The 116,803-nt window shown below is 38.0% G+C and overlaps 2 protein-coding genes across 2 annotated transcripts; one reads left to right on the forward strand and one right to left on the reverse strand.

The window, feature by feature from the left end:
- Window positions 1-1,132: 1,132 nt before the first annotated feature.
- SEL1L (SEL1L adaptor subunit of SYVN1 ubiquitin ligase) lies at window positions 1,133-30,363 on the reverse strand. The gene is made up of 21 exons (XM_031593131.2): window positions 30,188-30,363; window positions 24,245-24,282; window positions 23,621-23,843; window positions 20,687-20,854; window positions 19,977-20,082; window positions 18,701-18,863; window positions 17,605-17,658; window positions 17,462-17,521; window positions 16,890-16,971; window positions 16,448-16,602; window positions 15,715-15,771; window positions 14,798-14,866; window positions 12,879-12,956; window positions 12,100-12,162; window positions 10,762-10,849; window positions 10,355-10,503; window positions 9,607-9,772; window positions 8,808-8,882; window positions 7,606-7,778; window positions 5,928-6,056; window positions 1,133-4,591 (listed from the first exon to the last, which is right to left on the reverse strand). The coding sequence occupies exons 1-21, from the start codon at window positions 30,258-30,260 to the stop codon at window positions 4,385-4,387; spliced, it is 2,376 nt and encodes a 791-aa protein (XP_031448991.1). The 5' UTR covers window positions 30,261-30,363; the 3' UTR covers window positions 1,133-4,384.
- A 404-nt stretch (window positions 30,364-30,767) lies between these two features.
- On the forward strand, window positions 30,768-90,641 carry LOC149917879 (uncharacterized). Its single transcript, XM_090142053.1, has 4 exons — window positions 30,768-30,899; window positions 30,944-31,290; window positions 89,975-90,039; window positions 90,314-90,641. The coding sequence occupies exons 1-4, from the start codon at window positions 30,768-30,770 to the stop codon at window positions 90,514-90,516; spliced, it is 747 nt and encodes a 248-aa protein (XP_089998179.1). The 3' UTR covers window positions 90,517-90,641.
- The last annotated feature ends 26,162 nt before the right edge of the window (window positions 90,642-116,803 follow it).

Genomic DNA, 116,803 nt, shown 5'->3' on the forward strand with positions numbered 1-116,803 from the left:
TCATAGTAAAGATCTTCCACCGGTATCCAACCTAAATCTTCCCTGTTTCAACTTAAAACCATGTCATCTTTACAAGGAGAAAAACTATTCACTAACTGGATAAGTAGAACTCCAGCTCAGCTTCTGAGGAAGCCCCCCCCAGTAAAAGGACTAGAATCTTTTATTTCTCCCATGACAGAAAACAGTGACCTCACCTACAGGCTTGTCAACTTGTAGCTCAAGCTTAGTGAGCTTTGTTTTGTACATCAGGTTCAAGTTGGTTTTAGTATCAGCAGTTACATTTTGTTAGCTACCTGCAGCAAGTGCTACTGGCAGCAGCTTTAGCTACTTAGAACTCCTTTTCTTTTTCACACTCCCCAGACACATTCATATACCCGCTTGCCACACACAGTCCAGATGCTGCATATACTAGAAACAAGTATCACACACACAGAAGACAAGTCTAGCACATCTAAAATACAATGCATAATTTCCATTTCTCTTTCCTACACCCCCCTAAACTACCTCTGTTTTGTTTTTGAAGAGGAATAAAAGTGAAACGAGCATCCTCATAAGGTATGCATTCAGTAGTGACAAATAACAATATAAATGATTTACAGTTGATATCCTCTGTTACCATAAGCAATGTAAACACTGAATGTAACCACACAAGTGGTATCTTTATTTCACAAGAGTAAAGATACAGTACAAAATGAATCTGTACATCTTTCTATTAACAGAATTTGTTTACACAATTATATTACATTTGACCAGCCTTTATACTGATTTTAAATACAAAATAAATTTACAAAAGTCCTACAAGACTCTTTAAAGAACTGCAGCTGATAAAAACAAAGGACTATTTGAGGGGGAAATCCTATGCCATATGCATTTCCAGTAGTTCTCAAACCAAACTAAGATTTTTTTTTTTTTAGTTTAATATTCTCTGAAACAAAAATAAAATTTCAGTTTATTGTTGCCTATCTAAAAATAAAGCAACTTGCAAAGGTGACTGTGACCCCCTGTAATATAATCCTTAAAGGCCAAAACTAGCATAAAGTAGGTGGAAACTAAATAATGCATAGTCTTAAAAGTCCTTTCACAACCCACAATTTAATGCTCTTCTCCAAGAAGAATATTTGATAGTTCTTCATTTTTTTTTTTTTACTATTAAGTTTAATAAGAGCAGCTGATGTTTCATGGAAGATGACTAAGTAGTAAATAAGGTCTGCACCAGGAGTCTCACTGGGATATTTATATCAAAGGCCTTACCTGCACTTAGATTCTCCTACAACCAAAATACAAAGCAAGGAAAATTATTTTGATAGGTTAAGCCCTGGGCCAAATCTCAAAGGGAAGAAGTAGAACCTTAGTTTCCTCATATTATTTTCAGACTGCAAGAACAGCTGAAACAGCTGATGTGTTTAATTAACAATGCAGGTGTAGAAAAGTTTTCCACCACATCTTTCTACTGTTTTCTTGCATACAGAACTCCCACTGACAATAGTTACTGCTCTTTATAGTTGTTATTCTCCCTTCAGGGAGAAAAGAGCAGGTGTCTGGGAAGGTCAAATAGGTATGCTCAGGCCTAAGTCACCACAAAGAATACAGTTTTTCCATTCAAAGAACACTTCAGATAAGTAAAAACGCTTCTCTTAAAATTAAGTATCCCTTCTAAAATAATTCTGCATATAAGCTACAGGACAACCTATTACCAAAAGGCAAGAGCACTTCACTGCAAACAACTGAGCAATCCAATTCCTTAGGGAAAAAAAGCAGTTTGACAAAATAAGCACACAAGAAACATATTGCTAGTAAGAGTTAAACATATTTCCCTCAAAACGCAAGTTTCAGAGTAGAGTAGCAAGGGATTGTCTCAGAAGCTGAAGTGATGTTGTATGACAAATGGTTTAGAAAATGTATTCATTTCTTTAATCCCTGAGTTAACTTGCTATTACTCACGGTAAGTACCTCTTTACTACTACCACTTCACTCAAATGAATGTCATCTGAAAAAAGTTAGTGGTAGCAATTTGGTAGAAACTGGGGAAAAAAGCAGAAAGACTTCCTTATTGCTTCTTCAAAAAGCAGTTCTTTAAAATGGAATAATTTGCTGATCTTCAGCCATTTTCTTCCGCTGATTTCTTAGTTGTAAAAATGCATCAGTTCAGTGAAAAGCTAGCTTTAAGACTGTCACATAGCAACAATGAAGAGAGAGTCTCATGCAAACAGAGCTTTTAGAATTTAGTTCTAGCAGATAAAAACAACAAAAACACTTTAATAAAGCAGTAACAAAATTATTAAACATCCTAAGAGATCAATGAATCAGTGATAGTTAACTGGAAAACATTTTCCATATAATCTTTAATTTATTCATGCTGAGCTAGAAAAGAACTATTAGATGAGATGACAGAGGCAAAAAATACTTCAGAGGAAGTGCTCAGAAGTCACAGGTACCTTAGAAACTCAACTGGGGAGTGCTGTACATTCCAGACTCTACATTTCAGTTCAATACTGTTCCAACTGATAATGATAAAGACTGAAACAAAAATATTCCTCTATCACATGCTGCAACCCTCCATCAAACTGCAATGATGGATTTGTCTCCACATAAACAGAAGCAGCATTTTGAAGTACTGAGAAGCTCTACCTATATTTTAACTAAGTCATCCATGACATTTCAGTTCACAGAACAGTATCTTTCCTTCTCTCTCTCCCAAACTACAGATATATTATGCAACAATTGCATTAAGTATAAAAACAGATCAAAGTCTATGCCAATGCACTGAAAAAAAGTGTATGAAAGAAAGCTCTTAACCCTTTCAATGAAGTAGATTTTGTTAGAGAGAAGCTAAAGCCTTATCATTTTTATTTCGTTGTACTTCAGGACAGCATATTCAAGGGTTTAAACACTAGCACAGAAACAGGTATTTAACTGACTTGCCAAGAGCACAAACATCTGTATTTGTTACATCTAGGATACTGTTTCCCAGCCTCATACCCTGAAATTGTAGTTCAATGATAAACTGTCACTAACTTCTTGCAGTCCAAAAACATATGCCCACAGGTCATACATACTCTCTATACTCCAAAAAAGGCCAGCACTAACTTGGTGGTAGGAAGATCAATATTAGCTGTCTTCAGATTTTGTTACAGGGGATTCTCAGGTTGTACAGCTACTCAGAAACACTGGCTGACTTTCTCATGTATGTCTGGTACAAAAAGGGTAGGCCACTGTTGTGATTTAACACAGGATTTTTTAATCAGTTAACTGAACAGGTAGCATCACTGGCTTAAGTCCACACCTTTCTCTAGGAAGTACATGCCTTTGGGGCCCTTCTGTTTTTCTGTTGCAGATGCATTAAACAGATGCACAGAAGACACTACACTTCATCTGCAAGAGGATCTTCTTACAGTGCAGATAACATGCAGTATCATCGAAAATAAAAAACAAGGCTTCCTCTACTTAAAGCAAAAAAGGTGTAGGCTAACTCAGAGTTTTATGGCTCTGTTCTTTCTTCAGTGCCCACACTAACACTGCTGCTTTCTGCAATGTAAATAGACTCAGTCTCTCTGTAACAGCAAGGTTACACTATTTAAAGACACTAGTGACTTCTCCTTACATTACAAAGGATTGCAAGTTAAGAGGCTCCAAAAAACCTTTTAGAAGGATGTGAGAACTGGGCATTGCCTGCATAGTTTTCAACTAATTAGTTTTACAAACTGTATCTGTTTCAACTCTTGTCCTGGGCTACACACTGTTTGCAACTGTCTACTTTGATGGTAATGAAGGAAAATACTCAAAAAAAAGAACAAATGCAATGACATGTTTGCTGGTTTAGTTTTACAGAACTTATAAACAATCCAGATTAAACCATTCAAGACAGCATAAAAGACTAAAGTGTTAGACAAATCAAATAAGGATCGTAGAAATACGTGGGGTGGAGATCAGAATATGAATTCATAGAGCTCCAGCTGTTTTGAACTTCAAATACAGTTCAGCTTCTTGAAATGAAACTGGCCTTAAACTCATTATTTTTATAGGGCAGCTGCTATCAGGCAGGCAGAAATCTTCTAATGCTAGCCTTCTTTCTCTCTAAGATGAAAAGGACTCCGAATAAAGAGGAACTAGATACAGCAGGCAACATTTTTTGTAGTAGCACACTTGTGTTTCCATGAAAAAAGCCATAGTGTTATTCCATTGGCACTGAAATAACATTCAAATCAGTTTCAGAAGAAATTTCTTATCCCTGAAAAAGGCATCATTCTAAGCAGCTTCCATATTATAATCCTTATAAACTTCTCTGTGCCTCTTTTATGGAAGGGACCATTAATCTGAAGTCCTAAATCACAATGAAAGTTGTTCTTCTTGGAAAAATCCAGTTCTTTTGCTGAGGCTCTTGTTGCTATTGCGGTGGTTGATGCTCTGGAGGTGGTGGTTCTTGTTGAGGCACAGCTGGTCGTAGTCCTGCTGGTCTGGGAATTGCCTGATGTTGCCTTTGTCTATAAGCTATAATTGTTCCCAGAAGCAAGGTGATGATGGTCATAAGGTAAAGGTCCCACTCAGGCCCAAGCAGCTGGTCCATATCAATATGTGAGAACACTTCCCTTAACTAAGAAAGAAGTCCATATTATCATGTCAGAGAACAAGAATAGGAAGATTTTAATTTTATATTTTACTTCTAATATCTTTAATGTACAAGCTACTGAAGTCTTAGAACTGCTACTCTTCCCCTCTATTATTCCTGAGAATAAAAAATAATAACTACAATGACATTCTCAATTTTCAGGAGTTAAATGCCAATAATAGCAATGTTCTGTAGAAGGAGCTATTCTAAAGATACTGTTCCTGATACACAGCTTTGTGGTTTTCACACATGCAGCAAGTACAAAGAATTTAAATTGTTATGTACCTCGTTCTTATATTAGTTGTCTTGAAGTGAGGGGTGCAAATACTACATACAAAGAGGAAATGAACTCAGCCCAGCCAAACAGGGAAGCATCTGCAGACTATTGTGAACAATGGAACACTAAGTTCAAGGATAATTAAGTTATATGACACTGAGATTCACGTAGATAACTTACAGGGAAATTATCAGCCAAAACATTTCACTGTTAGTTATGTGAACTGTCTTTTTATCAGACTACAACTTGCATAAGCTGTAGCCAACACAACCATGTTTTCCTACAGTGACATTGCTTGTACGACAGTCACTGTTAATAAACCTATTGACAGGAGATCTAAAACTTCAAACACCAGTGTTCTGCGTAGTAGCTTCTGTGAACACTGATTACTTGCTCAACTGATTTAAAAAGTTTCAATCATTCACTCTTGAAAATTTCAGACTGTTAATTTCCAGTCTTACCTGAACTGCCTGAAATCAAGTTTGCTCTAAGAGGAAATAGCTTTCCTATCATATGAATTTATCAAGTAATCCAAAAGATAGTAAGAAGTCAGAATACTAAAGAATATTTCAGATAGCATATGGAAAAAAAATCACCTAAATTCCAAGTATTTTTTTCAGTTCCAACATTAGGCAGAAACTCTGTATGATAACTGCCAAATATAAGCAAACATGACTCAAGTGGGATTATTACAACTGAATGTAAAACAGCAAAAGAATTGGGACTACAAAAAGAGCATCTCTTTTCTCCTAAGCAGTCATTGTAACAGTTGGTCAGTTTTAACATCAGATGCTTGGCTAGCAGCAGTCAAATAGGTTTGCATATTCTCTTCAAGTGAAGAACAGCACTGAACAGCACTGTCTAGGCTCATCTCAGTTTCCCACAATTGCACAGATAAGAACTGTAGCTTCTACAAGTTTAAAAGACAACATCAAAAACGAAAAATTTACTTTAAGGCTCACATAAGACTTCTGCTCCAATAAGATACCTATTCTTTTAAAAGAAGACTGAGTTGTAAACATTTATCTTTTTAATTCTACTTACATTGATTTCTCGTATATACTGCACAGAGTATATCACTCCAAGCTTACAAAGAGCTAGGAAGACTGGAACCTGGGCATCTGGGCTTGCTTCAGCAGCCATATCATAGAATCGTTTTGCAAGATGAATATCCTACGATTAAAAAGATATAAAAATCAGTTCTGAAGAGCTCAAGTAGTTATAAGATCTAGAGCTTTTTCTATATAAAAATATATGCTGTCATTTGAAAATATGTTTTTTTCTTGGTTGAGTTAAACAAAAGCCATTCAAGTACAACCCTCTTTTTTTTTTTTTCTGAGGGACAATCATCTTTGAATACACAAGTAGAAGCTTACATCCAAAGATAAAGCTAGTACAATTGATGCTGGAATTGAAGCTAATAAAGAGATTAGTATTAATTAATTCAAACCATGCACTGTAAAATAAAGCCTATATTTAGATAATAACTTGAGTATACTTTATGCATGCAACACCATACCAAATGAGAAAGAGTAAGAAAACAGAAGCCGTGTAGGAGTACATAGCAACAACTCCTCCCAGCTATAGTACAGCATGCCTCCTGCAGAATGACTGCAACTTCTAACCATTTCTGAACATATTCCCAGATTAGATTCTACTTTTTATTGTAAACCAACATGCATAAGTGAGAGCAGTGTGGCAAAAGCATGAACATCAACAGCCAGCCAATTTCACAGAAGCTTAAAAAGTAAGGTAGGTTGCTCAGAATTAGCATACAAATACAAATTTCATTATTCTGACATATATAAGAATATGTAAAGGATTCTGTACATTTTAGTTGATTTAGGGGCTGTTCAGTCTGGAGAAGAGAAGGCTTCAGGGTGACATGATAGTGGCCTTTCATTATCTCACAGAGGGCTAGAAGAAAGAAGGGGACAGACTCTCTAGCAGGGTCTCTTGAGATAGGGTATGGGGAAAATGGTTTCAAACTAAAAGAGAGGAGATTAAGACTGGGCATGAAGTGTGTTTTTTTTTTTGTAAATACACCGGATCAGGTTGCCCAGAGATGTAGCAGAAGCCCTGCCCCTAGACACAGACTGATCTTGCTGTAAATGTGTTCACCACAGAGGAGTTGATCTAGATGACCTTTAACGGTCCCTTCCAATTCAAAAGATTCTAAGATCCGATACATATTCCTATAAATGCGCTGCCTTCTTTCAGTATTATGTAAAGCAAACTGTAGTCTAGCCTAATTTGAAAAGCCACATCTAACAATCGCATTGTTCACATCCTCTGAAAAGTCAGTTCATTTGTTTTCAATATCATGACATTTTGAAAAGAAGAGCTCAATATACTTTCAAGCACCGAATCATAAGCAGAAACAATCTCGTGCAGAAGTAGTCTGAATCTGGAATTGATTTGATTTCTTTTACTATATTTTGAAGTCTTGAACACATTACAAAAGTGGATGCAAATGAGTTACCCTTTTGCCAAACTTCACAATTAAGGGCAATTTTTTCCCTGCCTATACCTTACTTCCTCACACACAAAAGCATGTGGAAAAAAGTGGATATACTTCTGTAATTGCTAAGGGAGACTGTATTGAGGTACGCAAATTCCCGCTAAGTGACTACGTAGTGGCTAAAGTCCACTATGATTAGGGATTTTAATATTAGTAAATGTACTGTTAATGAACCTGCCTATCAGCTTACATCTCACTCACCTGCTTGATGCCCAATCCCTTCTCATGCATGTAGCCCAGATTGAACATTGCTTGGGCACTGTGCTGTTGCTCTGATGCCAGTCGATAGTGAATAAATGCTGTTTCATAATCAACATCAGTACCAAATCCATAGAAATGGTAATCTCCAAGTTTAATTCTTGCAACTGTGTATCCTACAAAGAAACAATTAAAAAGCCACCATAAAAAACATCTAGTCAAAGTAAACCTTTCATTTCATATGAAGCTTCATTATGGGCTTTATGCAAACTGTATGAAGTAATAGTTCCTCTTTTTCACGTCTCTCACAACAGCTTTATTTTCAAAAGAAATACTTGGGTTTAGACAACCCACACTGACTTCTGTTTTCTAGAAAGTACTTCTCCCAGTAATCCTACCAACATTTCTACTACCAGTACAAATTGAAAAGCTATGTAATCTCCATAGTCACAAATGAAAAGCTTTTTTCCTTAAGTTATATGGTCATTAAGGACTACAGAATTGTTTTTAAAACAAAAACAATGAAAACAAATTGAAGTCTCTGACAGTCACTTGGTAACTGAATACTTCTAGTAAAAGTCTAAATATTTTCAGACAAAATCTTATGCTCCATTTAAATCATACCTTGCCTTTAAGTAGAAAGCTGATAGACTGACATTTACATAGATGAACCTGTGTGAAGGTTAGAGAACTCACACTGACATATAAGATTATTAAACTTAGATTTGTGTATTTTACTATAGGATCACAAGTACTAGAGTTTAAACTCTGCTTTGTTGAACAAGGCTGCATTCTTGATCACTTTCGATAAGAAATTACATTTCTTATAAATGATGACAAGTACCAAAATCCTGAAAGTATTTTGTATCTACATTAAAAAGTGGATTAAAATATTCAAGTAAATATACATTTCTCAATGTTTAATACTGCTCTATAATCTCAAGTAGAATGGCAAGAGAAATGCAATATATATATATACATATATATATATAGAGAGAGAGAGAGAGAGAGAGAGTGCAATATACCTACAGTCATGAAGCAATAACTTCATGGCTACCAGTGGAATAAAAGAACAGCCACTAGCTCTTGTGGAATATGACTAACGTTGAACAGAACAGATAAGCTTTTTTTCTTCATGAAGCAAGGAAGGAGAGATGAGTGAATCTGATATCTGATGTAACTGGAATTGTGAAGTACAAACGTACCTTGAGAAGCTGCTCTATTCCAGTGAAGTAATGCTCGTGGATATGTTTCATTTTCTCCTACTATGCTAGCTTCTTCTGGAAAGGGAATTAATTCAGTTAAGTGAGAACCTGGTACACACACACACACCCCTAGCTGCCCTAAAAAGCTTATATGCAGTATACAGAAACAGATTAAAAATTTAAGGGTGCTACTGCCTACACATGATTCAGTGGGTCTGAAATCAGTAAGAAATACTTTTTTTTTTTTTTTTTTCCCCTCCACATCTCCCCCCACACAGAAGTAGTGAACAAACCATATGGTTTTACCTCAAAAGGTCTCAATTTTTTTCACTTGGAGTGTGAATATGGTTTCAGGCATACTACCTTACAGTTAAAGATTCTCTGTATGAAGTGTATATAACAGTTTTACATTAATCTCAAATTGAGATGTAGATTTATAGATATAATAATTGGAATTTTAACCCAGAGCAAGATGCTAGGTCCCAGCCACAACTGATACCATTACTGTGTCAGCTTTAGCTTATGTAAAGATGAGTCACTAAAGCCCCTTCGAAAAACACTCACTATCCTATTCTTAAATTCCAGAAGCCAAATTTTAAGTGTTTCCTAACTTGAAAGTTAGAAAGCTATAGAGGTGAAAAGACTAACAATTTTCCAGTGTGAAAAGGAGGAAAGGTGACAAAAGTTCCATTGAAGTGCTAACTGAACAAGATAGATCTTCAAGAATTCTAAAGTTCTACTAACAGGACTATTACAGGTGAGCTCAATAAACCTTCTGAGTACAAGTTGGAGTCCTTACTTTGATCAAGTATGAAAGCAGCATTGCTTTGTGCAACTTCATAGCCTTGTTCTGCCAAAAGAAGATACTGAACAACAGCAGAATTTGAATCACCATCTTTATAGCTGTTGTATGCAGTCATAAGTCTTTCAGACCAGCGTCCTCGTTCACAAACATTCTTAAACAACTGCAGTAGAATAGAGAAGAGGGAGAAGTCTGTGAGGAACTTCAGAAATTTGTCTTTTACAGGAGGTAAACTTTGAACATTCAAACACCTGTTAAAAGCATTTGCAATTCACAAGAAAAGCTCAATCGATAAATTCTCTGCTTAAGACAGGCTTATTTTAAGATATAGATTATATAGATTCCTAAGTAAATACACACCAAGATTCAGCTGTTTACTTAGAAATATACTGAACAAGAGCTTTCAAAAAATTTCCTATTTCTCAGCTTAAATTGTACACTTGAAACTATGTCTAAATGAAAAAAATCAGTACTTTAATACTGGAGTGTGCTTTGTATTACGTTCATCTGATTTTCTTCAAAGCTAAGAAAACAAATGTCACATCACAGCAACAAAAAAATTTAAAGGTTTTTCTCACGAGATACAAAGCAATTCAATAATTTAACATTTTCCTTTATGATAGCCTTGGCTCTGCACTCACCAATGAATTTTAACTACAACATATCTTATGTAAACTGACATAGTTATATCCAATCATTTGCAAGTTAACGTTATTTGACTTGCATTATAAATGGATGACCTTACCTCAACAGCAGTATGACAAGAACGCATCACTCCAGTGCCAGTAGCATGCATCTGAGCCAGATTATAAAAAGCCAGAATATGGCCACCCTGGGAGGCCAAATTAAAATATTTCAAAGCTTGTTTGTAGTCTCTCTTGACTCCAATACCATCTAAAAGAAATATTAAGTCAATGCTACTCATTTCTCATTACATGCAAAGTCATATGAAATACAGTACATAATCTCTAAAAAACATTACAGAAAGGTTTTACATAGATCTGTGGGGAGAAAGACAAATAGGACAAAACAAATGCAGTGCAGTAACACTGCAGTATACATGCAGTATATCCACACCTTTAATGCCACCTAGTGAACAGATACTGAAATGGCAGTTGTTTATACCTGGCAAATTGTTTTGATGCCACTTACTGTAATACATGGAACCCAGCTGAAGTTGTCCATCAACCCATCCCTGTTCTGCAGCCTTCTGGAAATACTTCAAAGCTAGCTCATAGTTCTGCAGGAAGATTGGGTCCAGTCATTAAAGCCTTGCAATATAGCACAATTTAAATAAAGAGAGAACATGTGTAAAATGAAACAGCTACAGGCTTAAGATATAAAAATAAGACATACAAGACATACTCTAACTGACAAGTGAACAGGTTGCCAAGAGAGACTGTGGTGTCTCCCTCCTTGGAGATATTCAGAAGATGGCTGGTTGTAGATGGTCCCGAGCAACTAACTCTAGAAAGCCCTACTGCAGCATGTGGGTTGAACCACATAACTTACAGAATCACATAGAATGATTGAGTTTGGCAGGAACCTCTAGAGGCCAAATGAAAGCTGGCATCCACACGTAACATTGCTACAAATAGTTATAGCACAAGAGATGTTCTGTGCTGTTTCAAAAGCAAGCAACTTGTTTCCTCAACTTGGAAAATTCAACTTTATGAGTATCTGTTTATATAACTAAAAATAAAACACTTGACAGAAAAAAAGAGACCTCTGTGTTGGTAATGCAATGAGGCCAATGAACTAATTAAAAGCCTCAAGGTGTTTCTCCACTATCACAAGAGACAAAATTGGGGGCAGTTAAGGCTTGCTTTGCTTCACAAGAAAATTAAAGCTAAGTTCAAAACTCCAGCAAAAATTTCACGCTGCCCCACTTTTCTAACAGCTCTGGCAATATTTTTAAACTTGTTAGAAGGAACTTAATGTGTTTAAGAGTTAACCCTTCATTGAATTACTATTATTTTTATATTACAAGTTTCTCCATGAAGTTTTCAGAGCAATATAATTCTTCACAAGTAAGTGTTCTACAGTACTCCTCTCCAGGGAAAGAGCTTGTAGAAAACAAGTTACAGCTTATAGAAAACAAGTTACAAAAACAGCACAACCAGCTGTGACTAGTATAATGCTACACTGGGATGATAATAGGTGGCGAAGTCTTTGGCTACAGCAAATGAGAACAAACCCAAATGCAGCAGCCACAGATGCAGAAATGAAGAAAAAGAGCTGCTTACCTTTGGAAGGCCTCAAGTGGGCAGGGATCTCCAGCAAGAGACACCCTCATCCTCACTGCCAACACTTAAATGAGGTCTGGGAAGGGGCAGATCTTGGCTCCACCCTTTCCAGTCACTCAGGTGTATTGCTTGCACCTGAGATCCCCTGGGTTGGCCCTGCCTTCCCACCAGGTGCTCAATCACTGATTCTGGCCATGATTTAGCATTTCCACTACACCTAGAAAGATGACCATCAAAAACTTACCACTGGAACACCTCTTCCATAGAGGTAAGCCATTCCTAACCCACTCTGCCCAACTGGATTACCCTGAAACCAAAAAAAAAAATAAAAATCTGTAAAGCAAATCAAGCCTACAGTTAAATCTTTCAAATTTTGCATCTCTTTAGCAACACAAAAACAAGTAGTGCTGAAATAGATGAAAACATGCAAAACAAATTATTAAGCAATAGTTATTTAAGAAAATAGCGTATCTGGTAAATTTTACTCAATAGCTACAAAGGTGATTAAAACAGGAAAAAAATTTTTATGATAGTTATGAAAGTCTACAGTGCATTTTCAAGATGTTGAACACTCACCCATAGGAAGCTAGAGCACTAATAACTTATTCATCTTTAGTTTTTCCAAGTTTGAAGCATTCTGAATGCCATAGAAACCCCCAAAACAATTAGCAAAGCTCAAAGAATCTGTACTAAATTGAGGCAGATTGCTGGTGGTCCTGCGTTAATCACCAGCATCCCTACAGAAGTATGTAGAACTGTATTCCTTCAGTATTAGGGAAGGTAATGGGGCATATCAGAAACTTTTAGTGAATGTAGGAAATTATCAAGTCAAGATGATCAGGATCAGAACAGTCTCCAGTATTCTTGACATTCAGGATTTAGTTGAACTGTAGCCTAGGACAGAAGTGCACATACAGACAGCTGTACAAATACGTAAGTGTGCAAAAAGGCATTAATGGTATTTCTGAACTATTCAACTTCTATAGTGCAGATGCTGTATTTTTAGCAAGCAGATAATCATACCATATCAGCAGCTTTCTTGAAATACTGAAGAGCTGTTTCATTATTCTGAGGTACAACATCACTCCCTTCTGAGTACATCTGAAAAAAAAAATCGTTTCTCATGACTACTCAAATAATTCAGTTTTCTGTGGATATCATGAAGCGCTGTAGCATTAGACAACTCTATTTTATTATGAAATAAAGCAGAATACATGTATTTATGCTATAACTTCAGTTTCAGAGGGTTTAGATTCCAATGAAAAAATGTACTATCCATAAAGTTAAAAGGTTTGAGTAATAATATCCTTCACTTCTGAACCAGTGCGGAGAAATACAATTAGGCAAAAAAAGTCCTCTGAGATCAGTGGAAGTAAAGCTAAACTAGCATGTAAAATACTGCTTGAAAACAAAAATTGGTTGGTAGGCCCTGTTCCAAGCCTTATTCGGTTCAAACATTTATCAGATATGTATTCATACAGCCCAGAAAGCAGGATACTGAAATCTCTTACGTCAGGTGCCTTGATAAGCATGCTATGCTCTTTTATCATGAATTTTTTAATCTCCAGTGCTGTAAGAAAATCAAGGTAAACCAGAGCTACTGTACACTGCTGTCTAATCTTAGAGGGTACTCACACTGAGTAACAAGGATTTAACTCTTCACACAGGGTAAAGGTAGCTGACAATCTAGATCTCAGGCAATTGACCTGAATACCTTCCTAAGGAGAAGGGCATTCACACCACAAATAGCAGCTTCTCAGTCCAATTTAAATTTAAGAAGGAAATAAGTCTAAGAAAACTGATAAGAAGGTCCAGATTCTGCAGGCTTTGATGCAAACCTACTGGTAACTCATTCAGATATCTCAGTTTCCAATACAGAATAAGAATTCTTTTTTCCTTCCCGGAATAAACATCTGTTACACCACAGTTAACTATCCAGACACCCATTTCCTATTTTTAAAGGTCTAGTTCAAGCACTACTCACTAAAAACAAACCTTCCAAAAGTGAAAGAGGAAACAGAAAACAGACCTTCAAGCAAAGTTGAAGGTTCCAGCATTCCAGTTTGAGACTACACAAAATCAGGAGATAGGAATCACAGAATCACTAAGGTTGGAAAAGACCCACAGGATCATCCAGTCCAACCATTCACCCATCAGCAATGGTTTTCGCTAAACCACGTCCCTCAACACAACATCCAAACGTTCCTTGAACACCTCCAGGGTCAGTGACTCCACCCCCTCTCTGGGCAGCCCATTCCAGCACCCGACCACCCTTTCAGAGAAGTAGTATTTCCTAATGTCCAGCCTGAACCTTTCCTGGCGCAGCTTGAAGCCATTCCCTCTAGTCCTATCACTAATCACATGAGAGAAGAGGCTGACCCCCAGCTCACTTCAACCTCCTTTCAATTAGTTATAGAGAGCAACAAGGTCTCCCCTGAGCCTCCTCTTCTCCAGTCTGAACAATCCCAGCTCCCTCAGCGGCTCCTCATATGGCCTGTGCTCCAGACCCCTCACCAGCTTAGTTGCCCTTCTCTGAACATGCTCCAGGGCCTCAATGTCTTTCTTGCAGCGAGGGGCCCAAAACTGGACACAGTACTCAAGGTGCGGCCTCACCAGTGCTGAGTACAGGGGGACAATTACTTCCCTGTTCCTGCTGGTCACACTACTTCTGATACAAGCCAGGATGCCATTGGCCTTCTTGGCCACCTGGGCACACTGCTGGCTCATGTTTAGCCGAGCATCAATCAACACCCCCAGGTCCATTTCCTCTACACAGTCTTCCAGCCACTCTACCCCAAAAGCCTGTAGCATTGCCTAGGGTTACTGTGGCCAAAGTGCAGGACCTGGCATTCGGTCCTGTTGAATCTCATTCCATTGGCTTTATTATTGTATTATTCTATTGAAACAGACAATTGTCTTATTTTTGAACGTTCAATATTTACCTTTCCTAGAAAGGCCATGGCATGTGAGTTGCCAGCATTAGCTGCTTGACTGAAGTACTCAAATGCGCGCTGTAGAGAGGAAAACAACTATTTTAGTTACCTTGATATATGATCTGAGTATCTTTTCTTGCAAAATATAGCACAAGTGCAATTGTCAAGCCTGCAGGTTCTTCTGAGCATAAGGCTTATCAACCCCACCTTATTTAATGGAGCTCCCTATATAAAAACTCAATACTGAGCAGCAATCCCACTCAGTGTATTCCAAAAGGCAGAGAATAAAAATTGCTACTAAACACAAGCTATACAGGTATATAAGCTTGGGTATACTCATTCTGACATTGAACACATTCTTTAAACTCTTTCAGATGAGCCATTTTTAAGGTGGCTGCTGTTACATAATTTCTGGTCAGTAGCAAAGTCTGAAATAATCCTCAGGACAGCACACTCAGCTCTCTAGTTTTTCAGTATATATTTTCAGAGGATAGTTATTTTAATGTCTAGGAGAAATAGCTAGGCTAGCTTATGCCAACAGAAGTTTCACTTTCTAAACAGATTTATGAACTGTAGTATTTTAGTCACATCATTTTGGCTATTGAAGTGCACTACTCATTAAATTCATGTGAGTTAGAATATAATTGCTAATGTATACACAGTCCACCATGACGATCCTACTACATATGCAGAAATTCAGCCAATTTCAGATAACACTTAGTGGAAAAACTCATCTTTGTATTTTTACTTCCTCATTTCTATGACTAATATTAAGCTAACTTTATTAAACACAAAATTAAAATTTTACTGAAGACATTAAATACCTTATGGAACTTAAGAGTTCTGCTTTATTGTGTTCTCAGCTACACTATTTCCAACGCACCTCTATAACTGTAATACACATTGAAGATACACAGAAAGGCTACCTGATGATTTTGCTCTACTCCTCTTCCTCCATGCAAGTGCAATTGTCCAAGACCAACCTAAAAATAAAGGGTACAATACAAATAAATCACTTGTCCTTAGGAAATTTACTTTCTTAGAAACACAGATAACATAGGATTTTACTCTGTCCTTGTCTATTTCTTCCATATTATTGCTAAGATGAAGTGGAGAACTAACCCAGAATAATAAAAAGTGACTATACTAAATAAAATATAAACTGTTCATTTCAATTCTACACAATTCTTAAGTCATAGCTGAGAGTTAAATTATGACAGTCGGCCTGCAGTGTCCTCCCCTCAATCTGTGTTACATATAGAAGAGGTCAAGCTGGCACCATGCAGAAATCTCACAAAAGAAGAGCAGTAAGAAACTGAGGCTCTCTCACAAGGCCAGTTCTTTTGATTAAGACTTCCCTTACAACATCTAAAACTATTCTTAAACTAGTCTGATTGGTTTCCAGTGAACTCCAATATCATCTTTTCTAAGATACAGAAGTGATAATATTTTGGATTTATTTTTCCACAGATATTTGCTTTTCTTTAAGTCCTATCTTAAGCATGCTAAAATATAAGCCCCTTCTCATAAGAGATGCTAGGAAATGTCAATCAACCTGATTGCTGAGTAATACAGAGAGATATTAGAGCTTTAGCTTTCTAAAACTTTTCATATAATTCTCCCAAACTCCTGCAAAATATTAAATGAACTTAAGTTTACCTGTGCTTGTACGTCGCCTTTCTCTGCTACAAACTGGTAATACTGAATCAAGTCTTCTTCCAGCATTCCGCTTGCCATTCCTGGATTTTCTACTTCATCTGCTAAGCGAATCCGCTGAACCACTGTTCCACCGGTCAATGAAATATCACTAGCAACTAGAAAACAGATTTGTAAAACTTTCTCAATACAAATACTATACTGCAACTTTGAGTAACCATTAGAGATCCAGGCTTGTTTTTTTTTTTTTTTAAACAGAGAATAAATTACTAACACACTGTTTAAGAATTCATTTCTATAAAATAGACGTAAAAAACCTTATGATTCAGAACCAAACTGATAACTTAGAAATGTAAAAATATAATTCTCTAATGCTGACAAAAGGAGACGTTCTAGGTATTTCTATATCATTCAAAAATATTAGTTGAGTAAAAAGTGCTTTTACCATGATTGGCTACAAGTCGATAGTGAGTGAGAGCAGATTCACAGCTTTGTAGGACTCCTATCCCAGCCCAGTAACGGTAACCCTAAGAAGAAAACAAAGACAGCACTTGCTTGACAACTCAATACCTGCCAGGCTACAAGCATTTTTCACATTACTTGAACAAGTTTTGACAAGACAGACAAAAATAAAGTCATGAGACCATTCCAAAAACATTAAAAGCAATTGACAGATACCATTCAAAAGGCTAAGTGTATCCAATAAACAGGAGGTATTACTCAAGTACAAACTTACAGGTGAAAACCTAAACATCTTTCCACTTAAATACATTATGTTTTCTCTTAAATCTCAACATCATTTGAAACAGCACATTCTGCAAAGATCTTTGGCTTTCACTAGTTTTATCAGCTTAGAATAACTAAGGCAGATATCACTTTGCTTTAAGTGAAAATGGATATATACTTGGTTCATTTAAATCCACAGCAGCACACAGCTTATAGTGAGCAGATTTTTCCTTAAATGAAGGAGGAATAATAGGAAATGCACGCATATAAAAACTGGGAAATTGTGCTTACCAAGATCATATGGGCTATCAGATTTCCTCCTAAAGCTCCAAATGTGTAGTAGACCAGAGCCTTAATAAATAAAAACATCACTGATTATATAACTCCCTCCAAGATAAAAAGAAAACACACATGATTTTTTTTTCTTGTGTTACCTTAGCTTGACTAGAATTGACTCCTAGACCAGATGCATATAGAAATCCAAGGGCCTAGAAATAAAATGAAGATAATCAGCAAACTCCTTGGAAATTCCACGATTACATATTCCTGGAATACATAATTATAAAGGAATCATACAACAACTCGAAGTTGAAAAGAATATGCTATTCTCTACCTTCACTTCGTGCTTCCTCTATCCAGGCCCTTCCTTTCTTATTTTACAATATCAAGCTCCTAAGTCACTCAGTTGTTCAAGAAACTACCATAAATGCAATTCATCAGAGTTCAGCATAACATAACAAATAGCTCAGAATTGCTACATACATGTATGGCACATAGATACAATACCAGTTAGAGTAACAAAAATCGCTTGGCTACATTTTTTCAAGTTACTTTTATTCTTTAAATTAAGTACTACTGTATCTACTCTAACACCTGTTACAGCTGTGTGACTCAGAAACTAGTAGCATAGAAGATACAGCATACATAAACTATTCTAGGCAACTCTCAAAGCATAGAGAAACACTTAATGCAGATAGTATTGAATTCTAGACGATAAAAGTTCTGATCTTTATTGAGATCAAATCTCCAGAAAAAAATACTCTCACTTTCTAAGGCAAATCAGTGCTCTAACAATAAATGGGAAACATGGTTTTTAAAGACAAAGAAGCTGATGCTTCTGAAACAGAGAATGAAATAAGTATCTGCAAACACTGATGCACTCAAATTGACAATAGCCACAATTTTCAACATAATGAACAATTATCACAGAATCGTTTCCATTGGAAAAAGGGGCCCTTAAAGTCACCTAGACCAACTCTCTTGCAATGAGCAGGGATACCTACAGCTAGATCAGGTGGCTCCTGGTAACAATGAGATCAAGTTGTTTCACATCACATTTTCAAACAGCTTAAAAGCAGCCCTGTTTCTACTACCTTTTTTTAAATCTAGGTAACAGATGACATTCATTGTTTCCATCTCATTCTAGAGGAAAGAACAATCTGTAAAACCTATTTTAAATAAGTACAATCTATAAATCTAAACGATTTATAAATGTATAGAAATTTTCACAGAATTTAAGAATTCACATACCATTTGTCCTTTAGGAGAACCTTCTTCTGTTAGTTTTTCAAATAGCTCTTTAGATGACTGTATGTTCTGCTTCAAGTAATCCCCAAACAACAACGCATAAGACACTTTCTCCATTGCCTTGGTATGATTCATGTCAGCTGCCTTCAGAAGATATTGATATGCTCTTAAAAGAAAACAATTTTAGTCACTTCAAAGCAGAACAGATTCCATTCCTAAACCTATAAAATTCACATTTTTGTATGAACAATTTTAAGTAACGTGCTGAATATTTACAAGGACCATTTCTCTAATAACCTCACAGAATACAGCAGATTAAAAGAAGCCTGAAAACTACTTTGGAGACTTTGATTTGATGAGTACAAAATTATTCAGATGAAAATACCGAATATGTGGTCCAAGACAACTGCACACATGACAAGTCATGTGATAAAACAGTCACGCTAACTGTCACAAAGTTCTCTGTTTTAAAATTGGATACTCTTTAATCAGATGCTAACAGATATTAGCTGTCTTTATCTTTGTCAAGGGGAGATGGACAACCTCTAGCTGTAGCTCAGCTTTCTGAGGTCAGAATATGCTACCTTATCTCCATCAAGAAATTCAACATGGTAATCATGCTCACATAATAATCAGTACCCTGAAGTCACCACTTCCTGATGAAGTTGTCAAAACGAGTATCAGGCAGTTCTAAACTTAACTTCTTAACTTAGCTATTATTACAGTAAACTGAAAACTACTTCTACAATTGGTTGTATTACGGGGTAGAAAGTAAAAATACCAAAAACAACAGAACACATTTCTTTCTTTTTTGGGTTTCTTCCACAAACATTACCGTAGCTCACAAAAAGCTAATTATTAGAGCTTTAGTAATTTGTGAATAAGATTAACACTTCCCTGTAGACCGAACAGAGCACGACAAGAAAAGCTCTTCTTTACCAATCTAATATTTGAAAACAAATGAAAACCATAATAAGAAACATTTGAAAAAGGATCTAGTAACAGTAACATATCAACTACTTGTATCACACAATCTCTTCTCAGGCAGGTCTCACATTCAGACCGTAGCAGAAAACCGCAGCACCACCTTGCATTAAGTCAACACTTAGAAGACACTGATACCTCAGAAATTATTTTCAGTACCATCACTGTCTAACTTATTGTTAAGTCCCATTAAGCAGGAAAGTGCCAAGGCATCTAATTTATGTTAATTCATTGTTAAGCCAGACTGACCAGCTACACAGTCATTATCTTGTAGGGATGGAAGGTATAGACTTACTCTTTCTTCTGAGCTTTTTTAGTGCTTTCATTCAGGATTTTCATTCCAGTCTGATAAATATCTTCAGCTTCTTGCATCTGCCTCCTCTTATTGGACTGCTCTTCAGCTTTTAAAAGCAAAATAAATAACCCAAAACATTAAGATCTCCAATTACACATCTTAAGACTGGTCTCTCAAAATTCCTACTTGTTTTGAGGGTAAATACAGCTTGAATAGTGTTTTTGAAGACCAATAAACAACTCTGAGTGACTACTGGGTAAAAGAAACATTGAGCATCTTCAAAGATACCATCTCATGTGATCTCTGTGATGAGTTTGCTGTTAAAGTATTCCTTTCATTGCTCCAAAGCAAGCTGTGCATGGAAGAAAGGTTCCTCCTTCAGGAGGATGCTTTCCAGGAAAAGCTTGCTTGCATACAAGAGTGGGGAACACTGTCAAATCTCTATACTTCTACAGCCTCAGAAAGTGAGTTTTATAGATTCCCCCACTGCAAGATTTCCCAAAAGCTTTAAAAATTGCATTTGCACTATAATTCTTCCCCAGTATTTCCCATCATGAGAACTCTGCCTTTCTCATTTCTTACACGAGATGGCCAGAAATACACAATAAGGACTTCTAGATCTTGTAATAAAGAACATAAGGACGTATGTCCTTACACTGAATTAAGAAAGTATTATTTGAACAAAAATAAAAAAACACCAGCTTGCTTACTTTCACAGAAGCCCCACTTTTGATCTTTCTTGTAATCATAGGTTGTTGCGCACCAAAGCCTGCCATCTTCCCTCCCATCTGCAGTACACTCTGCATATTCCTTCTCCATAAACAAAAAGGGGAAGTGGCAAGGTTCACCATCTGCAGTGCCTCCAATAGCTGTCAAAACTGAAAATACATACCCAGAAATAACTTTAATTTATAGAATAAAGAAAAGCAGCTGTCTATCATACCAACGTAGGAGAGCATTCCCATATATTAACTTTTGTGAAGTTAAAATTGTATTTAACAATTTTTTGAATCAAAGATTCTAACTTACAAAACCATGTAAAAACAGCTACTTCCCCAAATAACACTTTAAAATATTAATCTTATTTTCAATTATGAAATGGAATGGCAGGTATCTTATTTTTAATTTCTCAGCAAATGCATTTAGAATACACAATTTTAGTGAGAGACTTCCATGAAAACAGTGCACTTCTTTTTAGTTAATACTTACACTGAAAGCATTTTTTCACTTCACCAGTTTAAGCTGCATTCAAAATTACTTTTAGCGGTGTTATTTTTCATGCATTCACTACACTATCAAAGGTTAGCAATTTCACTACCGCACTATTTTTAGGTAATGTCTGTCCTCTCATTTTTTGAACATGAAATTATTTCAGTCAGCCTTTTATGAAGTTCTGTTTCAGTATGCTGAGTTCAGCAGTTGGCTTGAGCTTCATTTGAACACATTTGCAAAGACCTGCAATTGATAATGCCAACTATACTCTGTTTTTTAAAGGTAAAGTTTCTAGCTCTTGTGGCTGTAGGGAAAATTTGTGTTCCCCCCCCCAAGAGACTACACTTGCAAGGCCAAGAGATCACACTAGTTTATTATTATTAATAGGAAAAATCCCCAGAAATAGATCACTTGCTTGAGTTGCTCTTCCTAGTTTGATTCCTTGGCAGATGCCCCTAGGCATGTTAAATAACACACAAGGAAAAGTGTTATCAAACACATTAAATGTGCCTTGATGTAATTAGGTTTGAAACATTTTAGATGTCAGTTAGCTATTGCATAATGCACAACCTCATGCTAAGAGCTTGAGACAGAACTTCACTATGAAGAAACTTTATACCACATGAAATCCAAATACAGATTTATAAGTATTCAGGAATTTTAAATACATTGTGTTACTCTAAGATTCCTACAAATTGGAAAGGAAATGTGACAGGAATTGACAGCTCCATGTAAACTGATTGTTACAGTTGGTGGAATACTGCCCATGAAGGTCTGTACTAACAAAACCACACAAAAAAGGATGATAAATAACCAGAAGACACTACATTCTTTTTTTTTTTTCTCTTCACAGATTGGAAGATAATTCCAAATTCTTTCTCAAAAGAAATGTCTTAACAGCACTAATTCTAAGATTCCAAAATTAAATTTTTCTCTGCTCAATGATCTGCAAAATACATGTAGAAAGTTGAAAAGTATTTTTCATGCAATCTCATCACCCTGCATATGAGTGAATATATATTTAGAAAGCTTTTAATCTCTCATAATGCAGTCCTGTCTCTGATAATTCGTTCAAGAGATGTAATGTGTCTGAGGCAGATTCCCGCCCCACTCAGTTAAAAGTCTCCCCAGTGAAGCTTTCCTTTAACAGTCTTTTTCCTCCTAGCATACAGGCACTTATCTGTCAGAACTGCATTTTGTATACAAAAAGTAATCCTTCTATCCACATCACTAACTTATTTCATAATGAGTTCAAAAAAACTGAACAGGATGTGTAAGCTTACAGTTTTTAAATCATGTTCAGTACTTCAACACGAACAGTTAAAAATCTTAGATGCAAGCAATACCCAGGGACAAGCCATCCAGACACATAATTCTGAGGTAGGAAGTATCTCATTTTGAAACGGACTGAGTAAATGAAGTATTTAGCTTGTTAGTGACACAGAACTATTAAGTAGATTTTAATACCTTCTCCTTACAACACTACATCTCTCAAAAGTAGTATTCAATTAGTAACTTTTTTCTTTTTTTACACAGACTATACAGCAGTTCTGCATTAAGGTATATTAGAAAATACTTGAAGTTAATATATTGATAGAGACCCTATTCATTATTCCTGTTTTCTTTTGATAGTCAAACCAGGAGCTGAGAAGATAGACACCATTAGTATTACCATGTAGCTACTCTTGTTAGCAAAACTGAAGATTTGATTTTTTATGAACAAAGTGAAAAGGAAAATTCTTTGCTATACAAATCTAGAGTACTCAACTGTACCACGTAGGTACAATTCACTACTAACTGAAAATCAAAAATAATAATTTTATATAATAATATTTATATTATTTATATTTATAAATTTATATAATATCAAACTCATATTATTGTTAGCAAAAAACAAACAAACAAAAAACCCAGAACACTAGAATTTAGACATGTTTAGACACAAGGTTTTACTTGTATTTGAAAATTTACTGAAGTTTACAAGCAATTTAGGTGTTGCCCTAAAGCACTTATAGGAAGTTTGTTTTTACATCAAGGTTTGTTCCTTCTTAGCCAACCTACTCTCCAGACACACAGTCAGCAGACTGCAACACTGATGCAATTTCTCTTTCTATGGTTACTATATACACACAATAATGTACATGTACTTGAGTCCTATATGAAGAATTCAGTGCTTTATTGATTTGACATTACAAGCTTTTCAAAAAGATGGTAGTAATAACACTAAAGAAAACTGAAATGAATCTAAAAATACACACTAAAAGCTTCTTGTAAATAAAAGGACACCAATTAACATTAAATTCTGGTAAATTCTGGAAAAGTAAGGATGCTTGTTAGCTGATAAGTTAAAACTGACTATTTGTGTTTATTTACATCTCACAGTTACGCAGTGTTTTCTCTTGCCACTTGTTTATAACTTTGCAAGCATTTACCTGGACTCTGTATTTCTGCATCTTCCAAATCCTTATTTAATAGGTCAGACACGTCTAGAGAGTTCAACTCTTCCAGAGAATTTTCTTTTTCTTCCTCTTGACTGTGGAAGTTCTCTTTGTCTTCAGGCTGAGAGTCTGACTTCCCTGATTCAAGAAAGATTTGACCTGCTACTACTCGAGTTCCTGTAGAATGGTCCTTTACCTGGTCCTCTGCAGGTAAAGCCTGAAAGAAAGCAGACACATAATTCAGAAGATGAGAAACCAAAGAAAGAAGTTGCAAAAAAAAAAAAAAAAAAAAAAATATATATATATATATATATATACACACTGATTTAAAAAGATATGCTCTCATGGTTTTCATCTGGGTTCCAATTAGTATAGTACATTTAAAGAGGAGTAGCAGAAATAAATTGAGCTATTAGCTCTCACTGACTCCCTCCTAGTTTCATGAAAAGAATACTCTTCAAGATAGAGAACATTAATTCTTTCATCACACAGAAGTAGTCAATGAAACAGTGAGAGCTACAGAATTCTTGCAAACAATAATTGAATCATAGTTCTGCATTTCAGACCCTTGTTCTTACTCCGCAAGAAAAAAACAGAACGATTAGAAACTTTTCTCACCTCTGACTCCAGTGATTCATCTTGATTTCCTTCTTCATCTATAAGAGAGGTTACAAGTCATTACAAATGTTTTCCATAATGTTTTATTTTTGAAGAACAGCTAAAGTTTTGGTTTGATTGTCGTATTTTACCATTGTTTTGAAATACTCTGGTGTATAAAGTTGAGTAATGCAAGTAATACACTTCAAAATAGACCCTGTCATCAAGTGTTGTCAGGAGGAATCAGAAGTCTCACATCAGAACTTGAAATTATGCCAATACAACTGTATCCAATATTAGAAAAGCTACAAGATTTATTATTACTGTAACTCAAATTAATCCTCTACATTAACATACAGTCTGAATTCTTCCAGTTCAACTAAACTACTTGAAAAGGTACACAGAAAGTGAAAAATAACTCAAGTAATCAGAGGATTTTAGTCACCATATCAGCTTTAGTATAAACAGCTTCAAGATTAACCAGAAAGTGATATTAGCACCACCTCACTGATAATTAAACAGTACTTTGCATAGAAGAATGATAAATCCTTGTGCCTGACCAGCATATTCAAACTTCAGGCAGAAGTTTCTCTTCAGAACTGTGAGAAATGACTTGAGATATTGCTTAAGAGCTGTAATCTTTGATTAACTGTCATCTTTCTCACTTGAATGGGTTATTATAGGCTAACTGGTTAAAAGATGGGGAAGAGAAGCTGAAGATAAGAAATGTCATTAGGCAGAGATCCACTAAAATGCAAAGTGAATGGAGGTGAAAACAAGGGAGCAGATCATCTCAAAAGTTTATTTGTTATGACAGTTTCATCACTGTTTTGCAGAGTTGTGCACGTGATTCAAAGGGCTACTCGTACTTCAAACAACTTTACTTGCACTACCATTTATCTCTATCAAAAGCCTCAAATTACCACAGCTGAAATGTGATTCTTATCAGATCTGACAATGTTATCAGCATCTGACACCACCTCATCTAGGTGAAATGAAAGAAAATGCTATAGGCTTCCATCCCTCCAGTACAGAATTCAAATCAAAATAAAAAGCTTAAAATCTAAACAAACATGCTACTAACACCTATTACATATAAGAATTCCACTCCCCACGATTTTGGGGTTTATAATACTATCTGAGAACAACCAACACAATCTAGAGCTCATTAAATGTTTGCTCTTCATCCCTGAAAGTATATCACCCTGTTTCATTTCTATTGCATCACTAAAATTCTCTCTGAAGGAGCCAGCTTCGTTATTGAAAACCTGTACCTGAATAATTGGTTCTAAGACCAGTCTAAAACAACAAGTCTAGTTTAACTGTTTGTGGCTCATGGCAAAGCAGATGAGGTTGCAGAGATTACTGGTTATATGACTAGAGATAACTTTGATTAATATTAATTCCAGAGGACTGATGACTAATATGCACCCTCTATTCACAGTAGTGTCTTTTCTCAACTGCTTCTTGGAAATACTTCTGACAGAATTAGTGGCAGGTCACAGTTTGACCTAAGAACAGCTTATTAGTCAAGGTTCAACTCCTGAATAAAGTCACAGACAATACATTTGTGCACCTGTTTCAGAGGTTAAAGCTGATAGGTTCATTTGTTTTTCCATGCACAAATGCTAAAGAAAAGGTAATAGACTTTTTTTTTTTTTATTAAGTTGAGTCTGTTATCAAGGGTGCCTATCTCTGTAAAGAGCTTCTGGGAAAAAAAAAAAAAGAAAATGAATCCCACTATTTTTTTAAACAAATAAGAAAGTTACTAAGAAGTACTGAAAGGAAAGAGTAGGCAAAAGGATTTGTGCCTGAAACATGCAGCTGGTGAAATTCACAACGAGCTTCTTAGAAACCTTGCAGTACTACAGACGCAGCTGGGTGTTCGCATGCCCAGCCAGGATTCTAGGACAGCTAAACACCTGAACACCTGCTTCAATTATCTACCACTTCATATACAGTTAAGATCAGCTTCAAATAACCACATTTATTTTAGCCCAAGTAAAAAAACCTCTGTTCAGTTAACTTATTTAAATACAGCAGAAGTATTCCAGCTGTAGTGCTAGGTGAGTTTTGTGAGAACTACCCTTTGCAGGAGAGTATGATGGAGAGGGGATAGAAATAGTGGGAATCAGATGGTGCAGTTCAGATAAGAATATCATTAGGTTGAAAGAGCCCAGCAGTTCCAATGTTTTGTTGTATTCAAGAACAAATCAACTAAAAAGCTAAAGAGCTGCTGCTACCAAACAACTAATACTATTTCCTTTAACACTAGAATGCTTACTCACCTCTGGGAAATAAATCAAAATTCAGTAACTGGAAGCTGTAGGCAATCTCCCAGAGTTTTGACAAACATATCACTGACAGATGGTCCCCTTACAGTTTTTGCAATACTTTTCAAGTTTCAAACACTATCGCAACAAAGCAACAAGTGAGATTTAGCATGCTCTACACTTTGTACACAGCAGGGGTGCAAGACATATCTCTGTGGTGCAGGAAGAAAGTATTTCTTGGACCATTAATAAAGCATAAAATAAGATAGCATTTACTTGATCTTTGTCATTTTTTTCATTTCTATTTTGTGTACATAATGAATTAACGGAGTAGAACATACATGTACATTTATCTTTAAGTTAAACATTGAGCATGGATATCCTTTTTAATATGCACAATCAACAGAAGTTTGATGACTGCGGTTCTAGAGATTCAATGGTATTTTTACTTCTTTCAACATTCTTTTCGTGCCAGTGACTAGTCAGATGATGAAACAAAATGTAAGCCCTCTTTATCCCAATTTGGTAAGAACAAAGGAAACCTAAAAATAAGATTACCCATGACTGCTCCTTATCAAATTTGGACCTTATGAAGCACATCCAGAGAAGGACCACAAAAATGGTCCAAAGGATGGAACATCTCCCCTAGGAGGACAAGCTGAATGAGCTGTGGCTGTTCAACCTGGAGAAGAGAAGGTTCCAGGGAATCTGACAGTGGCCTTTCAGTATTTAAAAGAGGGCTATAAGAACAAAGAGGACAAACTCTTCAGCAAGGTCTGTTATGATAGGGCAAGGGGAAATGGTTTCAAACTAAAAGAGGGGAGATTTAGACTGGGTACAAGAAAAAAGTTTTTTACAAAAAGAGTAGTAAAGCACAGGAACCCGGAGGGCCCACAGCACAGAAGCCCAGAGAGGTGGTAGATGCTCAGTCCTTGGAAAAATTCAAGGTCAGATTGGATGGGGGACTCTGAGCCACCCAATATAGCTGTAGATGTCCCCAGGAGATATCCCTGGGGGAGCTGGACTAAATGACCTTTAAAGTTCCCTTCCAACTCAAAAAAATCCGTAACTCCATAATTCTATAAGAAACTTTCAACTGTTGAATTCAGAAAAGAAATGGCCAGCAGAGCCACTTTAGCACAGATTCTATTCCTATTACATGAACCTCAAAAACTTGCAATGAGTTAAGCAAAATCCTTAAGCAGCATCTATTCAGCAAGACTAGTTTCAAATTATCCCTTCAAATTATCTAAGTAAATTATTCCCAGTTACAATCTTTGTAGCGTCCTTGTTTTAGGGCAGCTACAAGATAAAGCTCTCACACTGAATGCAGATCTTTTTTTCCAGTCTCCCTGCAATTGCTGCTAGCTGTTTACAACCTTCTGTAGAAACTGAGACTCTCAATAAGGCAAAAGTTTAGGAATGCATTCCAGTTAGGAAAAAACAACAAAAAAACCTCAAAAGGGTCAGGAAAAGCCATTAAACTCTGACTTTTATGAGAACAAATATAAATACATACCTGTGCTCATCTGTCCTACCAGTTAATAAAACAATACCAGTACAGAAAAAGTTCTGCCTATCACTAATGCTAGCCAAAGAAGGTACAGGATAGCCAGATCAAGAATTGCTTCCTCTCTTCAAGCAAAGCAAAAGAACTTCTCTTTATTCCTGTGAGCAAGGGAAAATATCTAGAATCAAATAATATCCACAATCAGAAACAAGTAAGATTATGTTCCCCCCGACACTGTTAATGAAGCAGAAGCAGCAGAAGGCCACTGCAGCTACAAGCAGTAGCAGATGATCATCTTTCACCAGAACAGAAGCAGCTACTATTTTCATCTGCTTTTGCTCATGCCCCCATAGGTGCCTTAGTATTCTTCCCCTAGACTCAACCTCAAATTTCTTCATAATCTGTACTAACATTATGACTTAAATTAAGAATCACCCCTTTCTCTTGATGAGTTTTCTTGCAAGAAATCTTTAGGAAACTGCTTGAAGCAGATTATAAGCACAGTTAGGTTTTAAATATATAGCTAATTGCTTGACTAAGAAAAGTCCTTATTAAAATTGTCTTCCAAAGTTTGGAAATAACAGTTGAACCATTTTTATTTAACCTTCTTAAAATGCCTCCCTCTAATATACTCTGGTTCCAGGTAACAGTTTCCTGACAACAGGGAACAATCAAGTATTTAAAGAAGCATTTAACACAGTAGGTAGGCATGTAACAGACTCTACAAGACGCAGGCTTACTGTTACTGAAGGAAAGCAAAGCACCTATGAAGTGATTATTAATTCTTTTTCCTTCAGAAAAAAGAGGAAGTAGGAGCAAGACAAATTATTATTATTTTTTTTTCCCGTTGTTATCTAATATCCTTTCCTAACTAATTCAGGATATTAATGAAAAATTTTATGTCACGGGAATAATTTAAGTTTGGCAACAGCACCCTATCAGGCAATGTACCATGGTTTGACTGTAAATATACTTTTTTTTTTTTTTTGAGGTTGATTTAAGCTATGAGAATCTCATATTCACAAACAGAGCTATAGGAGGGTGGAAAAGCAGTCCAGAAGACCTGCATTCTGCATGCTGCCAGAGCCACAGAGGTGCTGTTAAACAGCCCCTAATTATGACAGAACTTCCATATACACAACAGACACCTCGTTTGATGTGAATTATCTCAGCTTTATCTTTTATATCAGTGTGAACACAGCATTCACTCTGTCATGGTACATCTCTGCTCTAGCTTCATAGTCCTTGTGCATGCCTTTTCCATGCCATGGGAAGTGTTGAGCTGGCTTATAACATTACACACTAAGCTCTATAATTACAGTTGATATTCAGTCTGAGCTCCAACAACGGAACTTAATTTTAGGTTTCTATCATACATATGAAAATAAACCGCAGACTAATGAACTTACCTCTAATGAAAAGGCTAAGTTAACTTTCTTGAGATATCAGTCTATAAGCACACCATCAATAACAAAAACTGTACAGTCAAGTTCTCAAAAACTTTAAAGACTCCCTATATAAATAAAGGCATTGCATGTTTCTTCTCCTTTGCTCCTTTGGTGCCAAGAAGGGAGTGAGAGACAGGAGCCCAGGAAGGGAAGTAGGATGGCAACAAACACAAAGCACACAAACGCAAGCAGCGTCCCAAGAGAAACAGCAAAAGGTACTACAGTGACACAGTGCAGGCTCCTGGAGTGCTGCATATTATCTGTGGGAGAAAGTTCATCTGGTAATGCCAACATCAGCACTATCGGCGCATTAGCTATGAGATCCACATTAGGGAGAAAAAAGCGTTTTGTGTTAAACAAAAATACACCAAGTTGCACTGAACAGACTCCTGCCGTGCAACTAGAACGAACGAGGCCGTGCAAGGTATAAACCCTTCAGTCCCTGAGGGATCCTAGAAGAAAAAAGGCCTGCCTCGCTAAAGGCCTGCCCCGGCCCAGCCCGGCCCAGCTCCGCTCCCCACCCCGCGGTCACACAGCTGCCAGGCGCCCAGCACCCACACCGCCCCGCTGAGGCCGAAGCAGCCCCCACCCTAACCCGCCACCCAAGGGCTCCCGGCTCCCCCACACCTCAGAACCCAGCCGGCAGCCCCAGCAACAGGCCCATGGAAACGAGATCGCACGTTCTCGTTTCACGAGCCTGGCGCGTGTAGAGAGGCAGCAGCCCCACACTCACCAGCCGCCGCCAAACCAGCGGCCCGTAGAACCGCGACACACAGCAACAGCGCTAGACGCGCCCGCCGCCCCATCCCGCCGGCCTCCGCTGCGCCGCCGCCGTCGCCAGACCCCGAGCCCGGTTCCTTCGCCCCGCCCACCGCGCCGGCACCACCAATCAAGTCTCAGCACTGACGAGTAAAAAGCTGACCGCAGAACGCACCGTACGCAAGCCGCCAGGAAACGACTTTCTTCTCTACATGGCCCACGCCGATTGGCCGGGGCAGGCGCTGACAGGCTGTCACGCCCTCTCGTTGGCCAATAGGATCGCAGTAGGAAATAATGGTGGAACCATGCCCGGCCGCGCGAGAGCGCCCTGCCCAAGCGACATCTCTGATTGGTCACGCGCCCGTTCCTACAAGGCCCACAATGCCTCGCAGAGGTCACTCCTGACGCGCTGCCGTCACTACGGGTCGCGAGGCGTCACGGCGCGGTAGGACTACATTACCCACAGTCCCCCGCGCCGAACTGCGCAAGGAGCCGCGGGGCAGCCCTACCTGAGGAAGGGGCGGGAGGGCCAAGCCATTTGTGTCGGGGGAGTGATGCGCGCAGGCCGGGCGCATGCTGCCCCTCAGCTAGTCTGGCGCTCGGCATCCATCGCTGTGTGCAAAAGCAAGCCGTACCAACCTCGGATCACTGCTATTTTATTACACGAGGTTTCAGCAGGACGTTCCGTGTGCTTAAGTGACGCCCGATCTCAGTTCCGTTACGTTCACAGGTCACCCCACAAAAGCCGCTGCGCTTAACAACCCTCTCAGAAGCAAATTCTTCCCGCTACAGTGGGCGCCCCGCCCAGCAGCGCTCCTCCCGGCCAGGCAGAGGCACGCGGCGCCACGTGCGGCAGCGAAGGTGCGCATGCGCACAAGGCGGGGCTGACGAGAGGGGGGGCGGGAATAAAGGCACGTGCTGCGGGGCGGTTTTCATTAGTTTTTGTAAAGGGGGAAGCGTGCGCGCGTGGTTTGTTTGGTGCTGTTGCAGAGGGGCGGTTGTGGTCACGAGCGAGTGGTGGTGCGTGCCTGTAGGAGGTCTTGGTGCAGGCGAAGCGCTGTGTCTGTGCCTTCTGAGGTAATTTCTGAGTTATTTCATGCTTCACAACGTGCGTGCAGGGTTAATTGTAGCGAAGGAATAAGAGAAAAAATACATGGAGGTAAGAAAGTTTTTTTTTTTTTCTTGAGCTCGTTAATTATGTTGCAAATAAAGCACTCCTCAAATGCCGGTACCAGCCTAAAGCCTGTGTATGGACCCTGTGTACTTTACCTGGTAACCTACTGGGATCCAGGAGCCTTTTCAGATATAGGTCTTCTAGTTCCTAGTTAGCCATGCATATGGGCACATACATGTATAAAGAATCCCATGCTTGAACTACTCACTTCATGTGGCTCTGTTTTGCCCCTTGCAGCGTGTCCCCATGTCACTCTTGGTGCTGGCTGCCAGTCCAATGAGCCCTGTGGTTTATGATCCTTGCTGGCATTTAAATCTGTTGCACTCAGGGCTCTCTAGTGCATTCCCCTGGGTGTATATAGACCTGGTAATCTTTGGTCTCTCCTTATTGGCAACTGGCCTTTGTGGCATGCACGTAAGATTAAGAATCATTTAGGTTGAAAAAGCCCTTTGCTATTGTTAAGTTCAGCCATAGACCTGACCCATCAAGTCCCATTACCGGGGTTGTGAGGGGCCCATGATACCAGATTCAAGGTGTGGTTGACCAGGGTGTGAATACAGGGACATGGGTTCTTCCCTGGTCCTGCTGGCCACAGTATTTCTGAAGCAAGCCAGGATGTTGTTGGTCTTCTTGACCTGGGCATGCTGCTACATCATATTCAGTCAGCTGTTGAGTAGCATCTGCAGGTCCTTTTTTGCTGGGCAATTTTCCAGACACTGCATGGGGCTGTTTTGACTCAAATGCAGTACTTGGCTCTTTATTTCTTTGAATGCCATTCAATTGGGTGTTGACCATCTATCTAGGCTGTCTGGATCCCCCCAGGGTCATCCTAACCTCAAGTAGTGCTGAGGTTACAAAAAAGGTTTAATAAGAATTATTGTTAATAGACTGGTCATGTACAGGGCTTAGTTGGACAGGTGTCCTGTGTTTATTTCACAGCTGTCCACCCTTACCCTGCCTTTGTCCCCTCCCCGAAGCTTTCTATAATGTTTGTATAACTTCTCAAGTTCTTTCTAGTATTCTGTATTTTTTATATACTATCACAGTCCTGCTTCTGTAATACAACAATTTTGATTTTTGTGGTGCCTCCCTCAAGGCTATCTTGAGTAGTTTCTTTTAACAACCTATCAGTTAATGACTGCTTGCTTCTCATCTTTGTTATTGTCTCATTTCGTACCTACTCACTAATGTTTGTGCATTTATTTGCTTTATTGTTTTTCTTGTTTCTTGTTATTCTATTACACTAAACAATACTTAACCAGGTAATTTTATTAACCAGATGCTCTTACACTCCTTATACTCTTACTATGAGAAAGATACTGCTGTATGTTTAAGATTCTGGAATTATACTTTTTTTTTGCTGTTGAATTACTGCTATCAGTTACTTTTTTCCCTGCTCATTTCCTCAGGGGAGGAGCTTTGGTTATCTTCAGTGGAATTTCCTAGAAGTTTTAATGAAACCTGAGTATTACATTCTTACTAGAGCTGTAATGTTTCAGGCCCAGGGGCATGAGTTATTTGTATAGATTTCTTGTGTCTGAATTGTGTAGGAGCCTCAGCTCTACACCTAGCCATGGCAACCTTCCATGTTATCCATGTTGTCTTTGTGCTCATGGTCCTGTCTTTAGATGACAGTGCATAACAAACACAGCATAATGAACACCTGCTTATTCTAGAGAGACTAAAAGTGTTGTGACATCAGGCTCATTTTTGTCCTTGGTTTGGTGAAAGCATAGTGTTTGTGCTTTTTAAAATGCTTTAATTATTGAAGAAATAGCAATAGATTTCTATTCTACTAGATAAAGTAAGGAGAACAACTTAATTTAGTAGAAAAGCAGTCTAATAGTTTAGAATTTGTAGCTGAAAATAACAGGAGTTGTTTCTCTACTTCTGCATAGATGTGTGGACTTAAATATATTGAAGTATCTTTGAAATGATTTTGTGAGGTTACTTGTGAGTTGTGGTGCAGATGCTGGGGAAAGGAATAATTTCAAATTAAGTAATTTATTGCAGTGACATATCCAATATCCTATTAAAATGGCTTGCAACCTAAAAATATTGTATATGTTCCACTTTATTACACATTAACACAACAGAATCTGTTGTATTAATGGCAAACTCTAGAGTAACCTGAATTACTTTAAGAAGAGCTCAAAAGAACTAAAATCTGTCAAGATAAAATAGGAGAAAATCATAAGTTTAGCATGGGGGTAGGTCCTAGGGACAAGAGGAACCTGGAATTGATGCTTTCCTTTCTAGCTTGAAAGTCCAGTTCTTGAAACTTTCTGTGCTGACTGCAGTCTCAGGACCAAAGGAAGGACTCTGGTCAGGCAGTGAGCAAGCAAAGGCATATTCAGGATATTCATTATGGGAATAGTGTTGGCTATTATCTGTGGAAATGTCCCCAGATGTAGGAAAAATGTAAAACCAGATGAAGAAAAATGGATATTTGAGAATGTTGTTTGGTTATATTGGCCATCCCTTAGGATTCTGTGAATTCTTGAGTGTCTAGTTTGTGTTTACAGAAGTATTCCAGCAATGCTCTCATTTCTAGAGCATTTTCATTGTTAGCTTGTAAACATAGTTATTTATTGTTCACAATTCTTTACTTAGAAAAATTGAGTCATTCAGCTGAAAGTACATAAAAGAATCACAGGGTTTAAACTATCAATTATAAATAAACAATCTCAGCACTTATGCAGAGTGTAATTTATTCAGAAAAATGCTGAAAGTAAGGAACATGGAGGACACATTGGTTTTTTTTCTGAGGTAGTTTGGGGATGAGAAATGATCAACCCTGATCAGCTGTGTATATTTAGAAATGCATGTAGAAGAAACTTGCCTGCATCTGAAACAGTCTAAGACTTGAGAGTAAGAAATCAATATTCAGAATAAATGTCAGCCCACCCATAATTATATAAAGTGCATCAGCAGAGAACTAAGTTAAGTATGAACGTCAAACTTGTAGGAGGTTAGGACTGAGGTACGTGAGTTGAACTACATTTCTTGGAATGGAGTGGCAGCGTGTATTTTGCTGATGAGATGTTGGGAAGAGTTTTGAAGAGAAACATCCCCATTCCAGAATTGCACACAGGAGTGAAATGCTTTAACTAGATTTCTCCTTATTGGGAGGAATGGGCCACTGACCTTTGAAGAAGGCAAAATTTGATTTGTGTGGTTTCTTTTTGCTGGCTAGGTGTGCAGCCCTATTTCACTGTTTACAGCAAAGTGTACTGCTCTTACCTAGTCACCAACTGATATTGACATGCTGACTCACACAGATTATCCTGTTATGAGATTAGTTGTCTTGTGTCAGATCCCAATGCACTAACAAGCTGGCCTGCTTACAGTATTTAGACATGATTCTTGTGGAAAAAAAGCACATGGTAGAGAGCACAGGAATAAAAACAGCACTGACAGAATGTTATGCTTTTTTTTAATCTCCACTTGGACTGTGAAAATCAATGTTCCGTTTGCTAAAAGCCATTTAACAGGCATTTCTGTGATCAAACATCTGAGACTTGAAGGAAAGTGGGACTGCTGTCTAGGAGGAATGATTTAGTGATCAGAAATCTAACATAATGATAGTGTAAGAGTATAAAACCCATTTTATTTTAAATATGTTTTTGTTAAGGGTGTTTTCTCTAATTGTTTAGCTGTTCTTGTTTATAGTTTATCTGTAATTGGAAGTGTAACCTATAAAGTGAGAGGTTTGTGCAAACAGTTTAAAGCATTTCACCCTACAGTGTGTGTGTGTGTACTTTGGTTAAATTTATACTGATTTACATTCATGAATTTATATAATCTGATACAAACATAAGTGACTTCATTCTCATTGCATACTGCTCAGGCTAGAGAGGCAGTTTTGCATACTTCTATTTTTTTTAACAAAAAAAAATCTAATGGGAGAGAAAGAGAAGGCTAAATGACTCTTTGCAGAGCTCTATTCACCATATCTTGAGAAGGGTGTAATGGCATTTATGTAAGGTATGCGGGTTTTGAGGATTGGAAAGATTTTGAGGTTTGGAAAGATGCAACAACTTCAATGTGAGGACTGGAACTTTTTGTCTCAGGAAAGAGGTTATTGAAAAATCTTGTAAAGATTTATAAATTTGCAAGCAGTGAAGAGAAGTATAGAGAATGATTACTCACTATTTCTAACACAGCAACTCAGCAGGCACAAAAAGAAATGATGATTTAAAAGGAGATGGGGGGGATATTTTTTTCACACAGTGGAATGAAGTTTAGTAGAAGATTCTTCTGTATGTTCTTATGACAAATCATGAAAAAGCATATAAAGAACAAGTCTGTGGTTGATTGTTTAACTTGACAGTATATATCTGGTCTATGCCATCAATTGTCCCTATTTAACTGTTTCTAGAAAGCTGAGAAGGACCAAAACAAACTTTCCTTCTAGTATTCTATTCCTTAAACTTTTTTTGCAAGCTGTTGCTAAGGACAGGATGTTGACCTCCTTGAACTTGCGCAGTTCTTAGCATGTTCTTGTATTCTCAGTGTGTTGGTCGCTCTAACTTATGTTTTCCTTGTTAAGTAAAGATTGCAATGCTATAAAGCTGGACAAATAAATCCAAATAAATAGGGATATATGGAATTCAAGGTATCTATGTCAAATCAGGAAGTTAAGCCTGCTCAGTTCTATCCTTTAAGTTCTTTACTTGCCTTTAGCTTCTCACAGGATCTAAGGGTGAGTGGTAAATCAGAGACTGAAAACAGGTTAGCTAGTTCAACTGAAGACATACAGTAAGGATGTGCAATCTTTAACTCCACTTTAAAGAGACGAGAGAAGTGAGGCTTTCCGTGATTATTTCAGCCAGTTATAAGGTGAACTATCTGTAGCTGAGTAGAACATCTTCAACTCACAAGCAGTAGAAGCAGAAAAATAAGTGTGTTAAATTTATTCCTCTCATGTTTTCCTTGAATCCTGTGTGCTTAGTGTTATTTAACTAAAAAGAAAGTTGGCTATATGACTTCAGCATTCAGATGCATCAACATTTTGAGATTGCTGTTTTACATACCACTAATATTATGTTGTTCTTAGAAGCAACAGATTAAACCTGTAAAATATCTTAAAACATCAGGTGAGATTAGAGGCAAGGGGCTGAAAGTGCTCACAGGTGAGGTATAAACTATCCAGAACAACATGATTACTGAGAACCTGATGACGAAGGACTTCAGCAGTGTTTGTTTATATTGTGTGCTCAAAGAGCTGTGTTTCTCAGTATTTGCCTTCATAGTGATGACTATGAATTGGTAACTTTCTTGAGGGTTGACATTGCATGGGCAGAACTTCAGTATCTGTGCGGATGAAAGCTGAGATCAGTGCTGTAACTGCCTCCTGGACAGAAAAGCTGAAGGAATAAATGAGCTTTACTTTTAATTTTTTGAAAAAATCAGACTGGTAATCTAAGCTGTGGGCAGTGACACAGGTGCAAAACCTCAACTTCAGATTGCAGTAGATACTTTTTTTTTTTAACAAACCAGATGCAACCAAGCTAAGTATGTATGCTTTAGTTTTTCCATTCATTGAAATATAGATACGCACAATTTTTTACAGATCCTGTATGAAATGCTCAAACCAGCTTTTGGTGAGACAGCTGCAATAAATGCACAACCACAGCTTAAAATAATGATACTGTAAAAACATAATTGTGGTGTCCTTACTACGTGTTTTTGTTGGTTCTGTGGAATGATGTTTTCAACAGCTACTGTGGTTGGGAACTTCAGGACAAAAAAATGAGGTTTCTATTGCCATCAAAGGCCTCCAGCAGCTGCATATGATATCCCGTTAATATCTTAAGATTCTCATATTTAAGAATGAACTGGAATCAGGAATCTGAACTTCTGGTGAGAAAGGGACAATTTTGAGCCAAATTATCTGGATCATATTTTTTGTAAATAATAGGTGTCAAGTTACTAGTACTTGGTAATAACGTGTCCTTTCTGTACATATAAAAGATATATTGTGATCCTAACTGGAAAGAATAATTGGAGGAAGTGGAATTAATCTTCCTCTGTCATCAGTAATGGTTCTTGCAATGTTAATTGCCTGATTAAGCCTTGAGGGAACTGTCCTCATGATTTCCACAGCACTCTGCAGGTTTTTTCTTATTCTAAGATATCTACTATTCCTCCTACATCTTCATATTAATGCAGTCTTGTTAGCTAAAGAGATCATTCTAGAAAGTGTTAACTAAAGCTAAGTGTCCTGTCTGCCACCCCACAAATTGCTTTCATACCTCAGGAAAAGCAATACACTATCTCTGGGATAAAGTACAGAAAGATTTTGTTCACTGAATGGACTTTCATCTGTGTCGAAATAAGATAAACAAATTCTGTTGCTTACTGGAGATTGACAATTGTGTCCCCCTACCAAGAGAATGATTGGAAAATATTAATGTGTCATGTTGCCTGTCCTTCTTAACAGGACGTAATTTCTGTAATGGTCATATTACATCTGATTAGGACAGACTTATACTAGGGAATCCATTTTATCTTGTATATTCTATCTTGTGTGTTCTAAGGAGCTCAGTTATTACCTAATAATGTAGTCCCTCCTAAAGGAAATTCCAGCTAGCTGAGGTCTGGAAGATACCTAACTGTACTGTTATAACACTGTTCTGCCATGTAAATGTGACCTGTAGTGAGGTCATTCTAATGTGGTTACACAGGTTTTAGCTCAAAAGTAGTTGGTATTTCATTTTCTTGATAAAGGTGTTTGTTGCTGTGCTTGTAAGAGGTAGTGGAAGAAATAAATTGGATTAAATTTTGCACTGTGGTTTTTTCCCCTCTGTGTGACTGTGTTTTATATGTTCAGCATATGAGGCTTTTTTTTCCTAGATAGTATTCTCTCAGGATAGTTGCAGTGGGGATCAGTTTACTTTGGTCATGATTTTGGTTTTTATCTGTGAAGCTCAATCCACAATGCATAAAACCGTTCTGATGGAACTCAGTATTTGTATTATAAACATTAATATGCTCAGCTATAAACTGAATACATTTGTTCTACAGGAGGAGGTTCAAGGTTTAAGAGGAATTTTCACTTGAGCAGAAAGCTGCCTTTGCTGTTGCTTCTGCCATATGTCACCACAAGATAAGTAATTGATCTTTTCTCAGCAGTGCATGTTCTAAACATTGAAGTAGAATCTTGGCAATTTAAATAAACTTTATTGGGCTGTAAATTAGATTTGTACTGAAGAGTGTTAGCTTTAAGTTCTTGACTTTTTCTTAACATAAAATACCCAATTACAGATAACATGAAACTTCTAAAAGCTAGGGGAATGGGCCACCACAAATCCAACTTGAAGGCACTTTCCATTATTTTTTATCTCTAGCATATATTCTTTGCCATTCACTGGAGCTACGACATGGCATGCCTTCTCGCTAAAGATGAGCTGTCGTTTTTCCCCTAAGATAGTTAAAAGCAGTTGTCGCTCACTAGATGGTGCTGCGGCATTAGCTTTGAGTCGCCTAGCTGTGTCCGGAGAGCAGATAATGCTTCAGGTGAGATTGTTTTGGTAATGGTTTTACGAGCATTCAAATAGAGTCAGTGGAATCAGAAATCTACTGGGGAGAGGGAATGTTCTGCAGTACACCACAATTTCTGAATTCTGAAGATCTGGTGTTTTGCAGGGGTTGAGGGGACAGTGTGAGTTTTCATTGTCTGTTTTAATGATCTTGTGGATTTTTTTTGTGCCAGCCTGTCTCTAGTAGTGTTCGAGATGTCTTTAAAGACTGTTTAAATTTCAGCAAGGAGTACTTCCACTTACATAAAATAATTAATTTAATGAAAGACAAAGCTTTTCTGATGCAGTGTCCACTTTTTGAGAAATCTGTGTTAATCTGTAAACTTCAGCTGTTTAACTGTGACCAAAAATTTGCTAGTGGAGCAATACTCAGGTACCTTAATAATAAGGCTCTTTAGGTAAACACCACAATGGAAATAGATACAAGGCAAAATTAACTGCTTCAGTACAGTAAAAAACATATAACATTGTGCATAGTCTGCCACAAAATTGTAAAGTAATAACTGTTTTCTTGTAATGAAGGCAAGCATGATGCAGTCTTAGACATCCCAATCTCTAAGCATGATGTAAGTTCCTGTGTTTTACTTCTGGAACATGGTAGTATTTGTGGCACAGACAACAGAATTTGTTCTTCTGTGGTTCTGTGCTTTTTCTTTGACTCTTTAAAAATTTAGTCAGACTGACCTTCCATAGGAACTTACTGAAAAATGCACCACATTCCAGACTAGCTGTTGCTAAGGCTTACTGTCTAATTTAAAACTGTTCTTTCAGGATTGCTGGAGATGCAGCTCTGGCTTGATATTACTAGTTACTCTTACCAATTTTGTAATAATTAGAGTTCTTTATGTAAAGTTTTCTTATGTTCTTAGTTGCTTATTGACAGCTGAAGTGAGCATATTGTGAGGGCTCAAATGGATCAGTACCTAACCTACATTATACTTGCCAGGGGAGGCTTATGAATTTTTTCCTGAAAAGCTGTGTACACTGAAAGGTTTGTATGTTTTGCTTTCTTTGCAAAACAGTATGGAGCTACATACTAAATGATGTGTTAGTATGTGAAATTATGGGTTTATTTACTATTACCTCATTCAAAAATGTGCTCTTAATTGAACAAACAGAAATAACCTAGAACTATTTTATAGAGATTTCCTATATGTAATATATCATTCAGGTACATGTGGATAGTTGCACACATGGATATACTCATGTTGATGCATTTTGGCCAAGAAAAAAGAAACAACATAAATGTGTTTGTCAAATAGGATGTTTGTGAATGATGAATAGCCTTGTTCCTTCCTGTTAGAGCTGCTAAAAATCATAGAAGTGAAAATAGTGAGAGATTTTGCAGAATGGAAAGCACCAAGCACAGTGATAATGAGAGTAGTGAGAATGAAAGCAGTTGCTTTTTGTTCATGGGATATAGCACTTCTTAATTAGAGGTCACTAATACAAATCTAACTCAGGACAATTTAATCATTTAATGTCATTTGGTTTAAGAGGCCTACATGAAACAAGTCTCACATCAGCATTACTGTATTTTTAATATCTGCAATCATATTTTTGCTGTTTTCCTTAACTGCATGTATATTAACAGCAGTATTTTTCTTAATTTCTTTAAACAGAAGAAGTTCAGGAAGAATAGTATTTTTTAATCTACTACTTGATGAAACATTATCACCTCTTTTCTCTGCGGCCAAATTACAGCAAATAATTTTATTTCAGCATCTAGGAGTTGAACAGTGTTTACATCTTGTTTACTTTTTGTATCTTTAATTTTATTTTCTTATGGAAAGAGAATTATGGCATCATGAAGCAGTCTGATCTGTACGCTATACTGAATGTTCTCTTGTAGTTTCTGTGGAAAGAAATAGGAGGCATTACTTTTGGGGATGCTTATGTATTTCCATTGAGACTCATTTTAGAGGTACGTTTTGGGAGGAAACTTCAAATCCTATTGCACTTAGTTATTTGTGTGAGGTTTTTAACCTAATCATAGAATGATTTTGGTTGAAAGGGACCTTTAAGATCATCTAGTTCTATCTCCCATGCTACAGGCAGGGACACCTCCCTCTAGATCAGGTTGCTCAAAGTCCCATCCAGCCTTACCTTGAATGTTTCTAGGGAGGGGGCATTCATAACCTTTCTGGGCAAAACGGTTCCAGTATTTCACTGTGCTCTCAGTAAAGAATTTCTTTTTAATGTCTAGTCTGAATCTACCCTCTCCCAGTTTAAAACCATTTTCCCTTGTCCTGTTGCTGCCTGTCCTTATAAAAAGTCACTTCCCAGCTTTTCTGGAGGTTCCCTTCAAGTACTGGAAGGCAGGTATAAAGTCTCCTTGATGCCTTCTCTTCTTCAGTCTGAAGATGTGTAAAAGTCTGTGGGGCTGGATGGCGTGCATCCCAGGGTTCTGAAGGAGCTGGCTGAGGTGGTTGCCGAGCAGCTCTCCATCATATTTGAAAAGTCGTGGCTGTCAGGTGAGGTCCTGGATGACTGGAGGAAGGGTCATGTCACTCCCATTTACAAGAAAGGGAGCAAGGAGGACCCTGGGAACTACAGGCTGGTGAGTCCCACCTCTGTGCCTGGGAAGATCATGGAACAGATCATCCTGAATGACATGCTTGATCACATGAGCAATGAGAGTGTGATCAGAGACAGCCAGCATGGCTTCACCAGGAGAAGGTCATGCTTGACCAATATGATGATCTTCTATGATGGAGTGACTGCATCGGTGGACAAGGGAAAGGCGACCGATGTCATTTACGTGGATTTGAGCATGGCCTTTGGCATGATCCTCCACCGCATCCTTATCTCCAAATTGGAGGATTGTGGATTTGATGGGTGGACCACTTGGTGGATAAGAAACTGGTTGAAAGGCCGCAGACAGAGGGTGATCATCAATGGCTCTATGTGCAGGTGGAGGCCAGTAACAAGTGGCGTCCCCCATGGGTCTGTCTTGGGATTGGTGCTCTTTAACATCTTCATTGGTGACATCAATGACGGAATCAAGTGCACCCTCTGCAAGTTTGCTGATGACACCAAGCTGAGTGGTGCGGTTGACACTGAAGAAAGAGATGCCATTCAGAGGGACCTTGACAGGCTGGAAAGGTGGGCCCGGGTGAAGCTGATGAGGTTCAACATGGCAAAGTGCAGAGTTTTGCACTTGGGCTGGAGGAATCCCAGGCATCCATACAGACTGGAAGGAGTGGTCCTTGAGAGCAGCTCTGTGGAGAAGGACCTGGGGATCTTGATAGATGAAAAACTTAACATGAGCTGGCGATGTGCCCTTGCGACTCAGAAGGCAAATGGTATCCTGGGCTCCATCAGAAGAGGGGTGGCCAGCAGGGACAGGGAGGTGATTGTTCCCTTCTACTCTGCTCTTGTGAGGCCCCGTCTGGAGTATTGTGTCCAGGTCTGGAGCCCCCAGTACAAGAAGGACAGGGAGCAGTTGGAGAGGGTCCAGAGGAGGGCCACAAAGATGATCGGGGGACTGGAGCACCTCCCCTATGAGGATAGGCTGAGGTAGCCTGGAGAAAAGAAGGCTGCAGAGTGAGCAGCCTTTTAATACCTAAAGGGAGCCTACAAGCTGGAGGGGAATCAACTCTTTGAAAGGGTAGATAACTGCAGGACAAGGGGAAATGGTTTTAAGGGAGGGAGGGAAGGGAAGGAGGGAGGGAAGACTTAGGTTGGATGTCAGGGGGAAATTCTTTACAGAGAGAGTGGTGAGCTACTGGAACAGGCTGCCCAGAGAGGTTGTGGATGCCCTGACCCTGGAAGTGTTTAAGGCTAGATTGGATAGGGCCGTGGGCAACCTGGTCTAGTGTTAAATGTGGAGGTTGGTGGCCCTGCATGTGGCAGGGGGGTTGGAGATTCATGATCCTTGAGGTCCCTTCCAACCCTGGCCATTCTGTGATTCTGTGAAGAGCCCCAGCTCTCGGTCTGTCCTCATGGGAGAGGTGCTCTAGCCCTTTGATCATTTTTGTGGTCCTCCTCTGGACCTGCTCCAACAACTCTGTTCCTCCTTGTGTTGGGGGCTCCAGAACTGATTGCAGTATTCCAGGTGGGGTCTCACAAGAGTGGAGTGGAGGAGCAGAATAGCCTCCCTTGACTACTGGTCACACTCTCGATGCAACACAGGATATGGTTGGCCTTCTGGGCTGCAAGCGCAAATTGCTGGCTCATGTTGAATATTTCATCAACTGGTACCCCCAAATCCTTCTCCTCATGGCTGCTTTCAAGAGACATTCTCTGCCCAACCTGTATCCGTGTTTGAGGTTTCCCTGACCCAGATGTAGGACCTTGTGTTTGGTCTTGTTGAACTTCGTGAGGTTCGCATGGGCCAACCTCTCAAGCCTGTCCAGGTTGCTCTGGATAACATCCCTTCACTCTAGCATGTCAACTGCACACTCAGCTTGGTGTTGTCTGCAAACTTCTGAGGGTACTCTCAATCCCACTGTCCACGTTGCCTACAAAGATGATAAATAATTCTGGTCCCAACACTGATCCCTGAGGAATGCCACTCATCATTGGTCTCCATTGAGCCATTGACTGCAACTCTGAGTGTGACAATCCAGCCAACTCCTTATCCAGCGAGTGATCCATCTATCAAATCCATTTTTTTCTGATTTAACAACCAGGATGTCATGAGGGACAGTGTTAAACGCTCTGTACAAGTCCAGGTTGATGATGTCAGTTGCTCTTCCTTTATCCACTGATGCTGTAACTCCATCATAAAAGGCCACCAGTTTTGCCAGACATGACTCACCCTTGGTGAAACCATGTTGGTTTCCGCCTATCACCTCATCTTTATTTTCCATGTAATCAGAAATGTGGCATACATGAATAGATAAATCTAGTGCTAATGGCTTGTGTGTGTGTTGTTCCCTGTTCTGAGTCTGAATTTAAGGTTGCTTATTGATGTTACTTATAGATTAAGACAGCAGTATTTTTGGATCACAGCTATGCTGGATGTTTAGAACATTTAGAGAACTTCCATCACTATTTTCAGGTTACTTTTGTAACCTGAAACCATTAGTTTTATTCATTCCCTATGGATAATTATTTTCCATTAGATGATACGGAATGATGCGTATCTGTATATTCATATGTATTGCATATTACTTATATCTTATACTAGATCCTTTTAGTTAACATGAACTGAAAGTTGGGGAGGGCACATTAACTGTCAATGTGTTGATGAGAATGAGTGCTTTGTGACAGGATTAGAAAATGTAATTGCACAAATGTTGTAGGTGTGGGAAAAATGTAGAAAGAATAAATCTGAGTTAATGGTCCCCTCCTTCCTGCTAAATTAAGCAATTGTTCCCACTTTCCGATGGAATAATATGCAAAAAGGTATCTTTTTCCAGTTGTTAGCTGAGGAAATCACAAGCATGGAAATGTCAGAGCAAATTGTCTTTTTTTAATTTGCAGAATTTCAACATTCATCTTATTAAGAAGAATGTTCAAAGCACTTTGTATTGCCTATGAACTGCTTTTTTGTTTACCTGTTAGTCTAACAGAGAAGCTCCTTGAACTTTAGCAGTAAAGGTATGACTTCTTTTGAATACATGAAGACCAAAGTATGTCTAGCAGAGCTCCCAGCTAGCTGACTCTGGTAGAGTCGTTATGTTAGTGCAGCAGCATGAAGCATAAAGTAGCTATGTTTGCTATTTCCTGACACACTAAGCTAGTCTTTATTCACCTCCAAGTGCATCTGGTAGTTTACCACAACATCAGTATTGAAGCCAAGTGTAGTTATTTTATTCAGAACTTTGAAAACAAGTAACTGCCTGGTCTTTTGAGTAACTACCATGGCAAAAAAAAAAAAGTGCCACATTTGAAACATGAGTCTTAGGAAACTTATTTTCAGTTTCTCTGTTTTAAATAGCTTTGCATGATTCTTCTTTCCCTACTTAGTAAGTGTGTCACTGACAACAAACAAGTTGTCTTTAGCAACGATTTGCTTTCATAAATGTTGTGATCTGCTTCTGGAAAAGGCAATTGTGTTGGTTTGGCATGACTTTTTGAGGTTCAAGAAAAAAGTGCCGACCTTTCATTGCTCATTGTTTCCAGTGAGGATTGGTGAATCTGACCATAGAGAAATGAAAAAAAAAAAAAAAACAACCACACCAGTTTCAGTATTTCTCAATTTAAGTCATTTTTGTAAAATTCTGAAACATGACCTCAGTAACATTTCTTTTTTGAAGCATAACATAAATTCCTTCTAAGCTGCAGCTTTATATGAGTAGTGTATTCATGTGAGCTATACTGAACATACATCTAATTACCTGCATCATAGATGCTATTTCAGCATAAGAGTAATTGAATTTCAAAGCATAGAGGAAAGAAACAAAGCAGATAGGACAAAAAGGACTATTCTGTACGTTTCATCTATCCCCTAAAATCTTCTACCACTGCCTACTTTTCTCACATGTTTTAAAGGAGAGCTGGATAAGTAAGTAGCAAATGTGCAAAGAAACAAGAAAACCCCATGCAACTCCCTTCTCTCCACACCCTTCTCCCTTCCCCTTCCCCCTCCCCACCCCAAAAAAAAAGGTGACTAAAACCTTACAGTAAAATCTTGAGGTGACAAGTTCATATCACTTGTGAAGTATACAGAAAGAACAGTTCTTTTTGTGCAAAGGTTTGGATGGAAATAATCTCAGACCCATATGTCCTAAGACAGGACTTAGAGAAGTTTGTAGTTCTGTAGGAAGGTTAGCTTCTGGAGCCAAGCAGTAGCAGCACCAACAGCTGACTTATCTTGCCTTTAGTTAGGGTTATCAAAGTGAATTTTGAGTGCCTAAGCCAGCACTTGAGTTGGTGTGGATTAGAAATGCTTGCCTGGATAATTGCAAATAACAAACATCTGTAAAACTGGCATGATCTTGATTATTGAAAGAGCCACATCTGGGGACTGAATTATTTATTGTGAATTGTTCTCCTATCTCCTCCAGTAAGTGATCTCATATGTCAGTGTTCAGTGCCCTGTCAAATGAAGTGGTCTGATCCTATATTGTTGCCTCACCTCCATTCTTATGTTATCAAGTTTAATGCTAGCATGCATCTTTCCCTTCTTGGAAAATGTAAGGATGGGCATTACGTTATTATTATTTTCTTTTTCCTTCTCTGGTTGAGTAAAGCTACCTATGCACCAACAATCATGCTTTTTTTCCCCTCTTTTTTTTTAGCATAAATAAAAATGTATCAGTTGCAGACCTCTTTTTAAGTGTTATATCCAGGAAAAAAAAAAAAAGAAAAAACAAAGACAACCCACTTTATCCTCTTCTTTAGTAATCCCTGTTATTGTAGAAGCTTATTTTCTTCATGTTTTTTTTTTTCCTGATAGGAAAACTTCACAGGCTACTCGTAAAACCATGACAGGAATGTTTAAAATCATACTAAATTTCTGAAAGTAAGTGTCATACTGCTGTATTCTCCTGAAGCAATCACTGCACTGTCACACCATGGTTATATGGTTGTGTGAACATGAAGAGCTGAATGATCAGAAGACAAGGGCTGTTCAAAGATTGTTCTCGTAGACCATAAAGTGCTCAAGGGCTGGAGGAGAATAAGGATTTATGTATCTCTAGGCATTGCCGTCTATGCTTCTGAGTTTGAACAGAGGATTGCAAGTATCTAAAATCTGCAGTGTGTAAGTAATCTGTTCTCTGTGTAGTTGTCAGCAAATATTTGAGATACTTGGATAGGTGTGGCTCATATTTGGTTGAAGTAGATCAGTGTGCCCATTATTTGTAGTAATATTATCTATTGACTTGAATGGAAAACATGCGGTCTGATTATTTTAGTGGTTCGTTGGTATGAATCTAAGGAAGAATATGCTCTTGTATGCCTTTCTGAATCAGGCCCAGTAGAATTCTTGCTAAAGACTAAGCAGCAACTGAAGTAAAAATAGTTCTGTTAATTTGGATCTTTTCATATGTGCTTATTACACTCATATAAGTTATATTTAAATGGTAACACAGTAGAGAAAGTATGAGAAATCAAGTGATTAATTTCTCAGAAGGGGATAAAAAAAAAATAAGGTTACTGTGAAGTGTCTGGAGAATTATACACTTGCTCTTAGTCTGATCAAAGTTTGATCTGCAGAGTGCTGAATCCAAAATAGATGGTGGAATGTGTTAGACTATTGAATAACTTCCCAAGGAGATGGGAACAAGATTTGTCCACTGGGATAATTAAAACTGTATTGTGGAATTGCTGAAAAATCAAAACTTTTAAATGTAGATTTTTCTATAATGCAGACACAAGGAAGTGATTCTGAACCTGGCACCAGTTGTTCCAGAGGAGTGGGAGGGAAAATCCTAGTTTACTTTGGTTGAAAAGATATTGTTCTTGCTGGTGTAATCCAAGAACCCTCCCTGGATAACGATGGAAGCTTATTTTGCAGTGGATTTTTGGATAGCTCACGAGATGCACCATTAGGATGTGTATGCTGACAAGCAATGCTTGCATGAATGCATTCATCCTGATGTGTTCATCTGAAGGTCCTTGCAGTAACGTCGTATAGGGTAGAGTTTCTGTCTTTCAAGTCTGACTGTATTTCCTTTCTAATTCCTTAGTTCAGAAAACCAAAGCAGCATAGCTGCTTTTGCAAGAGTTGTCACATCATGTGATAGCTAGTAATCTGCCTTCATGCATTCTATCTGCTAGATGCAGACTTAATTCCACAGAGTAGTAAAGTCTCTTATTTTTCTCTTCCTGGATGTTAAAAACTGCACAAGGTCCCTTGAGTTGCTTGGTGGTATTTCAGTTAAAGTAAATAATTTTATCAGGCAGTCTTTATCAACCAGATACGAGAATTGTCTAATAAAACACAGCTAACTAGCCTCCAGAAGACTTTTTATGACAGAATGTATTGAAGACATCTGCTAAGCGGGACACTGTCAGCCCCCGGGCCATATGCTTCATGTCCCTGGCATATGCACAGCTAAGCGCGAACAGTACTGAGCATACTGGGAGAGGTGTGGATGCCTCTCCACCATCTCCTCCCACTCCTCAAGGGAATGTGGAGAAAGCTACTCTTGCTTTAGGCAGTAGAAAGTCACCAACCCTTAGGCAAGAATCTAATCAAGTGAGAATCAGAACAGCTCTGTCTGTCCATCTCTGACTAACATTAATGTCCTTTTCAATGAGCTACAGCTCAGAGTATGCCTTTCATTTCATTTAGTGTTGGAAAGGGTATTTTAACTCCCTGTATGTTTTAAAACTAGAAAATGGGGAGTGCATCAGGGAGGTTGCTATCTAAGATGAACCATTTTTTGCTTCTCTTAAATGTCTTTGGCTTTTTCTCATAGACATCAGTTCTATTTTTACATTTTAAAACAAATGATCGACTTATAGGTCTTACATGTATTTGCCTGCATCTTATATATATAAAAATAAACTGCAACATTTGAAGGGTGAGTCAAGTGAAAAATATTGAAGAAACTTTTCCCTAAATTTGTTTGTGGTTTCATTTGATTCTTTTTCAAGGAAGCTCAATTTCTTCCATGCACATAGTTGTTTAGACAATTTACTGTACCTTTTTTGTGTTTTCAGGATAAAGTTCATGAGCAAATTTCTGTGTCTGACTTAATTTAGACTTTGTCCCTGCATTAGAGAAAGATACAAGAAAGAAGATGAATGGCAGAAGCTAGTAGAACTGATAGTAAGGTGGCATGTTGGGGTTAGGAACAATACCTCCTGACCCTGAGATGATTTTATCTATTGCTGAACTCATACTGAAACTATAAATAGTGATACAGAAGAGAGAGATGCGTTTAGCAGCTGTTTCTGCTCTGGTTTTTAACCCTCCTGTGGTATTATGGATAGAATAAATTTATTAAATAACATGCAAGCTCTTTGTACCTCTAACTCAGTATTAAAGGGCTTTGCAGAATGGGAAAGCTCTATAACAGCGTGGGATAGCTGTCATAATCCCACTGTTTAAAAGTATGGTAAGAGACTATCCCAAACACAAGAGAACAGCTACTGTCACATGAGTCTTGGCAGTAGGACAGAACAGTTTGGATGTCATCAAGGAAAGGTTAGAGACAAAGAGCATATTATTGTCAGTCAAGATGGTTTTATGGAAATGTGTCCTGTCAAACAAAACTGTCATCTCTTGACAAGATAACATCTCTGGCTAATAAAGACAGCAGAATAATTATAGTGTACTTGAATTTTTCAAAGCCATTTGTCTTAGCACACTAACATCTTGACTGGGGGAAAAAAAAAAACAAAACTTGGAACTAAGAGGTTATGTACTAGATGGCTTCAAATCTGTTGTCTTGGCAGCTCCAAAAAGGTTCTTGGGAAAGAAAAGATCTGAGGAATCTTTTTGCTTCTGTATTCAGCATTTTAACAACATTTTGAGATTAAAATTATTTAATAGCAAGCAATATAATTAGTCTACTTAATAATGAAGAAGCTAGAATTCTACTGCATTATTACAGGATAATTTGAATCAACTGAATATCACAATTAAAAACTTTATAAAGGCAAATACAGCACAGTATGTGGGGGGGTGGAACATACTGTCTATACCTAAGCAAACTTTCCAAAAAAACTCATGGAAAGGTATAAAGTAACAAAGAATTTAAAGTCAATAACCATCTCAATGTTGGTCTTTATTCAAGGGATGTGCAAAAAGTGTCTGGTAGGAAGAAACATTGGATCTTTGAAAATAACAGGTAGATATACAGAAATAGTCTTCTATAAACAGGCTGGTCTTCAGCTGGAAATAGACTCAAGTGCTTTGATGTATTTCACCTTTTCTAAAAGGAAGTCTGGAAGTTGACTTGAGATATAGAGAACTCAATTTGGAAAAAAAAAAAATCCTAGTATGGGATTTTTTCCATCTTCTAAGAAAAGAATGAAATAAGCAAGTTTAATTAAAAAAAAGTGCAGTGTTTGAGTGGGAAGATGCTTTCAAATAGTTGATTAGCAAATGTGGTGGATTTGTCATCACTTAAAAATTTCTAATGTTGTACTTAAGTGTGCTCTTCAGCAAGATAAAGTCACAATTCCTAGGAAGCTGTGTTGCCCAAGGAGGTTGTGGATACCCAATCACTTGAGGCATTCAAGGCTGGGCTGGATGTGGCTCTGGGCAGCCTGGTCTAGTGGCTGGTGACCCTGCACGTAGCTGGAGGGTTGAAACTAGTTGGTCATTGTGATCCTTTTCATGGTCCCAGGCTATTTTATGATACCTGAGAGAAATCAAGCTGAATGAACCCTGCAAGCTGGAAAACCCATGAAGTCCTGTGGAAGCTTACAGTCTTAGTATTTTTTTCTTCTATTGAAATAAGAATTATGTAATATGTAGGAAGCTGAATGGAGGTTTTGGAGTCCAGAGCAATCCCTGAATAGTACACACAGCTCCTTTTTTAAGATTCTTCTTACCATGGCTCTGGTTGGCCATGGTTTGAAAACAAAAATCAAATAAGCAAACTGGAAGAGAACCACCCACTCCCTTCATTTCTTAGAACTCTCACTAACTAATTAAAACTATGCTTAGTCAGCAGAGCAAATTGCACAGTGACAACAAGAGAATTTGATAAGTGTGTTACATAGCATACCTGGCATATGCACAAAAATTCTTTAAGAATGTGGAATGTTCTGTGTCAGTGGTGGGGTGGGTGGAAAGATTGCAGCTGCATAATCCTTCAAGAAAGTTTTGTCAGTTTGTATGTGTCACTTATCCTTGAACAGATATTTCTTCCACCTACAAAAGCTTGTTAGAAAATTGAAGTTAAAAGACTGGGGAAAAAAAAATTGCATTCATAAGCATGAAAGGCTTTTGAAGCAGATTTTTTTTTCCCCGAAGTTAAACGATGGAGGTTCTAATGGAGAAACAGGAAAGCAGTTTTCTTCTACTGACCCCTCCTTGTCTATTGAGATTCATTGTGTATTTGTAACCAACTACTAGCTGGTGCTAGCAGTTCTGGGAGAAATCGAAATGTGCTAGACCTTCCCTCTAATCTGAATGTTTGAAATACCTTCACATATTAGTAAAGACGTGTGATAGGTGAAGAATTGAGATTCTACCTAAAATATTTTCTGATCGGTGAAGGACAAAATTATAATCATCTTCTGGAAAAAGAACAGCTGTTGATAAATGTATCTGCCTAGAGTCTTGTTGGATCTTTATATGGCATGCCTAAGACTTTATTGTGATATAAGAATAGTTGTAACAATTTCCAATTGCACTTAGATCTTGGCTTGGGTTGTGTTCACTAGCAAGTAAAAAATCATAGGAAAGTTGACTGTAAGTTGACATTTGATCATATCCAGCCTCCCACTGGGATTAGGATTGCTTTCTGTGTTAGCCTGGCTCATCTGTGGTTTGGTCTAGATGCAGCTCGGAGTTGACTGTTTTTATGGATTGCCTCTTATTCTACACTTTTCTGGTGAAGGAGCTGTTCCTAACATCCACTGAACTTCCCAAGCTACAAGTTATGGCTGTTTTTCTTAAGTTTACAAACTTATGTTACTTTCTATCTTTTCTGCAGCAGGGGAGCAAAAATCTCCCTGCTTCTCCAGGCAGTGCCTTCTCCAACTGACTATTTATGAGCTTTGACAGGTTGTTAGTTCTCCATGGTCCATTCATTTTGCAGTCAAGTCTTCTGGGAATGACAACAATGTGGCCAATTTTCAGTGTTAAGCAATTATATAATATCTATAGGCATCACTTTGACAGGAGATTACTATTAAGAGAAATGACTGTAATATTCTTTCCATAATAGAGCCATTGTGCCTCCACTGTTAATTTAGCTCATTTTGTGTTAGACATTCACTAAACTGGCTATAAGATAACTCCAGACACTTGATCACTGTAGTGTTATTAAATAGTTGCATGCTAATGTGTTCAGATGACTTGCAAACCTCATGTGATCAGAGGCTGTCTGAGCCTTCAGAGCAGGTTAAAAGGAAAATACAGTTCTGTCTTGCTTGCTTTAGCTATTTTTTTTATTAAAATAAATGAAGCATTTTTTAATCATGTTTGGAGGGGGGGGTGGTTCTAGCTTGTCAGCTCTGGCATTGATGTCATTTGCTTCTGGCTACAGTGTAAATAGAATTCAAACACATGTTCTTCCCAAAGGGTAGGTGTGGGTGTGTGGGAGTTTTCTTGTGGGGGATGGGGCTGAGGTGGAATGGGAGAGGGTGATGGGAGTTGCAAAGAGACAACAGGCAGTATTTCTAAACTTAGATGTTATGCTCAAATTTCTGATCTGGGGAGAACATAAGGCTGATTAAAATGCAACATGGAATTTTAATTTTTTTCTTGTTTGCTTCTAGTTTCAATTTTTACTTGGTATTTTCTGAGTGTATGTATAAGCTCTCTACTTCTTTTAGTCAGTTGATGCTTCGCGTAAGTGTGATACTGAACAACATTAAAGGGCTGAGCCATCCACCTCCTGATAAATCTGCTTCCTGTGCAAGTTGTGCCCGTACCTTTTGCATACCTTCTATGTGGCTGCTATTCCCATAACTACATGAGCATTTTCCTGATTAACTGCCTCCCTGGTTTGTTTTAATGATAAGTGGAGGTGGCTGTAAGTGCCGCCTTTTTCTATTTTACAAGCAAGAAATCCTGACCATTCCAGATTGTTAAATATTCTGTGGCATTTCTAAATGGAGAGTTTTTTAAACCCACACATTCTCTCAAAATGTTTTGCCAAACTTCCCTTGTGATTTTAAATTAATATTTTTTGTCATATTATAATGTAATTCACTTTAGCACAACTGCAAAAGACTGTCTCAGAGATGGCTGAATTTCAGTATTAAGTGAACCTTAAATTAGTGTTTATATAATTTACAAAGCATACTGAGATCTCTAAGGAGGGAGAATCATTAAAAATAGGTACTATTGCTATTATAGCTGTTACTAAAAGTAATGATTACCTCTTTCTTCCTGGGAGTTGTGCATGGCATTTTTTCCTGTCTTGAGATTTTTCCAGTGGCCTTTAAATTTTAATCTGGGGCCTTAGAAAACCTTTTCGGTATACACTGAGGCAGGTTATGTTACTAAAGCAAGCTCTCCTGCTGATAGAACTGTGTTTAATTCTTGGCAGAGCTGGAGGACTTGGCTTGGTTTTACTTCTGTTCATCATTTTCATGTAGTCTTATGGGAGATGTTGATAGTTCTCAACTCAGCTTAAAGGAAAGAGGAACACAGTATTTTAAAAATACTGCCCCCCAGAATTTCTATTTGATTGAAGAAAAAAAAAACCACAAATTTGTTTGTACTTTTAAAAAATGTAAACCTAGTGTAGCTCTTTTTAGGAGGAGGAAAGAAAGATAATGAAGTCAGTCTTTCACTAAGGTTGGTGAGATGTCTGCCTGCAGTTAAAAATGCGTTTTATGAAAATTCCATCTCTGTTAACATCTGGTTGTGAAGAGAGGGTGTCAAAATGAAGTGCTGTATCAGCAACTGTAGCACCAACTTATCTTTAGTTGTTTTGTTACATTTGAATGTTATTGTTGGTTACTGTTTGAATAGACCCTTACTGGGAGTCTGCTTGTTGCAGGAAGGGAAGGAGGCATCAAACTAGCTTTGCTGTAGTTCTTTGACAGGTTGAAACCAGCAAAGCTTCCCTGATGTCAGTGGTTTTGTGTCAACTTACACCTGCCAAAGACTTGCATGCTTTCAGTGTGTCCTCATGTGCCCCATGTGTTACTGTCTTGCAAGTGTTTATTTAAATCATTGCAACTTGTGTTAAATTCTGGACTCTACATGTGAATGTTTCTTTTGTACTAGATTCCCCAGATTTCATAAAACCTGGGCTCTTTCCAGGGGCAGCAAGAGCAATGTCATTTAATTTACAGCTGAAAATTGACTCACCAATGCTTGTGTTCATATCTGTGCGCAGTGAAGTGACTAACCTTTTAATTTAGGTATTTAACATCAGATGATATGAAACCTATATTGTAACATATGTCTGTCACTTCTGCGGCTTATTTCTGAAGTGGAACACTGCAGGAAACCTGGTTTTGGTGTCTCTCTCTCTACCCTCTGGTATCTGAACATGTTGTGGATATTTGTGCTCCCATGTGCTGCAGCCTGGTGATGAGACACTGTTATGGCACAAATGTGCTACTACTAAGCTGCAATAATTGATGTCATGGGATGTTACAGTGGTGTATCATGTCGTCATTGATTGCAGTCATCTGATGCAATTGCTAGTTGGGATCTTGTTGTGACATGATGAGCATTGCGATCAGATGCTCTCTTTAATGTCTTAAGAACTAAACTGTTCAGGAATTAGTAATGAGAAAATGTGATGACGCCTGCTGAGGCTTTTTGTATTGTAAGGCTTGCTCATCCTGGTCCACCATATTGTTGAAGCTGTATTTAATCATCTTGTGTGCTTTGTGCAACTATGCACAATGATTGCAAATAAAGTTTATATGCAACAAGAAGTAAGAATGGAAAACTGTACCCACGATTTATGTCGTCTTTTCATTTGAAGTCCTGTAATTTCTGTAGACAAATGTTTAACACTCAAAATAGCTCTGGATTTGTGAGGCAGCACAAGAATGAAACTCCAGCTACAGCAGCCTCCCTGGAAATTAATTTGGTCCATTTTAGAAGTATTGTTATTGCTCAGGTGAATGGAGGAGGAACTTGGTGTGTAGAAATGTGCTAGATTCATGACTGGGGACAGGTTATAATGGGAAGTCTAAAAGTCTGCATGCTCTATTAAGTAATAGGAAGAAAAGTGCTTTCTGCCTGTGAATGTTTTATTAAGAATAATAACCATCTAGTGGGTGGAGAACTGGAAGAAACTTTACTTAGTGACTCTGTGCCTTTAGTACTTCATAAGAAATCTTTCTGTTGAAATATTTTGAGTTAAATGAATAGCATAAAATAGCTGGAAATCACTTCAGTCTGATTATATGCACTTTAATTTCACAGTGGAATTGTGGATGGTTTGTGCTTTTTATTACTAGTATACATTCTTGTATTAAAAGTGAGCATTAGGGAACTTTCATCTTGCATCATCTTTGATTTCTAGCTGAAGGATTTTTGGGTTGAGATTGGTCTAAAGGGCTGGAGTGGGATGCCCTGCTCAGTGTGACAGATGTCAGAGACTTCAGGTAGCTTAGGGATGGAGAGCACTTAATGTCAGAGAAACTTAAGGTTAATCCATCCTTCTGTTGATTGGGCTGCACAGACAGGGAGGAGCTTTCACTGCAGAAATCCATTGATAAGTGGATTCTCCTCAGCTGGAATTGATTAGAAGAAAAGCTGAAGTTTCCAGGAGTATTTGTCCATGCATTAAATACAGATCTGCTTTATCGTTGTCTACTTCATAACTACAAGGTATAAGGTTACTTGGATTTAAACGAATTCAGAAGCAGGCTGATCTGCTGTCTGATCTCAGGCCAGTTTGTTTCCTAGGTTGTGAAGGTCCCAGGCAATAGACAGCTACTGCTGCTTTTACAGGACAAATGGTGCTTGCAGCATTGTCACTGATCCTACTATTGAGTGTTGACACCTTCCCTTCTCAAACTTCCCAAGCGTGTGCTGTTAGATGCAGATTCACTATGGCATGAATTTTTGCTCATCAGCCACCTCTCCTATTAAGTGACAAGGTACTACTCTGGGCAAGTTTTTGGCTATTGCAAAACCACTTATAATGAAATAAAGTCTCTGAAAGTACCTAGGACCAAACTCTTAAGTGGATTATAAACATATATAATATATGGGACGAAAATGATTGTGACAAGTCCCAACCATGCATATCTCTGGCCAGTTTAATAGCATATTAGGTAAGTTGAGTGAACTGCTTAAATTTCTTGTTAGTCCATCAAAGGAAGGATGCCATGCAGAATCTGTGGGATGGATCTTTGGTTTCCTGAGAAGTTTTTTGTATCAATGTAAATCATTAGACACAGATCAATATATCAAGACATCTGTCATGAAAGCATCGACCTCTGAAATGCTATTCTGCCTTTCTAGGATGTGTTTAGAAGGGATGAACTTCGGTCTTCTAAAACAGACTGTAAGAGAAAGTGTGCTGGTTAGCAACTGTTGAAAAGAATGGAACACAGAACAACATTTTTCCTATTGTGCGACTTCACACAATCTGCAACCAGCTGCCAAAATATGACCATCTTCCTTTGAACCTTAGTTGACAGGAAGCATGCTCAGTAACATATGATGCACATTTGGACTCATAAAACATGGATAATTCCATTTGATGGTGAAGTACTTCTTAAAAGGATAAATCAGTCTCATTTCTGTGCCGTTTATCCAAGTCCATGCCTGAAATTCATTGACTAAAGACAGTTGGGGGAATAAATATTAGATGATTAATCTCTCAAAACCTCTTAACTTTCCTATCATCCCCGAAGGCTTGACAGTGTGAATTCTGAGGACTCAAGTGTATTCAGGAATTTCCCTTCTGCTGCCTGTTCAGTGCCGGCTGTGCGGCATTTGCACTGTCTTAAGGTAGAACATTGTCCAGGGCTGCAGCTGGCCAAGAATTCAGCAACATTCCTGTTGCTGTACTTGCAGATCCCTTAGAAAAACTTTGGACTTCACAGTGGGAAGATGGAGTAAATAAAACCCTTTTTACAGGTTGTAACTTACACTGGTCACTGTGTTCTCAGGTTAATTAAAACTACTGACATAAATGAGTCACTAATTTTAATTTACTTGATGGCCAAATTCTTGCCCTTCAGCTAAGTTCACATAGCTAGAACTAGACTAACCCAAAAGAAGGCAGGGAGGATACATCTGCAGTTGTGTGCCTTTTGAGCACTGTGTACTTTGGAGCACTTTTTCTTTCACAGCTGGTAATTTACTTGTTGAAGTTAACCTAATTCTTCCTCTGGAAAAAATTTTAAGTATATAGGCCTTCAGACAACTCAGATTAATATGTCTGTATCTATTTGCATGGCTAAATTTGCAATCTGGTCACAGACCTTTCATGCCTGTCACATTGCTCACTGGTACTCAGTCTGGTGTTTGTTTATGGGTAGAAATGATATTCCAATTACACAGATTTCTGCATATTACTTTGGAATTGGCTCCTGAAATATGACTATTGTAATTGGAAATTCAGAGGTCTTGCTTATTTTAGCCTCTTTTCCTTTTAGTCTGTTTAAACATCTTCATACCATCTTTATCCTTCTTCGTGTGTTCCCCACTTGATGGCAGTGCAACAACACATATGGAAATAGAGAGTACCAAAAAGCTTAAGCCTTACACTTCAGCAGTAATGTAAAAATATCCTTCATGGCAACTGCTTACTTAAACTATGTACACTGTTTGAGCTGGCTACATCCATGTAAGTTCTACCTACAAGGCCCCTGCTGTGAGATTTCAGTAATGTACTTGTGCTAATTAACTTGATCTTCCAGAAATTAACGTTTTAGCTACTTGTTTATGTTTGTAGAAATACTACTTCTGTACAGCAAGCTAGACTCTTCAATAAATGTTCTAGTGTCAACTAATTTGTGGAAGCAATGCTTCCACAACAACACTTAAAGACAGCACTTAAATTTCAGAAAGAGCTAGAAAATGAATCTCAAGATCTAAGAGTGTGACTGCAGACTGAAGTTGTATCAGTGACCACAGTGGATCAGTTTGGGTTTTGTTTGGCAAAGCTCGATGGCACATACTCAGTTGTCAACTCAGTGTAGGGATATTTGATCCACTTTAAAAACAGACTTGCTCTGTTTCTTCAGTTGCTTTGATCTAGTGTGCTTAATTGATACTGACAAATGCTGGAGTGTGTATTTGTGAGGGCAATGACTTCATCTTCCCATTTAATTGTTTCAGTTAAAAACTAGCCCTAAATAAGGTGTAAATAATAAAGTGATTTACATACTGCTCTCTGTTCCAGTGGAATCACTAGGCAATTTTCAACTTCACACACATGGTGTTCATTAAAAAAAGGTATTCTGGCATTATTCTGGTATTAGGACTACATTGACTGAAATTATAAAAACAAATCTGGGCTCTATGAAAAATGCTAGGAGATACCTTTCTTCTGAAGCTTTTGCCAGAAATGATTCTGGCTATAGAGCATATTCATAAGTACTTGTCCTACGGCTGCCTTAGAAGAATGAAAGGTGGTTTCAGGCCTTGACAAAGAGTTAAGAAGTTTAATTATGTTAAGATTCATGATGAAACTCTTAAATCATTTCTTTTGCTCTTTTAAAGCAATTGGGCTTAAATTTGGCCTTGAACCATTGATGGAGGGCATTTGCAGCTGAGGCTGAAAAAGTAAGAGAAAAAGAAGTGCGGGGCATAGGAGAAGCAACTTTAACTTTATTGGGCTTTTGTTTTGGTAAGAAGGTAGGTTGAGTGAGAAGTAACATTAGGATGAGGATTCCCAAGAAATGGAAACATTAGTCTAAGACAAACCTTCAAGAATGAAAGGTTTTCCCACCTTCACTTTCATTTTATGAAATCATCCTATCCATGCTCTGCTATACTTACTCTGCAGATAAGTGTTTGAAAATAAAGGTATGTCTCTAAGTGTTTCTCCTTAGAAGAAGAATATAGATACTGGAAGAGTACAGTTGGATTTTAAAAACAAAGTAAAGTATCTCCTTCTAGGAGCTAGTACTCTAGAACAGGTTTAAAACTTCCCTTATGTATATTTGTCCTTCATTTACCTAGGATGAAGTTACAAAGTTAATTTTATTTGCAGCAGAAATATAGTATGGTGCTCTCTTTCATGTTTGGAGCTAAGACTGTTGGTAATAGCATTTTAACTGCTGCTGAGAAATGCTTGCATAGTATCAAGGCTTCCTTCTTCCAGTCTTGCTATGTGAGTAGGCTGGGACTGGGGAGGAGTTTAGGAGGGGGCAAAAATAACAGCAGACCCAAAATGATCAAAAGGGTGTTCCATACTGTGTGAAATTGTACTCAGCAATAATATCTCAGGAAAAAGAGGATGAAGGGTTGACTTTATTTAAAAAACAAAACAAAACAAAAAACAAACAAAAAAAACCCAAGTATTATGTATGCTGAGGTCTTGCTTCCTTGCTTTGCTTGTTATGCACAGCTTGTGGATAGGGTGGTACAAAGGAGAAGATTCAACTGTTTGGAGGAAGTGTGGTGACCCTCACTAGTGGAATGCTTCCTGAGCATGTATTTGTAAACAAATGGATTTTGTAAGCCAGATGGGTTAAAAAATCTCAAGATTGAGAGCTGTTTATTAGGTAGCTCTTATTTCTGTAGCAGACTGCACTGGAAAACCTGGGTTTAACATTAAAAAAAATACATGTTTGAGTGGAAAAAAGGGGATTCTAAATCCAAATGTCACAGCTAAAACCTTTTCGACTTTCACAGAGCTGAATTTGGATTAAAACATGTAAGTTGAAGTTAAAGTAAGATACAGAGGTTTGTTTATAATTTCCATTATCATGTTAAACTTGATGGAATTTACTTTGTTTTTGGACTGAGTCAAACACAAAGCTGTTACTAGCAGCTTCAGAAATTTTAAATCAGTTAATCAATAACAGGTCAAAAAAATGACAAATTGCAGTTTTTGATTTGTCTTGTTTCCAGACTTGTAAGGTGATCTCTATGAAGTTTTCTTCCTTACTACTAGTACTAGAAATTTACCTTTAGAAATACGAAATTTGACATGTCTTTCCACATGGATTGCAGTTTCAAAAAATAAAATAGAAGGGAAATTAATAAAAGATAGTAGGTATTTAAAATTAGGCATGGTATCTTGTAAATTTTCAGTCAAAAATTGTAAAGGGTGAAGTTGATAGGAAGATACTAACGTCTTCATAGACTTGTATACACTGGAATGGCTGACCTCTGCCCAGTTCCAGACTGAATGTTTCAAGGTTAGTAGGAACATAAACACTGGGAGATTTATTCTGGGGGACCTGTGCTGGTTTCTGTTGTGCAGACTGACGTGGAGTAGGTATATCAGTCATTGAATTTCTAGTGCTGTTTTATGTGATGGTTAATCTCAGCAGAATGAAGAAGCTGTCAAAGTAGAAATAATGAATAAATTTACTATTTATGATTATTTTTCTTCTCGCTGTGTTGAGATTAATAATATACTTACTTATGGCTCATGCATCATTTTTTGCTACAAAGAAATGCAACGTCATGCACTGCAACTCTCCTTTCCTTTTACTCGTCTATTCTTCTCTAACAGGGACTGCTTTAAATGTGTTGATTTCTTGATGCATTTTAAGATACTCTAGGTATCTTAAGATCACATAGGGGATAGAATTCTTTGTGGCATCTTGTTCTTTTTACCTTTTTAAAAATCCTTAATTTTGAGTCTTCCCTCCCTCTCTAGGACCTTTTTAACAAAATAGGTACATTTATTCTGCTCTTAAGTCATGTGTTCATTTAGCTGTAGTTATCTCCATTACTAATAAGGAGCAGATCTTTGGATTAATTAAGCTTAACTGTTAAGGTTATTGCTGGAAGCAAACTTTAAAATTTCTGAACTTTGAAGCAGTTTACTAACTTTAATGAGTTCAGCGAGCTTGTTAATGAATGAGTATTTTATTAGTTCTATTTGGAGAGTACTCCAGTACCTTTCAAAGGTCACTAATGAATTATTGACAGCCCTGAGAATAAGACCTAGATCTTGTGGCTTTAGCCTTGGGCTTCATATGCGTTCTTTTCAATGCATATATATATATATATATATATATACATGCATATATATGCAATCTTCTGCCTGCTCAAAGTATTACTGATCTCTAGCAGAATAGAATAGAGGTTGTATAGGAACACTATTTCTCATTTCCTTATAGCTGCCTTTGTTTTAAGGAATTTGCTTTGATAGAATTTGAGAAGCTCAGTTCCTTGTCAAATCTTAAGTATCTATTAGTTCCTCTGAATGCTGTTAGTTTCAGGCCTGTGGTCCTCTTGATGAGTGTGATCAGAGTCATTAGTTTGAATAACAATTAAGGAATTGGTAAATTCTGTAAGATTTAGGGTTTGGGAACATACTATATACTCCATTCAGCAAGTGTAACAGATAATTGCTTCCAAGGAGCTCTCTGATGTAGATCTGCCAGTGGCTATAAATTATAAGTAGTGTTTCCCAGTTAGTTGTGAATGGAGCTTTAGGTAAAATACATCTTGGCTGTTATGTCTTGAAACTGGTTGTTCCACAAAGCTAATCAGTAATGTTAAAACTTGGGATTAAGGAAAGAGGCAAGTGATTTGGTGAAAGTCCATTGGTTGTAGAACATCACAAAAATCATCTACCTCAGACAATATGTTGAATTCTTAACATGTGAAATGAGTAGTATAAGATGTCAGGGTAATGAGAGGTTTACACAGGTGTTTTCCCACTGGCTAGGTTAGTTTTAATTGCCATATGTAGAAGCCAATTTGTGTTAAAGGGGAAAAAAACCAGTATGAGTGAAATTCAGAGGTGACTTATAGCATATCATTTACATGTAGCTATATCAGTGTATGTGCATCAGTCTTGCTTGAACCATATGCTTGCAGGTAGTCTGTAGACTGTGGTTTGTACTGATACCTACTGCAGCCCCACCCTATCTTGGTGGGAGTTTGGTATCATCCAGTCCATAGTGATGCCAACCGAGTGATGCATTTCTGCTGGCAATTTGATGAACTCTGCATTCTCTTTAAATATCATTTCAGTTAATCTTTTTGTCACTGAGATAGTGTAGCTTAAGGGTTGAAGAAGCAAAATTTGAGAAAAATTGTTCATCACAATTAGCTAATAACCACCTAAAAACAACCTGCATGGAAACACACACAATGTCAAATACAGGTTGCCAAAAAAAAATCAAAGCTCTGATAGATGACTTCTTAAATCAGCCTTAGGGAACCCCTGAGGTATCTTCACTGCATGTTGGCCTTGAATATTCTAGGTGCTGGCAGCTGAGAGTTGAGGAAATTAATGAAGGGAGGTTTCACTGAAAATAGATTTCCTAAATGAATTAATAATGGCTCATTACTTACTCCATAGAGGGGAGAGGGAAGTGTGTGTCTGTGTTCTAGAACTCAAGAATGGGAATCATCCAGTTAACAATAGTGTTCATTGATGATCTCTTTGCTTTCGTCTTCCTCACACAAAGTTGTCTAGGCAGAAAATTGCCTGTAATACAGCAGCTTGTTCCTTGCTCCAGATGATACTAGGTGAAAATTGGTAACTGGCAAACCACTTCAAAAGTGCTCTTATGGCACTTGATTTAAGTTGTAGGCTATGGAGCTATGTGTAACTTAACATCTGGTTGTAAGCAGTGCCAAAGAAGATTGTTATGTTTTGGAGAAAAAATGAAATGAAGAATTCACGGTGCATCTGGAAGAGCTATTATTACTGCAGCCAGATTTTGTGAAAGGTACTGGGATTGGACTGAGGGTGGACTGGTGGAGGAGAATGAATCTTAAGAATGAGGAGGACACTTCCAACAAGCTCTAAGCTCTTTTGCTGGAAAGAAGATGAGAACGCTTAAATATGTGCTGTCTGCTTGTGCCAAAAGTTAGAAAACATATCAGAAGGAAATGATCCCACTTGCTGAAGAGCAAAAAAATTCTAATCTCCTTCCCTTACTACTTATTGAACAGGTTGAAAGGGAGATGAAAGCTATTTCAAAATTTAAAATAAAATAAAAGCATCTGAATTACGCATCCTTTGAAAACCTGAATTTACCTTCAATAGGAAAATCCTTATTTTTGGTTCTAAAGAAAGAGCCTCTTACAAGAAGATAGAAAAAAGTGTGCTCATTTCCTGTTTTTGACGTTCATCATGCATTCAGAAAAGAAAACTATGTTTAATCCATGTTTTTGTTTAATTGAAAAGGCAATAATACTTGTTAAATACACTCTTCAGTAAGGTAGCTAAGGGATGTATTGCTGCCTGCCAAGGAGGAAATCTGACCAAAATGTCTGTGCTTCTCTGAGATCTTACTTGGCTCATCCATCATTTTCTGGCAAGCAAAGTGACCTTGCAGAATGGTTGAGACTGTCAGGGACCACTTGGTCCGTCTGGTCCAACTTCTGCTCCAGCAAGGACATCCAGTACCATGTCCAGGCAACTTTTGAAGATCTCCAAGGAGGAGACTCCACAACCTTTCTGGGCAGTCTGGGTCAGTGCTCTGTCACCTGCACAGCACTGAAGTGGACTGGACACAGAGCTTCAGATGTGGCCACACCAGTGCTGAATGAAAGGGAAAGATCCCTTTTACTCTCCTCCTATTGCAGCCCAGGATACATTTGACCTTCCTTGCTGCAAGGGCATGTTTCTGGCTTGTGTTCAGCTTGGAGTCTGCTGGGACTCCAAGGTCCTTTTCTTTAGAGCTGCTTCTGAGCTGGGTGTCCCTTCAGTCTGGAGTTCTTGCCAGTTGCAGGACTTTGTGCTTCCCCTTGTTGAAGTTTTGAGATTCCTATAATAAACTCATCCTTAATCAACCCATCAGCCTGTCAATCTCTAGGCTATCTCAGCTAGTGGAAAGCCTAATCATGCATTCTCTGCATTGTAACTAGGAAACAGTGTTCAAATCTCATTTTTTAATATTTTATTTCTAAACTTACCTATTTTTCTCCAGCATGTACTAAAACAACTCCTAGATACAATGGAAGAAATTTGTGATTTGGGCAGTGGTTGAACAGAAGATTGTTGTTTTTTTTTTGTTTGGTTGTTTTATTTGGAGATAGATCTAGGTTATTTCTGGAGGTCAGTTTCAACCCTTTCTGGGAAATGGTTATTACCAAAAGTATTTCTTAACTGCTGGATCAATAAATAAGTCCAGTAATATATTTATTAAGCAGAGAAACTCAAGTCAATTTCTTGACGTGTAATTTCAGCAGCCTGCTGTCTGGATGCAGTCAGCACCTGAGCAGGCATTGCTGGTATACCTGATGTCTGGGAGTCCCTGTTGTGGAAATGATGCCAGAGCTGTTGTCAGTGGGGCCAGTGATGGCAATATATTGTTGCACCTTTTATTGCTATTAAAGCTGCATTAGTCTTTTACTTTGTATTTCAGCAATAATTTTAATTATAATTTGTCTTTCCTTCTTTGATCATGACTTCAACTCTGGTCATATGAAGGAGTTAATTTTTCTCATATCAGCAGTAGAGGAAGGAATGAAAGTAAAACTGATGTGTTTTAACCTGAGTGTGTTCACATGGTATACGCAATACTGCACACGCCTAATAGAAAGCAAGTGAAAAATGGTTAAAGGAATCTTGTCATAAAAGAGATAGATGGCAGGAAGAACATGCACTTTGCAACTTTTTGTCATAACAGCAATTCTGGAATTCTTTCTGTAATTTGAGTAGGAATAAAGCTTTTTGTATGGAATTGTCTGAGCTTTCAGTGTAATGCCCCTTCAGTCCTGAATGATTATTGTGAATCTAGGGATTCATTCTTGTTTGCAATGCTGGTGTGCATCATAGGCTTATGAATGTCTTGGGAAATGAAAAAGCTTTTAGGAAAAGCTACAGTTGAGTTCTGCATTAAATAAACATATTGGAGAATTTTCACTGTTAGGATGTAACTTACTGTACTGCTTGTTGAAAGTGGTCTGATGTGAATTGATTAACATATTTGTACTCCTAAATATCTACAGAATGAAAATACATATTTGAATAGTCCATTTTTTTAAGAGCTTGATAAAGAAATATAAAATATTTTAATTTAACAGCTGCTGCTCAAAGGGAAGAGACATACTTTTCTGAGGTGGAACACTTTTTTTTCATTTGATTTCTAAATCTTTCTAAGGAACGGATCAGTATAATACTGGATGGCTGTGCCTGAATTTTATGTTTTTCTGTCACCAATTAAGTCCATTTGTAGATGTTAAGTGAGATTTATTACAAGTTTTTTGAAAGCCTACTAACCTGGAATTAGAGTCTTTCTATGCCAAACATGTACATTTGTCTTATCTAAAAAAAAAAAGGCTACAAAATAAAAATAATAAAAACCTTAAAACAAACAAAGAAAAAAACCCAATCCTCAACAACCTAGACAGAGCTACAGCCCATTTCTCTACTCTGTGTCTCCTCTCTCCTGGGTCTCCAAGGACTGCAGATAATTTTGCTTATGATTCTGGGATGTTTATCATAAGGTGTGTGGGGGAATCTCTCAACAAACTCTATGAAAAGTATTAATTACTGCCTGATGCTTGTACTTTTTGGACATGATGTCCACCCACAGCAGGCTTTTTTTTTCCTTCTCTAATAAATTTCTTGGTGTGTTTGCATCTTGTTCTGTATTAGTCAGTACAATTTGAAAGGGATGAGTAAAATTAATAGTTGCTGGGAATTTTATTTTCTTCATTGTCAGTATTAGTGTCCCATGCAGACCAGAAACTCATATTTTATCCTTAGATTAGTGTTTCTCACTTGCTGGAGGCACAACTAGATATTCTGGAGTTGTGTTGGGGGGCCTTGACTTCCCTGCTTTGTCTTGAGGAGATTCTTGCTTTACATGTGCCATTACAGAATTATAAGGATGGATTGAAGCAAATGAAGTTAATCCTGTGGGAACAATAGGATTGAAATATCTCTGGACTGTGCTTGAGCTGCCACTATCAAATACTTTATGGAATCTCTGTGATGTGATACAGCCCTGGCTGCTCCTTCTAACTTGGAGATGTGCTAACTGCTTTGTTTCTGTTTACTACTAATGTTATTAGCTCAGAAAACTAGCAGTACATTAGGGATCATGCAAAAACACATCTCTTCATAGGAGAGACATTGTAATGAATCATGAATGACTTGGGTTGGAAGGGACCTAAAAGATCATCTAGTTCCAACCCTCCCTGCAGGCTTACCAACTGCTAGATCAAGCTGAAGATCAGGTTGCTTAAGGCCCCATCTAACCTAACTTTGAACACCTGCAGGGATGGGGCATCCACAGTCCCCCTGGGCAGTCTGTTCCAGCACCTCTTCACCTTCTCTGTGAAAAATTTCCCCCGATATCTCATCTAAATCTCCTCTCCTTTAGTTGGAAACCATTTCCCTTTGTCCTATTATTACCTTTGTAAAAAGTTGATTTCCCTAATGTTTATTATCTTCCTTTATTTATTGGATAGCTGCTGTCAGGTCTCCCTGGAGCTACCTTTCTTCCAGACTGAACAAGACAAGCTCCTTCGGCCTGTCTTCATAAGAGAGGTGCTCCAGTTCTTTGATCATCTTTGTGGCCCTCCTCTGGACCTTATTAAAAAGCTCCACTTCTTTCCTGTGTTGGGGGCCCCAGATCTGGTTTGCAGTATTCCAGGTGGGGCCTTATGAGGGCAGCGTGGAGAGGATCTGCTGGCTATGCCTCTTTTAATGCAGCCCAAAATACTATTGGCCTTCCATGCTGCAAATGCACACTGTTGGCTCATGTTAAGTCTTTCCTCTACCAGGACCCCTGAGTCCTTCTCAGAAAGGCTACTCTTGAGGAGTTCTTCTCCCAGTCTGTATACTTATCTGGAGTTGCCCCAACCCAAGTGCATCACTTTGAACTTGGCTTTGTTGAACCTTAGGTTTACATGAGCCTATCTTCTGAGTTTGTCAAGGTCACTTTGGATGACATCCCTTCCTTCTGTTATCTCAACTGTACCACTCAGCTTGGTGTTGTCTGCAAACCTGCTGAGGGTGCACTCAGTCCCATCCTTGGTCCTAAGAGGGTCTCCTGTGGGACACCACCCATGACTGGCCTCTACCTGGACATAGAGCTATTTACCACAACCCTCTGGCTGCAACCATCCAATTCCTTATCTGCTGAATAGTCCACCCTTTGAACTCTATCTCTCCAATTTACAGATGGCATGGTCTCACACCACATATTTAACAGCCTTACAAAAGTCTAAATAGCCTTCCTTTTGTCCACAGATGCTGTCACTCCTTCGTAGAAGGCCACCAGCCATGATCTGCCTTTGGTGAAAATGTGGTGGCTGTCTCAGATTACCTGTTCATCCCTCATGCACTTTAACATTTCTCCCAGGAGGATTTGATCTGTGCTATGATCTTCCCAGACACAGAGATGAGGCTCACTGGCCTGTAGTTCCCTGGGTCTTTCTTTCTCCCTTTCTTGAAAATGGGAGTGATGTTTTCCTTTTTCCAGTCACCAGTTACTTTGTCTGATAGCCATGACTTTTCAAGTATGATGGAAGTGGCTTGGCAACCACATCAGCCAGCTCCCTCAGGACCATGGGATGCGTGTCATCTGGCCCAATAAACTTATTCAGTGTTATGAGATGGTCTTGGACTTGCTCTGTTCTTACAGTGAGGGGGATTTTGCTTCCCCAGTTCCCATGTAGAGTTTCAGTAATGAGAGAAGCAAGAGTGCTGGCTGCCAGTGAAGACTAAGGCAAAGAACTCATTGAGTACCTCAGCCTTTTTCCTGTCTCCTCTAATCAGTTCTCCTTTCACATTTATCAGGGGGGGGATATGGCTGACTCTTGTTTCTTTGACTTGGAGTGAATAGATAGAGAAAGCAATTAAATTTACAGTCAAGCATGTAGTAAGGTGTTCCTCAGGTTGTTGGACTCTTCAGTTCTTGTATTGAGTCTTTTGTTTCTTAAAAGAAGAAAACATTTTACTCAAGGCTCAGTCTCCTTCATCTCCTGCTTCAATGACCTACATGTGTTGCTGTATGCTGCTTAGCAGCTGATGTGTTCTTTAAGTAGACTGACAGCTAAGTATGTAGTGAGGGGAATTCTTGTTGTGGAAGAATATAATAACATCCATTTGGTCATCAATGGCTCTATGTCCAGGTGGAGGCTGGTAACGAGCGGCGTCCCCCAGGGATCTGTCTTGGGACCGGTGCTCTTTAACATCTTTATCAATGACATCGATGACGGAATCGAGTGCACCCTCAGCAAGTTTGCTGATGACACCAAGCTGAGTGGTGTGGTTGACACGGTTGAAGGATGGGATGCCATTCAGAGGGACCTCGAGAGGCTAGAAAGGTGGGCCCGGGTGAACCTGATGAGGTTCAACACGGCAAAGTGCAGAGTTTTGCACTTGGGTCGGAGGAGTCCCAGGCATCCCTACAGACTGGAAGGAGCGGTCCTTGAGAGCAGCCCTGTGGAGAAGGACCTGGGGATCTTGATAGACGAAAAACTTAACATGAGCCAGCAGTGTGCCATTGTGGCTTGGAAGGCAAATGGTATCCTGGGCTCCATCAGAAGAGGGGTGGCCAGCAGGGACAGAGAGGTGATTGTTCCCCTCTACTCTGCTCTTGTGAGGCCCCATCTGGAATACTGCGTCCAGGTCTGGAGCCCCCAGTACAAGAAAGACAGGGAGCTGTTGGAGAGGGTCCAGAGGAGGGCCACAAAGATGATCAGGGGACTGGAGCACCTCCCCTATGAAGACAGGCTGAAAGAGCTGGGCTTGTTCAACCTGGAGAAAAGAAGGCTGTGGGGTGACCTCATTGCAGCCTTCCAGTACCTAAAGGGAGCCTACAAACAGGAGGGAAATCAACTCTTTGAATGGGTGAGTGACAGCAGGACAAGGGGAAATGGTTTTAAGCTGAGGGAAGGGAGATTTAGGTTGGATGTCAGGGGGAAATTCTTTACAGAGAGAGTGGTGAGGTACTGGAACAGGCTGCCCAGGGCGGTTGTGGATGCCCCGTCCCTGGAGGTGTTCAAGGCCAGATTGGATGGGGCCCTGGGCAGTCTGGTCTAGCATTAGGTGGGAAGGTTGGTGGCCCTGCCTGTGGCAGGGGTTGGAGATTCATGATCCTTGAGGTCCCTTCCAACCCTGCCAATTCTGTGATTCTGTGATCCATGAAAATGTATTTGAGAAGCTAAAAAGTGAGTGCTGCAACTACAGTTATTTCAGCTTAGATTCAGGACAAAAATGGCTTTTCCTGGTCTTTTCTTCAGTGCTGTTCTATTTAACATATGGCTGCAAGTAGACTTAATGGGAGGAAACCATAGCACAGCCCTTGAACTCATATGCCAAGATGTTTCATCTCCATGCTCTGTTAAAGTCACATAAAAACAAACAAACAAAAAAAAAAACCAAAAAAAAAAAAAAAACCCCAAAAAAACCCCTAGAGTTATATTTAGTTGGATCACATTTCTGATGAGATATTTTTAGCAAGTCTTTTTTGTTGCCTGCATCACAAAACAGCTGGGAGTCTGAGATGCTGTTCAGTGTCTTTTCATTAAAGCTTCTTTCATCTGCCAGATCATGGTGCTAATAACTGTGACCAAAGCAAATCTGCCCTCAGGCAAGGAATGTTGGACAGGCAGCCATTCATTCTCACTTGACTTTCTGTGGAAAAGTTGAGATTTAACTAACTCGCAGCTAGAAAAGGATAAATTTAGTGAGGCTGTGAAACAGTAATCAGTGACTTTTGGCTGTAACTTGTGGTTGGTGTTTGGGCTGGATTCTTGGTTCAGCTCAGCACCATGCCGCCTACATCTAAATGAGTGGTAACAATGTAGAGAGACAATAGTCTGCTGTGATCATCACAGTGCAACTTGGAGTGGGGAAGCCACAAGAACAGAACCACAGCACTCCAGTGACATAAATTCTGAAATGTATTTACTATGTGGTTGGGTAGCGGGTGCTTAGAATTTCTGTTCATGTACATGAGCTCGCTCATTTCCTTGGTACAGAGTACGCAGCAGAAGTTCTCCTGCTGACTTAGTGCAATCCTAAGCAATTCAATTCTTTGTTCTACACCTCAGTTTTCCTCATTTGTGCTTTTCACATCTGCTCTATTGCCATTGCAAGGGCCTGAAGATTTTTACTGGGACAATATTTTATGGTTCACAAGATACTGGGACTTTCAGAGTACTATTGAGATTATGTATTTTTTCACTCATTTTTTGTAGAGTGTTAACAACCGAGAGAATTATTTTGCTTTGTCATTGGAGACTCAGTCTGCCTTCTTTTAATTCCCTGACATAATGTCTTTGTGCGCTTCAGTTCAAAAATATGGTCATGAAGAAAGCAGTAAGGTGCATGGCAGAGCTTGGAGTATAGAGTTGCCTCCTGTGGAAGCATCTTTAACTAATGCTTTCTGAATTGTATGATGAGCTAATGGGCAGGAGCAAATTTTGGATTCAAATGCTGCTTAATTTGGGTAAAGTTTGGATTTGAGTATGAATCTTGATCTGACAGTATTACCGAATAAATTACTTTTCAAAGCAACCAAAGCATCTTTTGTGAAGCCTGATGCACCTGCTTGTGGTAATCTCAGACCTTGTGCAAGGTCTGCTCTGGAAGTAATCCTCCTATTGTATTATGTTGGTCTGCAACATCAGAGGTGGATGTTGGTGGTATGGCAATAGAGGCTGAACCTTCCTACTGGTACTCCATTACATTTTGTTGCCATGTGACAGATGGCAGGAGAGGAGCAGTCTGATAGATAGATTGGTGTCTGACATGGAAGTGCATATGAAGCAAAGGGATGTCACTGAATTCCTCCGTGCAGGAAAATGTGATACCCATTGGCATTTGTTGACACTTGCTGAATGTTTATGGAGAAAAAACAGCATATGTGGGCACACCATTAGGTGGTATGGTACATTTCAACAGTGACGATGGCGACAGTTGAAATCTGCTGGTACAGACTTTTATGAGCATGGCATGCAGGCTATGTTCATAACTGGTGAAAATGCATAGCTAATTGTGGTGACTGTCTTGAAAAATAGTGTTTTGTGGCTGAGAATTTGCTGTATTGAGTAGTGTTCTTGTGCTCTTTGAAATGTTAGTTTCCATGGAAATAAATGAGGCATTACTTTTGGTGTGATCTAGGTGTAATAATTTGTAGTAGAGCCAGAATCGATCGAGTATGCTCTTTAAAATGTTGCTGCTGGCTGTAATTTTTTTTCAGCAAGCACTAAAGCAATTCTTCTCAAGACATAATTTGTAGTATAGTTGAGGATTTGGAGGGGAAAGAAGAATGCAAATCTTATCAGTCATGAAGTATTTTCTGGATTTCTTACGTTACTGAGGGAAGGTTGATTTTTACATAGCTATTCCTACAGGATTTCCTATCACTTCAATACACAGATCACAAACAGTTCTTCTCATCTCTCTATATTGTGAGCATATATGTTAAAATATTCGATTAAGCAAGTTTTATGATGGATTTAATGAGCTTTGAAACTGGACTTACCTTGTCTGTACTGTAACTCAATAGCAGTGTAACTCACTTATGTCTGTGATGGAGTTAGTCCATTAATCAACTGACTGCTGTAACATTAGTCTTCCAAGGTGCCTTGTATAATTCACATTTTAGGGATAAGACCCTGATGACACAGATATGATGTCACTTTTGTTGTACTTGTAGATATTTTTAATGCTTTTCGTTACTCAGTGTTGGATGGCCAGGATATCTGAGAACATGGAAGTCCAGGTAGAATGCCTCATAGTATTTAGTGTAGAGTTTTATCCTTTTTATAATGAACAGGGCTTGGGACCTACTGCTTTGATCATTGCTGATTATGCTGAAGTGTACTAGATTCAGAGACAGGGGCTTCATCATTGCTTTCCCCAGTGCTCTGGGTTCCAGGATGGCTTATTTGCTTTGGCACAATCCTGTTTCTATGCGGGCTCAGTCCTCTGCCTGAAAAAATACATAGTTCCTAGAGCTTGAGAGTGGAAGAAATGTCTTTATGAGGTCTCTATGAGGCGAAGGCAAGGAAATGCAGTTGCCCTTTGGTTGACAAGCTAGGAAAGCACTGAGGCATCTGTGTATTGCTCTTTCTAGAGCTAATATGGTGCCAGATCAAGCTAGAAGGTTTTGTTAGTCCTGACTCACTTGTGCCATTACTGGAGACAAGATGATACAAAACAGTTTAGCTGGAGCTGAATTGTCTCTTGAATGTCTCTGGCATAACCATTCAGTAACCCAGATAATCCAAAGAATAGGTTATATAGAATGTCACTTGGCAGGTGAGGTAGAAAGCCCTGCTTTCACTTTTTTTCTATTTTATCTACTTTAACTACAAGTCATCTCTGTCAACCAGTGGGAAGTTGAAGGGTTCTGAAGTGTTTCAACATTGCCTCATAAACATTTAGAATGGCTCAGTTTGAGACTCTTCTAGTGAGTGTTCCGCATTTTTGAAAGGCAAGGTTTTGGCATATGTTTCTTGACTTAGAAAAGTGTATCACTTAGCTTATTTCTACTGTTGGGATCTCCTGAGGGCATGGGAATCACCAGATTAGATCAGGGAGTAGATCAGTTTAATCTCTGCCATATCTCTAGGTCAGTTTAATCTCTACCATGTCTCGGATCCCCCAGATGGCTAAGGGGACTCCACCTATTTCAAACAAACAAGAAGTAATGCATTCTTTCCATCCCTTCCCTTCAGACCGACTCTGATTGTTAGCTGATGGCTTTGTAGTCATCCTCATCAAATGAATATTTCAGACATCCTTGCTCTGCGTAAATCAGAATCCTGTTGAAATAATATCGAAGTCCTTTGGGTGCCAGGCCTCTGATATGCTTAGCACAGTGTCATCTGCCTGCCACAGAAGAGGTAAAATCACTTGAGTGATGTGCAGAGTAACCTGTGAGGAAAAAAAAAAAAACAAAAAAAGAAAATGGAGAAAAAGTGCAATCTGCAGCTTAGAGAAATCTAATTCTCTGCCGGTGTTTTGAAGTCTGCAGACCAGTTATCTGTCTGAATGGCTCATAGCAACAAGCAGTGTATACTTTAATAGCCTCGTTGAGATTGAGTTTTGGTGATTATGGTCACATTGTTGGCCCTTGTTCTCCTAGGGCCTTTCAGCAGTGCCCCACACCAGGGCTTTTCTTTAGCTAGATGGGGGAATGAGTGGCCTGACAGTTCTGAAGGAAATGCTTAACAAAAATTGATGAATACAGCCAAAGAAAGCCCCCTTCCATTATTCTTTCAGGGAGTGAAGTTATTAAGCTTTGATGGAGTCATGCTCTTTGCTGATGTATTTTGTGCCTCTGATACTGTAGTTTACTGGGTTTGAAGGATGATGGAGGGAAGGGAAATAGAAGAAGGTGGTTTCTGAAGGGAATTTGGTAGCAAAATTTGAACTGTAATTGATGGGAGGTCAAGAAACTCTAGGGAAGAGAACCCTAGACTTTCATGTAGGGGTCTCTCCCGATGACTGTCTGCCTTATCTGTTAACTATCTACTTTTGAGGAAGATGTTGCCTGCATTGTCTACGTAGCGAAAGCTGACAATGGTTTGCTGAGTGAGAGGAAGATTGTTCAGCCAAGAGATTATTTTGCCCTGCTGAATACCAGTGTCTGCTCTCATACTGTAGGTTACACCATTTGGGTGGTGGCAAGGCTGCAAGGTGCAGCACAAACACCAGGGAACCTTTCTGTGCAGGCTTGTGTAGCTTTGAGGAACATAACTGGGGTCAATCTGAGATGGACGCTACACACAGCTGGGGCAGTTTGGCTCTCCAAGAAGTCGTCTTCACCTTGTCCACCGCTCTGAGGCAGTACATGCATCTCAGTGGTTTCAGAATATAGGATTATATATTTTCTAAGTTTTAAGTTCTTGGCATCTTCTGCCTCCCCTTAAAGTGAATGCACATTGTATGAGAAAAGATTTCAGTTTGCTAGTTTTCAATTTTCACCTTTCACAGTTTCACTGCACATCTCCCTGTTATGTTGATTATGCAACAGAGAAAAGAAGCTCCCTGTTTCCTTTGCTTATACTATTCCTCATTTAATGTACTTTTATCATATTCCATTCTTCGGTAGCTCCTTTTTAAGGCCATCAATTGAAGCCATTTCCATGTCACTGTACATGAGCGTTTCAAAGCTCTTAACCACACTTATTACCCTTCCATGAACCTCTATTTCTGTTGTATCATTGTCTGAGGTGTGAATATCAGAGGGCATATGCAGTAAGTGCATTATCTTGCAGATCATAGTCACATTTGTACTCACCTGTTTGTTGTCAGTATTTACCTGAAATCTCCCAGAATCATGTTTGGATCTTTGGTTGTCATGTATCTCATAATAATGCTGAGATTAAATGGATACAGGTATTTCTTCCTTCTTTTTAGTCCAGAATTAGAGGTGGTATTAAATAAATTAAATCTTGAAGCTGATCTTTGCTTAGATTTGCTTTTAACATTCATGGGACTTCCACTGCCCTTTCAGAAAGATACATTTCCCATTAGACATTAGCTTGCAGTTCTGATGCTGATTTTTGCTTTTTTCAGCTTGTCTTATGTTTTCCCAAATCTCCATGTGGTCCAGAAATTGGAAAGCGTACTGCATCTGGGGAATTGGAGCAGCTAGAAGATTCTCCAAAAGTCTTTAAAAGCTTTCTTCCTGCTTTTTTTTTTTTAATGCAATGGAATTTTTGAAGCAATATGGAAATCTCATGTTGAAGTGTCAGAAGTTGACAGGTTGGTAACAGACTGAATTTAAGAAAGCTCTGATGAGAGCAGCATGTTTAAGAAAACATATAAGGCATAATAACCATGTGCCAAATATTTCAGATTAATACAGCCGCATACTTTGGTTCTAGGCAGGAGTAAATATTGTCAATAAAACAAGAATAGGTTACTAAATGTCATGAGTGATGATAGCATGAGGAAATTTCTCTTAGGTATTGTTAACCAGCACTTTTTGAAGCATGTGGAATTGGACTTCTGCCTCTTCTGTCACCAGGCATAAAGGAAGGTACCAATAAGCTTATGTTGTCAGTATTTTTATTCCTTCTTCCCTCCCTTTTTAATTAAATGGGAACAAACTCTTTCAAAAAAGTTTCCATTACTCTTCATTTACAGAAGAAGATATGTCTCATATATTAAAAGGAGAAAAGTATATGTCTCTTGTATTAAATGCCCTGCAGTGAGAGTTCTGCTTGTAACAAATAAAAATAAATATTTTTTGTTTTCTTTTTTCTTTGCAATTTTCATGAACTAGTAAAGAAGACTTTGTCTGTAAAATGTTTGCTATCCCTTAAAGAAATGAATCTTGAATATCTGGAACTGTTTTTAAATGTTGTTCCGACAGAAGCATAAAACTGCATGTCTTTAGATCTGTGGTATGAATTTACTTGTCTTATTACATTTGTGTCTTGTGAAAAATTGCTTAGGCATGTGTATGCTCCCGTGGTCTGATTTGGGAATACTTTAAACAGAGTTTTGAAGTGTACAGGAGAATCAGGCATATGAGGAAGTTTTTGGCTGTTAAGGTGAGAGAAGAACAAGAGGTTATTATCTTCAGCTCTCAGTGAAACCTTTTAGCTGTTGACAGCAGTACATTTGTTTAAATAAATGAGAATGAAGTGGTACTGTCTGGTATTGCTTTGCATGTAAATTACTGATGTGAGTCATCTCAAAGGAACTGCCTCTCAAATGAAGATTTGGTTTGGGCATTTGTCTGTTATCTTAAATGCCCTAGTGCTGATTCTGGTACTTTTGGCAAGAGTTGCCTGGTGGTTTGGAGTGTAGTTGATTCAAGAGGCAAGATTCTATTTTGCAGAGTTACTAATCCAATAAAAAAACAGCTGATCTTGAGCCACTACTTCAGTCCTGTAAAACGTTCAAACTTAAAATAGCCAAATAGTGGATGCTAGGAGCCAGTTGTGTACATTGGCTTGAAATGCTGAAAATCTTTTTAGAATATTTCAGGACGTCCTCACTTAGGCAGTATTTTCAGTGTCTTCTATTATACTTTTGCTGTATAAGGATAATAGGATTGGGTTTCAAGTATGCTTTGAAGTAGTTTACTGGGGAGGTTGATGTGGCTCTGCTTTCATGGATCTTTTTTCTGTGGAAACCACTGTGTGGATCCCAGTGTGCGTCAGTGGCAAAGAACGTGGCATGATTTATGCTGTATTGAACAAATATTCCGTACTGCAGCAACATCAAGGCCTTGGTGCAAACATGAGATCCTACTGAAGAAGGACTGGAATATAGTCTGAGTGTGGCAGGTCAGAGGCAGGCATGTTAGAAAAACTATGTGAGAAAAACTTGGATAATGCTTGCTTGGATTAATCTTGGATCTACAGGCAGTCACTTAATTTCTAAAGAGCTGCATTATTTTTAACAGGAAAGAGGTCAGTGCTTGTGGTACATTAGCTACTTAATGGAAGTGCATTCCTTCAGTATTTTAGCATGTTTAAGCTCCCTTTGCCTTTTAAACTGAATAATGACTTTTCAACAGTATAGGAGAGCAGGTGGTAGGCGTACTCTGGAATTTATTCTCCTGGGATTGGTGGTGGACATCTCCTCTGTGAGTTAGTGCTAGTGGATGTTTCCTTCCTTGTGGTCCTTTGCCTGTCACTCTTCTGCTTTTGGCATTTTCTTCTGATGGTGTGAGAGTATGTGACCAACACCAGTGGTGGTACTTCTCTGTGCAGCTTTGTGTGTGCACATCAAGGAAACAGATCTAGGAGCTTTATCTGTAATAGGGTGAGAGTATACTTAACATCAACAAAGGAGAAAGGGAAATCAACTGTTTTATGAATTTACTGAGAAATTTTCAGGTTAAAACACTTTTTAAAATAAATAGAGCTGCATTTACAATTGCTGGGAGATTGCTTAGACCTATAAATGTGACAGAAATATAAATCTTTTCGTATAATCCCCTTGGCTCATTACTATGGCTTATCTGGGAAAAAGCAATTGCTTTGCAGTTTTTGAATCCTAGAATAAGTGTAGTTAGTCATATCTTTTGAGAGTTGCTTTTATTACTGTTTATGTTCAGCGCTTTGCATTCAGTGCAGGTGTTAGCATAGGGTTAATAGAAACACACGAAACATTAAAAGACCTGTCTGCACCTGACTGATGGGTTGGTAATGGATTATGTATTTTCTTTCTCCTGAAGAAGGAATACTTTTCCTTTCAAGAGGACTTGGAGAATTTCAGATGTCTCGTGTGGATTTTAGAACTGTACCTATAACTTCTCCTTTATCTCCTATCTTAGTTTTTAGGAAAGGGAACAAGACCCAGTGCTTGTTTATCAGTTTATAAGTAAAGGGGAAATCAGTGATGTTTAGGAGAGGATTAAAATTTTGAAACAGGCACTAGCTGCTTCATCTGGAGTATCTTCTGAATGCTATGGAGGACCCAAGGGGAAACTTCAGGCAGTGCTATACTAAAAATAAATCTGAAATTAAAGATACAACCTAATGGTGGAGATTTATACAAGCATTGTTTGCAGGCTTTTGTTGATTGCTGGTGAAAATGCATAACTGATGGGCTGAACAAATTCTCAGTTTTGCAGCTGAGAATTTGTTCCATCAAACAGTGTTCTTGTGCTCTTTGTACCCGTTGTAGTTCCCATGGAAATAAATAGAAGGCATTACTTTCAGAGTGACCTACAGAAATATGTTTTTGACAAATGAAATACTGTACAGTTTTGTACAGTTTCTTTTCCAAGCTATTAAACTTCTTATACAGAGTGATTGGTCTTGGGTTAAGGAGCTATCAGGAGCTATCTTCACAACTCTTCTTCCCCTTCCCCCTTCCCTCCCCCCCGTAAATCTTACATTTATTTAGCTACTTTCTGCCAAGGAGTTAGTGCCTCATTATAGTTTGTGTTAGATTAACACATGTTATAGCAGATTATCAACTGTTAGTATCTTTGGCATTGCTGCCAAATTGGCTAACCAAAATCCATGATCTGTAGCTGAAATCTGGTGATGCTTGGTAGCTTCATTTAGCAGTATTTCTGACTTCAGTGTTCTCACTTTTCTGTGTTACCCTGCCACGAAGTACAGATGAGGATGCAATTATCAGTTTATGTTTAGATGATTGAGAAATGAGGGTCTGAGTTATAAGTTGTGAAAAAATACAAGTGGATGCAGTCAATAAAACAGTAAGGAAGTTTACCAAGTAGAAATCCAAGAACTGACTAGGTCTTACCTGTATCCATGCAATACTGCAAATCTGAAATCTCATTTTTTAGAGAGAGTTCTGGAATATAATCAGTCATCATTCAAAACAGACCAGCCTTTTCCTGAAAGCTATTTAGGTCATGAGATGTCACCACACCTGACCATAAAATCCATCATGCTGGGGAAACCAACAGACAGCACCTGGCATTATGAAACACTGTGAGTTGGAAGCTATATTTATCTTCGTTAGAATTGACAGTTCTCCCTCGTGGCTTCAGGTGAGCCCGCACTGACATACCAGTTCAACATATTACAATCCATCAGGGTGATCTCCTTTGGAAAAAAAACAAAACAAAACAAAACCAACAAACAGCTGCTACTGTAGCTTGAGGATTTCTGGTTTTGTTGATAGATTTGAAAGGCAGTGAACAGAGGCCCTGTTTGAAATGCTAAATAGCTCTATTCTTTATTCCTAGCAATTAACTTCACTTTTGGATTGCTCCCTCCCCCGTCCCTCTTACTTTTTTTTTTTTTCCTCTCGAGTCTGCAAGGGAATTTTGTGTTGGTGAAAGTCTTCAGCCTGACAGCCTTTCTTCCCTATGTGCAGCAAAGCAATACAGCATACAGTACTGCGATCTACATCACACCTTCAGGGTCCTCTGAAGACTGAATAGTAACTAGTAACTTCACTCTCTGTAACTCATTTGTTCCTTGTAGTCTTTTGAGCTCACCAAATCTGAAACAAATACACTGCCTCTACTGAGGCTAGTCCATCAGCATTGCAGAAATTTTACATCTGCTACAGTATGTCAGATGAGAAATCTTTGCTGTGCAAATTAAATATTTCTTTCCTACATTGAGATTTCTCTCTTACCGATAGTAATTTCTGAGGCAAATAAAATGGAGGTTTCTTTCCTTTTGATCTGTTTTTGTTGTTGTTGTTGTTGTTGTTGTTTCCCTCCCTCCCTTCCCATTCTACTACATAATTACGAAATTCTTGCCAGTAGTATCAATAGTGAATGCCAAAGGACTCTATGAGCAGGTAAAACCTAATGTATATTCCCAAGTATGGGTGAAACTTCAGCCTGCCTGAGTCAGATATCTGTTTATAAAATGGATACCTGTTATGAAAAACTTCATTCCAAACAGTTTTCAGTTTGACAGAGTTTTTGTACTGAAATATGAATTTTACAGGAATGATTAGACAGCCGTGCTGCTGCTAGCAATTATCAGCTCCACTTTAAATTGCAGCCTGATCCAAAAATATAACTTGAGGATTTTTTCAGTTTCTCACACCTTATTCTTTTAGATTGTATTCTTGTGCTGTTACTGTGATAAGTAAGCAGCACCTTAAGAGACTTAAAAGATGATCAGTAAATAATTACAAGCTTGACACTGGCAGTGTTGTCAGGGGAAAGTACTCCATTGAAATGAAATGACCCATTGTGCTTTAAACTTTGTATCATGTTATCTTATAACCAGCTGCTTGCTACCACTTAAGTACTGACACTTATGTTGCTACTGTTTGAAGTATGTGATATCACCGATGGAGAGGATAAGCAGAGGAGGGCTCCGGAGAAGACTCTGAAACCTTCTGTTTAGGGGATTTGGTACACGTGCTTGTTGAAAAGCCCTCTAAGAAGTGAATGAGTTTTACTTTTCATCACGGTGCTTTTTATTGTGTTTAAGATACAAGAGGCACTAAATAAGCATGACTGAATTAGTACAACTCCTGTGCCTTCTCCAGTGTGCCCAGGTGTGACCTAATGGTTCAGCAGCAGACCAGGCTTCCACATTCTAAGGTTTGCTACCAGTGTGCAGTTTAAATGTTATTTTGGCTTCAGTTTAGTGAAATATTGCATATTGATATTTATGATCTTTGATAATTAAATTTTGCCTTGCAAAATGAATTCATCTTTTTTTTGGTAGATGGCTTCAAATATGATTGAGCAGAAGTTTCAAGTACAGCATGTAAAAGTTTTCATCAGAGTTTAGGCTCTTTAAATTTTGATTAATTTGACCTCCTGGTAAATAAGTACAAAGAAATACTATTCTGTCTGATACAGTGAACTGAACGCACAGTGGAAGTTTAATGGGGATGGAATCATCAAAAGGATGGTGGAGAGAGTTCTCTTTCCAGCAGTATTTATTCTAATTCTCTTCCTTTCCTTATTTGTTAGTTGATAGTTTCTCAAAATCTGTAAGGTAATTCCTGGTATGCTTACTGAATTTTCTTTCTTAAACGTGGAGGTGCAGTGTTATTGGTAGATGTATGTAATTTTTCTTGCAAATAAAGAAAGGCAGAAATGCTCATACGAAACTTTGAAATCTTTTTTAATCAATGATTGGAAGTGATGGTTTCTTAATACCTGGCAACAGATCTGAATTTGGATCAGTTAGATAACATCTGCAAGTGAATGTGCTTTTAATGGTATATGTGAAAGGAGCCATTGGATTAGTATTTTTTTTATAGCATATGAATACATGAGAAGCACTACCTGTAACGGTAAATGAACAGTGTTGCTTTCCTTTCATGTTTCACAAAGATCAAAAGCACTAATATAACTGGTGTTGGAAAAGGCTCACTTGAGCAAATGTTAGTGATAATAGCAAATATTTAACTGTCCCAATAGGCCTTGATAATTTCCTCAAGTTGGGGAAGTTGCAGATGTAGCTGCAGTGGGACCTGCAACCTTTTAGTAGGTAAGATTGTTCTAATGTGCTGACCAGCTAATGTTCTTAGCTGGGGAACTGTTACAAAATGACCCATGGAAATTAAACCTTTCCCACAGAACTGGATTTTCACCTGGGAAGAACAGGAAGGGTTCTGCCTCTTGATTTTTGCAAAATGCCTCTCATTTTCCCCCGGTTTGCAGGACAAAACTTATACCCGTGCTTAACATTAGCTTGTTTTGGTTTTTATGTCGCTCATATTTGCAGCACAAAGCCTTTTACTTATGGTACTTTGACTTGAATTCCTTTATTGTGGAGTCTGTGCATCTCAGTCAGGCCTAAGGCAGACTGTAGAAAGGCTCCCAGTGAATTTAACAGGATCAGAATTGAAAAGGATATATAATAATTTATGAAGAATATTAGAAGTACCAGTAAATCCCTGAAACTAAACACTGCTTTATGTTAATAATGAATGTTGCTAGGATATTTCATTAATGCTGTGACCTGTGCATTGTTCTGGGAACCTTTTCCTCAAGTAGAACAATGGAAAGAATTTTAAAGGGTATTCTTGTACCTGCTTGGGATTGACGTAAGCATTTTCCAAGTGATTAATTACACTGTTCCTTCTTTTACAGTTTGGTCAGTATATTACCTCAAAAGTGTTTCTGCAGAAGGCATGGTATTTTAAGACACCTGCAATATGTGATACCCAATAGTTAATGACAGTACATCTCTATGATGTGAAATTCTGTCTCCCTGTGGCCTTTTAATACTGCCTGGTCACTTTGTCTCAATTAATTACCAGGATAAATCTAGTTCTTCCAGCTACCGCTCCTCATTATGACACATTTAAGCTTATTTATCTCAGCTCTGCTTTGCTTACTTTGCATGTTACAGTGAGCAATTTAATAATTGCATCACTGTTGTAGAAACCTGATACCATGAATCTTTATTATTGGTGACAATGTTTGATTTATATCATTAAAACATCACAAAGGAACAGTGGCTTAGTCATCTCTGGAATATTTACTGCTTGCTGGAAGATAGTAATTTTTATTGCAAGATATGGAAAGGTTTGTCTTCCAGAGCAACCAGTGATACCCTCACATACAGTAAGTAATGCCAGCTGAACATAATGCATTTGAATCAGTTTTTGCATATGAGACTCATCAGCTGTTATTTAACAATTTGAAAATGGAGGAATACAGTGCAAGCAGAAGGATATAATTCAGAAAAAAAGTTTAAGAATGAGGCATATGGTAGATATCCAATGTGCCTAAATATTAATAAGCTAGATTCATTCTTTTTCCTAGAAAAGAACTAGAAATCAGTTAAATTTGAAAGAAAATAAAATAAGTGAAATGCAACAATTTTTTTAGTAATCTGTAATGGGCATTCTTGCACCTTCTTATCCATGGACATTTTTAGCATTAGCAGATGTTAATGTATATTAGCAAGCATGTGAGTAAGCTGAAGTATTGAAAATGCACCAAAGTCTTCAAGACTCTCTAACTATTTTAGAGAAGGGCTACTTTGGAAGTGAGGATGCCTTTCTGGAGGTCTGACTGAAGATTTAAACTGTAGTCTGTAACAGAAAACTTTATCTATGAAAAAATATTACTTGAGACTTAATCATGTTATTTATTATTCTATATGCTTTGTCAATGCCATCATAATTCTTTTCTGTCTGCAGTAGTATTCTGAAGGAGTTGAGAAACTCTTTTTCTAAATGTTGTTATTGTCATCTCAAAGAAATAGCTTTAGAATATTACCTTTAGTATTAATGTAATCTATTATACTTGTAACTAATATCAGTGTGAATCAAAGAAGTGGTGTTCCAGGCTCATGAGATATTGCTTAGTTTAATGAGTATGTGAGATATCAACAAAATTGCTCTTCGAAAAAGCTTAGCTTTCACTTACATGAGGAAACATTAAAAAGCTAACAGAGAATGGATGTATTATACAGACAGTGTGTAAGAACAGCCATCTTACATCAGATCAAAGAATCATCTATCTCAAGCCTGTGTAGACAGGATCTGTGAGGACGTGGACAGGAAAAAGTATAAGGGAAGCGTGTCCAACCCACAATTCATGGACCTCATGCAGCCCAGCACAGCTCACAGTGCAGCCCACTCCCTGCCCCTCACAATTATGGCAGCAGCTCTGCCCCACCAAGCAGCACAGCCTGGCACCTCAGCACAAACAGAACCTCAGTGCACTATTGCCCTTAACCAGGGCAAGGGCTGCAGTGAAGTCCTATCTCAAATTATGGCAAATAAGTTAATGGATTATGACACATTGGCTAAATGCAGTCCTGTAAACAGCAAAAAATACACAGCTGTGCTTTCTGTTTTCCAGAAATAAAGATCCTCTTTTCGTACAAATATCCTTGATTTAGAAAGGGAAAGAAATGTAGGAAGTTTCTATGAGACCTTGTGGCACTACTAGCTCTTCAAATTAGTAGGCCTTCTTATTTTCATATGCAGAAGGAAAGAACTGTGCAGGTCATTTTTTTCTTCTATTACTCATTTTGTTTCTAAACAAAACAATTTAAAGAGATGAAGATCTGCTGCCTTCCTGGAGAGCCCAGTGGATGTTTTCTATTCAGGTCACAATTGAAATTGAGGGTAAAGAGAAAAAAAAGAGAAGGAATTTTTAATAGTGCTGAATGGACTATTTTTGTTCATTTTACAGTATCTTGCTTCTCTGACATGTTTTCTTTATAAATGCTTCAGCTCATGACCATGACTTATTTTGAATGGTAAAGTATATAATTAATGTCAAGGTGAAAGGCGATTATGCTTGTGAACACTTCTCAGTGCCCTCCAGAAACCACTTAGAAAGCCAATTTAGGTCACACATGGTTCAGTCTCTCAGAAATCTTTCTTAATAAAGCCCCGAGGCACTCTCTTTTACTGAGCAATTAACAGAAAGCCAGCTCCTCATGTTATTGTAGGGAAATGAAAATTTGTAGAGAAGGGGAAAGGACCGTATAAGACACAACAATGTTTCTTCATGCAGCTCTGAAAGCTGAAAATGCATTTTTTAGAGAGAAGTTAAGATAAAGAATAATGAAGGTCCAGAATTCCAAAATGAAAGTATTTATATGTTAAACACAGTGATTTGAAGCTTTCCATCACCTTCAGTTAATTTTTTCCTGATTATTTGAACAGATGTTTCCCAAGAAATCTCCTGGGCAAGTCATGCTGAAGAGGAGTATTTCCTGGATTTTGATGTGTCTGGATATACTGTTGCACGTTGAAACTCCCTGCAGATCCTTGCCTGTAGAGGGATGTGTTGACAGTTTGAGAATAGCAGAATGACAGTAAGCATTACTCTGTTTTGCAGTTGTCATTTTCAAAAACCTGGTCTTAGAGAACCAGTTTGATTCACTCTAGTAATATGGTAGTTTTTTATTAAAGTTTACTTCTTTTCCATATAGACAGAAAGAAGCAATATATATATGAGACTGTACAATAGCTGTATGTAATAACCATGTGCTATTTTGTGGTATGGGAGATTTGTTATCAGCTCTATACATTTGGATTTCAACTTTTGTTTCTCAAGCTGTCTAGAATAGACTTAATATAAACTTCTGTATGATGTTTCTGCAAAAATGTGGATTGTGGATGTTAATAGTTGCTGATTTCTCTGGACCAAGAACAGTGCTACTAGTATGCCTATTAAGTACAATTATATTGGTCCCATAGTCAGACACAATTGAATAAGTACCCCACTTTTTACACTCTTTATGATGCATAGAGTGCTAGTACTGAACTAAGACCTGGTACAGTGACAGTCCAGATTTAGTAAAGTTACTATTGTAGTCAACGCTTATGAGGAGAGAAGCAAAGATTTACTGTAGTTGTATCATTAATTTTATTTCTGCCATTTATTTTGACATCTATTTTTATGACAGTTTCATTTGTGTATATATTTATAAACCTGATAAACATTCACATAATATGACCAAAGCTTGCAGTTGGAGTCTGAAGGTCTGCAATTACTCTTGTGTTATATGCAGAATTTAATTCATTGAAGTTGTTGGGTACAAGTCAGAACTGTTGCAACAGTGCCTAATGTCAGAAGGAATCACAATTCACTGTATAATAGAGATCAGATGGGCTGCAAAATAATCTTTAATTTATTTTTCTTGTTGAAAAATCTGAATTTGTTGTAGAACAAAGGAAAGAGTTAAATGCCCTTTGCTAGAAGGCAAAATCATAAAATCATAGGATGGTTTGGGTTGGAAGGGACCTTCAAGATCTCCTAGTTCCAACCACCTTGCTATAGGCTGGGACACTACCCACTAGATCAGGTTGCACAAAGCCCCATCCCTCCTGGTCTTAAGCACCTGAAGGGGGAGGGGGCATCCACAGCCTCTCTTGGCAATCTACTCCAGTGACTTACCACCCTCAAAGTAAAGAATTTCTTTCTAATATCTAGTCTAAGTCTACCTTCCTCTGGTTTAAAGCCATTTCTCCTCATCCTGTTGCTACATACCCTTATAAAAAGTCTCTCCCCAGCATTCCTGTAGGCCCCCTTCAGGTACTGGGAGCACCAGCTCTCTCATCCTATCCTTGTAGGGGAGGTGCTTCAGCCCTCTGATCATCTTCATGACCCTTCTCTGGACTCGCACCAACAGCTCAGTGACTTTCTTGTGGTAGCTGGCCTCAGAATTGGATGCAATGCTCCCGATGGGGTTTCAAGAAAGCAGGGTAGAGGGGCTGAATCACTTCCCTTGACCTACTGGTCATGCTTTTCTTGGTGCAACCTGGGATACAAGTGGCAAAACACAGGTTAGTTACTCTGGGAGGTTCCCTTTTTGTTTATCAATCACCTGTTCTTACTCCTGAGCTTTTCTCTAGGCACATGGCAATAGTGGACATCAGCCTGGGGTTTGGCAGGATCCTTCCACCTGTCATCAGGTGGAGAAGCAGATGATCTTGCCCTGACACCCATAGGTAACTTTGGTGCCATTCTGTTTGCTTTTTCAAAAATTAGAAGGTACAGCACTGGTGTCCTATCCAGTGGGATCATAGGACTGCCATTACTAGCTGCAGATGAGTAGGAGATGGGGCTTTAGACCATTGTAACTGCTTTCTTCTTGAACTAGTTGCTTTGATATTTGGATGGTCAGTCTCACAGCCTGTAGAAAAAGAATGGCAGGAAAATAAGAGCTGATTCATTAGATGCCAAACAGATAGTTTGCAGTCTATTTCCTATTAGAAATAAGCCTGTAAGGCTTTTTTCTGTTGATTAGGCAGGAGAGATACCTAGATGTAGTAATATTGGGTTGGAGGATATTCATTAGCATAGCCTATCAGATGAGAATTGGCTTGTTTGGAGTCTTTTCACAATCAGGAAGATGTGGGATCTTTCTGTAGAAAGATGAATTTCCTCTTTCCTCTTTAATTTTAATTTACTTTAACAGCTGCCTACACTCTAACACCTTCCATACCACATTGCCACAGGTACAGTTTACTTCTCTAATGTCTGATCTCATACCTTGGCACTGACTGGCTCTCTGATCCATTCCCTCTGCAGCTATCTGCAAGCTGTCTACTGTGCTCTCCCTTTGACACGTAACACCCTCCCCCTTTCCCTTCAGAGCTCTTTCCTTATGCAAAACTATTTTTGTGATGCTGGCAGGAAACGAATGAGCAGTAATGAAGCAGTTAGAGCTGACAGTTCAATTATTTATTTTTAAAGAATGCATGTATTAAAGTATTAAAACTGGATGGGCCATATCCTCATCTGCTACTGCTTTTTTGTGTTAAGAGACTATATCTGAATTGTGCCAAAGGAGTTTCTCTTTCAATATGTTCTTTTTAAAATAATAATTGATTTTTCTAGGACTTCTTATTTCTGATGTTAAAATATTTTCTAGGTGTTGCTTCAACATGAGTGAAAGAAATCCAGTTGTCATTGACTCTAACTATTGCTTATGTAGGTGAAAAGTCTAGTACCTGGAATGCTTGCTGCACGATGGAGTTGTCTTCATCAGTGACTGCTGTGTGCAGCAGTAGTGTTGCCTGGTGCACTGGGACACTGTGCAAGTGCATCTAACCTTGCTGTTCCTGCAAACAGTTGCAAGTGCAGCTAAAACCAAGGGTTTGTGCAGATTTTGGCTAGCAATGAAGTCTTCAGACTCTTGGGTGTCCAAATGGAGTGTCCTGGACATGCTGTTTTGGCACTCAGAGTACTTACTAAATCCACTATTCTCCTCTGAAGTATATCTGTTAAACAGTCTTCTCTGCATTGAAGTTCATGCTAGTAATTTATCCTTCAAAAGTTTTAATAGCAACAGAGCACTATTATTGAAGAAACATATTTGTCTCTGTTCGAAGTAGCACATGCTTATTATTTAACCAGGCTCAGAACAAATTGTCCATAAAAGCACATTTAATAAAATGTTCTATCTCATTTCAGCAGTATCCTAAGCAATCATAAGATAAAACTGCATGTATCTTTGTCATCTTCTGGTACTGAAATACTGTGTTTTCTGTACTCTGGATAGATCTTATGTTAAGCTTGTCCTGATCTTGGACCAGGATGCTTGTCATTGTACCACTGACTTTCAAAATCAAAACTATTTCTTAGTTATCTATTTGACTTTGTCATTCTGCTTTCAGTCATTGGCTGTGAACTACAGGATGGTGAATGTAGAAATTAAAAAAAACTCATTGAGAACACTGACACTGGTCAGCACTGAAATCCCCTCTCATCTAATCTGAAGGCACCTGGGGAGCCAAAGTAATTTCTTTCATAAAGCTGCCTGACAAGAGGAGTTCTAAGTGATTAAATCTGTCTGTAATATGCCTGTTCTTGTTTGTCTTTCTTTTTCTCTGTAAGGAGCAGGTATTTGTTAGTAGGAGGTAACTGCTGCAGATTCTTAATGTTGTAATACTGCACTTTCACCCATCCAGTATAGAAAGGTTCTGTATAGAAAAGATTGTGTTGTTAGTGTGTGCAACTGAGACTATGGAGCACAGGACTCTTGTTCAAATACTGTCTGGGTTACTAGTACTAGTTGTTTGGTTCTTTTTGAGTTGTTGGAAAGCAGGGGTACATAGCAGTGCTGGTCCTCTGGCTGACTCCTGATGGACCACCTGAGGGACAAGATGAAAGAAACCAAATAGTATGAACTTCTCTGTCACTTTCAGAGTTGGTTTTGTCTGTTGGAACAGACAGAATTTCACATTTGCATTACACCTGGCTATACTTTACTTAGCCTGTGGATAGAAGTGTTTAGTCCCCAGCTAGAACTATCAACCAAGCATGAAAATGACTTTTAAAAAATATAAGACAATTTATAGCTGGCTGAGCATTAATTTTATTTGAAGACAATAATCACTAGAGAGGTCAACTACATGCTTGGCTGACAGCAAAGTCCAAGCTACATATACAGTATAGCTAAGTCTCTAGTATCAGCACTTCTGTGAACTTGAATATAGTCCATGTCAAGTATTTATTCTGGGAATATAAAACTCTTCTCAGAGCCCGCTGAATGCACAAGGCAAAGCAGATGCTAACCAAAGGACACAAGTCTGTAGGGCATAACTGGGGATCTCTTTTGTCTCAGTTACATGTGTAATCAGCTGTACTAGGATGAGCATTTATTACTTTTTTAGTTACTGAACCCACTTCCACTACTGTGGTTGCTCCTCATGGTTATACCATGAAGTGAGAAGTTATGAGATGAAATAATAGCCAAAGCTATCAGTTTTTGCTGTCTAGAAGGCTTATGCTCTGTCTGCTCTTGGAAGGTGGCTGCCAAGGTTCACTTTCAGGGAGTCTCACAGTGAGTACTTCCATTTTGTTTGAGAGGTTAAAGGACCAGAACCCTGGCAGTGCTGGTGAGATCTGATGATAACACCTTCGTCTGACTTGTAGCCCTGTGAATAGGCCCAAGGCAAGGCCATGTGAGAAGCTGCAGAATGCTTTGACATTAGGCTGCCTGATACTGCCGTATGTCAGTGAAGTGCTATTATTTGAAAAGGCTGTAATTCACTTCTCTCAAGGTATTGCACTCAGTTGCTATGTGCTAATATATACCACTGCAGCAGCTGGCTAAAGACAACCATTTGTTTTGTTCATTGATCCGTTTGTATAACGCTCTTAAGAACATTATGTGTAAGTGAAGTAAATAATGTAAGAGTAGTTAAACCTGATATCCACATGAACATTTACAGGCTTTGAACTCTACTAGCTTTTTGATCTACCACACTTTAAGTGCAGCCACTGATAATCAGACAACCATTAATAATCAGCATCAAAGGAGATTAAAAACATGGAAAAGGAAGACAGAGTAGTAGTTTATTTGTTAAATGTAGTTCATTTTGTTAAATTACCTAGTATAACCTATTGTTAAATTATCTTTTATAATTGTTCTAAATATACCTTCATCTCTCACACTCCTTAGTGTGTAGGGGAGGTGTTACGTTGCACAGCTCTTTCATGGGATATTTTGACAGGAACTAGTTCCTACATCATTGTGCTAAATCAAGCGTGATGAGCTGCTCAGAAAGTATTGGCTTGTGAATCTCTTATGTGAGGTAGGGAATATGACTAAGTGAAAGCTTTACAGTGTACTTGTTGACCTGGCTATGTTAGAGTAAGTAAAGAAATCTGAGAAGCATCATATTCAGGCCAATAGGGGATACTGGGATTGCTTGCATTTCCTACACTCAACCATCCTTTATTTTCTTGCCATGCCTCTTTACAACTCACATTTGTAAGAATACTTGAGATTCACAAACATTTTCTGTATGTTCTACACAGAAGCCACCTGTAAAAGAATACTTAAAAGAAGATAACCTTTACTGTTCTCTAGAACTGAAGGCAAACTGAGATTATCAGAAAAATTCTATTCCAAAGCAGTACCTTGAGTGAGAAGATACCAAAACATCCTAGGAGAGTTCCTATTAGGATAAACGTACAAAGTTCAACTCATTTGCTTTCTTGGTTCAATTATGTTTCCTCTAAATTTTTGCGTTATAAGAAATTGCTCTTCTTCAAATTTCAGTTGAAAATTGTGAGATGGCATGTAGGGAAAAAGCAACACAATGCAGTAGACAGAACAGGCCCAACAATATAGTATATGTTCTTCCTCTTTATGTGTTGTGTCTTTCTACTTAAAGTAAGATTGATTAGAACTGTGAGGATTGTCCTGTTCTTTATGCAGACTGTATTAGATACTACTTATTATTACATCAGTATGCTTGTAGTGCTGTGTAGACAAGTACTCAATATCTCAGTGAGTATTCACTTCAGACAGAGAAGTGGAACAATAAGATCTTACGAAAGATACAGGCATCTGGAAGATGTGTTGGAGTGGGTTGTATATCAGAAATACATAGGCAGTGGCTTCTGTATATTTATATTTTTCTTTGTTTTTTTGCCAATGGAAAGCTGATAGTTCTTTTTTTTCTCCTATTTTTCAAAATCTCTTGTATTTTATTTTCCACATTAACCTAAGTAGAACTTCCAAAGAAAAGATGCTAATACTGTATTGAGTCAAATAAGTATACATATGTATTTTGATAAACAAAATTAGTATACAAAAGCAAAGAAATTAAGTGGGGAGAGATACAGAAGTTCAGTTGCCATTGACTTTACTGTTGCCTACCCTTCCATACAGGTCCTGCCAGCGTCTGCCTTTGTGCCTTTCCTACATGGGGCTGCACGGGCCTTCCCTTCCAAGAGGTAAAGTCAAAACATGGCAACTGCTTCCCAGGGATCTTCTGTTCCCCTCAAACTGAAGTCAATGCCTTGTGCATTTCTTTTGGTTGCTTCTCTTCCCAACAGACTATATCTGCATAGTGTGATTTGCTTATGATATGAAATCATAGCAAGAAAAAACAATTAGCAATTATTTTGAGAAGATGAATACTTCATATTTAGTTGCACCATTGTGAAAGCTGCTTGGTGTTCTGCTGTCTAAAATAACCCTGTGTGGGTCTTTTTGCCTTGTGCTCAGAGTCCTTCTGTCAAACCTACACTGTCAGAAGCTGCCAGAGGCTGGGCAGAGTCAATCATGAGAGGCTCGCTTTGGAAGTGACTTCTGTCAACTCAACAGTTCTGCAGCCACATGAACATTTGTTACACCTCTTTGATTTTCTCACGTTTTGTGAGATTGTGGTCCCAGTGGCATTTATGGATATATCAGGAATACAGAACTAAAGCAGGGGAAAAAAAAAAAAAACAAACAGCCAAGGTTACTTTTAGGTCACCAGTTTTACTATGTCAGAACTGAAAATAGAACTGGAAACACTGTTTTCCATTTTAACATGAAAAATTAAAATTCTCTTGGCTGAATCTATGCTTTTCTGCATGTGTTGTTTGTACGTCATGAAATATTTACTTCTCAGACCTAAATTCATCTTTTTCTCAACCTGAAAAAAGGCTCCAAATATGTTACAGAATGTGCTGCTTCCCTGTTGGGCATGAAAAATTAACACCGTATCACCTGAAGAGTTAAAAGGAGGTCAGATAAGGTAACTTTTAACCAATATGTTGCCATTTTTTCTTACCTATTTGACCTATTCATAGAAAATTTAGGAAAGAAATGGAGACAGAGGCTTCATGAGGAACAAGCAGGCCTGCAAAGTTTCAGTTACATTGCTCAGTTCTCTGTCCTGATCAGTGACTAAAACTCCATTGAAATTTACTGTATCAAGTGATTGGCTTCAAGCTTTCAGCTTTAAGTACCAACATCACTACATAGGACATTTCCTGGAGTTTTTACAGTTTTGGGATAGACAGTAATAAACAAATGAATGAGGAACAATGTGTGTATGTGTGAGAAGATTAGGATGAGGTTGTGCTTGCTTTTTGCCAGAAATTTCAAAAAAAGTTTTTACCCTCCTTGCACATCTTACTCATAAATAAGCTAACTTAAAGCTTAATGTGCTTGCTCTAGACTCTTTATCAACCCCAAGAAAAATGATTTCTGTCCTACTCAGTGTTTATAAAGAAATAAAATTGAAAAATAGCAAGTCATCTTGCACTTAGAAGCCCTTCTATAACCACAGATTATTATTATTATTAGGGTTTTTTTTTAGTTGAGGACTCTTGCATAACTAGATGTGAGCAAGACAGTGTGTAGCATCCAGTAAGTGAGAGTAAGCAGTGCAAAGCTGACATTCTCAGGGTATGGGAGGGTCAGCGTCATTCCCGCTAACAGTGTAAGTCTTGAAACAACTAATGATAACAGCATCTCCATTTCAGATAGCATAATAATAAAAGTAGTAAGAAGAGAAAAAATGAAAATTAATTCAGCAACTATATGCAGTGAAGATAAAACCAATTTTTTCACTGTTTTTTTAAAGAAAATGCATGTAGACTACTAGAAATGCCTTTCTTACTAAGTGACTAGGTTAGTTTGGTAACTGTTAAGTTCAATTGGTCTGTCCCATTTTGAGACACAATGGTATTCCCAGGTACAATAGGCTGCAACTTGACAACCAGGGAAAGGCAACTGGATGCAGGTTATTATACATCTTATTTTTCATTATTTATGCTTTTTTGTGTGTGTTTCTGTGTAACTATTTGCCTCTAAGGAAGTAAAATCAGAGTTGTCAACTTAATGACTAGTATTTGATTTGCTTAAGATTAAAAATGATACCATATTTTTAATGTCGTGGAGAAATGTTTCCATGCACATAAGTTGATTCCCTTCAGGGAATGCTTTAGTGATTTTTAACAGTGAGCCATTCCTACTACTTGCTAATCACAGGTGCACTTTAAGATTTACAGAACTCCATTTTGATTCTGTGTAGCTTAAGCTTTTTAGAAGCGTCCCTTTCTATTTTTCTTTGAAGACATTGAGTGCTTGCTGCTACACTACCTACTCCGTAGAGAGTGTTGGAGTGCAAATGTTGTCTTCCCTCTGTCTCTTAATCTGGCTGGATGGATTTGCTGTGCCTCTGGTGCATCAGAAACTTTACCCATAGGCTCTGAGAGAAGAGGGACTTGTTTGTCTTTGTTATGTAAATGATGGGGAAATAATTGTTTTATATAGCCAAAAGTCAGCACACTAGAGGGAGTTGCACTGTTTTCATTCAGGTATCTTTTGATGACTCCAGTCCTCAAATCCCTCTCAAAAAAGAAAAAAAAAAAAAAAAGTGAAGTCAACATAAATATTACTGAGATAAGGAAAAGCTCTTAGTGATGGAGACTCAGAAGGCCGGACTTCCCCACTGGTGTGATCACTGTTATCAGTCTGTAGCTGTAGATACTTCCTTGAACTATGAATCTGTTGGTTCATGTCAACATGATCTTTGCAAAGCCCTTCTGTTATAGTCCTGAGAATGTTGTAGCTGTGTGCCCTGGGAAAACTCTACCTGCAGTCTGACAGGATTCTTTTGACTGATCTACAGGCTCTTGGCACTGCACCCTTCATAGACATTGCTTTTGGAATTCACCTATGTTTATGGAAGTTACTGACCTCAGCTATGCTCCTTGACTTTAGAAATACTGCTGGTATTTCTAAGGTCAAGAAACACTGTAAAGAAAACACTCTAGGATTCCCTTAGTGAAAGAAGAGCACAACAAAAGATGGAAACAGCACACAGCACAGAGACACAGAACATCACATGGAAACTCCTCTCCAAAGGCCATCAGACTGAAGAGACTGTGTTCATTTTGGCGCACTATCTTGCTCTATCAGCCTCCTGGCATAGTTTCTGAAAGTACTCTCTGATTTGCTAATCCGGGTAAAATCATCTGGATTAACTCAAACCATGGATTGTAGTAACACAAAGGATTTTGTCTGAGCAAATTAGGAAGCATTGAAGGGCTCGACTGGCAGATCTGTAGATGTTTTTGCCTTCAGCAAATAATAGAGCGGAACACAGTAACCATCCTCTTCTACTGTGGCATAGCTGGATTCAGCAGAAAGCTGTTGTAATCTTCATTTTCTCATTTTTCAGAGAATAAATCTGTCTTTTTCACAACTGGGTCATTTGGAGCCAAACAGCGTTGTTCAAGAATTCAATTAAATTATTAATTTAGAGTAATCAGGTAATTATAAATATAAGTTATTAAACAGTGCTGGGGAAACTTACTTTGCCATGTTCCTTTCATTTGAAGTGGGGTACTCTGCAGTATTTGTGAAGACATTTTGATTCTGGCCTTTTTTCACTATTCCTGAGGCTTAGCAGAGAGATTCTAGTTGTTAATTCTGCTTTGAAGCACAGACAGGTAGGCTGCAATGTCAGATTTCATTTTACCCTCTGAGTATGTCACTGAACAACTCAGCATCCCTGAATTATTCACAACCCGGAGTACCAGCATGTGTCAAAATCAGTAATCATCAGGAAAGCAAGAAAGAAATCTGGGCTGCTGTTGGCAGTTTTATACTGACAAGAGAGTCTGAGTTTGAAAAATAAGACATTCTTGCTGCTTAATGATCAGAACAATTCAACCAAGACTTGAGACAGTGACTTGGCCATCTAGGCATTTCCAGATTCCTCCATTTATCGCATTAAAAAAACAGAGAACGGAAACACAGAAACAACAGAAGAACAGCCATAGCTTTGGTCTCAATTGTATAACTGTAAATGCAAAATGATTTCACTGATTCTATTAGAGTACTTCCAGCTTTTATTAATTTCAACAGAAGTTCTGATTTTAGCACTTTCCAGTACTGTGGACCATTATTTGAAATACTAAAGCCTAAAGGCCATAGCTTGGGTGATTGTCTAGATGCATTGCATGGTTTCTATAGTAAGCCCCAGAAAGATGGTCTAAATGAATTCCACTGTAGATTTTAGTTCTCTGGTAGAGTCTATTGTGTCTCATTGGGAAGCGATGTAATGACAAATAATTTAGGTGAGTGATGTTCTTGAAAAAGCATTTGCCCTGTGCCTTAAAATTGACGTGGTGGTAAAAAAGTTTGAAATCAGGAAACATCAGATAAACTGAGAAGACAGAAAATAGAAAGCCTTCTAAGACAATTTCTGATCATGGACAGCAACCAGTCTTTGAGTTTGTAGTCTGTGAATTGTTTGCACTAAGCAGACAGGTAAGTTAATATTTGTAAGTTGTATGTCCTTTACATAAGCTATGAGAAGGCTGGGAACTGTAGTGGAAGCGGTAGTTAAGTAATGAAGTTGGTTGTACCTGGTGATCTCATTTGTTATGTTGTGCAGGAGATGTTTGGATTTATTTCATTTCCAAATGATCCTTGTTCCCTTAAGCTGGATAATGTGGTTCCTACTTTCCAAATAAGATTTCTCTGAGACAGCCATGTGTTTCTGCAAAGGGCATACAAACTGTGTGTGTGCTTTCTCTCCACTAGGTTAAGGAAACCACAGTGGATGTTCTTTACTGCAGTGGTTGACCTTTTAATGTCTAGGAATGTCAGTAATTCTTTTTCTGGCTTCAGTGCAGGTCTCTCTGGAATAATGAGGAATGAATGGAAAAAAAATTGGAAAAGTTTGTGAAATAACAAAACCCAGACTAACCAAAGAAACACTTCCTAAGTCATATTTCTCCAAGAAGGACAGGAAAAAGAGAGAAATCAATAGCTGTAACTTTTTAAAAATTGAGTGATTCTTGGGCTTAGACAGAGTCATAAAAGTAGATAGCAGTGGAGAAAAATAGACCAGGAAACTTTCATATCCCTTCAACAGGCTGGTGAGAGGAGCTATTACATAAGAGAATTCCCTTCTACTGTTTGTTGGCCACGTTATTTGCCCCTGCAAGCTTACTAATTCTCTTTTCTTGAACACTTTTCCAACTATCTAAATAGATATAATAAGGAAGAATTTCCTTTCTCAACTAACCAAGTTTTGCTGTTTGTAAACTGTGATGTTAAATTCCTTCTGATATTTTTCAGGCTTGACGTGCTCTTCTTTCAGTCCCAAGTCAGTGCTCCTCTTCATCTTTCTCTTCCCCTACATTTATGTATAGTACTTCAGAACTTCTTTATCTAATGTGAACTGGGATGGGGGCTGAAATATTAGATGCCCATTTTTTCTCATTTCAGATCATGCTTAGGTGGGAAAAGAAGATGTCAACATATGCAAGGCATAGTTGATGCTTCCAGTGCACGTTGCATTTTTATTCCCCGTCATCCAAGCATACCAAAGCGGTGAATATGATGTGCTCTGTAGGAAAAGATGGTTTAGAAAAAGGAATGCTGATGGGAAAGGAATAAAGCATGTAAAAACTGAGGCTAAAACATATCAGAAGCAAGTAATAAGGAAGCTGCTTTGAGTGAGGAGAGTAGAATTCAACTGTGTAATATGACAGCATTGAGGAACTCTACGGTTTATTGCTTACTCTGTCTGAACTCAAATGACTTGATATAATTTAAGAGCTAATGATTAAGGAAGTCTGGATCTTACTGGGCAGCTGAAATTATAGTGATTACTGCTAATGAAATAAACTTTTACTTGGACCTCAGAATTCAGTTCTGTGTTTTACTGAAGCTTCGTTATGCTCTTCAGCATTGTTCATATGGTGTGTGTGAAAATGGCCTTTTGGCAAACCTCAGGTATTAAGGCAGCATGGATAGTTTACAAGGGTGGAGGAGGAATGTTTGAGATAAGGGATGCGCAGTTAGACACTGCACAGTATGGTCACTCCTTCCTAACAGGTCTGTCACAACTATGAAAGTCCAAGTAAGACAATGTGAATAGGGTGGCCTAAACCGTTAAACCATCCTGTAGCCACATCGTGAGGGGCAGAGGGAACACTCATTGGAGCCTCTGGGTTAGTCATAGTGAGTGATAGATAGTTGCAGTCAAGACGCAGTACTGTAATGTAGATTGCTCTAAATTGCACATTAGATATGTTTTTTTTCCCTATTTGTTTCTGTACTTCTCAGGTGTGTTGTTGTTTTTTAAAGAAAGAGAAAGATAATTTGCCCAGATCATTTTTTATTTGTAATGACCTTGGTAAGTTAGAGGCTGGGCTTTGTCACCTGTAATCAAGCTAATTATCACTTTGCAAATAATTTCTCTGACATTGATTAGAAGTAATCATGAAGTAAAATGCTTCACAATGCAAGTAAAGGGGACAGGGAGACAGGAATCAACCCTTCAGGACATTGTCAGAAAATAGAGCAAGACTAGAAAATAAATGTCGTACACACATTCTAAAGCATCATTTTCTGCAGAGTTAGAGGAGGTAAATTTCATGCTTCTCTTTATCATCCAATTTTTCTTTTTATTGCCAAGGAATGCAGTAAAATGTATTAAAGTCCAAGTTTGTTCAGTTTTTGTTTTCATTTTGCTTTCACTGTTTTCCTCCTCTCAAAATCTTCAGTTTTGGAACAGATGTCCAGTGGCAATAGGAATTGTAAATTTCCTAAAGTTTGATTTTTTTTTTTCATTTCCTTAAGTGCAAAAAAAAATTCTTGAAAAATGTCAGTTTGGGATAGAAAGATATCTTTTATTTAGAAAACGAAAGCTTCATTTGAAGGCTTTATGGTTCCTGCTAATCCACTTAAGGTATACAAATATGATAAAGGACTGGGGAGTTGAGGGAAGGCAAAACACTCCCCAGTCAATCAATGACTCTTCTGCAGTGACAGTTTATAATGGTGCAAGTGTCTAATGTGTCCTCCTTGCCATAAGCAGAATTACTACAACAAAAAGGTACTGAATGCTTTCTAAGTGATTCTTAAGTTTAGTGATACAACTATTCAAAGTAATGGGAAGGTAAAGGGCTTTCTGTCTTCGGGCTGTTAATGAAGGATGCCATTCTTCATCTGTAGTAGATATAATACTTAGTGTAAAGGATTAAAGTAGAGAGCTATAGTGCTAAGTATGTTTCTGCTGTTAGAAATGATTGCTGCTAGAATCCAGTGGCTCCTGCAGTCTGTGCTTGTACTAATGCCAGTACTCCTGAGCTGTATGCATTATGAGCTCAATAGGTTTTGTTGTCTGTTGGTTTCCAGCATTCTACCTACAGGAACATTTTTTGAGAAAACACGAGGCATTCAAAGAAATCTTAAAAAGAAAAAAAAGAAAAAAGTGAGGATTATGCACTCAGCTAAGACTAAGGATAAATGAAATAGAAAATAAGCTTGAAGTCATAGGACTGAAGATTATGAGCCTTACTGCATTAATTCCTAGTTTTTCAGTGTCTGTTCCTGGCACCTCTGCACATTCCTGATCTTTATACGATTGTTCAAGAAGTATGTAAATGATGCTAGGTATCTTAAACAGGTTTGGGAGATGAAAAACATTCAAGGCAGCAGTATGTCTAATAGGAGTAAACTAATATGTTATTCTGCTCAAAAACTCTTTGTTCTAGAATCAAAATAACAGATCAAAAAAGTTAGTTGTTTACTAATGGGCTTAGAAGGGCTTTATTCTTTAACAGAATGGGAACTATTGGCTATGGGTGAGCTGGGGAATGTATTCACATGTATTCCTGAGGTGGTACATTTTTTATAATGAGTGATCTTAAAGCATCTTCTTTCAAATGTCATGTTTAAAAGTCTGCTCTTACCACAAATAAACTAGTATGTGGCTTGGTGATTTCAGTTATATTCTGTTGATTTTAAAGACATGATCTCTGCTCTGTTCTTATGGACAAATGTGGTGGTGGTGATAGTGATGCCTGTCAGAAGTAGCAGTCTGCACTAAAGCAGCTTCCTTATGGACTGTAACACTGTCCACAGTCGCTTTGATTATATATTCTGTGGTTCTCCTGGATATATATGGCTCCAATTTGACTGTCTTAGAGGAGTGAGCAGATGTAGGCATACTGTGTGATAGTGCAGGGCTTTACTGCACTAGCTTTCTGTCTCTTCCAGTAAATTTGTTGATATCTCAGTATCATTCAATTCCTCTGTCTGTTCCATGCATCAGAGCCCCTGAAGGTTTTCAGTGGGGTAGCATTATTTAAACACATCTGAAATGCATTGGGTGAATTACAGGTCATATTATCTCCACTGATTATAGTGGGAGTTGATACAATTAGCTTAAATGTAGGTGCTTTCAGGGTAAAGTCTATAAAGACTGGATAAATTAATACTACTACCCAGAGTGTAAAGGGACAATCTATTTACTCATGCTTCACTTTGGCATTTATACCATGCTCAGCACTGAAGTCAATAGACTACCTCCTAAGGTTTATGTGAGGAAATAACACTTGCTTGACTACAAACTATTACACATACAAGTTATTTCATCAGTCTCATGTAAAAATGAATTTTAGTTAAGTCATGGAAATCACAACACAGTAGAATTAAGAGAGAGCTCAAGGTGATACATGGGCAACACTCCTGTCCCATTACAGAGCTGATATTATGGGTATTTGATGGCTATATGGGACAGGTTTATGTTATTGTTATTAGTGCATAGAGCAGGCTACTTGTCAGCTCTGCAAGAAGTTCCCTGGATTCACTAGCACTTGGTAAGTCAGACTTCACAGCCTCTAAATCACAAACCATTTTCACAGAAATGAAGTAATAAATACTAAATTGATGTGAAATATGGGCACCTACCTGGTAGTAAAGTAAAAGCTTTTAGCTCTTTGCTGTTCATGTTGATGAGAAAGCAGGAGGGTAGAGGAATAATGTTAGGAGCAAGAAGACTTAGTTTTTTGGGTTTTTTTTCCCATATGCATGGAAGGTTGGCTTTTGAAGCTATAAATCTCTCTCATTAATCTCATGTTTTGTCTCAACAGGATGGAAAAATGACTGACAGAAACTTTGTTTTCCTCCAGTTTTGAATATTAGTGTAGAATTTTTGGAGTTGGCTGCACAATTAGAAGGTTAATTAATTATATATACTTTATAACAATAAATCAGTGGGTTTTAATAGAAGAATTCGGTATCTGAGTGTGTTTTGATTTGCAGTGCCTAGTACCTGACATTCATTTCATCAGACACAGTTTTCCACTCTTCCTCATGTAATGCTTTTCCATTTGTACAGTTCTTAAGACACGGCTGAAGCAAGATTACGTTCTTCCTGTTCTGGAGGTAGTTTTCTTCTGCCTTGTTATGCTGGAGGATGGAGTGACAAAATAAACTAGATTTCAGTCATTCCAGTAAGATCCTGCATTGTGACAAGTTGAATTTCTTTTCAGTGCTTTGGTTTCTTCAGCTACAAAATGGCTGTAATTGTATTTAGCAACCTGTCATAATAGTATGTGCTTACTTCATAATAGTAGTACATGAGTTAAATATAGTTAATTAATAGAACTTTTGCTGATCAGTAGCGGGGAAATTGTGAAGAACACGCTAGATAGGATGAGATAGTAACATTAATGGGTCATCTTTTTAAGATTAATTTTTGGTTGTTTATATTGCTGGATTATACCTGAGAGAAGTCTATCCATTTGAATATTAAATTATTTAATTATTATGTTTTTCTCTTTAAAATAAATAGTTACTGAGTTTTCCACGTGGCACAGTTCTGTGTCTGTCTGGTAGAAGCACCTGTATCCAGTGCTGAGATAACAAAGGTGAACTGGAGAGAAATGTGGTTCAGGGCTGCCCTGGCAGTTGCCAGAGAGGAGACTAAGCCTCTAATGTTTTGCTCTTGTGGTTTACTGGAAGCTCTTTTCAGGGTCTTTGGACTTGGGTAATTTTCCAACTGCAGTGGCTGAGCCATTTCAAAAGCTGCAAGAAGAATCACTGAAGAGAAGGAAATACTAACCTAACGGATTGGTCCTTCATGGAAATACGTCTTTTTTATAATAGCTTAACAAATTGGCACAATGTGTTAAGAGTATTAAGAATAGAATATTGCAGAAGTGCAATACAGAGAGAATGCAAAAGAACATTTTAAAGTGTATCTGTCCAAGCAAAAAATGCTTATGATGCAAAAACTGAACTCATAACTATTTGTGGCATTAGTTTTAATTGGTTTTGTAAGAACCATTTTTAACCTGCTGGCAAATATTTGAAAAGCTCAGTCTAGGGGAAAAGAGATTTCTGTGTGGCTATTTTTATTTGTATTGCATGATGTACAAAACCATTTTTTTTTTTTCCCTGAATAGAGAGAATTTTGTAATTAAAATAAATTAGAAAGTACCGGAGAGATTTTTATGGAGAGAAAGCGTGTGTACAGATTGGTTGGTTTTCTGAACATGAGTTGTTGTGGTTTTTTTTATAGTTTTTTTAATAACAGCTGAATTTTCCTTTAGGGATGTACACTACAGTGTATACAATTATTTTGTGAGATTTTGGGATATGATAAATAGAGCATTCTGACATTTAAAAAAAAAAACAAACAACAAAAGCATCCAAAGGAATCTCTTATATTATACCTGTCTGCCTTGCATTAACCCTGACCTTGATTATGGAACTCAGAATAGTTAGAAATACGAAAGAAGCTGTACTGGTGATATATAGATAAATTAGCATAAGTATGTTAAGTCAAATGTCCATCTTTTACATACCTTTTTTTCAAAGCTCCTGTCTATGCAGTCATTGTAAAAGTTTGATTTGTACTTCAGCAACTCTGCTTGGAGATAGTGTAGGAATGTGCCACTAGCGTCAGTGAATTCAGTTCATCACAGCTCTAATAGACTTTTAGTCCATAAAGATCTAGGGAGCAAACCTGCCTGAAGCCAATACAATTCACAGCAACCTGCATAAACATCCAGGGGGGACCATAAGTTCTTAACCCTGGTGGGCTCTGAGTATCTGAGTATTTTGCATTTTTAGAGAAATATAAGCAGTGCCACACATGATTGGTTTCTTCCTCATAATTTAAAAGAAAGCTGACCACAGTAGGTTTTTTTTAATAAGACCTATTGAAAATGTACGCATTTCTTTCTAAACATTCATTAACATCCTTTAGAAATATTTTTAATGAGGTCTCTGCTGCCATGTCAGTTGTCTTGGGGTGAGTTGTTTGCAGCACTCTCCCTACACCCTTTTTGCATCTTTGTGTGCTGACCTTTTTCATACTTCTTAGATCTAGATCAACCAGTGGGATGCACTGCGAGCTTTATGTTTTGTTTGTTCTGAGTGTTCCAGATCTTAAATATTTGCTGCACAGATCTTATGGCCTTTCTTGTTCCTTGTCTTTGATGCTATGTAACAGATAATTAGCTCTGTGCCATTCTGGTCAGATACATTAAAACCTGTGAAAGAAGAAAGCTTTGATATTTCATTCCATCAGCTGTGGGTGAGAATTCTATCCTTGCGATTGCTAGAGTGCACTCTGTGCTGCTGCTTAAGGCTCTGTCCTCTCCACCCTTGACTGACTCCACACACAGATCACAGATGTATTCCAGATGTTTGGGGGAAGTTTTACATGCCAGGAGCAGATCAAATCTGCAGAGCCCACGTAGCAGCTTATTTGAGATGACTATGATGTTGGATCAATACCCTCCTGCCATTGAGGGAGGTTTATATACCTGTAAAGGTTTGTCTTTGCTACCCAGGCATAAACTGTGTCACAGGACTGCTTTTTGCAAAGTTTTTTACTCTAATAACTGCTTTTTCTGTTACTGTAATCTTGGGTTGATTTTTCTTTCTTGATGAGAGTTCCTGGTGTTTGGAGACAAAGCTAATTTTTTAAGGTTGACTTTTTCTGTGAGCTTGCGAGCATGTGAATGTGGTACATTCATGTATTCTTGCACTGGAAGGGGGCAGAGGGGCAGAAAACTTTATTTGTTTTGGAAGACAAATATGATAGAAAGGTCAGCGATGGGAAAATACATTCCCTTCATTGAACTTTCTCCGTATTATTTGCATGATCACTTCTGGAGCTGCTATTAATTGGTAGATATTGTTCTTTGCATGTTAGTATCAAAGTGAATGTTTTGCTCTGTGGAACTTTTAGAAGTCATAAAACCTAATGATGCTAAAAAAAACACCCAAAAACCTCAACTCCAACAGCCTCATTATACACCAAGCCAACTGAATGAACAAACGTGCACAGAATGAAGTGGCAGGTTTAATGCTTAGAAATGCATTGGCATTCAGAACAAAGCAAAATACAATTCAAGCACAGAATATTGCTGAAGCTCTTGGAATTTACTTTAAAAATGGAAGACCGAGGAAATCTATAGTTAAAAGTTAGAAAGCAAACTAAAACCACCAGATGTTTCTGAAAAGCAGGACTCTGTTCCTATGCGAAAGTTAAACACTAAGTTTTGTTAATATGAGAATCTGAATTTTCTTGAAATGCTTAGAGCTTGCAATGTATGGGAGGCAATGTTTCCTGCTAAAATCTTTCACCTATTTTAAGTGGGCAATTGCATTAATTTCTTTAAATATATACTTTTTCACTGAAATCCATTTCATAATATGCAGAGGCCTGTGCACTTCCACTGACTGATTAGAAGAGATCTATCTAGCACCAGAGTTTTAACCTGAATAATAACATGAGAAGAACTTAAAGCCTTGAATTAAATGACAGAAATACATGAGATGGTTGGAATTTGCAATGAGCCAGTACAGGACTCTAGGCTGTTTGATCTTCAGGATCATCTCACTACTCTTCTTGGATATCTGGTTAGCTATAGAGGCTGAACAGGCATAATGCATCATGCTGCTTTGGAGCATAGAAGCAAGGGTCTTCTTGTGATTGCCTTCTATGTCCACATCACAAGAATTCCTGCGATACTGCAGCCTGTAGGTGACTGTTGATCCCAAGTCTTAACCTTTTTCGTGTTAAGAAATAACACTCCTTTTTTGAGACTAGTTATTTGCGGTCACTTCTATACATATAAATAGAACGTATTCTTTTGGCCTGTTTTTTTTCTGTCATTTGCTCTGTCTCACTGAGAGATATTTCTCTACTCATTCTGATACAAGGCTGGTCTTTTGCAGTGTTGTTGATGTCCTTGGCCTACATTTGCTCTGCTGTATTGAGTTACGATAAGAAATTAAGGTAGAGATATACACAGACTTTCTAAGGTGGTACTGTAACAAAGAAAAAGAAAGGCAATGTATTTTTTAAAAAATTCTTTCTGAAGTCTTTGTTTCAAGCATAATAAGCATTTTTTCTTTGCTTTTGGCCATCCTTGTATTATTAAACTATGAGATCTAGAATTCTCTTACTATAAATACTTAATACAGTGGATGCAGGAAGACATTAATATATTGCAGGGAAAGCAGAGGAAGATTCTAAGGACTTTTCCTCCTCACATTTGTTTATAATGTTATTAGTCTATTGAGAAGGCAACTCAGCTGCCAGCCCCTAACCCTCCTCACCAACCAGAGATTTGTTGGTGTGAAATGCATGCAAAATGCAGCAGGCATTGTAAAACATTGAACAAATCTCCATGAGAGACAGTTGTAGAGAATTTCTTATATTTCTCAATTCCTCGGTTCTCTCTCCTTGCTTCTGGCTCATCTTGTTTCATGATAACACAAAGTTACTTATTTTATTGCATTGTTTACGTTTTTAGATCTTTTACTATTACTATTTACAATTACTATTGATGCCCAAATTTAATTAGCACAGAACTTGGTAACAGCTTAATAAAAACGAAATTACAAACTATTTGTTCTTTCTTGAGAAATATTAAGATTTATTAGCAATGTCTCCAAAATTAATTAGTTTAAAACTGATACTTTTTAGAACTCAAATTGAAATCTTTGTTTGTTTTTAGAGTTTAATTATGTTGAGTAGGTTTTGTACATGAATTTGACTATCTCACTCTAACATATTTCCATTGCCATACTATTATACATGTATTGATAAGTATACTCTAAAAGCAATATCATATTCTTTCCTGGAATCAAATGAATGTCTATGAAAGACTAATTATGTTTCCAGACTGTTTGCAAACAATAAGGTAAAAAAAAACCCAAACAAATTGATTTTTATAATCAAATTTCATTAAAAATGAACAATAATTCCATGAACAATAATTCATACTGTACAATAGAGAGATTAATTCCTACAGTAACAATGGGAATCGTACTACACTTGTTTTCTTAATATCGAAAAGTATGGTTACGTTCTTAGGTAAATATGGTAACATTTTTAAATTATGAAGGCCCTTGCCTTCATTTGCTACTGTCAGTGCTACCTGATTTTCCCCTTTTTTGAATCCTACCTTGTTTTCAATAGTAGCCAGCATCCCTACTGTCTCTGTAATATCAACAGTTGAGATTAGTCTTTCACGTATATTTGCAAAATTTTCCTCAAACATTTATTATCTTTCTCCCATCCTTGCCTTTCATTTAGTTTTTAAAGCAAGAGATGTTGTATTAGTGACATTCAACTATTTCATCTTCCTCTTTACTGTCACTTTCTTCTACTTCTTGCTAGTGGAAGCAAACAACAGAATCGTTTATTTTTGGTTTATACCTTCTTTTTTCCTTCTGAGTGGCATTTCAAGACTTCAACCTCTGAAAAGCTGCATTGTCATAAAGGGGTATAGAGAAGTGATAAGAAAGCAACAAGAGAAAATTTAAGCATTATTTCATCAGTCAAATTCAATTTCAAATAGGAGTACAACAAAAATATGGGAAATGGATAGAAGCTCAAATTCTGTTGGAGCACATTTTGTTACTTTTTGGTGGCAAGCTGAGAAGGGAATTTTATCTTTTAAGCATATAAGAATGATTGGGGAATTATTCACACAAATACTTGTATGTTATCCCCCCCCTTTATAATTTAGGAGTTCATATTGTGTTTCAACATTTGTGGACATTCAGCAAAACAAAACTGAACCACAGAGACCTTGTTTCTGTTCTACATTAGTATGTAGGAATTGCTCATCTGTGTGAAAATGCTAGCTCTTCTATCAAGGTAGCAAATTTCCTAAGCAGTGGAGATCAATATATTAAACTTTTAAACCCTGGGGAATAAGGGGGTAGGTTGTTATAGAAAGAACATCTGTTTTACTTTGAGATTCTGTTTTTATTTAGTGTCCTTCTCTGTTATTACCTGGGGTAAAAGACTTCAACAGTAATTCACCATTAGAAGCAACCATGTACCACTTATCTACTACTACAGGTTGCAGAAATATGAATAGCAATACTATTGGATTTCTGGGCATATCACCTTCCTGACATTATTCATTGCATACAGCAATTTTTCTCACAATTGCTCAATTATTTCTGTCAACAAATTGCACATTAGATCATTAATCTGCATTAATAGAGAGTCTTGTCTGTTAACTACTGGACATAACTCATTTCTTAATCTTTATAGAGATTTCAGTAATTAATTTCTACAATGACATGTACAGTTTTTCAGATTTTCAGTCCTGATTGTAAGAAGTATCTTGCATTACTTGCTCTGTAGGAGCCCATATGCAAAAAACACTTCTATCCTCTTGTAGAAGGTGACGAGTGAAAAGTGAAGTCCGTGCTCTCCATTGTCCTAACCATCACTCAGCCATAAATATTCCAAATAGGAAAAGTCAAGCCCAACATTTTCTGATGCAATGGGAAGAGAGAATGTGAAATAGGATAGGAAAAATTAAACTCACAGCTAGCTAAACTCATGTCGATGCTTTTGTGGAGATGCTGAGAAATGTGAATATAACCTAATTCTTAGCACTCCAGAAATATTGAAAATTTATTCCCGCCCAGTTAGGGAAGTGAGTAACAGCAATAGGAGGAGATATCCAGCAAGACTTAGACAGAAATACAACCAGGGCAAGTGTAGAGTCTTGCATCTAGGCAAGAACAACCCAAGGTACCAGTGTAGGTTGGGAACTGACCTGTTGGAGAGCAGATTAGGGGAAAGGGACCTGTGGGTCTCCCGGTAGACACAGGATGATCATGAGCCAGCACTGTACCCTTGTGGCCAAGAAGGCCAATGGCATCCTGGAGTGTATTAGAAAGAGTGTGGTTAATAGGTCGAGAGAGATTCTTGTCCCTCTACTCTGCCCTGGTGAGACCGCACCTGGAGTATTGTGTCCATTTCCAGGCCCCTCAGTTCAAGAAGGACAAGGAATTGCTTGAGAGCCACAAAAGTGATTATAAAGGAGTGGAGCATCTCCCTGGTAGTTTTTGTTTATTCTGTATCTTTGGCGGCAGATCTGGTGAGGCTGAGGCAGTTGGGTCTTTAGTTTGGAGGAGACTGAGGGGTGACCTTGTGAATGCTTATAAATATGTAAAGGGTGAGTGTCATGAGGATGGAGCCAGGCTCTACTCAGTGACATCCAATGATAGGAAAAGGGGCAATGGCTGCAAGCTGGAACACAGGAGGTTCCACATAAATTTGAGAAAAAATTCTTTACAGTGAGGGTGACAGAACTCTGGAACAGGCTGCCCGGAGAGGTTGTGGGGTCTCCTTCTCTGGAGACATTCAAAACCTGCCTGGCTGCATTCTTGCGTGACCTAATCTAGGTATTCCTGCTCCAGCAGGGAGATTGGACTAGATGATCTTTCAAGGTCTCTTCCAATCCCTGATATTCTGTGATTCTGTAAAGGACTTGTTCTATAGGGTTTGCTTTAATAATGTTTCCTTTCTCTCCAAAGGATTTTGTGAGTCTGCCAAAGAGTCAAGAGATTGAAAGTACTATTCTTACGAGTATAAAGTCACTGCCTTATGAAGGTGCGGAACAGATATTATAAGGCCAGTGGTGGTAGTCTGTGATACTCTATCAAGAATTGCTCAAGTGCTGTGGCGAGTTTTTGGTCTACTGGTTGCATTGGGTGAAGGAAAGAACTCCCTGTATTGTTTTACCTCTTGAGGTAAAATATGCAACATGCTTCTGGAAGATAATAGATTTTAGGCTAGGAATTAAGAGTATGCAAGTGACTTTAGATAATGAGCTCAAAATTTAGCCAATTGGATCAGTTACATCTTTAAAGATCCCAGTGGTATCCCTGTATTACAAGTTTCCATTGGTAATAGCATTGTCTTTAATATTTCCTGAGTGAACTATTTTGCATCTGTCTCTTCATTTTGAGGTGGCAAGTGCTTAACAACTAACTATGTGCTTAACAACTAACTGTTTCTCCTTTGCCTAGCCTTGTTCAACTCAGTGAAACAAAAATGCCACCTCAATTCCTGCAAATTACCATGCTTAGCAAAGGGTTAAGTGCCATGCTGTTTTACGTCCAGAGCTGGCTGTAGTTTTTTCTTCTTGGACTCACTAGCATTAACTACCTTCGAAAATGCCATTCAATTAATATGATTTTCACATATTTCTTCACCAATTATGTTGGAAAGAATTTGATCAAAAAAAAAAATTGTTGTGTGATAGGAATTCTGGAATCAAGAAACACCACATAACAACACACTTCCCAGCAAAGAGATTTTGTATTAACTTTCAATCTAATTAAATTAATTGTTCACCTAAGCAAGAATTTTACTGTATTTAGTGATGTCAAATGGTGTTTCTGCTATGCTTTTTACAAATGGAATACAAAAACACATGGACAGTCTTAGGGAAGTCACAACTGCAGCTGATGCTGGATGAAATTGCTTAGTTGAAATGATAATGGGAAACAGTTTGTTAAAGTATTTGCAAGGACTTCAAGACCTTAATTCTTTCTGGACCTGGATGTTATGCCATCGGAGCACATTTCAAAGTGCCCTCTGCTCAAGAAAGCTGTGGGTGGTATTCTATTAGAATGAATTTCATAGAATGTATCTGTTGAACCAGTGGTCCTTTTGTTAAGTGAAGTACAAAGTACGGAGTTCTCCCAACTGTTTTACCAGTTAATCTTGTTGGGACACAGATAAATTTAAAAATACTTTGAGGGGAATACTCCCTTTTTTGAACTCGGTAACAACATACCTTTCTAAATTTGGATTTCTAGCAATTTCTAGAGATCATTGCAGGAAATTTTAAGGAAAAACAAGTGAAGACAAAATGTGTATATAGATTATAGTTCACAAAAAATGTTTTTTTCTACTTTGTCAAACTTTTGACTCTAAACTAGAACTGAGAATCCTTTCTAGTGTTATATCCTCATCAGAGAAAATGTTGATACACAATGCTATTTGATCACTTCTGATGTTACCTGATGCATGCATTCTCTAAACTTGATCTCATATTGTAAATGAGATTAATGCATTGAACAGGGGGAAATGATGAGTTGAAGCTCTCGGTCAGGGTATCAGGAATAAAAAATTGGGTGTAGCTTCTAGAAAAGTACATTGACATCTTACATCTGAATGTAATGTTGGTGCACAATACACTGGTAAAGCAGCTTACACACGTCAGTGCCATATTTAGATTTACAAGTGACAGCTTCAGAAAGAAATTAATCCTGACTAAGGAAACTCTTCGAGGCTCTTATGATACTGCCTGGGCTTTCATGCTATATACATTTAATTTATTTGTTTTTCTTTGAGGATTTGCAATCTCTGTTTCTTCTTTGCAGATTACATCACTTCCTGAACACTGAGGGTTGCTGTAAACCTCAGTGCCAAGACCTGTGCGCTCACTGCCACTTACTAAAAAAAGAGTTCCCACACTGTTGCCTGAAGATACCTATTGCTTGCTTGGGATGTGGAACAGAGCTCTTTATACCACATTTTTCTCAATGCTAAGAAGCTTTTTCTCCAAGCTTTAAAAAGAACTTCACAGGGAGCTACAGCATTTCTGCTGTCATGCAGAGATGCTTTAACAGAAAAGGATTTATAGTAATCTAGAAGTAGTAGTTTTCTTTTACAAGAAATAATGAGCAAGAATTCAGTGCAGCTGTTTATAATGGTGATCACATGGACTTCTCTGGAAATATGGAAATCCAGTTAATGTGCCAGAAAACAATAATAAAGATTTCAAGAGTGCAGTCACCAAATCATTGGAGTTAGATGGCCATCAGTCTCAATTTCATTGTATTACTAGTGTTATATTGTTAAGTGTCTTTTCTTCTTTTTTGAGAAGGACCCAAAGTGCTCAGCTTCTTGTCATAGACCTCCAGCTGTAGAAATACCCTTTTGCTTATATATCTGAGCCCGTTCTTCCAGAGCAGATGAGTTTGTTCTGCTTAGCATTCAAGTTTCATGATTCTGATGGAAGTGTTTGTCCTACCTTGGGTTTTACTGACTCTAATGAAGAACACAGAAAATGTAAGCATTTATTCAAGTTAGGTCTTCTCCTTACTTACAAAAAGTATCTTTTAGTAAGAGATACAAATTCTTTAAAATATGTATACATATAGTTTTCTTTATAAAATGATTTTTATACAACATCTATTTATTAATCCATTACATATTTTTAAATTACTTTTCAATGCATTAAGTTATTCACCTGATCAGAAAATCTGATGACAGCCAAGATTAGCAGTAACTGTATTGGGCAGTTATCTAACATAAAGAAAGTACAGTGTACTTTTAAACAGAAAGATGAGGAAAATCAAGCTATCACGAATAGTTAGAATTGATGATTACGCCTTCGTGGGTGTCTTATGTAAATCATATTCTCGTCACAAAAATATGGAGAAGAATTGACATAATCATTAATTCTCTCGTCATGATAGCTTGATTTTCCTCATCTTTCTGTTTAGAAGTACACTGTACTTCTGTAGATAACATTTTTCCATCTCAAGCTATACTGAGTACTTTCCCTAAATCCAGTGGGTTTATCTTCTGTAATTTTCCTAGAAAACCACTTCCCTTAATAAATACTTTCATACCCTGTTCTATCCTTTATTTTTACCAGAGCTCGTTCCTTCATATTTTTCCTTATTGAGATCAGGCCTTGCAGTTGTCTCTATACTTCTACCCTTTTTCAAATAATGACACATTTCTTCTTCCTGACTTGCTCATTTCTGAGACTCATTTGACACAGCTGAATTTGTTTATTAATATTGCTTTCTCTTACTTTAGTGACATCTCTATCTTTTCTGAACAGTCCATCCCATTCAGTGCAATGTCCAGTCATGCTTATGGTGTCTTTGTTTTCCTTACCATTCACAGTAATCAGCTTAATGCCCTGCATCAGATCTTGCCATTTTTTCCTTCCATTTGTTGCTTTTCTTTCCAATAAATGCAGCAGCTGTTTGAGTGTTCTCTGTTTATCATATACTAATTATCTCACTGTCCTTAGTCCTGCTTCCATCTAGTATCCTTCTGGTCCTTACTCATCTCTCTGAAGGAGTCTTCTGAACCAGTTAATGACCTCAGGCTTCAACTGATCTTCTGCAAAGTCTTTCTTCTCTGCACAGTCGGTTAAAATGAATATAGTAGGCAGATAATCTATCACTCTTTATGTTTAAAAGTTTCTGAAGTTGATTGTTTTCTCTGACTTCGTCATGGCTCATTTCTCTGAGTAATTCTGGTTCTCATCCAGCTCATCCACCGTCAGTTGATTCATATGTCTTGTATTCAGAACCCCAGCTGGTTCACCTGAGATGTGAGTAACTGTTTAATTCCTTATATTTGTAGAAGAAACTGAGTTACAGTGCAAATGGTAAATTATAATTTTAATTAAAAGAAGTCTATGATATTTTCTAGAAATTGCTGTTTTCATGACTTAATCTAACGGGAAGCATATTCATGGTAATATCTCAGTATGATAAGCACAGAGGAAAGGAATTGATGTAAAAATCTGATCAGTATGTTTGGGTTATCTTTGTTGTTATTGTTTGTTTGGTTTTGCCTGATTCTAATTTATAAAGATAAAGAATCAGTGTTTGAGAAGCCACTAAAATCTGTTCTTGTCTAATGACTTTCAGAAATTTTTGTGTGTAACTTGATGGAAAGGGGGAGGAAAAGAAAACTAGTATTTTTTGAAGCCGCATACGATGATCTTTGACCAAACAAATCTAAACACGTGCTGCTAATCCCCATCTGCTCCAGAAATACAAGACTTCTGAGAAAACACAATGTCTTTGGCTTAAAAAACATGGGCTGCTGCTCAGTAAGATAAAGCTGGTGATAATAGAAAGAGCTGTTGTAGGGGCAAAAAGAAGTACATGTACATAGCAAGGATGTTGCAAGTACAAAGAAGAGACAAACAGTACTGTTTCATTTTTTTATGCTTGATGAAACATTGCATTTCTTTGCAGAAAGCCCTTGGGCTTTGTGAACAACGAAGCAAATTCTGCCCTTATTTGTATCTCTCCTTTCATTTCAGTGAGAGAGCAGTGGTAGAATGAAATCTTAAAAGCACTTTGGAAGTGCAGCTAGGCAGCAGACAATGCTGAACCACTGCTCAGCACATACTGGGCAGTGCTGCCTACATCCCAGTCTGCTCTTAATCCACTTATTTCTTTACCCTTATGTCTTCCCAGCTCTCAGCATTGTTTCATTTTAATCTGAGATAAGGAATTCTAAGGATCAGAATTACAGTGATTTGAACCGTTGCCTTCCTAAAACACTAGGAAGATTGACAGTACAGTATAGTGACAGAAAGTTTGAATCCAACAAGGGAAAGAATCCTTCTCTTTCAGTGTCTGAGTAGCCATACTTGTCTCCATGAGAACTGCTGAGCTGTCCCTGTAGTTTAGGGATGCTGCTCTGTGTTTCTCTGCTGCTTTTGGCTATTCCCTGGTGTTACTCAGAAAAGAAAAGAGGTAATGTAGAAATTCCTTCACTCTTAATGACCTTTGTTCATTAGCCAAATTTTTGATTGAGTGCTTTTAACCCTGTAAAACTGAAGTTGTGCTCAGTTCCCTTTAAGCTTTCTTCCCATCTCCACCTGCCAACCTGCATTAGTTCCCTAAGTCATCATCTGAAAACACTATAGAGTTTCCAATGGTTCTTTTCAGCTTGAGTTTCTGAGTCAGAATAAGAGCAGGCTCTCAGGTTGTGTGTAAGACTCATGTCTATGTGATATTACAGGGACTTTAAATTGATTAGCAGATTGAAGTCATGTTGGAGCTTATTCCTTGTCTAAGAGGGGAAAAGTGGATTCAGGCAGTGTATTCTTACACTGTCTCATTCACAAATGTTTCCAGTCTTGGAGAGAGATTAAAATGACTGAAATGGTGACATACTGAAGTGACAGCAAAGTGTGTGATTCCCTAGTGCCCAGAAAACATCTATGCTTAAAAGCTGTCAGCCAGCAAATCCTCTTTGCTTTCTGCAAAACTGTTGTGAATTTCCATCAATTTACTCTGCCTCCAGAATACTCAAATGGAGGTAATTCTGTCATTTTGTTGGCATCTCAATTTTGCATCCCCAAATGAAAGTCAACACTGATGTGTCCAGATAAAGAGAGATTGCAGCTTCATTCATTACACATGCAAAATGTATCTTTTGCTTTGGTGGAAGTGCATTGAAATAACACTGGAGTTATGATAGTGAGCATCCTGAAAAATTTACTGTGCTCCATGTAATGATCTTGAATTTCTCTGGAGTCAGTTTCAGTTTAATTTGATAAAGCTATTAGTTTTGTTGCTTTACCATTTCTAGCACAGAAAGACATTCCAGGTCATGACTTGAACCCTTGAGAATAAGGATTGCCCAGCAATTCACTTCTGATCGAGAAACCCTGAATGTTTCAAGTCTTCATTTAGATGTATCTGAAGATCTTTGGAGGAGAATTCTCATTTGAACAGACTTTCCTGTGAGCTTTTTTGGCATCTCTGAATGGCTTTGACACAGAAGAGTAAGAGCTTCATTTGTGGGTTTTTCTTTTCCAGCATGTTTTGTTTTTCCAGTATTTCATTTGACTTTGCATGAAATGGAGCAGCAGAATAATACAAAACTTCAAGAGAAAATAATGTAATTTTTGGAGACAAACTAACAGCATACCTAGCCCAAGGCCAGCCAAAATTTAATGCTGGGGCTTAATTGTTATCTAGTTTTATCCATTCTCTTTTGTGTCCTGTTGTTACAGTGTTCCTAAGTGATAATTAGCCAGCGGATAACTTGTTTCAGTAACAATCATAGCAATGTCCAGTTTCTAAATGGATTCTAAATGTATTTGTAATTAAAAAAATATATATTTTTTTCTGTGTTCACTCCTCAGCTATTAAAGTTTCATTGATTAACATAAATAAGCCAGATAATGCCTTTTCAATTCTTTCAGAATTTTGAATATTGTTCAAATGAGTAAATGTAACATTTGCTCTCTGAATACCAGTGCACAGCTATGAAATCTACTTTGCATAGTAAATGTGGTTATATAAATATTTCTGGAAGGAAAATACGAAGTCTAAGGAGGAAAAGCAAGAGCATTCCAGGATTAATTCAATCTTTCTCACAAGTTAAATTTTTCTTGCTTACAAGTCCATCCTATTTTTATTTCACACTGAAAGTGAAGACTTTGAATAGGTATGTTGCTAAAAAAATAAATGAGAGCGATAATAGCTGTTCATTTGGATGCCTGTTTTTTCAGCTTGGATTTTTCAGTCCTTTATTTATTCATCAGATTAATTATACTACTTCACATCCGTCTAGAACTTCCTTTAGAAACATGCTATCCAAAGCCTTTTGTCAAAATCTCAAAATCTTACCTTATACTTCTGTCATCTTAAATTTCCCTTTTTTAACCTCATCAGAGAACAACACCACAAAATCAAACCAGCCAAAAACTTTGCAAAAGTGTTTATTGTTGTGTATGAACGGATATAGCTTGCTTACTTTTTACAATTTTAAGATAAAATTTGGATATTATTATTATTATTTTTTTTTTAACAATAATCTTAAAATATAAATCAGTATTTTTAGGTGTAATTCACGAGTTGCAGCACTTATGTTTTGGTTTTTTTTTTCTTTTTCTAACTTCACAATGTTCTCTGTTTCTCTGGGAAAATAGCAGTCTTTCTAGAAATGTTTTGAGGAAAGATCTTGGTAATCTGCAGCTCACATTTTAAGACTAGCTCCTCGAAATCTCACATCCAACAACACTCATTCTGTGTGGCAAAGATGAAGTCGAAGCTGAGGTCCAAAGTGCTGCTATACGAATTATTGCTAATGAGAGCTCCAGCAAATAGAGCCATCTCTTCCTTCAGCTTTCTCACGTTGAAGCTGATAAAATTAATCCTCCTTCTCATCTGCTGCCCCTCATTATCTGTGTGGCATGGTGGCATTTCACCCTTGATAAATCTATTTCTTCTCAAAGCACACTGACCAGGTCAGAGCAGTTTCTTTTGATTTGCTTTCTGGCTTTCTGACATTTGCAGAGAGACAACAGTGCATCTGAGACCAAAAACAAGAAGGTGGAAAATGCACTAAGTTCCTTTTGCCTTTCATCTCTTCAGCTTTTAAAGTCAGACAAGGTTTCCATTATGTTCTCCTTTCTTTTCTTTACTTTTTTTTTCTTTTTTTTTTCTTTTTTTTCTGTTAAAGTTACTCAGCTCTATTTTATATCCTACCAGCGGATTTCTAGCAAGTCTCTTCATGCTGTGACTCTTATGTAAAACATTCTTTAGCACTCTGTTGCCTGAGTTCCTCTGTTATATCAAGGTATACTCGATTGAAGCTGAGAATGCAATTTTCAAACACTGCTGAAAAGACTTATTTTTTTCAGTCCCAGGTGTATGTTTAGAGAATATTATGAACTCCTTACTCTTTGTTAGTGTTATCTATTGTCAATCTGTGATACAGAGATTATTTTGTCCTCTGCACTGTTGTAAGGAACTATCAGGCAAATTACAGACTCCTGCCTTTTCTGCTTTAGGCTGAGAAGTTGGCTAAAAAAGTCTTGAGGTTGCTCTGTGTTTGTGGCATGAGCCACTCTACCAAACATTTATGTGTGAGGCCTTTGTGTTTATAGAAAGTTCTGACTTCCTATATTTCATCTACCTGGTTTAATCTGTGATGAGTATAAATGTAGGTGTAATCATGCTTGCATGCAGTTTGCACTCACAGTATTCATTTCCTGGAGAACTAGAGACTCTAAATGGAGTAATTTGAGACAGTCATTGTAGCAGCCCAAAGAGATGTGCTTTATGCTTTCTGCAAAGATTCAGGCCTCGCAGAGCAGGGATTGTATGAGCTACAGCAGTACCTCAAACAGAACAAATAGCTACCTGATGTCTAGAGAGCAGAACTGCATCTCATCCCACTGTGTCAGGTGCTGTTCTTCCCAGCACTCCAGATAAAACCCCCAGAGCAGTTCTGAAATCTCCTTTTGCCCACTATAATCAAAGTCTGCATACTTTTTCTGTGACTTTTCTTTGCTCTGCAATTACTGAAACGACAAATGTAAAACACTAGGAGTTAAAAGCTTGCTATACAGGATGCTGCAAATCAGTATCATTTGTTGATGGAGTACTAAAATTTTGTTGTCAATTGCATTTTTTTAAGGGGTGTGAAATGTATAATTCGCATGCTACTTACAGGAGGGTCCCGAACATTGTTTACTGTTGTTTGGATATTATATCCCACAGCAACACTTCTTTCAACTTTCAATACTTTGTTTTGTATCTTGACTTTGTTACATCTCTGTTGGGAAGTGAACAAATTTTTTTGTTCAGTATGCTTCAGTAAAATGTAGTCACAAGCACTTGCGTTTGCCCAGCTGCTCTGAAAGCCATGTGATTTGCTTAAAGGTTGCAATTGCTCTGTTGCATTTCAGTTGGAGAACCAAACTCTTGTGTCATCAGCTGGGTTCCAGGTTGGTGAACAAAGCGTCTGAGGAGCAAAGCCACCATTGAACTGGCCTGCTGGGTGATGTGCTTTGTCCAAATGGATGCAAGATTTAACCCACTAGTTACTTTGGGCTGATCATTGTTTGTATATATGAGCAGGGTCACTATCTATCTCTTCCTTCCTCCTTTGTTCTGGGATCCACTTACATTTTTTGTTCTCTGTTGTGGTTCTCTTCCTTCTCTTTTGGAGCCCGACTCGACTGACTTTCCCATTCTTCTGCAAAACAGTCTTCATGGCCATATCTGACACCACATTTTTTGGACCTTAGACAATGTTTTTTATGTGACTTTCAGTTTGATATCCACCTTAGCTTCTGAGTTTCCAACCTTGTTTTTGTACACTGTTGACATTGGTCTGTCTCCTGGCTTGGTGGCAACAGCCTGATCCCAAGCACTGAGTCTCCTTGGTAGTTTCTATAAATGAAGTGTTTTCCTACGCATTTGCATTTCTGAGCTGTAGAGCTCAAACAGCAGGGGAAAAAAAAGCATAAAAAAAAAAAAAAAAGCGCTGTGGGTGCTGTGTGCAGTCATTTTTACTACAGCTCCCTTAGGTATGATTCTCTGATTTTGTCATTGTAGAATCACAGAATAATTTAGGTTGGAGAGGACCTTAAAGATCATATAGTGCCAGTCAATCCCCCTGCCATGGCAGGATTGCTAACCAAAAATCAGGCTGCCCATGATCCCATTCTACCTGGCCTTGAACGCTTTCAGAGGTGGATCATCCACAGTCTCTCAGGACAAGCTGTTCCAGTGCCTTGCCACCCTCTGAGTAAAAAATTCCTTCCTAACATCTAACCTAAATTTCCCTTCTTTTAGTTTAAAACTTTTCTCCCCTGTCCTGTCTTAGAACAGGCAAACTAAAAGCGTTATTTCCTAAGGGTGAATGGCTCTTAAGGCTCAGTTAAGAGCTTGAGTTTTCAAGTCTGCTTACATATAAAAAGAATTTTTTTTTCCCTGCTTCTATTCTGAAACTGAAACAATGAAAAGGCAGGAAAAGAGGATAGTCTTATAGCAAAAGGATGCTCAGAAGTGATGAAAACAGAAACCTTGCTGTTGACCAGAGCAGGGGGACAGAGA

This window comes from Phasianus colchicus, chromosome 5 (assembly GCF_987193195.1).
Source record: "Phasianus colchicus chromosome 5, bPhaCol1.hap1.1, whole genome shotgun sequence".
Taxonomy (NCBI): domain Eukaryota; kingdom Metazoa; phylum Chordata; class Aves; order Galliformes; family Phasianidae; genus Phasianus; species Phasianus colchicus.

Excerpts from the sequence above, each read along its gene's own strand:
- SEL1L (XM_031593131.2), bottom strand. The coding sequence starts at position 30,260 with ATGGGGCGGCGGGCGCGTCTAGCGCTGTTGCTGTGTGTCGCGGTTCTA. Across the intron at positions 17,659-18,700 it reads GTTCTCCTAAAGGACAAATG|GCCCTTGGATTTCTATATGC; the intron begins GTATGTGAATTC and ends TTTTATTTCTAG. Across the intron at positions 9,773-10,354 it reads CTTGTCATACTGCTGTTGAG|TTGTTTAAGAATGTTTGTGA; the intron begins GTAAGGTCATCC and ends ATTCTACTGCAG.
- LOC149917879 (XM_090142053.1), top strand. The coding sequence starts at position 30,768 with ATGCGCGCAGGCCGGGCGCATGCTGCCCCTCAGCTAGTCTGGCGCTCG. Across the intron at positions 31,291-89,974 it reads CTGTGTCTGTGCCTTCTGAG|GTCCTGCCAGCGTCTGCCTT; the intron begins GTAATTTCTGAG and ends CCTTCCATACAG. Across the intron at positions 90,040-90,313 it reads CGGGCCTTCCCTTCCAAGAG|AGTCCTTCTGTCAAACCTAC; the intron begins GTAAAGTCAAAA and ends CCTTGTGCTCAG.